This window comes from Alnus glutinosa, chromosome 4 (assembly GCF_958979055.1).
Source record: "Alnus glutinosa chromosome 4, dhAlnGlut1.1, whole genome shotgun sequence".
NCBI lineage: Eukaryota > Viridiplantae > Streptophyta > Magnoliopsida > Fagales > Betulaceae > Alnus > Alnus glutinosa.
In genome coordinates, this window is record NC_084889.1 from 26496134 (window position 1) to 26625148 (window position 129015).

At 37.7% G+C, this 129015-nt stretch overlaps 6 protein-coding genes and 1 long non-coding RNA gene across 10 annotated transcripts; 3 read left to right on the top strand and 4 right to left on the bottom strand.

Annotated features, from left to right (window-relative positions):
* Window positions 1-31605: 31605 nt before the first annotated feature.
* Window positions 31606-66958, top strand: LOC133865900 (uncharacterized). 4 transcript variants are annotated; one of them, XR_009899826.1, is made up of 20 exons: window positions 31606-31754; window positions 32230-32295; window positions 32399-32476; window positions 38246-38293; window positions 38439-38537; window positions 40330-40441; window positions 44936-44981; window positions 45199-45270; window positions 53303-53365; window positions 53483-53637; window positions 53738-53802; window positions 60619-60769; window positions 61365-61470; window positions 61579-61714; window positions 62419-62483; window positions 62639-62803; window positions 63120-63192; window positions 63276-63343; window positions 66321-66392; window positions 66564-66958. XR_009899826.1 is itself a non-coding variant. In XM_062302413.1 (19 exons), the coding sequence occupies exons 1-18, from the start codon at window positions 31751-31753 to the stop codon at window positions 63314-63316; spliced, it is 1545 nt and encodes a 514-aa protein (XP_062158397.1). In that variant the 5' UTR covers window positions 31606-31750; the 3' UTR covers window positions 63317-63343; window positions 66564-66958. The 4 variants fall into 4 exon arrangements, 3 of the variants coding, with proteins under 3 accessions (XP_062158397.1, XP_062158398.1, XP_062158399.1); XM_062302413.1 differs by lacking the exon at window positions 66321-66392; XM_062302414.1 differs by lacking the exon at window positions 66321-66392 and having other exon boundaries at window positions 32402-32476.
* Window positions 66959-69839: 2881 nt separating this feature from the next.
* Window positions 69840-73531, bottom strand: LOC133865901 (loganic acid O-methyltransferase-like). The gene is made up of 3 exons (XM_062302416.1): window positions 73405-73531; window positions 70901-71557; window positions 69840-70416 (listed from the first exon to the last, which is right to left on the bottom strand). Exons 1-3 carry the CDS (start codon window positions 73495-73497, stop codon window positions 70069-70071), a joined length of 1098 nt encoding a protein of 365 aa, XP_062158400.1. The 5' UTR covers window positions 73498-73531; the 3' UTR covers window positions 69840-70068.
* A 1886-nt stretch (window positions 73532-75417) lies between these two features.
* On the top strand, window positions 75418-85373 carry LOC133866769 (uncharacterized). The gene is made up of 3 exons (XR_009899915.1): window positions 75418-75562; window positions 75646-75713; window positions 84979-85373. It is a non-coding gene; the product is annotated as an uncharacterized LOC133866769 (long non-coding RNA).
* A 2880-nt stretch (window positions 85374-88253) lies between these two features.
* Window positions 88254-91942, bottom strand: LOC133867128 (loganic acid O-methyltransferase-like). Its single transcript, XM_062303819.1, has 3 exons — window positions 91816-91942; window positions 89313-89969; window positions 88254-88828 (listed from the first exon to the last, which is right to left on the bottom strand). Exons 1-3 carry the CDS (start codon window positions 91906-91908, stop codon window positions 88481-88483), a joined length of 1098 nt encoding a protein of 365 aa, XP_062159803.1. The 5' UTR covers window positions 91909-91942; the 3' UTR covers window positions 88254-88480.
* A 4259-nt stretch (window positions 91943-96201) lies between these two features.
* On the bottom strand, window positions 96202-100112 carry LOC133867129 (loganic acid O-methyltransferase-like). The gene is made up of 3 exons (XM_062303820.1): window positions 99985-100112; window positions 97167-97823; window positions 96202-96666 (listed from the first exon to the last, which is right to left on the bottom strand). The coding sequence occupies exons 1-3, from the start codon at window positions 100075-100077 to the stop codon at window positions 96319-96321; spliced, it is 1098 nt and encodes a 365-aa protein (XP_062159804.1). The 5' UTR covers window positions 100078-100112; the 3' UTR covers window positions 96202-96318.
* A 6289-nt stretch (window positions 100113-106401) lies between these two features.
* LOC133867277 (loganic acid O-methyltransferase-like) lies at window positions 106402-108904 on the bottom strand. The gene is made up of 3 exons (XM_062303996.1): window positions 108784-108904; window positions 107282-107938; window positions 106402-106835 (listed from the first exon to the last, which is right to left on the bottom strand). The coding sequence occupies exons 1-3, from the start codon at window positions 108874-108876 to the stop codon at window positions 106497-106499; spliced, it is 1089 nt and encodes a 362-aa protein (XP_062159980.1). The 5' UTR covers window positions 108877-108904; the 3' UTR covers window positions 106402-106496.
* Window positions 108905-119162: 10258 nt separating this feature from the next.
* Window positions 119163-119670, top strand: LOC133866246 (uncharacterized mitochondrial protein AtMg00810-like). The gene is made up of 2 exons (XM_062302780.1): window positions 119163-119463; window positions 119561-119670. Exons 1-2 carry the CDS (start codon window positions 119163-119165, stop codon window positions 119668-119670), a joined length of 411 nt encoding a protein of 136 aa, XP_062158764.1.
* The last annotated feature ends 9345 nt before the right edge of the window (window positions 119671-129015 follow it).

Genomic DNA, 129015 nt, shown 5'->3' on the forward strand with positions numbered 1-129015 from the left:
GGTTTCGGCAACCGTCCCATAACGTCACTTGTTTCTTATTCTTATTTCATTTCCTTGTACATGTTCATGAATCATTATACATGCTAATATGTTCATTTTTGCTCTACTTCTATGTCCATGCAACATTTAATAACATTTCCTTAACATAATCCATAAAGCTTAACTTAACACAATTTAAAGCATAGAAACTATGTATGAATCATCATTCATCATAAAATATTCATCTCGACTTAAACCATCCATATCGTGCTTTGAAAACAATTTAAAAACTATTATTTGCTCAGTAAGTAATATATTTACAAGTATCCGCTTTGACATTAAAGAACGACTCCTATTTCAAGTTTGACACTGCAATACTGCATTGCACATCACAATTAAACACAACTCATCTTTAACTGTAGACAAGCCTTAGTGCTTAATTTTCCTTAAGCACTGAATGCCCATTACAACCCATAACATTTTAGGGTTCAACTGCCTACCAATAAATTAACGTAACTAACCCATAGAAAAACTCTACGGTCAATACCCAAAAATTCTCAATTTATGCCGCTCAGAGAACTTTAGGGTTTACCTCTTACCTTTGCTCAAATGAAGGAGATGAAGTTTGGGTCCACGAAACTCTAACCCGAAGCTTTACCCAAACTTAGAATCCTCTAATAAACTAAAACCTTAAAGAAAATATCAAGATTAAGCACTACATTCAAGAATGTAGCTTCATTTGCACAAAATTAGGGTTTACGAATTTACCTCAAATCGAATAGTGAAAATGTTGTTCTAACACTGAAAATTTTGTTTCCAACGTTAATTTTGGCGTTAGAAACCTCTAACAACCGATCCTTCAACTTATCTCAAACCCTAGAGAGAGAGAGAGAGAGAGAGGCATGAAAGAGAAGAGAAGAGTGTTTGAAATGAGCCCAATTCGAACTTCCCTATAACGTCCCCAAAATTAAGTAAAGGTACAGGTACTACAGTGCCTCTAGATCAATGAACTGGTAGCGGAACCACTCTTATCATCTTATCAAAGTGAATGAAAAGCGGAAAGAGAAAGAATATGAAATCTGAAAATATAAAAGTAATTTAACCTCAAATAAATCATCAATTATAGACCAAGAGTTATCCAAAATTGAATCCAACCTAGACAAACATGCAACCAAGGGACCATTTGCTTGACGTCTTTATCCTAGCAAACCACCCGATCTTAATCAAGGTCATCCTGATAAATTACTGACACTGAGAGATTTTGAGATAGAGAGAAAAGCACTGAATAAGTCTATGACTTAGTAAATAAATCATTTCAAAACTAGTTATGAAATAAGCTTTAATAACCAACTTTTATTGGCAAAATCATAAACGAGAGTTTTTGCAAAAATGTGTATTGCCCTTGTTACTATGCTCACATTAAAAGATCATGGTTTATTCTGTAAATAATTACGAAGGCATAATTCCAGTGACAATACTTATAATTTAATGCAGGAGAAACCATGCTAAAGATATATTTATGTGCATATATTTCATAGTTCATCCCATATGGTCTACCTAGGATATTTACCCCTTCCCGGCAGGGTTGGCGCTGTCCCGAATGACCTGTAATACAACATGGATGACCTGAATATGTACGCATAACATCCTATACTAGCAGCCTAACCGACTTCGACCTTGGGTGGTCCACGCTACTAGCAAAGATGTAACTATGACCCACATTCAAGCATAGTGCGCTGGTAACAAAACAACCATTGGATTCAAGGCCCGTGATGTGGTCGTGAGCGTATCGATAAAAAAATAAATCACTCGCAATAGAATGAATCTTTGTGGGATAGGGTCTATGTGAGGGTGTCGAACCTCAAGGACTGTTGGTTTGGTTGTTAAGTTGCTAAAATTAACTCCAATCTAATTCAGAAATAAAAAATAAAAATAAAAAATAAAAAGTTTGATTTTTGGTTTTTTAATTAAAACTAAATAAAAACATAAAAGTAAATATAAGATAGTATGGAGAAGTTATAGAAAATTGACTTCACCACTAACCTCATAATAATGATAATTTGCATTTCACAGGGGAATTTCACTTACATAAATAATATGATTCGTGTGTGTTCGTCAAACACCCAATGATATGGTCACGAAATTTCTTTTATTAAGAAATAAGAATAGCCCATCTTCGGTTGGCACAAATCACCCACCTAACTACTAAGAAGCGGTGCAATCCGTCTTCCCTAGGTATGAACTATCAAATCTCTTAATTAACATACACGTAATCAAGGGATAAGCATAACTCATTTTCGGCAAGGTATGAATTATTCTACCTAAATTAAACTAACTAGGGTGTAGAGTAATTCATCCTTCCTAGGCATGACCCATAAAACCCTCTTAATTTTGTGTCTATTAAAACCGTTGTAAAACCATCCTTCATACAATCACAGAAAATACAAATGTTGAGCTCAATAGAAATAAACAAATTTCTAAAACAAGATAAGAGGTTTATTAAAATTGAATATAAACATTAAAGCATAATCTCAAGATTAAACAACCATCATTCATGTTCATAGAATTCCCAAAGAAAAACATAATTACACCATAATTACTTGGAAAGGGCTACATCAATACCCTACATCAATTCCATCCCAAGAAGTTGTTGGGACTTTGAAGCACTTTTCTCCCTAAAACTAGCCACTAATCATATTTATTTTTATTCCCTATTGTGGCATCCCTTAAAGGATGAATTAGAGGTCTATTTATAGAGTACAAGAGCAACCCTAGTCCAATTCGTGGTCTTCTAGGACTTCTAGTCCAAGTAGGAGAAGGAAAACTCTTTACTTTTTTGATTTTGCCTTGTTGTCAGCTTCTACTGCGCGACTGCGCTCAATCCCATTTAGATCTGTGCAGGTTGCACTCGAGCCTATCCTGAAGTGTGCTCAAACGTAGGATGTGGATTGAGGTCTGTGCTCAAGCATCCTGATGTGCGCTCGAGCTTGATGTTTTGGGTAATGCGCTCGAGCTCATTAAGCTGGGTGCTGCGCTCGAGCCTAGGTAAGCTGGGCTTGAGCCATTTGCCTTGCAAGATTTTGCTTTTGCTGCTTTTGAAGCTTAAAAACCAAAGAAGTACTTGTGTTTTTCCTTTAGGTCCTGATAAGTGCTAAATGTTATACATTCAAGCCCCTTATTTCATGTAAAAACCAAGAAAATAAATTGGGAATTTAGCAATTAAGAAAATATATTTAATACATAAGATGGGACTAATAATAAATTATAAATGGTTATATTTACATAATTAAAATAAATAATAATATTAATGAGCCCTAAAGAAATAAATAGTTAATAATATAAGTAAAATATAGTTAGATCAAATGTGGGGTTATATATATTAGTTGTCAAAAGATAAAATTAAAATGAGGTGGGGTTATGGAGTAATTATTAAGAGAAGAAGTCTTAAATAAAAAAGAATCTTATCCAATGCCATATGTCACCTTGTGGTTGGCTTGGAAGTTATCTTATCCCTTTGTTATTAATAAAAGAAAGCAAAAAAGGAATATAAACAAAATAAAACTAAAAGAAGATATGAGGGCAATCTAGTCACTCCTTTTTTCCCCTCTCACAATGCTCTTCCCCATTCCCTTTCCTTTTCCCTTTTCTTCCTTTCATTTCCTTTCTTTCTTCCTCCATCCCAAAAAAAAAAAATCCAAAAAAATAAATAAATTAAATTTTACCCCTAATTTTATTTTTTTTTATTTTTTTATTTTTTTTAGTTTTGGCCCTTCCAATTTTTTTTTTTCAATTTGGCCCCCCAAATCTCAAATCCCGGCTCTGCCCCTATCCATCTCCTCTCCTTTTCTCCTTCACGAACACATGCAACCCAAGAGAGATTCTGCTAAGAAGATGCAGCCCGAAAGGGAAAAAGAGAAGAAGAAAAAAAGAGAAGTAGGAGAAGAGAAGAAGAAATGGTTCATGGGTTCTGGCCATGGGCTTTTATGGGGTAAATTTCTAGTCTTTCTTCATGTTTTCATGTTACCCATTGTTTATAGAGTGTGAAAATCATGTGAATGGTTTAGGATTTGCTTAAATTTGGATTTTAGGTTAAAATAGTAATGGGTTTCGGTTTTAAAGAGATTGTTGTTGATTTTTGGGTTGTATATTAGAGCATTTCGTCCATAAATGCTAAAATGTTAAGGATTCAAGCTTTTCTTTGAAATTCCATCATACCCATTGGATTTATAGCTTGAAATCATATTAATTTGTTGGATTTCTAATTGAGTCCAAATTTAAGGTTTGTTTGGGAATTTTGGGGCTTTTACAATGTCGTTGAGTTGATGTTTGATTTGTATTGTTTTTATGGGTGTTTCCTTAAGGTAGGCCGAATGGATGATATGGGTTATATTTGAGAGTTTTGGGTATGTTGAAAGTAAAATTGTGGTTTATTGATGATAATTGTTAAGAAATGTTGGTTATTTCTACTTGAGAGAAGTTGGTCTTGATTTGTAAATGAGGATTTTGAGTATATGTTGGATAAAGTTGAATCAACTAAAGTTGGATTCTTTGTTATGGTTCATTTGGATGTCTAGGGGGTGTATTGTCAATAAATGGTTAAGGTCATCACCTTGGTACCAAGTGGGGAATGAGAAATAAGATAAGGAAAATAGGTAATTAAATAGCTAATGTGTTTAGATCCTTTGGTGTAAATGTCTAATGCAGTTGAAATAGAGAATAGAATGTTATGTAGGTGTATTTGGTTATGTCTAAGAGCTTTGGTTGGTTTGGATTTTAGAAAAGACATGAGGAAGAATTAATGTATAAAGAGTATTAAGACAATATGAAATACCTAAGTGAGTTGGGGTTGTGCTTAATTTAGTAAACATTATATATATTGTTAACTTAGTAAATAAATAACAAGCCATTAAAGGGTTAACAATGATAATAAGGTATAATAATAATAAATAAACAAGATAAGATATGAACCTATAACCAATGATTAACCTAATAATAGCTAAGGTATCTAGCTAGCTTTAGAAGCGGGTGATGCAGAGTGTGGGCACGAGGGTAGTATTTGTGTCATAGAGTATAGAGTTCAATAGCTTAGCCTAACGTCATAAATGTTTGCAGGCACGTGTCATGATTGGAGTCTTCAACTCATTCTCCAATGTAGAGTTCAAGTAAATAGAACAAGAAGAATATTCGAGTCATGAGTCCTATGCAGCCAATGTGAGTATTTTACTCACTAAGAACCTATTTTGATTTATGCAAATGAAATGCTATGTTTTGTTAAATCTCGAGCCAATGTTATTTTGATGATTATATATGTCTGTGCTATTTTCAATATGTTAAATTGTGCTTTGTTGATTACATGTTTTGATATGAGATTTGAGAATGATTTTGTGAGTTTTGATGATATAAATTGAAGTGTTGATTTGAGTTGTGTTTTCATGAGTTTTTGAGAAGTTGATTTTGCATATTGTGTTGGAAAACTATATGATGACATGATGCTATTTGTACATAGAAATAAATACATGATGATTTGAGCATGAGGTATTTGTGTATATATTTATATATAATGAGTGTGGAGCCAAAGTTGTCTCCATGTGAAAATAAAATTAGGGAGCCAAAGTTGTCTCCGAAAAGAGTAATATGGGTCAAAGTTAGTCTCCTATTATGGCGGCATTGCACAACATGAGTTTAAAGATGCTTTATGTGATTTGCATATGATTTAAATGATGTCTAAGTTGGATGTGCCTGTATACATATGTCCTCGACATAGTGGGACATATGTATACTTGTATGACCAAGTTAGGATGTTAAAGGTTTTAAAGGGATGTCTAATTTGGATGCACCTGTATACTTATGTCCTCCGACATAGTGGGATATATGTATGCTTATATGACCAAGTTTTGAATGTCCACGGTTTTCATGATAAACCGATACCATGTTTTGACATGCTAGTATACTTATGTCCTCTGACATAGTGGGATATATGTATGCCTATATGATCAGGATATGATGTCGTTGACTTTCAAGATTGGATGTGTATGTATTCTTTTGTCCTCCGATAGTGGGATATATGTATGCTTGCATGACCAAGCTTCGAGGTCTTTGATTTATACTTAAAGATGAACGTATACCTATGACCTCCGAAGTTGTGGAATGCTTGAATACAAGTATAGCTAAGTCAAATGCTATATATGTATTTGTGTATATCGTAGTAGACTTTCTAGTTTATGGGTACCGGTGTTTACTCTATCAGCTGCACTACATTTTAAAATAAAGGCATCATATTGATAGTAGTTGTTATTGTAAACGAATTGTATTAATTAAAATGAATGGCTCATTACGAAAACTTAGTGATTTTTATACTACTGAGGTCTCGGTATGTTTTATACTGAGACAACGAACTCATTTTTTCACCTATACGGATGTGGCTACCACCACAACTGTATAGATGAGGTTTCTTGGCTACAAGTACTCCAGTATAATTGATGATTCCATAGCAGTGTATTCAAGATATTATGACTGAAGTTCGCCGCGACAGTCATAATTGTCGGACCACGAGTTGTCCACTGTTTTAGAAGTTTTGTATATGGCTTGTGTCACTTATTCTTTGTAAAGCCATTCTTGTTATGTAATTAATATATTGATAAGACTTAAACAGATAGATGTTATGTGGCTCTTTGTTATAATTAATTTGTGATAGATGTATAAGTTGTGATTTCCGCTATTCAGGTTTATATTTTCCGCTACATAGTTAGATATACGTTATACTCTAATTTACCAGGTAGATATTATTGAGTATGTACCATATGTTGGTTTTGCGACACATCGTCGTGCCACTGTGATGGTCCATTTAATATGTTGTATAAAAAAAATAAAAAAATGGGTCGTCATAGCAAATGGTGTCAGAGCCATTGTCTAGCCTGAGATGGGGGGGATTGTGCACAAGCCCATGAGGGTTGCCAGCGGGCACTCGTTGGGTCGCCAAGAATGAGAGGATCCCATGAGGGTTGCCACCGAGGACGCTGGGTCCCAAATGGAGGTGATTGTTACATCTCACATTGCCTGGGAATGGGGATGTACTTATATGTATAAACGCATCATTCTTGACACAACACGTTTTAAAGCCGTAGTGGCCATGAACCAATCAAAACTCCGCAGTTAAGCGTGCTTCTGCGAGAGTAGTACCAGGATAAATGAACTCCTGAGAAGTCTGGTTCGGGGGAGCCAAAAGCGAACAATATTGTATCATTGTGGGTGGGTCGTTACAATTCACATATTTTAATCTCTTAGTTTTGTTATAATTTGATATTTTGTGTTGTTTTTGTATTTCGTACATTTTGGAAGAAAATCACTCAAAATCTATCAAGTTACAAGCTTAGAACAAAGTTTTCAAGAAGCTAGAGTCGGTAGACTCATTCCTGGAAAGATCCTAATCGAATTCAATTTTGGACTTGTTTGCTGCAGAAAAGAGAAATTGGCAAAATCTGTTATTTTTTAAAAGATTCCAGAATGAGCACGTCTTTGTATTGTAACCATAACTTTCTTCTCAAGTATTGGATTGCGATCAAATTTGCAACATTGGACAGCTAATACAAAAGGAAACAAATATGTATGAAATAGGTTGTTCATAATTCAAAAGTTTACTATGCCAAAATCGCCCTGTAATATAGGACCAAAAATCTGGACGAATTTGGAATCCTTTTCTTTTTTGGATTGGGTTTTCAGTCTCCTACTTGGACTAGGAGACTGAGTTCCGATTTTTATGGATTCCTAAGGCTTCTAAGGTAATCCTAATCCCTATAAATAGGCATCTAAACATTAAAGTAAAAAACACAAAACCTTTGGGAGAGGAATTGGAGGCTAGATCAAGAAGGGTTTTGGTTTTTCTTTCTTCCTTTCTTTATTTTCTGTATGTATACACTTTTTGTCCAAATTAGTTATAGTTAATTACTCTTGTTGGGGCTCGATTGAAGCCCTAATCATTTTTCTTTAAGGTTTTGATTTGTCTTGCTACAATTATTTGTGATTCTTAATTGATTATTTCCAGTTTTCTTGAATTCCTCGCATGTTTATGATTGATCATCATATGCATGTGGTATGGATTTGTTATTTATATCAACTTGGATGGTCGAGTCCTAGGCATAATAAACTAAAAAAAGAACCCCATCATAGGTTATTGGATTAATCAACATGAAGACAACTGGAATAGATGTCTATTCCAGCTGAGTGTGTTTGCCAATTTTCATAGTTTTATGCTTTCTTGAAGAACAACTTAATAGATGCCATATTAAATCCTTCGAGAAAGAAAAGAGTTAGAGTAGATGTCATGCCTAAGTCGTTTCTTAGGGAGATCAATAGCTTTAGGAGTAGATGTCATGCCCTTGTGGCAGGCAAACATTAAGCATTGCAATATGGTTTGTAGCATTGTACATATCGTTTCTTAAAAAAAAAGTATGATTAGTAGTGAATATCGAAGCCCTATCCTTTTATTTATTGTTTTCAATTATGTTGTTTACTTTATTACATTGTAATTATATTTTACTTCATTCAAAATATCTATCTCAAGAAATTCTCTTTAAACGCAATTTATCAATCCTTGTAGGAATGATCTCGTACTTGCTCTCTATATTATCGTTTTGATCTTGTGCATTTGTGAGTAAAACGTACATTTATTCACTTATTATTTAGGTGGATATTTGCACATATGCGAGTTAAGGAGCTTGAATATGTAATATTCAATGCTCATCACACCCCCAAACTGACATATTATTAGTCTCTTAGCAATACAAAATTGAAAATAATATAAAACAAAATGAAATAACTACTCTACTTCCTCTTTCGTGGGAAACACAATTGCATTTAGCGTATGCAACAAGCCTTTTAAATCCCTAGGACTCTCTAATAAACGAGTGAAGTCTCGTGAAGGTTCGCCAGAGATGCTACCCTCAAACATTATGCAAGATGATGCTTTTCCTAAAATTGAAGTGTCACAAAAACAATGTTTCTTATTTATTAACAAGCTTAACAAAATGAACACCATCTTCAAAACTTTTAAGAATTCCAAACTCTAAACATTTACCAATAGGTGATTGAGGCAACACAAGTTCAAATTGGTGTAAAGTGAACTAACACACAATTATAAGGTTTCAAATTAATTTTAATGTGCATGATTCAATACCTCAAAATTCACTAGGATCCTCATTAGATGAAACAAAAAAGGCATGATGATATATTATTATTTTTTCTTTGTTTCTTTTTCTCAGGTTGTGCAATGCTTAGCTCCCTTAAGCTTTCTAATTGCCCATGTATTGAGTGTTAGACCAACGACTCCCAAACCAAATAGTTTTAGGGCACTAGGTGCAATTTACACTGAGCTCGAGCTCATGGCCGTTCTACTGCATGTATCGGCGTACCATGTCATTCGATGCAATAATGTGGTTCATTTATCGTTTTCACAAAATAGGTAATACTTATCTTGGGAAGTTATAAAATATATTTCAAGAGGCTCATTGCATATCAAGAAGGAAAATAGATCATGCTCAATTAGCTGACATATCGCATTATTATGAGTAAAAACAGTTTTGTAAGTATTTACTTACCTCATTCACTCATCCAAAAGCTCAGACATCTCGACTCCTACTACTACGAAACATACCCTAGTTACGTAAATAACTACCCAAAAATCTATCCTACAAACAACACAAACTTCTGGTCCCTAATATCTACAATCATTGAGTGTTGGTCCATTAGGAATGACTGTTCGAGCCATGGGTCTCAAATATTCGTCCTAAGATTACGGGGTGTGTGATGGTGATAGAATGCATGGAAATGAAAAGCAATCGTGATAACTTGTAAGGAAGTTCCTTAAATGGTAACCAAGTGATAGATTTCAAAACGGACTTGTATACTATGAGAGAATCCAGTTTTCTCAAAGAATCGAGTGCTTAAAATATCAACTTAAAAATGATGGAAAGCATATAATCAAAAGTAAGAGTTGTTTTACCTTAATGAGGGTAGATTATCCTCAAAATTCTTCCTCCTTCCCTCGAACCCTCTTCACATAAGGAATGGAACGAACATGGTGTTAGCAAGATGGAAATTGGTGAGAGAAATCGTGGAGGAAGAGGAGTATTTATAGTGGAAGAAATGCTAAGGGTAAGGATGAACTTTTCTGTCGTTTGGTGAACGTTCAGTACACGATCCTGGAACATTCGTGTACTATTTAGGGTTAGGTGGTACAATTTCGACCGTTCGGGGTATGGTCTAACACACGCAAGAGGCGTGAATTGTACCTTTTGACACACAGTATCGAATCTTCGTGGTGGGAACTACGATCATTCATCGTGGGGACTATGATCGTTCGTGAAGGGATAAGGATGGTTGGTTACGTCAACTAGGGCATCCATTGATCATTCGCGAAGAAATGACGAACGTTCAGGTTAAGGTTTCATCGAGTATTCCAAGGGTAAAGAGAATGTTCAAGGTAGAGCTTTAATGAATAAATATGCTTTTTAGGTAAAATCATTGGTGAGTCAAATTATAAAAGTTGATTTTTATACGGGGCATCACTTCCCCTCACATAAAAATGCCTCATAAATCCTTTGAAAACACTTGCAATTGGAACCTATAAAATTTCGTTCGAATTGCACTCTCGATTACACTCTAGTTTGAACTGAAATGGAACGTGCTTAGGACGCACCTCTCAGCTTTTGGTTTCAACACTGACAGTTCGAACTGAATTGGTAAAGGGATGGAACAGAGCTCTAGGAAACACTCTAGTTTGAACCAACTTGGAACAGACATAGGACAGAACTCTCGGGTACACTTTTTACTGTGCATTACAAAGGCTCGATCAAACTGGAGACTTCCCAGTTTCAACCTGAGACTGATAAAATGACTTTTTCTTAAATTTTCCTAACTTCTTAATTCTAATTACTTGCTTAATTTATTTCTAATTACATTAAACCTTTTATTTAATTTATTGGGTGTTACATGAGTTCTTGGTGAGCAACCATGCATATGAATTAAGTAAATCCTTGGATCAAATTAACTACATGCTAGTAGGGACAGAGAGGGGGGGGGGGGGGGGGGGGGGGATGACTGCCACTGCCATGCCCCCCCCCCCCCAATATCTTTAAAAAAAAAAAAATTACGAGGTTGGAAAAAAAAATTCTAAAGAAATTAAATATATATATATATATATATAATTAAAAAATTTATCTTACTGGCCCCTACCAAAAAATTTTTTTGGCCATTAGCCCCTGCCCATAAAAGTTTTTGGCTCCGTCCCTGCATGCTAGTTGAACCTATGACCTAATACTTATTACATGACCTGTTTTAGTATAAGGTAAATGTGCACAAAAAGATCATGTGTTCCTTAAACCATGACAAGCAGTGAACACAAAATTAAAAAATTGTCTCTTAAGTCCTTATGAAAAAATTAGGTGTTAATTCACTGCAGAAAAATGAATAAACGACCAAATGAACTTAAGTACAAATTGATGCTTTGTCTAAAGGAGAATGGGTGTGTAAGTATCTCGAGTCTTTAATATACATAAGGTTTGACTTTTGGTCCAAAGGGATGCCTAGTTCTCATGTGAGGTTTCATGTCAAAGCCTGACACCCTCACCAATTTAAGGTCTTTTAATTTCACTTGTTCTGGCAGGAGATATCCAATTCAAGTCTTAATTCTAAAATGAATAACCAAATCCAAACACATTCCCACCAAAGGTGTGGGTTTTCTTTTCATGATGGGGTAGCCAAGAAGAATATCCAAAGCAAGTCTTGGTTACATACGAAACTGGTTTTTTTTTTTTTTTTTAAAAAAAAAAATTATTATTATTATTATTCTTCCAAAAGAGAAGAATCATAGTACGCCCAAAAAGAAATTATGGACTCTCATAAATAATTTTGTTCTTGGCTAATGGGTGAGTCTCCGAGACACTTTTCATACGAGCCAAACGTCACCGGTGATTTTTCATTATTGGTGATTTTTTCGTACTAGCCAAACGTCAGAAAACATTTTACGTCGAAACAAACTGAGCAATATATTGAAGCATCGACACAGCAGGTGATTGTTCTGTTTAAGACCTCAATAGCCTCGAGGCCTGATGTGATGGAGTTAGATGAAGCTCTAGTCGAACCTGAATGGGCTACTGATATCATTCAGTACTTGAAAAATGGCCTACTGCCCGAAAACAAGGCACAGTCCCAGAAGGTTAAGCTGCAGTCGGCTCGGTATAGTCTGTTCGGAGGAACACTATGCAAGAGAGGATACTCCGAGCCCCTTTTAAAGTGTCTCCCGAAGGCCGAAGCAAAGTATGTGATGAGGGAAATACACGAAAGCGTTTGTGGGGTAACCATTCGGGGGGTCAAATGTTGGCTCATAAAGCAATGCAAGCCGGGTATTACTGGCCTACAATGGGTAAGGATTCAACCTGAATTGTCAAGCATTGTGATAAATGCCAGAGATTCTCTAGAATAATGAGAACCTCACCCGAGAAGCTCATGCCCATCACCTCTCCATGGCCCTTTGCAAAATAGGGGGTTGATATTGTTGGCCCCATGCCCCCGAGTAAAGGTAATAGGAAGTTCCTTGTTGTGGCTGTTGACTACCTCACCAAATGGGCCGAGACGGAGAAATTCATCCAAATTCGTCCAGATTTGCAGTCTTTTATTGCGGGGTGATTTTGGCATAGTAAACGTCCAAATTAGAAAAAACCTATTACTACCATATCTGTTGAATTTTGTATTATCTTTCCAACTCCACTAATTTCATTGCAATCTGATACTTGAGAAGAAATTTATAATTAAATACTGAAACGTGTGCAGAATCCAAATTTGAATCTAATCCGATTTTGACTCTAATTGGAGCAATTCTAATTTAATCATTTCCTTGATTTGATTAAACTTAACCACATCATATAGGTATTCTCAAAGTGTGTTTTAAGCCCAAAATCAATGGAATTAATTGCATGTATATTTAAAACCTGAAAACAATAAAACAACACAAAATCAAACAAATAACAATGCTTAGGAATTGACATATGCAAGTTAAGGGGATTGAATGTGCAACATTCAACGCTTATCAGGCAACATCAAATTACACAAAGCTCCTGAACTGAGCCCTCGGAAGGACAACTTAGACATAACAAAAATTACAGGGAGAAAACCTCTACAGTAAATACTTTGGGGATACAGCCTCTATATATTAAAAAAAAAAAAAAAAAAAACACCCCGAGAAGAGGTACTCGGCTCGGAAGGTGGTTCAAAAAAAAAAAGAGATATGCCCGAACTCACTCCTCGTTTATCCTCATGCAAACCAATTGTTTGCTTAAAGTAGGAGAGTCTCTCGGAAACCTCCTCGGTCTTAACTTGCACGAACCGATTGTTTGTCTAAGTTAGGATGTTTAAAAAAAAAAAAAAAAGAATTCCTCGGTCATAACTTGCACAAACCGATTGTTTGTAAAAGTTAGGAGTTCAGCTTGGATAAATTTGATTAAGTTATGATTTGCCTAGTCTAAAGCTCACTCAAAAATAACTTAGATGAGTTTTCATTCTCTAACTTATTGGGGGGTAACAGCTCGGTATTAAATCATCATAACTCACAAGAAAATGGCAAATTTCAGTGAAGTTCAAAAACATCCGAAGATTTTCATTAAGTCTAAACATGTCGGTTACACTTCAAAACAACATTTACTTGAAAAAACAAATTTACAGATTCAAGTATCTAAAGACATGCTCTCCGAGGCTTCTTCTCGGTCATCTTCAATCAGGGCCTCGGAAGTTAAAGGCTCGTGCACCACGATACTTTGCCAAGGGTTAGGAGCATTTCCACTCCAGTCCGGAACATCTGGCATGAAGTCCTTGCCAAACTCCGAGATCTCAGTAACCTTCTCATCTGGGATCCCAACTAATAGATTGCTAACGGTCTTCGGGTTGTACTTATACACGCTGGGGTTCATAACAATAGTCCTATAGTTTTCGAACCCCTAGTTGAAACCCCGACCCCAGCTGAAGTCTTGAAGATACGGCGCAAAACTGAGCTGCTTCAAGAGGCACTTCGACTTGCTCTTATAGTGATTGAACTTTCCCCGAAGTCTTTTGTAGCGACCCTCGGCATGCTCTTGCCTCTTTACGGCCGCCTGTTTCTCCAACTCGGACTTCTCCTTAGAAGCCTCGGCAGCCGAGAGACTCATTGACAAATCGATCATTCAGCTTGGGAAGCTCTAAGCTCTGCCTCTAATTGATCTCGGAGGTCTAACTCCTTGCTTAGGCTATCAATCACTCCGATGTAGTGATCACTGGCTTCCCGAGCCTCCTCCTTCAACTTCTCTATGAGCCCTCTCCTCGGCGATCACTTGGTCCCGAGAGGTGATCTCTTCGTCTTTGACCTGAAGAAGACTCTTCAGATGAGCTACCTCACTCTCAAGCCTATATAACCGAGCCTGAATCTCAAGCACCAAGGGAGTTGGATGGGCTGCCCTGTGTCTTTGAAAATTGCACTAGAGGGCGATCATCTTCACCAAAAACTGCAAGTCAAGTAAAAAACAAGTTAGTACAAACTTTTTCTTAGCTAAAAAACTTTAAAAAGAAAAACCTTACTCATAAACAAAATTTCACTTGGTAATGTGAGTGCATCAACCCAGTTGCAAGTCTCTCGAGAGAAGTCGCTCCACACTCGCCCATGAAGCCCTCTGGAATTAAGTGTGTCACTACCTCCAGCGGACACCCGAGCAAACCCTCCCTCAGGGTTTCAAAGGGTGGTATTATCCGAGAAGTGCTTGGTCTCCCAGTGTCCGGGACAATGCGACTCTGGATTCCTTCGGGCTCAACTCGCCCTTAAGTCGGGGTATTGACCGCTGGGCCTCCCTTGGGGTTTACTTGACCCTCAGCAATGGTTTGCTCCTCGGCATTTACTATTGGAACTCCCTTAGGAATGGATTGCTCTGCATTGTCAGGGCAGACTGACTCATTCCCCCAGGTTCGAGATTCTTCCAGAATTTCTACCTGTTCTGGCTGCCTCCCATCAGTTCACTCCTCTTCACTTTGAGCAGAAGTCGGACTAGTCCTCAAAGCCATCTCCTCGGCCCCGGTATCATTCGCAGCTTCAACAAAGTCGGCTTCACCCTCGGGGGGTGGAGGGGTAGCGTTACACTAGATCAAAGGAGTCCGAAGGGTAGCTTCTTCCTCCATGTCCTCGCCTCCAGAAGAATGAGCACCCCAACTTCGTAGGAGTCAGCCTCAGAATCCTCCTCAGATAGTCCGACTTGTTGTCTTATCTCTTCAGAGGGCCTGATAACAGCTTGCCCCATGACTAGCTCGGCCTTGGCAATCATCCCGAAGAAGTGATCTCTACGACCAGTATTCTGTTTGTTCGCCTTGTGCTTCACACGACGATGAGGAACGACTATTTGAGCTGCCTCAGTAACATCCGCAGGAACGACTGTTTGAGCCACCTCAGTAACATCCGCAGCTACGTCCCGAGCCGGACTCAAGCTCGTTCCAGCCTCAATCTCCTCTATATATGGCTAAAGCGATTTCAAGGCCTATGCCACCACGGACACCAGTTCACCTCGGAAGCATCACCAGCTTGACTAACTTCGGCATTTTACTGCGAAGAGCTCGATGTTTGCACCGAGCTCGTTTCATCCACCTAGGGGAATGTTGGCAGAATCATTGTTTCTTTGATCGAGGAGCACTCCGGAATAAAGCTTTCAAAGCTTTTAAAGAAGTCTTCAACCTCGGTGTCGGGTATAGCTTCTCGAGAGATTTCTTCTATGGGACGCTTAGCTGCCCTCATCAGGGGTACCCGTTTCGGCAAAGAAGCAGCCAGAGGAGATTTTTGTTTCTTCCCTTTCTTCTTAGCCACTACCTCCGAGGCTAGGGTCTAGGGATCTGCAGACCTCTTCTTTGCAGGCTTTTTGGGGGTCCCGGGTGCAACATCATGCTTCTTTTTGGCTTTGCCCGTCTTGTTCAGCAGCGTCTTGTTCTCGGGGATGGTATACCCGAGATGCTCCCTCATAGCCTCCTCGGTGACGATCTTGTCAAAATCAATCTCTTCGAATTTTTTGGCCTTCAATCTCTCCTGAGACCAAGTAGTCAGCTTGTTGACCTCAGCTCAGTCAACAGCGTTGAGGAACAGAATATTGCGTCGGTTGTTCACCAAGGCTCTCCATTCCCAAGGCATACTTCGGTCCTCAGAAAGAACAATGGACCCAGAGCATTCCCACTTTCTAGCGACTCGGAAGAACTGCGGATCCCAGTACTTGTTGTCGGAATATCCCTTTTTCAGCCAAATGAACGGAGGAGGGTGTCAGACCGCCAACTCAACAGTGTCATCCGGCTTCTGCCTCGGACGATAGACGTTGAAGAACTACAGAATGCTCACCTCCTCCCCGAGCACCGTCTTCCAGAGGATGTTGGAGGTGAAGAGGTACCTCCACGCATTCGGCATTATTTGGCTTGAGGCCACCATCAGGAACAAAACGAAGTCCCTCGCAATCTCCGGGAAGGGAAGCCGAAGGCTGGCCATAAACATCCTCTCAAACAGAGTGATGTCATCGCTTTTGATCATTTTTTTGGTCGGGTTTTGGTAAAAAAGCCGGACAGACAGTAGGATGTCGTAGTTCTGCAGGAGAACACCATCATGTTCTTCACCGATGATCACCTCGTTTCAGCTCTCCATACGATTCAACGCCGGAGTCACTCCGGCCCGGTTGGGTTCTGGTTGCGACCCCAAGGCAGTTGGAATGTCAATGGAAGTCGGAGTGTTTGCCATTCTAGAGAGAAAGAGTGGCGGAAGGAAAGGTTTGATTTCTGAAAAGCTTGAAGAGCTAAAGGGGGGGGGGAGAGAGAGAGAGAGAGAGAGAGAGAGAGAGAGAGAGAGAGAGAGAGAGAGAGAGGAAAGCTTGAAGAGGTGAAAAGTGAGTGAAGTGAAGATATTCATTAGGGGAAAAGTGAATTTTTAATGCCACCACACGTGTCCGAGAACCGAAGAGACGCCATCATGTCAAATCCCCGAAACCCAAAGCATCAGACAATCAATGCCCCGAAAGTCAAATCCGCCATCAAATGCGACGCCTCGAAAGTTGAAGCCCAAGATTCGAGGTACGGCGCCATTATTAGCTGGAAGATTCGGTGATGTGTCATTATGACTTCAGGGATTCGACGGCTGTCAGGCACGGGTACCGAAGAGACTTTGAAAATTCAAAATGGACAATTAATTCTTTTACCTTATAAATTCAATAAGAGAATTTGGGGGTAACTGTTGGGAAAATAATCAATCCCAAAGCCACGTGGGCCCAGAGTTGAATTGGGGGCCCAGCTCGTTGGGCCGACTCGGCCAGGTCAGCGGCCTACACAAACAAAAAAATAAATAAATAAAATATGCACATTTTGATTTAAGCCTATCTAATAGAATTCCTATGAATTTTGAGGTATACAAGCTTTGAGAAAAATTGAAACATCATGATTCTATGTTAATTTCACTTTGCACTTATTGGAGAATGTGTTGTCTCAATTTTTCAACTATGGGTTGAATGATTTTTGATGTCCTGATGATGTGAGTGTGATGTTCATCTTGTTAAACCTGCTCATGGTGTGTGAACTATGTGTTTGTGTGGAAGTCATTGTTTGTCAACAACATAGTGCTTTAAAATATTTGTGGGTATCATTTATGGCAAACCCTCACGAGACTTCACTCATCTATTAAAGAGTCTTAGGGGTTTAAAAGGCTTGTTGCATACGCTAAATGCAATCGTCTCTCCCACAAAAGTGAACTTATGTTTTATGCTTTAATTTTGATTTTTTTTTTTCATTTTGTTTTGCTAAGGAACTAGCAAAATGTAAGTTTGAGGGTATTTGATGAGTGTCAAATATTGTATATCTGGACCCCTTAATTTGCATTTGTTAAACCTTTATCTTTGTTATTTTCTGATTTTTTGGTTAGTTTTGGTGTTTTAATGTTTTGCAGGTCATTGAAAAAAAATAACGGTTTTTATGTAAAATTGCAAAGAAGTGGGCAATTGAAATATATTGAAGACGCAGAATATGGCAAGTGTGGATTTCCCTAACAAGGCAATGCTACGTGGTGAAGCAGAATGTAAAAAGAAAAAAAGAAAACAACAAATACATGTGTGAAGGAGCAAGGGATGTTTTTATTTCGTCTAATTGCAAACACACGTGGTGGCAGAACCCTTGAGTGCAAGATATTTTTCTTGCCAAGACACGCTTTTCTCCTCACTGAGCAAGACGCGATTTCTTTCCAAAAAAACATGTAGCACCAAACATGTGTCTGTTGTTTTCCAGGATAAAACCGAGAAGCACGAATGTATAGCTGTCTCCATAACTGGAAGCACCGAACCAAAGACATTATTCTTTCCTTAACCAAGAGATATCCATGCACGTGGAGGGCAGCAACTAGAAGCAGCACCGAGAGACATATTATTTCCATGAAGGGCAACAAGTTAGATTTTATTTCTAAACTTTTCTTCCACAGCAGGAACTGAGACTCAAGGATGGAGAGGGGCAATTCAGTAGACTTGAGCTTGCATGAGAGTGATTCTTGTGTTGCTCTCCAGGACGTGTAGCAAAAATATGGAAAGAATAATCTTCTTTCCATAGCAAGGCAACACACGTCTTTCTCAAATCTTAAAGCATCGAACAGGAGAAAAGAAACACACGGTGTGTGTGTGGGGACGCGTGTTGAGGCCCAGGAGAGTTCAGTTTTTTCCACATTTTCTTTATGACTTGGCAGCCGAAAAAACCCTAGGCTTTGCATGTATTTTATATATATATATATCATGTTTTTCTTGTAAGAAGGGAGGGGGGCTGTGAACGTGTAACTAAGCGGCAGCTCAAACTATTTTGTTTTTCTTTACAAGTCTTCTTAGCGTTTCAGTTTGTAAGTCTTTTTACACTATTTCTTCTTGCATTATTTTCTTTGTGTCTTTCAATTTTCATGTTTTCAATTAAAGCTAGTATGTTGAATTAGTCACGAGAGGCTAAAATCTTCAACTAAGGTTGAAAATGAAACTTCGCCATTGATAACACTTTCATTCTTGTTATTTTATTTTATGCTATCCCGATGTTTATCTAAATAATTGTTCAACTCCAATATTCAATTAATTGATTTATGTCTTTTAGTTGAATGATTATTTATTAAAAGTTGGATATTTAATGTATTTCAACCGATGGATGCATCAAATCATTTAATTTGAAAGATGATATTCATTGTGATTTGTTTATCAAATGAATACATTAGATGATTTGATTTCAATTGGATATTCCTTATGATTTGTTATTAAGTTGGATTCATTGAATGATTTAATATGCATTTTTATGGAACCTTGAACAATGAATATGGCTTAATTGTTTATCGGGTGTATGAATAAAATACAAGAATGTGGAGTTTGATTTGGCGAGGAGGATTCTGAAACCTTAGTGCTTTTTATCTATTGTTTTTAATTCAATTTTATTTAGTTTATTATTTCGCATGAGAAAATCTCAAAAATTTGGAACTATGTTAAGATAGAATTAGTTTAAATAGAAATTAATTTTGCAACACAATTCCTTATGGATTCGACCTCATACTTGCACACACAATATTGCAAATGATTCGTGCGCTTGCAAATATTTTAAAACTCACAACACAAGACTGAACTTGGCTTCACTTTCTGTTATGTAAGCACTCGCCCTTCGACATCTTCTTGCAGGAAATACCCATGGAATGATTTAGGAGCCATAGGTATTCCATTAAGCTTGTCTCCGCCTCGATAGCACAGCTTCGATGAGATAGAGATATTCACCGAACCTTCGAGTAGGTTTTTTTTTTTTTTAGGGACTGAGGGGCATAATGGGTAGAGAGGGTTAAAAAAACACGTGGGTCGCATGTGAGTTGAGCTCCGTCAAGATTTAACAGCGAATCTTGACGGAATACCCTAAAATGAGAGGTTTGGATAATTGGCTACCCCAGTTTGAGATCTTTATTAGTTTGGTAGGCTTTCGTCTAAAACGCGTATAATTCGATACTCTTTTGTGAAGTTATCCCTTAATTAAATTAAGGGATACTCAGAAATTAATCTTGAATAGAATAATAAAATAGTAATAATAAGTCATAGTATCTTAAATAATTATTTTTAAGGGTAAGTTGTAGTTAACATAAATAAGGAGTCAAATATTAATTAACAAATGATGGAATTAAAATAAGGTGAGGTAGTAGTGTAGTTTAGAGAGCTTAGAGGTTTTAATTAAAAAGGTAATCTACCACAGCCGCATGTGTGGCTGTGGTTGGCTATGAGGGGAAAAGATATCTTATCATCTTGGCCTTAGCCAAAAAAAAAAGGAAAACAATGACCGCATACTTCTTTGCCCATTTCTTTTCTTCTTCTCCTTTTTCCCACCTTGCCTTCACTCCCCTGTGTCTCATTTTCTTTTCTTCTTCCCCTTATTTCTCCCAACCCCTTGTCTTCACTCCCTTGTGTCTTGCTTTGTATATGAGAGAGAGAGAGAGAGAGAGAGACTCTCACACACACACACACACACATCACACACATAGATAGATAAATCGAAATAGAGAGAGAGAGAGAGAGAGTATCGGCATGAGAGGGAGTTAAGAACTTGAGTTGAGAGTGGGTGATGCTTTGCCTTGTGACCCATCGAAAGTCCATTGTGCACGGATGAGATTTTGGCGATTTTCATGCTTAGCAGACGGAGTGGCTCAAGCAAGGTGATAATTTGGCGAGCTGAGCTGAGCCGAGTGCTTGATAAGGCACTTGGCTCGGCTAGTAGAGGAGCTCGAGCTCAATCTCTCACAAGATTTCCTTCTTGGCGAGCCAAGCTGAGCCCTCCATTTTACAGTTTGTGACGAGCTCGAGCTATTGAACAATGCATACGAGTCGATATTGAACAACCCCAGCTCGCCCAAGCTCAACTCGTTTACACCCCTATCAGTATATGTGGTTGGACAAAATTTCAAATTGCTTGTTACAGTATAAAAAATAGGAGTAAATGCAAAATCAGTACATGTGGTTGGCCTAAATTACAAATCATTTCCTAGGATATAAAAAAATAATTCAGTGGTTCTCGGGGTAGGCCAAAATAATAATTTAGTCTCTGTAGTCAAATTCCATCAAAACATTATAAGGATTTCGTTAGTGAGCCATTTCAGCATCAATAGAATGATGACACATGTAACTCTAAACAAAAAAAAATAAAATTAATATATTAAAAATATAAATATATAAAACCTAAAAATTAAAAACTTACAAAAATAATTTAAAAAGAAAAAAGAAAAAATGAAAAGAAAGGGGGTGGTTACCGTGAGCCACCCCTGGCCCCATTTAGGGTGGTTAGCGGGCCACCCCAAAGTAGGCTACGGGTGGCCGTGCGGCCAACTCATAGGCCGGGGATGGCTCGAAGGCTACCCTCTGGTCTGGGGTGGCCTGCAAAGCACCCTAGATGGGACCGGGAGTGGCGCAAAGCCACCGACTTTTTTTTTTAAAAAAAAATAATTTTTAAGTTTTAATTTTTAGATTTTTATATATATATTTGTGATTTTAATATATTAATATATTTTTTTATTAGAAGTGACACATGTCATCATTCTATTGATTTTGACATTGTGCACTAACGGAATCCGTCAAGTGTTTTGTCGAAATTTGACTGCAGGAACTAAATTGTTATTTTGGCTTACCCCAATTACCTCTTAATTATTTTTTATACCGTAGGGAATGCTTTGTAATTCAGGCCAACCAGAGGAACTGATTTTGCATTTATTCCTATTTTTTATATCGTAACGAGCGATTTGAAATTTAGGACAACCACATAGACTGATTTTGCATTTATCCCTATGTTGTTTTAAAGAAAATTAGATTTTTTTTTTCTTTCACTTTTGTTTTTTTTTTTAAAAAAAAAATAATAAAATAGTCTTTTTCTACTAATTAATAAAGACAAAGGGTAATTTTGGTTTTTCAATAGTCAAAATAAGGGTAATTACGCACATCAAATAATCTGTTTATACTAGTTAATTATTATTGTAACGTCTAAGATATTAATTAAGTGTTTAAAATACAAATTATACTAATTAAGTGAGTAATTGATTAAGAAAAATAAAAAAGAACACTTAGAAATTTCTTAGAGTCTGAACTTCTGGGTTGGCGGCCAGAAATGGCATTTTTGTGTCAAAACGGGTCAGGCAGTAGGGTCCTGTTCGCTTCTATGTCCAAATGGCTTGCAAACGTATTTGACCGAGATTCCTAGGTTCAACGTGTGTCCGGACCATAGGGTGTTCGGACAGCTGGGACAGAAAGTTTACTTCTTCATGCGTGCCCGAACAAGACTTCAGCGTGTTCAGACAGTGAGATCCGAGATTCAGGATGTGCGTTTTACTTTGGCATGTCTGGACGACTCACTAACCTATCCAGACAGGCCAGGATTTAAGTTGGCTAGACACGTTTTTAGCCCACTTTTCTCCCCTTTATCCCCTCTCCAAACGAAAATATCTCTTCTATATCCTAGGGCTGCACCCAATCCCTAAATTCTAGTATTTTGAAGCTTTCAAACTCAAATATGACATCGAAAACATGTTTCTTGGCACGAAATCATTATTTTTACCAATTAGTTTGAGGTAAATCCACAAACTCTAGCTTTTTCTTACATTTTGTGCAAATCTTTTGAGTTTGAGCTTAATCCCTCAAATTTTTCTAGGTATTTGGTGTTTTCTAGAGTCCTAAACAACTCCCAAGCATCAAGTTTCATCGTTGTTTGGGAAATCAAGATAAGACCCAAACCTAGATTTTGTATAAGTGTTGTAAATTGGTGATTTTTGGTGTCTAACCCTAATATTTTCTTATGTTTGTGTACTTTTAGTTATTATGTTGTCAAATGGAACCATATAAATTCTATGGATTTCCATGGGTTATGGCTCTTGAGTTATATCAAGAACCTAAGAAGGATTTTGAGTTAGAAATGTTGTGGATTAGGCTTAATATGTCATTGCAATGTATTATACAGTGGTACATTGTAAGGCTTATACTGGGAATTCCTTCATAAGCCAACAAAGCAACCTAAGTGAGTATTTAATTCACTGAGAAAATATACTAAGCTTCTGTGGTTTTATGTTGATACAAATATGTTATAGTTTAAATTCGAGCCGATAATATTTTGGGATGATTATGTTTGAGAATGTTTTCAATACTTTGAATTATGTTGAGATATGATTTGATGATGGTTTATAAACTATATAGTATTTATGAGACTGAAACATGAGATATATTTTATAAGCTTTATGATGAGTTAAAATTTCATGATATGTTTGAAAAGAGTATGAAAAGCATATATACTATGATTAAATGCTGCATAAATGTATGAAAAACATGTACATGATGATGATATGGCATGAAAGTATGAGCATAGAATGAAATCATGAACACTAAATTTAAGACCGGTGGTTAGAGTCCCGCCACTCAAGTGTAAGACTGGGGGTTAGAGTCCCATTGACATCTATAACAAAGCAAGGAAAACGGATGAAAGGCAAGGATGACATGATGTTATGTGTGACATGTTTTATCATGGTTTTCATTATAGATGTATCAATATGTATATGTGTTTGAATGGAATAGAACATATGTATATCGTTACAGCTAGAATGCATAGAATGATTTATGTGACATTTCATGCTAGACATACGTATATGCCTATGAGTTAGAATGGAACATAATATATGTATATCGTTACGACTAGATTGCATATGATGAATTGTAAGGCTTCATGCTTAGATGTGTTCGTATGCTTATATTTTCAGAAGTTTTGGAAAGCTTGTATACGAGTATGGCTGAGTTAAGATGTCTTTTGTTTCTTGTTAGATGTATTCGTATGCTTCTATTTCTCTAAGGTCTGGAAAGCTTGTATACTAGTCCAGCCACCTAACGCGCCCAGCCACCTTCTCTGTCGTCCCCTCCACTCCACGCCGCCATTCCCCTTATCTCCATCTAACTCCCACCAGCCGGCGTATGGCTTGCTTGGTCTTGGTAACGCTGCCTTCCAGAGCCTCCACTTCTCTCCGACATGCCTTCTCCCCCTTCAGCCGCTTTGCTCCTTGCCACCTCCATTTGCATCACCTTCAGCCTTCCACGCTCTGGTGTATGGCATGCACGCCCAAGTCAGGTTGCCATCCTCTGTTGCAGCATGTCTCCATCTTCAACTATGCCTTGCTGTTGTTGGGTTTCGCTTTATTTTTTTTGCTCTATTTTATGTTTTTCTGTCTTTGTTTTTATTATTGGTGTTAGTATTTTATGTTGGCTACATTCTGGATGACAAAAAATACTTTATGTAAATGTTGCAAATTAACAGGATGATCAGTTCTTATTCAGAGTCTTCATGTATTCAGACAGTGTTCATTTCAAAGCATGTGACTGATCACAAGCTTCTAGAAGATGTCCATGAAGATTCCTTACAAATTCCAAGCCAAATCAACCTGTTCCTGTGCTACCGTCCGGACGCCCCGCAGTGTCTAGCAGATTATGTTGAAGACGTCCGAACGACAGAGCAACACCGTCCGGACGCCCCGTAGTGTCTAGCAGATTATGTTAAAGACGTCCGAACGACAGAGCAACACCGTTCGGACGCTAGGTCAATCATAATTCTACACTGAGTTAGATTTCAGTAGTCGACACTGTTAAGGAAGTCTCTGCAAGTCGTCAGGACGACGTGGCAACACATCCGGACGCTGTCCAGCATTTTAGAATATTCCAGTGTTCCATTCAAACGCAGAAAGGAGTTATAGCGAAGACCGTCCGGACGCTCGGTCAAGCCGTCCGGACTTGGACCTGATAAGGATAGAATTGTGCTGTTTCTGAAAGGCAATCGCAGAAGACCGTCTGAACGTAGCTATCTTCCGTCCAGACGCTCGACAGCCAGAGTCCGAATCTCAGCAGATTTAGGTTTTTTGTAAACCTATAAATAGAAGGCCCTAGGCTTGTCAATTGTATGAATTCTATATCGAATTCCATAGTGCTTTGAGAGGATGTTTAGGGAGAATCGAAGATCCGCTAGCTCTCAAGTCGTTGCCGGTGTGTGCTCAACATTTCGTGTGAAGTCTATCTTAGGGATCGACCCTAAGGTAAAGGAATCCATTGAAGACCCCTTCAAGTAGGAGACTTGGTTGAGAAGCGTTCACGATGGGCTTCGTGTCAGAGTTAAAGATATGACTACTGCATAAGGGTATGTGAGTACGAGTGTCTTGTAGCCAACTTTATTTTCAGTATAGTGGATATCCTGGGTTTGGCTGCCCAGGAGTGATTTTTCTCTTCACAGAGTTTCCACTTCGTAATAAATATCTTATCTTCTTTATATTCCGCATTTAAGATATTTTGTTGCACACAAACACACACACTTGGTTGTTAGAAGTCAAAGTCAATATTTATTTTTTCAATTGGTATTAGAGCGGGTACATTTGTGTTTGGATTTATTTTCTAAATGTGATCCATGACTTCTTCTAACATAAATCTTCCTAAGTTCTCCGAAGATGATTTTTATGATTTCTCTAAAAATACCATTTTGATAGGTAAACTCTTTAAGAAATCTAATAGAGAACTCAAGAAGATTAAGCAAGAAAAAGAGTATTTGATTTTATAATTATCTGAATCACATGTTTTGATTGACTCTTTGAAATATGATAATACTATGCTTTTTGATACTGTTGATGCACTAGAGAATAAATTAAAAGAACCAGATGATCTCTTGGAAAAATTCTCTAGTAATAATTTGAAAAGTATGCTTTGTATTCATACATATATTTCTAACATGCCTGATTTAATTGCTAATGATTTAAGTACTTCTACTTCACATGCTTCTAATTCTGAATTAGATTCTATTGATATTAAGCATGTGATAGAAGATACAGCTTGTTTAGATAATTATTGCTTAACTAATCATGTGATGCCTAACTCCAAGGAATCAGGAATACAAGGTAAGTTTATTCCTAAGTGTCATAATTGTGGGAAGATTGGTCATATTAGGCCAAATTGTTATTTGTTGAAATCCTACAAGCCTTGGATTAAGCAGGATGCTCTGAGGAAAAGTGAAGTTGAAGATTCTTCTTCATCAAAATATGTCCCTCCGCATAGGAGACATATAAAAGGTAAGGACAATATTGTTTGTAAGAATGCTAACCATATTTTTGCAGAGAAAGTCAAGCAGCATTCCAACAAAAGAAGCCTGCCCACCTGTCATCACTGCGACATCACCGGTCACATCCGACCCAAATGTCCACAGTTCCAAGCTCAGCAGAAGAAGGTTCAGAGGAAGTTGCCTACTAAGACCACATTAGGTACTCTACCTTCGGCAGGACATCAGGTTTCATGGCATCAGTGGCAACAACATCGATCTGTTCTGAAGAACACATCAAATCACTACAAGAAAAAGTCGCAAAAGCCCGATAGCAACCATGCCTATGAAAGGTTGCTGAGCTTGTTACAAGGGATGCTAAGGAGAATGGATAGTATGAGCAATACCCGATCACATCTACCACGGGTACATCAGGGTTAGGTCAGAAAGGATGAGACCATTCACCCCTTGACGGGGAGTGGACTCACCTAGTATAGGTGCAGTCTCACCATGCCTAGGATTTTGGTTTGTAAATCTAGTGCATACTAGGTATGTTTGCATTGCATTGATTATCATATCTTATATATCCTATTTTTTTTGCCTTACATTCTGTTTGAGGAACCACCTTTTATATCCCTAGATTTTCTTTTGGTTGCTTTGAGAATTTTCTGCAAGTACATCCTAGGGATGACAGAGAAAGCATGTCACTGCTTTTCTGTTTTGATATAGTCAAACCTTTCTCCCTGAGGTCAGGTTTACTCTTATCTTACATGCTTGGACTAAACCGTCTTCTTTTCTGTGTAAGCATGTTTTTGTTGTTTTTCCCTTTTTCTGAAAAAGGGGGAAGGGGGGGGGGGGGGAGAAAGATGCAGATATTTATTCCTGTATTTAGCTTTTCAGATATCTTATGTATTTTTACCTGATGTATCAGTTCTTCGTGCATTACTCTTTTTTGCTTTTATATAACTGAGAGTTCTTGTTTGATATCTGCAAAGTTTCCATACTTCGTCTATTTGATAGATAGTTGTTTTTCTCATGCGATGAAAATATGCACTATCCAAGGCTCCCTTAAAGTACTTTTTTTTTTTCACTCTGACTTTTAGCTTCTGGAAATTCTAATGAGAGCATTTTTTTTGCTAAGATGGTCAAATTGACCAACTCGCTAGTTGAACTTAGAACCCATAAATTCTGGCATTCTTTTTAGGTTGCAGCACCAAGTAATAAAAAGCATTCAAAATTGAATAAATATAGATAAATAAAAAGATCCACTGCTTTTGTGCTATAAATCTGTTCTTAAACTTGTTCCTATAGAAACAGTCAGTGACCAAATCATTACAGAAATAGACGGTCACTAAATGACGAAGTAAAAGAAAAGTGCTGCAGCTTATGGAGAGTGTATCAGATGAGGGTGGCTAAGCCCTAATAAAATAAGATTTGACTTTTGACTGATATGACATTGATTTTCTCTTTTATTTAGAAAATTCGGTTGCTTTAAGTCATATCAGTAAACTTCATACCTTATTGAGAAAGCTTTCACACACACACGCATTGTATGAGTTAAGTTTACTATTGAAAAATCTCTATATGCAGGGAAATTTTTGTGCTTATTGACTCTTAACTCTCAATTATATCTTGGAATATTTTTGAAATGCTATTTGACTGTTTTATTAGTTATTTATACATGCGTGTTCTGAAGCTAACGTTAGGATTTTTTTTTTTTTTTTTTTTTTTGCATATTTCCCTATGTTTTTCAGCTTCTAGTGTGAAGCGTCTAGACGGACATGTTCTTGCGTCCGGACGTGCTCGGCTCTGTCGATCTCTTATCTGACAACATGCCGTCTGGATGAGTATATACCATGTCCGGACGTGAGCCTTTTGCTTTCTCTGCCAAACACACACACACACTACTTTTTGCCTATTCTATCATGTTGTGTTGTGTGTGTTTTCTCTCGGACTTATCCCTAGATTTTGGCATTCTCTGCACATCTTTTCTCATTCCCAAGTATTTCCTTTGACTTTCCTTATTCTCTTAAGCTTTTGTTCTTTTTAGAATATTGGAATCTTTAATTGATTATGAATTGAGAGATTGTGCATTAATATCTTTTTCTGTCTTTATGCTGGATGGATATTACTAATCTGTGTCTTTTGGATTGCTATATCTACTTTTGTATTTCTTTATGCATCCAATTGATAGCCATCATAATACCACATTCTTTTTGAAACTAACAGGATCTAATATTTCCTTGTGGTGTTATTTTTGGATAGATTTCTGTTTAAATATTTTCAGGAATATGTTGTCTGGCGGCTTCCAGCACAGTGTTAGACAGAGGGCTCTTTGGAAAACAGACCAGTATTGAAATCATATGTTCTAGAGATCTCAAATTTTAGATGAGCTCATTTCCCCTGCTCATACAGAGTTTTTCATAACCTTTTCCTCTAGATCTGCACCAACTAGAGATTCAGTGGTGAATCTTCTTTATCATCTTGCAGACCACTTGTCTAGAGGATTTCTTTCTGCAGATAATCAGTTTCGGGCTAGAAGACTCAAGTGACTGAAAATTTTCAGTCTATGGTTTCCCGGCTTCAGGAGCAAGAAGCCGAAGTGGCTCAAATTCAGGAAATGTGACTTGAGGTTTTGGTTTTCTCTTATATTGATTTGAGCTATTGATGAGACACTTTACTATTATTCTTGTTGTTTTGAATTTTAGTAATTGTGGTTTTCTCTTATACTTTGTTTACCCTTTGTCCTTTTTAGACAAAAAAAGAGAGTATTTTTTGTTTTGGACTGGGAATGTATTTCCAAACCGGTCAAGTGTTTTTTGTTCCAGAATGGCCAAAAGGGGAGTTTGTTAGTATTTTATATTGGCTATATTCTGGATGACAAAAAACACTTTATGTAATGGTTGCAAATTAACAGGATGATCGGTTCTTATTCAGAGTCTTCATGTATTCAAACAGTGTTCATTTCAAAGCATATGACTGATCATAAGCTTCTAGAAGTTGTCCATGAAGATTCCTTACAAATTCCAAGCCAAATCAATCGGTTTCTGTGCAACCGTCTGGATGAGCCTTTGAAGGCGTTCGGACGCCCCGCAATGTCTAGCAGATTATGTTGAAGACGTCCGGACGCTAGGTCAATCATAATTCTACACTGAGTTGGATTTCAGAAGTCGACACTGTTAAGGAAGTCTCTGCAAGTCGTCCGGATGACGTGGCAACACGTCCGGACGCTGTCCAGCATTTCAGAATATTCTAGTGTTCTGTTCGAACGCAGAAAGGAGTTATAGCGAAGACCATCCAGACGCTCGGCCAAGCCGTCATGACGTGGACCTGATAAGGATAGAATTGCGCTGTTTCTGAAAGGCAATTGCAGAAGACCGTCCTTATGTAGCTATCTTCCGTCCGGACGCTCGATAGCTAGAGTCTGAATCTCAACAGATTTAAGTTTTCTGTAAACCTATAAATAGAGGGCCCTAGGCTTGTCAATTGTATGAATTCTGTATCGAATTCCATAGTGCTTTGAGAGGGTGTTTAGGGAGAATCGAAGATTCGCTAGCTCTCAAGCCGTTGCCGATGTGTGCTCAACAGTTCGTGTAAAGTCTATCTTAGAGATTGGCCCTAAGGTAAAGGAATCCATTGAAGACCCCTTCAAGTAGGAGACTTGGTTGGGAAGCGTTCACGATGGGCTTTGTGTCAGAGTTAAAGGTATGACTACTGCATAAGGGTACGTGAGTACGAGTATCTTGTAACTAGCTTTGTTTTCAGTATAGTAGAAATCCTGGGTTTGGCTGCCCCGGAGTGGTTTTTCTCTTCACAGAGTTTCCACTTCGTAACAAATATCTTGTCTTCTTTATATTCAGCATTTAAGATATTTTGTTGCACACAAACACACACACTTGGTTGTTATAAGTCAATATTTATTTTTTCAGTTGGGTTATGGTCTCCATGGATCTTATTATTGTATCTTATGATGGAGACGTATTACTGGAGTTTTTGTTATGTTTGAAGCAATGCCTCCCCCTCCTCTCAACCTCTGGGAGAGGGTTGTTGTTTACTTTACCTAGTAGAGGTTTGGATAAGGTTGAAGGGTCTCTTAAGAGGGTCATGCCTCCACCTGTTCTGGTAGGGTTGAAGGGTCTCGTGAGGGCCATGCCCCTGCCTGCTCGGGTATAGTTGAACGGTCTCTTGAGGGTCATACATCTGCTCGTGTCCCTTTCTTTGGGAGATCAGGTAGAGTTGAAGAGTCTCTTGAGAGTCACGCCCATGTCCTTCTCTGTTTTGGTGCCTTTATCGCCTTATGCAACCCATTCATTGGCTTTTGTTCAATATATAAAGGACTGAAACCTTTTTGATGCCTTTTGGATAAAAAAAGACATCCATTTCCTATTTGCTGTTTCTAAATTTGGTGTTGTTACTTTCATTTGATTATGTTTTTGGGGAGCCCACCCATCTTGATCTATTTGTTTTTTGTAAGCCTTCTCATGTTTAATGAATGATGTATTTACAAAATAATAATAATAATAATAAAAAATCCACAACACAAAGATTTGTTGCAAAATGAAAACCCTTTGAGCACCTTAAAGAGAAAAATAAGTCTACGTGGTTTACCTGATATGTAATTAGCTCAATGTGGTATCAAAATGAACATAGAGGACCCTAAGCTATGTTAAAAAAACAATTTACTCCCCATAATAAAATTTCGTCCACTGATTTAACAGATTTCGCTAGCGTGACAATGACTTAAATATGACATGTGTCACAATTTTATTAGCTCTCACATATCACACTAACTGAATATGTTAAGTTAGTATACGAGATTTGATTGTAGGGAGCAAATTGTTTTTCTTTTTTTTGCCTACCTCAATGACTAATGAGTTCATTTTGATACCACATTGAGCTAATTACAAATAAGATAAATTATAAGGACTAATTTTATATTTTTTACAAAAAAAAAAAAAATACTATATACCAAATCACTATTTCATTACTATTAAATCAGTCGTTGATATAAAAGAAAAATTATGATAGATTTTTTTTTTGATAACAGGAAAAATGGGAAATGAGATGAAGTCACAACACATTGAATGAATTTTAAGAGGAAGGGATAGACAGACAGTTTTACAAACTTGATCTAACACATCTTTTCAAAATGGCCTATCTCTTAAAAAGAGGGAGGAACTTATAAAGCCATCTCACTCCACTTTACTTTTCGATGTGAGATAACAACACTTTTTTATTTCTTTTTTCTTTTGATAACAGGGAAAAGGAAAAATGGAATGAAGAAAAGAATTTTAAAAGGAAGAGGTAGACACAAGTCTTATGATAGATTTGGAGTGTCATGTTAGGAAGGGATAGAGATATAAAAGTGATGGAATATAGCAGTCCTAAAAAAAAAATAAAAAACCGGTTGAATCCACCACTGGACTGGAGCCCCAACCGCATTCTAACCCGATTAACATGAGTGAATAAGCAACAGCAGCATTGACACACACATATATATATATATATATATATAAGCGAACAACACCCCACCCATTGCACGCTAATCGTAAGTTCCAGACCCACCCGATCCCACACGCTTCCTTCACAGTAGAACCCTTCTTTTCTCTCTCTGGTTCTCATTTTCACAAAAAACCTAGTGTCCGCTCAGAACCGCAGCGCCGACTTCACCATGGGTACGTTACCAGCCCCCTCTCTCGGACTCTATTTTATTTTCAATTATTTATCTGAATTTGTGTTTTAAACTTTCACTCGCACACGCAAATTTTGAGGTAATTTTGTTATAGATCTTTGTGAATTATCTGAGCTCTGATCTGAGTTATCCTAGTGTTATTTGAATTTCTCGGTAAATTTTGTCAATTTTTGTTATCGCTTCTTTTTTTTTTTTTTTTGGGTTCAAATTTATTTGTTTATTTTTCAGGGGATTCCAATATCCTCCGTTTGGTTTATGAGAAAATCGAAAGAAAAAATTGAATTAATTTGAATTTTGGTACCTTATCTTATGTTATTTTTGTTCATTAAAAAATTATAATTAGTTAAGCTGAGCTTGGATTATTGGAGTTACTTTTTCTCTCAGGGTATTAATGTTGAGGTTGTGGTGAATTTGAGAAATTAATGGAAATGACTTGTTTAAACTTCTTTAAATGGTAGATGCTGATGAGAAACAAATGATAGATATTGAGGAGGAGATACGTTCTTTGCAGCTTGACTCGGCAGGTACTATTGAGATGGCACATAAACTGGTTTCAATAAATAATATGGATGGTTGATTATTCTTCTTCGTTTGAATGTTTTTGTCTATGTTGTGATTGGAACTTAGCAGAAGAAAATAATGGGGTTGTTAATCCTGAGGATGCAAAGGCAGAAGAAGTTGAGGAAGTGGATAAGATGGAGGAAGGTTGGCAGTCCCATTTAAGTTTTACTTAGTCCATTGTTATTGTATATTAGTGTGAAAGATTGTTTATTTCGTTTTGGCTTTGTATATCACTGTGTGATTTATACGTCACGAATATGTTTTCTGCTTCTCTTCAACTTCATGTGATTTCAGGCTGAGTTCAAATGGTATTGAAATGGGGAAACTGTTGAATGGTTTAAATGAAAATTAAGATGTTGAATTGGAAAGATATTCCAACATAGTTCAAGTATGATAATTCTTAAAGTGGATACATGAATGGGCATGGGAAACACTTGTCTACAGGAAAGAAAATTGCATGGTAATACAATTACATTGCCTGTCTTACAAGGGTTCATTATACCTGCATAGGGTTGTAATTTGTGATGGCGTGTTCAGGTGTGCTATGATAGTGAAACTATTTCATTTTGTTAATTCAATGGACTTAATAAGACTTGGAAGTTGTTTGGTAAGTAAGTGGGAAATGGAATATTTATTTGAATAGTAGTAAGAAGTGATTGATGTGATATAAAATTTGAGAATGTTTTATAGAAAAGTGAAAAAGTTTTGTTTTGTAGTGGGTTTTTTTATTTGAATAGTAATAAAAAATTATTGATGTGATGTAAAAAGTGTAAAAAAGTTAGAATGTTTTTTATTTGATTTTTTTGGGAGGAGTGAAATGGGAATTGGAAATTTTACAATGGGTTACCAAGCAGCTCCTTGATCATATATCTTTAGATGTAATATTCTCCCTTCTGCGGAGTAGAGTTGATGCTATTCTTATATTTTGCACAGTAGGAGCTGTTGTCCTGCTGCGTTGATCTCTAATATTTATTTTCTACCCTGTTTTTTGTTCATCATGGATCTAAAATTTTAGTGCACTAAAATAAGAAGAAAATAGTACGATTTTGCTGGTAGGCATTGACCTCTTAGATCCTTAACCCCAATTGGCCATAATTAGATTTTCAATTTTACTTTCACCCCATGTCTAGAATACAAATGATTGATTGTCAGCTATATTGATTCCACTTATGCTCACAGCGATCTACTTGTATAAACTATAAAGACAACTCAAATCAACTGAACTAAGCCTCAAGCTAAATGGGTCGACCTATATTTATGTTTTAAAAATCATTCTGGTTGTTGATGAAATGTAATCTATGGAGTATAGAAAATACTAACCGAATCTCACATAAATTCCAACTTTGTTTAATTATAGCTCAATGGTGATCAGCTGTATTTTATTTTATTTTTTCCTAAATTGTCTTCCTAGATTCATTTTGTCTACCATAATTTTACCCCATCTCATTGGTGACCTGGATCAGGCAATTAGATTGTGCTCAAACAATAAGTTTATAGGATAATGGTTCCAATAGTGTTAACTAAATCAAAACCAAAGCATCGTTTCAGACAGAAACTTCCGAGGATGTGGGTCCCGTGCCGACGGTCGTTTTGGGGTGCTCTCTTCGGCCGGAGACGACATCACCGACGGACTCTGGGTTGATTTCGGGGTTGTCTTCTTCTGGGGGTGGGCCTAGCTGTCGGAAACTTTTTCCAGCTGGAGATGTGGGAATGGGTTTGACGAAGATTCAGCGGGAGATTTCGTCAGGGACAGAATCTGGGGTGGTTCTGGGGCTGTCATCGTCTGGGAGTGTGTCGAGCCATCTGCCTCTCGTTCCAGCGGCTGAATCCGTCACGCTGCCTAGTCTCGATGCTTCTGTCCTTCTGTCTAGCAACTCAATTGGTGTTGGTGCTGGGTTGACTAAACCTTTCTTCCCTTTTCCTTCTCTCTCAGGGGCGGCTGAATTGGGTGAGAAGATTCGTTCTTCTCTTCTCGCGGTACAGTCTATTAAACCTTTCCAGAGCTATTACCGGAAGGCTAGGGAGCTCAGGGAAGGTCACTCAGTGAAGTGGAATGAGGGGTTGTTAGCAGATTCCCTAGTTGCTTCAAAGACGCCTATCTGTTTTGCTAAAAAGGAAGTAGCTGCAGTGCCTCCGTTGAAGAATTCTGTGGGTTCTGCGAAGAAGGGTTTCCTTTGAAAGGGGTTCCTCAACCCTCGCCTGGCTACGATAGCCCCTACCGCGTCTCATGAGGCCAAGGATGTTGGGTTGATAGGGCTTCACTCCCCACCTGGAGGTCGCATCATTCCTTCATCCGTAGAGGGCAATGGTTTTTCTCATTCTCAGGATTGGCCTGTCGGGTATGATCTTAATGGGGAGTTAGTTGTTTGGGAGAAGGATGGTGATTTTTGGGATGGGTTGCCCTTAGACTGGTCGTTGGACGGGGTTCAGTGCGAGGAGTCTTTGGCAATCCTTGATGCCATGGAAGATGAATTTCATCGGGACAAGATGATAGCACGTCAAAAGATCAAAGGAAAGAGGGAGCTTTTGAATTTGAAAAGTTCCATTAATTACGGTATTGCAAGCGCTCCTTCTAGGCGCGGGAAAGGTAAGGCTCTCATGTAGTAGGGTTTTGTGCCCTCGTGGGTTTAGAGGTTTTCGGGTTTTTAGGGCTTGCCTCCTTGTGGGTTTTGTTGGGTTCTTTTGTGGGCTGTTCTTAGGTGATCCTTTTGGGCTTTAGGGTTTTGTTGGGTGCTTTTGGTGGGTTGGCTTTGGTTGTTCATATGTATACTCTCTGTGTACTTAGGGGCGCCTTACGCTTTTTCTAATAAAACTTTTCCTATAAAAAAAAAGTTAGTGTTAACTAAATCTGTACATTCTATAGCATTATCTAGTCATATCCGATTAGTAACCTGGCTAATTGTGCACTAGTAAATGCTCCTGCAATGTTTTTTTTTTTAATGAATCATAATTTTATTGCAAGAAAAGGGCAAAGCCCTCGTATGCGAAAAGTATACAAGAGACCGAACACCCTGTAAGCTTGTACAATCTAAAAAATTAACCACATCCGAAGAGGAGAAGTTAGAAACATGTACATCAACCCAATCTAAAAGAGATCTAAAACAAGAGGCTTTTAAAGAAATCGCGTTGGGCTCGCAATCCTAAAAAAGAGACCGATCCTTTATCTCGAAATGCTTATTAAGAAAGCAGGAATATCTTTTTAGATGGCTCATTTGGGACATTCCCGCATCTGGATCTTCCAACAATGAAGCAGCTCTAGGATGTTGCAAGGCATAGCCCACGAAATTCCGACTAATTGGACAACCAAGTGCCAAAGATCACTATTGTACTCGCTATGAATGCGAAGGTGATTTACAGACTCCTCATCCTTTTTGCATAGGCAACTCCAATTTACAAGAGAGAACCCCGCCTTCTTAGATTATCAACCGTGAGATTCTACCCCTTGTTGTTGTCCATAAGAAGAAAACAATGTGGGGAGAGGCCTTAACCTTCCAAATACTTTTCCAGGAGAACAAACAATGCTCTCCAGTTTGTAACATTTTATAGTAGCTCCTCACTTCGAAATTGTGTCTACTAGCTAGGGTCCATGGCATACTATCCACCTCTCTCAGATGGGTTTTCGAGAAGTATAATAGATTGAGAAAGGAGTTGAGGGATTCCAGCTCCCATTCTTGGGCCTTCCAAATGAAGCTCGGATTCAAGTGGATAAGAGGAGCTAGAGGAAACCTAGTAGTCTGACACCAAGGCCTCCTTGTTATAGGCTATTGAATAAAGTTTTGGGAATGAGTACTTCATAGCCACCTCTCTGCGCCACATGTGATGCCAAGAGTGAATTCAGGATCCGTCCCCAACCTTGAAGGAGACATGGTTGGAGAAAGACCCACAACAGTTTCTAATATCCTCCAAAGACACCCTGTAAGGCCCTCGTGCTTCCTCTGAGCACCAACCCCTTCTTTGGACCCCATACTTCTCAACAATCACCTGTTTCCATGAAGAATTCTCCTCTTGCACAAACCTCCATGAATGTTTGGGTCACATTCTCGTTTGCTTCGAGGCTATTTCGGGCTTGAAGGTGAACCTCTGGAAATCTAAGTTAGTAGAGCAGTAGGGGAGGTACCGCATTGGGAGGAGCTGGCCTATATTCTCAGTTGTAGCATCTTGTCTCTTCCCCTTGAATGTATGGGTCTTCCTCTGGGTGCTTCTTTTAAATCAAAAACCATTTGGGATGGGGTATTCGAAAAAATGGAAAAAAAGAAAGAAAGTTGGCTAGTTGGAAGAAGATCTACCTGTCCATGCGGGATCCCAAAGGAGAGAAGGCTCGGATAGAGGAGTTGCAGCTGCATCTAAACACAACCAGATGGCTTGCAACTCTTATCAAGAGCACTTTATCCAGTCTACCTATGTTTTTATCCCTCTTCCCATTACCAGCAAGCATTGCTAGGAGATTGGAGCGTCTTCAGAGACTTCATTTAGAATGGTCCAGGCGAGGAATCCAAGTTCCACCTGGTGAATTGGAAGACTATTTGTTCTGTAGTAGGATGGTTGGGGGTAAAAAATCTCATGTTGTTTGACAATTCTCTTCTTGGTAAATGGCTATGGAGGTTCCTTGAACTTATAATAGGGTGTTTATAGGTATTTACATTTAATGAATATGCTTAGTTGGTATTTGAGGAGATGCATTTGTATGTTTTGAAATAGGAGGAATTAGAGAATCCTTATTGTGTTGCTATTATGTGGGTCCTTTGATTGATAGGCATGAGGGTGTAGAATTGCTGTTTTGAAGAAATTTTTGGCTCTTTACCCTGGGGGTTGGGGTGTCCTGCATTCTTTTAACGTGAATTATGCCTTTTGTAGCTTCAAGCAACCTTGGTAAAATGTTGGTAGGAATGTCTTGCGCTCGTGCTGTCTATTGAAGTTGGGAATTTATCAACAAAAAACAATTTGCTTGCTTATGAGTAGTTGTTCTTCATGAATAATCCTATGATTCATAGGATGATTTAATCCGCAGTTGTAATGGTTAGGAATTTAACCAAGGATTATGACCTGCATTTTATTTTATGGATCATTTAGGTATATTTGTTGGGAGTGATTGTTTAGAGTTTGAAACGTTAGGAGCTGTTTGAGAAGATGGTTGTTTGCTCTTGTTTGGGGCAAAACCAGCCCCTGCTTTGTTTCCCCACAGAGATAAAATAAAAAGAAAGGGGAAATATACTTTAGCTCCCTGAACTATCACCACATTTCATTTACAGTTCAAAACTTTAAAAAGTGACATCGAAGCCCCCCACCACCACTGCGTGTCAAATTAGATTCTTTTGCATTTTTTTCTTCAAAATAACCTTATAGTTATTAAAAAATAACCATGGTAAAAAAATTAAAATTATTAAAAATTAAACAAAAAAAATGAAAATGCCAAAAAGGGGTTGCCCTTTTCATATTATCCCCCGTAATTATTTTTCAAATGGTTATCTTTTATTTTTTAAGTTCTTATTTTTTATAACATCAAAGGTATTTTGGGGAGAAAAACGCAAAAGTGTGTAATTTGACACGCGATGATAGTATGTTGGCCCCAATGTCACTTTTTAAAGTTTATACATGTAAATAAAATGTAGTGGTAGTTCAGGGGGCTAAAGTATTTTTCCCTTAAAAAGAAATATTTATTAGATGTTGATCACTTGTTCACTGATTCAAGCTGCCTTCATTTTATTTGCCATTTTTTTTAATTGGTAAGTTGAACGTGGACCTAGTGGGTTTTGAATCCAAAAAGCCATTGCTCACCCATTCTTGTGACGGGTGGAAGTTCTATTTGAGACAAGGAATATTTGCCTTAGTCATGATTTTAGTTCATAAAACTTCAACTGAAGAGATTTATTTATTTATTCATTTTTTTTTTTGTTTTGCTTTGGATGGTTTCAGATTCGAAGGAAGATGTCCATAAAGAGGCAGTGCAGGTTGAACAAAAAGGTGCTTGCACAAGTATTTTTTAATTCTGACTTTTTGGTTATAATTATGTGCAATTTAGCTTTTGTTTTATATCTAGTTTTTTTTTTTTAAATATTTAATCCAATCATAATTTTACTTGTGCTGACTTCTTGGCTTGGAATCATAGTGAAAGATAAGGAAATCTCTGCCTCAGATAAGAAACCAGTGGTTGAGAAGGAGGTTTCTAAGAAGAGGCACTTGAATGTTGTCTTTATTGGCCATGTTGGTAGGTTGATCCATTTCATGGTTTTTCTTTATTTAAAACTGTTGGCTTCAGGATATATTCTATCTTTTGTGATGTTTATCTTTGAGTGATTATCGATCTTGTCATAGATAATGTAGGCTGGTGTGTTGTCTGCAATACAAATTGACATAGCAGTAGTTGAGATAAGTGATTATGACTTGCTTTTCTTTCGCTCTCTTCTAATTCTTATTCTTCTTCTTCTTCTTCTTCTTTTTTTTTTTTTTTAAATTTTTTTTTTTTTATAAGTTTTTGAGAGGGGAGGAGAGTAATACTTCGTAGCCCTCATACCCTGACCAATCTTGTGCTAATGGAGTTTTTTTTGTTCTCTTACGTCTGGAAATGAAAACATATTTTGCTGTATTGTCTTGATCAGGTTGAGAATGAAAAGCAAAATCACACAAAAATATGAGAATGTATGTGCAATGCTAGAAATCTAATGCTAATTTTAGGTTGTGCGGAAGAATTTAAGCTTTAGGGGACATGTAAGGCGAAGGGGGATCTCTAGGTTTCTTATGAAGTTCAATTATGTTTTCTGGAAATCTTTGTACTTAGAGGCGCCTTTACGCTTTTAATGATAATTATTGAGTACTTATTAAAAAAAATTATGTTTTCTACAATTAAAGTTGGATGTTACTACAGGTTTGATTGTCCCTATGGAGCCTGCTTAGCTTGGTAAGTTTAAATGTAATTACTTTGCAAAAGATCGTAGTCTCAAAGATGGTTAAGATGGTGTGATAAAATTGCATTGAGCTAGACTGTATACTAAATGGGGAGCATTCGCTGGAATGTGACTCCCTGAGTTGTCCTGGATTTTGCTTGCTTTATTTTTATTTGCATATTCTTTAGATGGATTTCCTTATGTTTTTAACAGGCTTGTGTGCTGCTATGCCAAATATTATGATGTAACTCATTACAAATATCTAGTAACATGTAACAAGGTGGCAGTTGAAAGTGTGAGATGATAGGGTGGATGCAACTTTCTAATTATCTGGTTATTGGGTGAGAACCGAAAGGGATCATGGAAATGCTAATATCTCAGGCTTCTTAAATGTGAGGTTTTGGTAGTAACATATGCTCTCTCTAGATTCAGTGGTTTCTTCTCTTCTGGTTGCTGTGGGAACGTTTAGTTGGTGTGAAATGGGCTTATCTTCCGCCAATTTCCAATAACTGCCGTATCTTTTAAGTGGGAAATGCGCAGAGCGAGCGAGTTAAGCCTAAGCCCATCATGATGTATTTAGGAGGCTTAAAAGTTTTGGTAAGTGTGAGGTTAGTGGATGGGCGAACATAATCAACAGATACATATTATTAAGAAGTTTGCTACAGCCAAATTTACTAAATTGGAAACATTCCAAAACAACCCTGGTATACAAGCAATTGTAGGGCAATTGTAGGACCGCGAGTGTTTGACCACTGAAGTCACACCAAGTAATAGTCCATGCTTAGAACCGTAGGAGTTTGTCTTGGACAATGGGATTCACTGTCTCCCCCTTGTGGTGATAAGGACTTGATTCATAATAGCCTAAATTTGATCGAATTTGTAGCTAGATGTGGTAGCTGTGACTTTCATTAAGTCCCATAATTTTGATGTTTTGGATAGCTGGTGATTGAAATGGGAAGAAGGGGAATTATTGCTTTCGTGGTATATTGTTTATTCATAAACCTTTGCTTTTTGTATTTTTTTTTTAAATTTTGTTGTAGTGTATTTAGATGTGGTTGATCCATTCTTATTTTATGCTTCATAGATTTATAATCATGTTTTCTGTATTGGTTGTAGATGCTGGTAAGTCCACTATTGGAGGCCAAATACTTTTTCTCAGTGGTCAGGTGGATGATCGTACAATCCAAAAATATGAAAAAGAAGCAAAGGACAAAAGTAGAGAAAGCTGGTGAGACCTTGCTTCATTTCATAGTTGTTAATTAAGGTTGACAATGTATGTTAGAACATTCAAGAAGGTAGATTTGGTTATTATTTTACTATTAGTTTTATGTGTATATGACGTCCCACATCGCTTGGGTATGAAAATGATGATGTGCTTATATGTATATTCGCACATTTCTTGACACAACGCATTTTAAAGTCATGATGGCCAAGAGCCTATCAGAACTCCGCAGTTAAGCGTGCTTATGTGAGAGTAGTACTAAAATAGGTGACCTCTTGGAAAGTTTGGTTTATGGGAGTAAAAAATGGACAGTATATACTGCTTTAAAAAGCGTTGTTTCAAGAAGGGTGTGAATATACATATAATCACAATCTCATTATGATACCCAAGCGATGTGAGACGTCACAATAGAGAACTTTAGTGTCCCAAATTAGTAGGGCTATACATTTGTCGAATGGGAAAGACGGGACATGTTAGGCGACTTGAAGCGATTTATTAAACACCGGCAACCATGTAATGGACTTCTGATGAAATGGAGTGTCAACTAGAGCTCAATGGTAAAGCCTAAATTCTCTTGAGAACTTATGTTTTACGAGGACGTTATGTATAGTTGGCAGAAGAAGCATAGCTACTTATCATGAAAAAGAAGAAGAAGAAGAAGAAGAAGACGCGTAGCTTTAGGGGAAAACGTGAGAAGTGCATATGAGATTGTCTTAAAAGATGTCAGCAGCATTATATGCTTTTTTCCCTAGAATGAAACATTTTAATTTGGTCATAAAATCCATTTAGGATTATTTTTACTGGATAGGTTGTAGAATAATGGGCCGTTAATGAAGCTTCTGCAAGAAGTGATTTGATTTGTGCTGAAAGTGCTAAGAGAATAGAGAATTTGCTTTGGAGTTACTTGCATTGATGGGGCAGGACAAAAAAAAAAAAAAATTACCAGTTTGATGTAGGATCTTTAAGGAACTCATCACTGGATTAAGTTTCTTGATAAGCTCTTGAAGGCTTCCTGGATGGGATTTAATGTCTAAGAACTTAGGGGCGGTTAGATTGTAGAAAAGATTGGATCTGATGAATCTTTAAGGAATTTGATGGCTGTTTGGTGTGGAAACAATGAATCGAAGTAGGAAAAGAAAAGATAAACCCTAGGCAATCTCTCCTAGATTTTTTAAGTGATCATACCAGGAGAAAGAAGGCAATCACACCCTCAAAGCTTTGAGAAAGCTGATGGAATTTTATTGAATTAAATCTCTATGATTTTGATAGATTACCTAAAAAGCCTGCATATAGGTTATTTCCAATCCTTTTCCTAGAATAATAAGACTCTTAAATGACAATGAAGAGTAATTAATAAAACTTTTTTTTTTTTTTTACAAGTGATAAACCAATCTCAATAAAAGTGTAAGACACGCCTTCGTACACTGAGAATATACAAAGGAAACACCTAATTAGAAAGAGAAAAGTGAGCAAGAAAGACATCAAAGCTAAATAACAAAGGGTATACATAAGCTGTAGTCCAAAGGTACAAAGTATGGTAGAAAAAGGATAAGACCTCTTTCAAGGACCTTTCCAAATCCTACTTATAAAAAAAAAAGGGACCTTTCCAAATCCTCAAAGCTTTTATTGTTCATTTCACTCCATAAGCACCAAAAGAGGCAAATAGTCGCCATTTTCCACACCGCATCACTCCTCGGCCTTCCAGAGGACCACCAACAAGCAAGTCAATAACCCATCTGGTCATAACTCGGAACAACCTGAAACGACTGAAGAGAAAACTCCACAAAGCAAAGAAGGGAACAATAGCATAGAAGAAGAAGATGATCCACGGACTCCCTAGTCTTCTTACACATGTAGCTTCTGTCTATCACGATAATATGCTGCTTTCTGAGATTATCCAGGGAAAGAATCTTGCTGCTGACCACGCCAAAAAAGCCCCCCTTGAAGGAGCCTGACCACACACTTTTCCAGGGAAAGTGATTACCTCTAGAACAGGCCATGGAGCAAAAGAATGACTTAACCTAGAACAAACCTTTTTTGGAAGAGACCCACCACAACTTGTCTTCTCTGTCTCTTCGCACTCTAACTGAATGCAGCACCTGGAGAAAAGAAGCAAAAACATTCACCTCCCAATTGTGCGCCTCTTATAAGCACCTCTGTGAATTTCTCGAAATTTGCTCTACCATTAAGATGCAGAATTTTTCAGAGGATGCTTTGAAAATGCGTCTCTTTCCCTTTCACTCAAAGATAAAGCCAAATATTGGTTTAATTCCTTGGAAGCTAACACGATCACTTCGTGGACTCAAATGCAACAAGAGTTCCTTAAGAAGTATTTTCTCATAGGAAGGACCAACCAAATCTAGAGAGCCATCTTTGGTTTCTCCCAAAGTGAAGGGGAATTGTTTTATGAGACATTGGAAAGGATGAAGGACCTTCTTAAGAAGTGTTTGCACCACGCTGTGTTAAGATGGCAACTTGTGCAATGATTCTATGATGGCTTGACTGAGCCTCATAGACAAATGGTGGATGCCTCATGTGAGGATACTTTTATGCTGAAAAGCGAGAATGAAGCATAAACTCTCTTTGAGAATCTTGGTGAGAATTCAATACAACATGCTTCATCTAGTCGTAGGATGCTTACTCTTAGTGCTCCTAAAACCGAAGGTCTTTTCGAGGTGAGCAATCAAGTGGATGTGACCACCAAGGTGGACACATTTTCTAGAAAGATAGACCAACTCATGGCAGCTGGCTTTGCTCCTACCACAACCCCTCACACCCATCCAGCATGAGGCGTGATCATTTTTCTCTAGCCCTTCGCACCATGCTAAGGATACAATTGGACATTTTAGTAAAGCTCACGTTTCACTGGTTGGCACTGCCCAGAAACTCCAAATTGTTCGCAACAAAGGCGTCCTACGCTCGAGAAATACCAAATAAGGCTGGGAAAGCTATCTTAAGAGCCGTGTCCCCGCACCACAAATCATGCCAAAAGCTGATATCGGTTTTGTCCCCCACAACAAATCAAGTATAGCTTGAGAAAGAATCCCAACCTTTTCTGATGTTCTTCCACACCCCCACCCTAAAGGCTCTTGCTGGCTTAGGGGAACACCACCCGCCCCAAGAACTGTTGTATTTGGAGTCGTCCACTACTCTCCACCACGCATCTCTCTCAATCCCATAGCACTTCAACCATTTACCTAGGAGAGCGCGATTAAACATCCTCAAATTTCTAATCCCCAACCCTCCCTCAGAGATCGGAGAACAAACCTTGTCCCAGCTAACCAGGTGATATTTAAATTCTTTTCCTATCCCTCCCCATAAAAAGTCTCGTTTGAGCTTCTCAATACTATTGGCCACACGAGCAGGAATGAGAAAAAGAGACAAGTAGTACATAGGTAGATTGGAAAGAGTGCTTTTTATAAGCAAATTTCTAACAAAAGAGTAACTAAAGTAAAAAATGAGGCCCCATATTGAAACTAGACCACAGTTCTAGAATCTTTGGGTACTTGATCTTGGTTTTTCTTGTGATCTTTGCTGGTTGCATCAGATTTATAATAAGCAAAATGATTGCGTACCCATTGAAGGACTATATAGCCTTGGATAGAGCTAAACAACAGGAAAGAAGGATGATCTGATTATCAAAGGGAGTCAGATGTTGTTGTGGTTGTTTTAGTCTCTCATAAAGGATGGAATGATCAGGCCTTGATTTCCGACAAAAGACTGAATTTGTAAGCTAATTATCACCTGTTTTAAATACATATAATATGATAATATTTGTAGATTATATCATGCTAGCATGGTAGGTATTTTTTTTCCCCCTGTATTAGAAGATTTTTCGTTTTTTTTTTTCAAGTATTTTCAAATCTTTCAAGTACTATTGCCTTGCCATATCCATATTTCCCAACAAGTTTCTGAAATGTATGTACTGAGTTTACTGAAATGTGACAGTGGATACAATCTTTTTATTCTTTTTTCCTTGAGTCCACTGTTTTTATTAATCTTCCTGCATATCTTGAGTAATAAGCATACTTCATCTTGTTTGGAAAGATACCACATGCACACATATGCCTTGAGGGTACCATGGTCCCGACCAAAACTCCCCACCTTTGTCATTTTACCTGGCAAGCATATGAAAATTACATGGAGTACTAGTTTAAAATTCCCCCCCCCCCAGTCTGGACTTTTCACTGTTTGGCACAACTTCCATATAGTGATATTTATTTAATATGGATTCAAACTTCACCAGGAATTAGTGGAAATTTAGTTGTGATTTTTATTTTTGCATATTTGTAATTTTATGGCTTTTGTAGTTTTAGTTATCCTCCACCCTCCCTTTTCACCTTTGATCTCCTTTCCCCCTGATGCATGAATATCTCTGAAGTGATAAATAATCCTTTTGGTTGAAATTGCATGTAATTATATAATTTGAATCCATAGCCCATGGTAATCATCTGTTAGTTCATTTTCCTTGGCTGACTACAACTACTGTTATTGTGCTAGGTATATGGCGTATATTATGGACACTAATGAAGAGGAGAGAATCAAGGTGTGAGTCCAATTTATGCTAATAGAATTTGCATAACTAGCCTGGCTATATATTGTTGGTTATGTTCTGTTGAACATTTTTATTCATAAATAGTATCTGTTGATAAGTATTATGAGTTTTATTCGAAGGGGGGAAACATTTCTGGTCATAATGCTTATAACTTATCGTCTTCACCCTGTATTTACCTTATTTAACTAATTTGTAATGCTGATTGCAGGGGAAGACTGTTGAAGTTGGAAGAGGTCACTTTGAAACAGAGACGACAAGATTTACAATTTTGGATGCACCGGTGAGTGAACTTAGCATCCACAATACTGTTTCCAGACACTTTCTGTTTTTCCTTTTTTGTTTAAATCAAATGCGTCTACTAGAATAATTATATACCGATGGATGAGTTTATAAGTTAGAGAAAAAGCTTTTTTTTTTTTGATAAGTAAGAACTCATTAAAAAACGCAGAGGGGCGCAATCCTAGTACACAGGAAGTATACAAAAGTGTCCCTAAACAGAGGAAATGAAAGAACAAGAAAGTAAAAAGTCAGCGAACAACAAACTACCCGGGCTATGCGCCGACACCCAAAGATATAACAAATTAAGCACCTTTCTACAAATAGCCCCAACTGAAGACTCCACATCCTCAAAAAGCCTAGAATTTCTCTCACGCCACAAGCCCCACAAAACACATAAAGGAACCTGTTTCCATATACGAAAAACAGGACCACGAACCAGCAAAGTTCCCCAACCCCTCAATAAATCCACAACACTACTAGGCATAACCCACTCCACCCCAAACAAGCTATAAAAATAACTCCAAACAACCCGTGCCACATCACAATGAAGAAGAAGGTGATCAACGGACTCCCCATGCTTTTTACACATAACACACCATTCAACCACCACAATACCACGCCTTACGTAAATTGTCATGAGTTAAGATCTTTCCTAAAACCGCTGTCCAAACAAAGAACGCCACCCGCTTTGGAGCTTTAACCCGCCATATACCCTTCCAAGGAAAAGAGACCGCCTCGTGACAAACTAAAGCATTGTAGAAAGTCTTCACTTCAAAATTCCCCCTCTTGGAAGGATTCCACACCACCCTATCAACCTCCCCATGTCGAACCCGAGTAGAGTATAACTGATCAAAGAAGGACATCACCATCTCCACCTCCCAATCTTGAGCATAGCGCGTAAAGAGAACATTCCAATGAACCACGCCTCCAACCATAGACAAATTATCCACCACCCAAGTATCAGGAGAACGCGCAATAGAGTACAAAGTTGGAAAACAGAGCTTGAGAGGCTTGTCCCCACACCAAAGATCATGCCAAAAGCGAATATGAGACCCATCTCCCACCTCAAAACGCAAAAACTTGGCAACACTATCCCACCCCCTTCGAATAAACTTCCAAACACTGACACCATAAGGCCCCGTAACCGGTAAAGAACACCAACCTCCCCTCACACTCCCGTACTTTACCTCAATCACCGATCTCCACAAAGCATCACGCTCTTGAGAGAACCTCCAAATCCACTTCCCCAATAAGGCTTGATTAAAATTAATAACATTACGAACACCCAGTCCACCAGCCTTAATTGGAGTACAGACTCGATGCCAATTGACTAAATGAAATTTAGTCTCATCACCCAAATCACTCCACAGAAACTCCCTTTGAAGCCGCTCCAGTTTCTTTGCTACACTCACAGGAATAGAGAACAGAGATAAATAATAAGTAGGAATGCTAGAAAGAGTACTGTGAATCAAAGTTACCCTACCACCCTTGGACAAATACAGTTTCTTCCAACTAGCCAACCTTCGTTCCACCTTCTCAATAACCCCATTCCAAATAGAAATAGATTTGAACGACGCCCCCAACGGCATACCCAAATAAGTCATCGGCAGAGACCCAATTCTACAACCCAGAATATGAGCCAAAGACTCTACATCTTCCACCTCGCCAATAGGGACCAATTTGGATTTGCCTAAATTGATCCTCAACCCTGACACCGCTTCGAAACATAAGAAGATACACCTCAAATTTCGAACATGCTCGGCTTGAGCTCCACAAAAAATTAAGGTATCATCCGCAAACAGTAAATGATTCACCACTAAAGCTTCATTACCCATAAAGCCCACTGAGAAGCCTGAAAGCAAGCCTTGGAGCATAAACGTATTCAACATCCTGCTAAGCGCTTCCATAACCACTACAAACAGCATAGGAGAAAGGATCACCTTGCCTAATCCCGTGAGCTCTGAAAGAAACCAGAAGGGACGCCATTAACCAAAATGGAAAATTTTACCGTAGAAACGCAAAATTTAATCCATTTCCTCCACCTCTCCCCAAACCCACATCTCTGAAGCATGTAAAGGAGGAAATCCCAATTCACGTGATCATAAGCTTTCTCCAAATCCAGTTTGCACAATAATCCGGCCTCCCCTGACCACCTTTGGCTATCCAGACATTCATTGGCTATAAGAACCGAATCCAAACAAAAGCATTCTGAGAGTTCGAAATAATTTTTCCCAACACTAATTTGAGCCTATTAGCAAGGACCTTAGAAATAATTTTATAGACCTCTCCCACCAAACTGATAGGCCTAAAGTCCTTAACCTCCAAAGCATCAGCCTTCTTAGGAATAAGGGAAACAAAAGTTGCATTCAAACTCCTCTCAAACTGGCAACTATTATGAAATTCTGAAAATACCGCCATAATATCTTTTTTGAGAACCCCCCAACATTTATGAAAGAAAGCTATAGAAAAACCATCTGGACCCGGTGCCTTATCCCCGTTCATCTCCCGCACCACCTCCCACACCTCCTGCTCCTCAAAACCTCGTTCTAACCAAAGACACTCATTCGCATCAATGGAGGAGAAAGAAATACCATCCACCCTTGGCCGCCACGAACTCTGCTCGGTGTACAGGGAGTCATAATAATTAACAATATGATCCTTAATTACCACCGGATCAGAAGACAAAGCCCCATTGATCCTCAAAACTCCCACATGATTGTACCTCCGATGCGAATTGGCCACCCTATGAAAGAATTTGGTGTTATTATCCCCTTCCTTCAACCACAGAGCCCGAGATTTTTGCCTCCAATTAACCTCCTCAAACAGGAGAGTTTTTTCCAGCTCCCTGATCATGTCTGACTTTTGAACCCTCTCCTCCTCCACTAACCCCCGAGCTTCTTCAAAACACTCTAGCTCTTTAATACCTTCTTCTTCTTCCCTACATCACCAAAGACCTCCCGTTCCAGATCTTCAAGTCCACTTTTAAAGCTTTCAACTTGCTAGCCAGCACAAAACTCGGCAGGCCTTGAAAATCATAAGACTCCCACCAACGTTGCACTTGTTCTGCAAAGCCAACAGATTTGAGCCACATGTTTTCAAATTTGAAGTATTTTTTCCCCCCTCTATGCGATCCACAATCCAACATCAAAGGAAAATGGTCTGATAAAAGTCTAGGCAAACGACTTTGCGACACATCAGGGTAATGTTCTTCCCACTCCGGAGATAACAAAAACCTATCAATTTTAGACCATACCTGATTATTGGACCAAGTGAACTGCCCTCCTTGGAGAGGAATATCCTCCAAACTCTGCCCATGTATGAACTCTGAGAAATCTCCCATAGCAGTAGAAAAACCACCAACTCCCGATCGCTCACTCGGAAACCGCACCACATTGAAATCACCCCCAAAGCACCACGGACTATCCCACCAACTCATCAAGCCAGCCATCTCATTCCACAATACCCTCCTCTCCCCATCATCATTAGGCCCATACACACCCCCAAAAGCCCATAAGAAATTATCTTCAACGTTACGCAATGAAACAGCTAAAGTATACCTTCCCATGCATTCATCCACCTTCTCCACAACCCTCCTATCCCACATAATCAAAATCCCACCTGATGCCCCACAAGCCCCCATATAACACCAATCCACATGATGGCAACCCCATAAACTACGAACCACCCCTCTAGTAATGACTTCCATTTTTGTTTCCATCAAACACACCAAATCAACCTTCCATTCTCTAATGAGCCCTTTAATACGCAATCTTTTATCCAACTCATTAATCCCCCTTACATTCCAAGAAAGAATTTTAAGCTTCATTAACACAAGACACGCCCTTGCCCTTTCCTCTCCTCCTATAAGATTGCTCTCCCTTCTTTTCATAGTTAATGGAACAGTCCAGCCGCTTAATCTCCCTCTGGCCTTTTACTCCTGATACAGAGGTAACCAAAGCCAAAGAATCAACCAAAGATTGGTCCCGCTTGGCTTCAATTTGTTCAAACAAAGCCAACAATTTATCTTCAAATTGGTCACAAGACACTCCTACTAGTTTGTAGTAACCCTTCACCCTCTCCATCACCCAACTAGGAGACACATTCGAAGCAGAATCCTTGTCCAACTCCACTGCCAAAGGCAAAACCAATAATGGGCCCAAACCCTCCACCTCATCCCCCCACCCTCCACATTTACAGACCTGAAATCAGAATGGAAGCTGAAATAGGACAACTCCTTTAAGCCCTCCTGCTCTCTTGGAATGCCCACTGAAGAAACACCATCCCCCTCAGAGATCAAAACAGAAACCAGCCCATTCCTAGACCTCAAACCGAGAGGGCCAGAAACCAAAGAAGGAGAGGGAGAAAGATCCGAAAAAACCAAAGAGTCCGATGGGTCAGAAACAGCCCCGACCCCCAGTGCATCTTCTGCCTTCAACAGAGAGTCGACCACAGCAAGATTGGCCTCCGGACCCTCCAGACCAAGAACAGCCCCATAAAAAGGTTCCGGTTGGACAGCATTAGAAGAAAACGACCCACCGGAACCCTCTGGAGTCACCGGAGAAGAACCCATCCTCACCGACAGACCCGCTCCATCCTTCCTAGCCGCTGCGACAGAATCAGGCCGAGGGCCCTGCACGGGACTGGACAACTGCTTCTCCGAAACAAAGAGACCAGCCGTTAACATGGGACATGACCCACCTGGAGGCTCAGAGACTGTCGGAGAAATCTTAGACCCGCCGCAGTCCAACGTCGACGACGGACCCACCACAGGACGCCCTACCAATTCCGCTAACGGGTCAAAAGAACTGGGTATCGGGGCTTTCGGAACCCAACGCAGTCTTCTCTTCCTATTCTTAATTCTTTTCTTCCGCCCAATACACTTAGACTTAGACCCAGGCCCAAACGAGAAAAGCCCTTCACAAATCCTGCTAAGAGCTTGATCCACATCAGCCTTCAGCTTCTCCAGCTGGCTTTTCCACAACAAAAGAGAGGGAAACGTGTGCTCTACTCCTGTCAGCTGATAAACCTCAGAATCACCACAGAAGCTACCACCCTTGCCTCGAGCAGCAAACTTCATAGGCAACAGACTGCCACCCATCCCATCCTTCACGTTCTCTGCGCCACAACGGTCACAAAAATCCTTCTCCAATGGCTTCTCTGTTCGGGACAGCTCCTCCTCAACCGAGTGAACACGGCGCTTCTCATCTACCGGAGCCACTGGATGAGGCAGTTTCTTTTCCACCCCCGGACAATTTGCACCTCTACGCAGAACTTCCACGAATGAAGAAACTCCATTTTTCCTGGGAGAACCAACCGGGATAAAGGGGACAGAAACTTCCTTGACATCCACACCTGCTCCACGAGTCCTCTCTGGAACTGAAGCTAAACGAACCGTGCCATGCCCATCCGGAACATTGAGAAAATCTTTGACCTTACCCAGCTCAAGAACAAATTTGCTCCAACCCCGCCCCTCGTATCCTTCAGGGATGCAAATAAACCCTCTCCGACCCCCCACAGCGTAAACAACCACTTCGAAGAATCTACCAGCAACATTATCGCCTCGTCTAACAATGAGAACCTTTGACCCCTCCCTGAACGACCTGACAAAATCCTTATCCCTGGGAAACCACAACAAACTCTCCATCGTCGAAACTAGCCACCCAATACTTAGAACACCCAGCAAAACCAGTCCTGAAAAGTTCCTCCTCCTTTCTTCCACTCTCACCACCGAGGCTCCTTCTACCACCGAAAACACAAACGACTTCGCCTCTACCCAGCACCTCCTCTCCATCTTGACTAGATTTTGCTCTCAGAAACAGACCACCACTTCTCAAACTCCTCAAAGTGCCAAAGATCATGAAAAAGCTTAATAAGCTTTATAGATTTGACCACATTTATCAAGGATGTTTGCACCACATACTCTTTATCACACATGGCATATTATAGTTTAAAAAAACTATCATATGATGTTTTGATATTTTGTGTTTATTGGAGACTTTTTTGGTCTGTCCTTAATTTTGTTAGCCAATTGGATTTCCTCATGGGGAAATTTGATTTGCTAGACGGATGGCTTTTAGGTATCAGTTTGTTGGGGGATGGTTTGTAGTCACACCAAATTTGAATTGGATGATGGTTCAAATGTTAGATTCTGGCATGACCTGTGGTGTGGGGATATGACCTTGAAGGATGGCTTCCCAGTTTTATTTGGTATTGCTTGCGCAAACTATGCTCCTATTGAGGCTCACATGGTAAATTTGGGAGGGTGTCATTCAATGGAACATGAGCTTTGCAAGATCGGCTCAAGATTGAGAGTTAGATGTTTTTGTCTCGTTTTATAGGTTGTATTCGGTAAGATTGAGACATGAAAGGATTGACAGGCTATGGTGGGTCCCTTCCAAAAGAGGGATGTTTGATGTTAAATCTTTCTATAATGTCTTGGGTTGTCTTGATGGTTTTCGTTTCCCTGGGAAGAGTGTTTAGAGGACTAAGGTCCTGTTGAGGGCGGCCTATTTTGGGTGGTCGGCGGCCTTAAGAAAGATCCTTACCATTGACAATATCCATAAGCGGAACGTCATCATGATGGATTGGTGGGTTATGTGCAAAAAGAATGGAGAGTTTACGGATTACCTTCTTCTTCATTGTGAGGTTGCTTTTGGTTGTTTTGAGTTATGCCAAGACGAGTTGTTAATTTGTTTGCTTGTTGGTGGACTGCCGGCAGCACTCATAGTGTCGTTGTTTGGAAGATGATGCCTTTGTGCTTTTTTTGGTGTTTATGGCGGGAGAGGAATGATCGGTGTTTTGAGGACCTTGAGAGGTCTTTGTAGGAGTTGAAATCTTTTTTCGTAAACACCTTATACCTTTGGACAGTTGCTTATGTTTCTCCTTTAGTGATTAGTTTTCATGAATTCCTTGTTCTTTTTGCCCCTTCTTCTTAGGCGGCTTTCTTTATATATATGCCTTACGCTTTTAATGATATTTCGATTACTTATAAAAAAAGGGGCTATCAGCTTGCAGTTAGTGCAGTTTGTTCTTATAAGATGTTTGCACCTCATATTCTTAATCAGACACTCCAAGATTGCAGTGTTTATAGAAATTATCATATGCTTGTTTTAATATTTTTTTTGTCTTTAAGATATTTAGTCCAGTGATCAATTACTGGGCTTCTACATCTCAAAGCTTTGAAATACTGTTTAAATTGTGTTTCTAAGTTGATATAAGTGGATAATCTTGTTGAAAAATCTTTGCACTATTCATTTGTATCTATTTTTTCAAATAGTTAGCTGTTGATAATGGTTAAAGTATGTAGAATGCCATTAATGAGGGACAAATTAACTTAAGATATAGAAGAAAGATGTAGTGTTAACCGACTATGTCTATGAAGGTGGCATCCTTAGCTTGGATGAAGATTTCAGTACTAATAATTACATATCTCATGATTTTGATTGATACAAGTTAAAATGGCTGGATGGAGTGAGAAGAGGTAGAGTGAGACTTAAATTAATGTGTAGAAGTAGTTAAGAAGGATATGTTACATAGGGAGTCGGCGGAGAGTATGATTTGGATAGGATAAGAACAACAAAAATTTATGTGGCTTACCCTGGCTAGTTAATGAGTATCCAAAGGCATGAGGTCTAGGCAGTCCATTTATTCCTTGGATTAAGTTAATTCCCTTGTCCCTAACAAGTTGGTTTTCTGTCGTTCTAGGCATACCACTACAAGGCATGAGGTCTGGTATTGTAACTCTTAGATAAGTTATTTTTTTGGGGGCACTTAAGGTAGTGTTTGCTTTCCAGTAAAGGAAATAAATTAAGAATCAAAAAGATTGCACATGACTATCTGGTTTCAAATATTTTACTTGCTAGTGTCTAATAGATGGACAAAGAATTGTCTGCTTCAATACCAGTTTTCAAAATCCTCATTTCCTTGTGTTGTTTTTATTTTTTTATTTTTTTATTTTTTTTCAGTTTACATTTTAAGTTTTGGCTTCTTGCGGAAACATTTTTTTATTTTATTTTTTCTGTTTGGTTTTTCAGGGTCACAAAAGTTATGTCCCAAATATGATCAGTGGTGCATCTCAAGCTGATGTAGGCGTACTGGTAATTATAAATTTCTTTCTTGATGGTCAATGATCCTGAAGTTTGGGCATCTATTCGTTTCTGCATTGGTCTTTGATGTGTCCTGCATTATGGATATTTATTACTCTCTCTCATTAGGTAATTTCTGCACGAAAAGGGGAATTCGAAACTGGATATGAGAGAGGTGGACAGACCCGTGAACATGTTCAGCTCGCAAAAACCCTGGGTGTGTCTAAGCTGCTTGTAGTTGTGAATAAGATGGATGACCCTACTGTCAATTGGTCAAAGCAAAGGTGCTTTTCCTCTCTTTCTCTCTCTCTCTCTCTTTGCGTTTGTGTTTTCTGCTCTACGCTTGTGTTCTCCAGTAGTTTCTTCATGTTGCATTTCTCCCAGGTATGAAGAAATTGAGTCGAAGATGATTCCATTTTTAAGGTCTTCAGGATACAATGTCAAGAAAGGTATTGGTAGACTTTTTTTCATGCCTCATATGGTTTTTGGCTTTCACAAACCTTATTATTATATTGCATTTTCTATTAGCTTCTAGTTGTGTGTGGTTTTTTTAGGGGTATTAAGATAGGGGAAATGCTAGGGATACCAAATTTTTTACCAAGAGATGGGTACGAAGATGATGTGGAGCTTATTCATTGGAGATGATCAAAACAATTAATAAAAAGAAATGCTACAGGTACCAATGAATAAGCTCCATATCATCTTGGTATCATCTCTTAGTAAAAAATTTGGTACCTCTAACATTTCGCTTAAGATAGAGGGTTTTTTTTTTTTTTTTTTTTTTTTTTTTTTTTTTTTTTTTTTTTTTTTGTGGAATGCAAAGATTTGGCATAGTAGATATTATTACTCTTGATGGAGGTCGACTGAAACAACATATAGGATTGTCTTGCACTTCTCTATGAGCTTGCCTCTTGGTATCCTTTCAATGGCGATCATTCAAGATATTACTGCTTGACTCCAACTTGCCCCTTTTTATATTTGCTAACTATGTTTCAATGCCATGGCAAATTCTATGGTTTTTGGCTTTGCTATGAAATTTTGTTCAGCAATGGTTTGTTTGCTATTGATGAGTGGAATTGTTTGGATTCGTATTAAAGTTTATGATTGGATACTTCTATGCATAGAGAGATCTTGGAAATCATACCCAAAGTGTGAACTTTTATCTTTAAGGAGTATTTGAGGTTTATTTAATAGGGGTGGGTACACGAAGTTGTTCTCTTTTGGAGGGGTTCCTCATCATTAAAAAAAGAAAAAAAGAAAAGAAAAGAGTATTTGAGTTAAAGATCACTAGTGGTATTTAATATGGGTTTTCTGAGTTGATTTTATGTCGCAATCTTTGAAGGTTTCGGTTGAAGAGGGGCATTCTATGTTGTGTATCGTCGAGAGAAGGAGAGGGGTCTCCCGGGCATGGTCATGGGCAAGGTTAGTGTGGAGTGAATGTTGGCTACCATGGAGGTGGAGGCATTGGTCCAAGGGGAGGGGTTGAAAGAGTTTTTCAAATATTCTAGGGTCAGTAGCAAAGCTTTTCTCGCACATAGGTGCTTGGATAATCATGGCCGGTTCTTAGTGTTGGTGGAGTACTGGGATGGTGCTTGGAGGGGCTTCATTGCCATCCCAAAGGGTCGTGAAGAGAGGGGACAGAAATGCTGTGCCGCTAGGTTGCGAAAGGTGGCAACTTTTCTTGAGTTGTCTTTCGGCGAAGGAAGGTCGCAGTGCCATAAGTGCCTCGGTGGTCCTTAGTCACTTGTTTTGGGTGGCTCTCCCTCGGTGACTGTGTTTAAGGCTTTGGTGGGGGTGGCGGTAGAAGTTCTGATGCAGAGGTAGTGGTAGGGGCGGTGCAAACTCTGGATTTTGCCACGTCAATTTGGGGCAAAGTGGGTAACTCGAAGGACAGACATGAGGGACATGGGTGGTTGTGGTAGGGGGTGTCTGAGCTATGCTCTGGAAAACTTGGTGTTTCCACCGAAGGACACAAAGTACTAAGGACATGAAGGACTTTGAGGGTGATAATACGAGCTAACAAATTTGGAGACATCTTTTGGTTCTCTAAAGGTCATAGTAGAATGTTGTCTTACATGTATAGAGGTGTGCAGGTTTACAATGGGGGCGTTGCAAAGAACACTGAGCTGCTGCCCAAGTTGAAGGGAAAGGCCCCGCTCATTTCACCTACATGCTTTGGTGATTTTATTTCGGGCCCAAGTGGTTTAAGCTTCTCTAGGCCTAGGCATTCTGGAGGGGGGCCTCTATTGTGGGTTTGGGTGCAGGAGCTGGCCTAATTTCTCATCAGCTGAGTTGAAGCCCAATTCCGAAGAGAGGGCCCATTCACCCGTAGGCTCCAGTGTGCTAAACTTCAACCCAATCTCTGTGGCCAAACATGCTAAGGCGCGACCTAAAGGTCCAAATCGGCTTATGTCTCGGGTTATAACCCATGGCCATCCTATTTTTTTTTTGGTATAAGTAATAAAGATTTTATATAAAAAGAAGAAGAAGCATAAGGCGCCTCTAAGCACACAGGAAGTATACACAAGAACAATCAAAGCAGCCTACAATAAGAAAAGAAAACCCAACAACACTAGAAAACCCAAGCCCTCAATCTCAAAACCTGCAGGAGACCCCAACCCTACATTGCTTGCGCCTTGCCTTTCCTAAGCCGGGAGGACGCGCTAGAATCATCGTAGTTGATGGAACTTACTAGATTCAATACTTCTCTCCTAACCTTTGGTCTTTGGACGCGCTGCCTTAACTCCTCGATGGAAGTCCTCTTCAATGGCTTCCAAAATCGCCAAGGACGGATCCATATCCTCATCACTATCCAACTCCCAATCCAAGGCCAATTCGGGAGGTAAAACACCCAAAGGGTAAGGGGAGTTGCCCTCCTCCCCATCCCATATCTCGTTGCCCTGCTCCCACGCAACCACCTCCCTAGACGGACCAAAACCTATTGGCCACTTTTGATATTGGGTTAAACCATTCATCCTGAAATCCTCTCCCTTTATGGCGGTAGGAGAATCCAAAGTTGACGCACCTTCCTTAGCAGCCGAAGTGGACGCAGACACGACTGACATTTTATGTGAGAGATTAACTTGCACAACCAGGCTTTGATTGAGAAACCCTCGTCAAAGAAAACCCCTCACCGGAGGAGACTTAACCATATCCTTCACGGAAACTGCCACACCACCGGAATCCTGCACTGGAAGCGCGACAACTACTTTCCAAACGCACTTTTCTGGCTTCCCTAGCTTTCCGGTAATATTTTTGGAAAGGCTTAGAGTCCAACAACACAGGAGAAGAGGAACGAAGCCTTTTTCCGAACTTAGCCGCCCTTGAAAAATACTAAGAAGAAGAGGATACTTGCAGAGGTAGCATGTCGGAGATGGACTGAAGAACCAAACAAGCAACACTCGAAGAAGAGGCACCCAAAGAAAAAGACCCAACAACATTACTTACCGGAGCCAGATAAGAAGCTACCAGAGTTGCCAAAGACAACAGTGACCGCGGGGGGCGGGAAGAGAACCTAGAATCAATAGGACTCACGAACTTCTGAGAAGACCCCAACTGCCGAATTGCAGTGTCCCCAGAGATGGACAGGAAAGCCACCGAAGATGTCTCAAGCTGAGCAGGAACTGAACCGGGTTTTGAACCGGCAGAAATACCCAGAAGACTAGGATCTGAGTCCACTGAAGAAGACTCAAAGCCTGCATAAATTTTCTTCACTATGGGCTTTGTCCTAGCCCAGCTGCCACGTTTGGGTTTCAAACCCAGCCCAACACACTTGAACCCAGAAGCTAACACCTGGTCCAAAGCAGCCCAAAGCCATTTTAGAAGCTTCTTCCACGAACGAGAAAGCCCTAGCTTCTTCTTCCTAGCCTTGCTGCCACCATGGAAGCAGGCTTGATTCCTCTTCTTCTTTGTCGACCTCGACAGTTGCTCCTCCAAAGCATAACAATTCACCGCCATTCTCCCATCTTTGACAACCCTACACCACGCCTCCGGAAGCAGGCCCAACCCACGCAGCTCTTAATTTTGAAACCGGCAGCCCAGGATGCTTGACAAGAAAAACAGCTTCCCCATGAACCACTTCCGCAAAGGATGGAGAAGCCCCACCTAGATGACTAGACGAAGCACCCCCCTTCTGTATCCCCTCTGATGTAGGCGCCTCAAAAACTAGCGACCGAGCCTTTGATCCGAGACAAGTAAGCATCTTCTGCAACTCACCCACCACCCGAAACCAGCCCCATCCTTCACAGCCTTCGAGGAGCCAAATAACCCCTTTATGACCACACTCAGCATAGGCAGCCACTTCAAGGTAATGACCGGCCTTATTACCACCCCCATGAACCATCCAAGCTTTCACATCTTCGCGGTAGGACGTGACAAAATCCTTCTTCACTAGTTCCTTCAGTGCCTCCTCTACTGACCATGTAGAACACTGGAGACCCAAAAAAGTAAAACCACAAAACCCCTTCCTCCTTTCCTCCAAGCGAATCTCAGACACATCTGCCTTCACCGAAAAGTAGAAAGCTTTGGTTTCCACAGAGAAGCAACACTCCATCTCTGCTTTAATTGAGAAGCCTCGAAAAGAAACACCACGACGACATGCTCGGGAGACCGGCCATCGGAGACGACGAAAGAGCTTTGATGAAAGCTCTAGCCCAATAATGAAAACGAAAAACAACAAATTGACCACAGAAAAGCTTCGACGAAAACTTCGGTGAAAGCTCCGCTAAAAGAAACAAAGCCCTAGAGTGACGTGCCTCAACGTGCTACCGCTAGGGTGGAGAGAGGAAGAGAGGCGAGAGAGCGAAGAGAGGCGAGAGCACTGACACGGTTTTGAGTTGTTTCCAATAATAAAAATAAAAAATAAAAAACCATGGCCATCCTAGGTTCTAGACCACCTCCTACTGGAAAATCAAACCAGGGGCCATGGATCCTCGCACAGGCAAAAGAGTGGGTTGTGGCCCTTCCTCTGTCAAGCTCGCTGGTAGTCCGAGTGCCTCGCTGCCATCTCTAGAACTCGACGCCAATCGTACTGGTGACCATCGGTAGGGGAGTCATGAAGGAATGAGGGGGAGGGTTGTGACCTATGCCGATGCCTCTTCATCAACTGTGGATCCCTTATTCTTTCTTCTGACAAAGGCATCTTCCTCCGGAGTTCCCGCAAGCGTGTCAGACCAAGTCGACCATGCTTCTGGCGCTGGAGCTTAGGGCTTTAGCGTGCGGTCGGATGGGCTATTGGTTCTGGGTTCACTTTCTAACAATTCCTCCATTAATGTCGAGTTAGTCGTTCCTCCTTTTGTAGCTAATGGTGCCATGGGCTTTCCTAAGGCCGTGGATTGGGTTTTAGATCTTAGAGATAGGAGGAGAGTCGTAGTCCTAGGTTTGTCCTGGGGCATTTCTTCCTCCTTTTGGGAAGAGCTTGGGTGAAGGAAAGAGGAAGGAGCAAGAGCTTTTGTGGTCTCCAGTGTTGACAGATAGTGATACTGGGCTAGCCCTGCCAGTTGTAGTGGGGCTGAGACGTCTTTTTCAGATTTGGTTCTCCATCATGGGATATAGCCTAGGGATAGCGAGCCCTTGAATATTCATCCTCTCGCGGTAATTGAATAGCCTATTTTGCTAGTTGTAAAGGCTTTTGACTGGGTGGTTCAGAAAGTTATGGGGTTCGTCTGTTAAAACTTTTTAAAGGGTGTCTTTTGCTTTTTAGTTGTAATGTGACGTAAAGTTGAAAATAGTTTTAAGTGTTTTGTGAATGTTAAATGTTTTGATTTGTTTGTTAATGCTTTTGCTTTTTTGCTAAAAAGTGAAAAGCTGCCCTAAAAAGCATTGTCAAACGATTCCAAGTGCTTTTGTCATATTGTGAGGATGAGTTGATGGCGTTTGTCATTGCTATTGAAGCAAGTATAACTTAGAACGGGTCGACTAGTCCCTCATTTCTTCTTTCCAAGTCAATAAAGCCTTCAAGAGTTGAAGAGGTTAGCTTGTTCTGTCAAATTATGACAGTGAGGGAGGTTTGTCCAGTAGAGTAAAAGGCAAGGGAAGGAGTCTAGCATGCTCTTTATGAAGCCTAAGATTTTGATGGGAAACGTGAGAGGGTTGAGTGAGAAAAGGTTTGAGGGTCTCAAATCATCTTAGAGAATAGAAGGCGAATATTGTTTGTTTGCAGGAAACTAAATTGGAGTATGCGTCTAGGGCTGTTGTATGCAATTTATGGGGTTGTATTCATGTGGATTGGTGTTATTTGGGTTCTTAGGGTCTTCTGGTTGGATCATGTTGTGGGATAGGAGGGTGGTGGAAAGAACTGAGGAGTAGGTGGGGACATACTTTATGGCTTGTTCTTTTAGAAATGTCGATGACAACTTTGAGTGGGCTTTTGCCAGTGTTTATGGTCCTAATGTCGATAGTGACTAGAGAGTGCTTGGAGATGAACTTGCTGGGTTATTTAGATGGTGGAATGTTCCGTGCTGTATTGGGGATGATTTTAACCTCATATGTTTCCCCGAGCGAGAGAACTAGTGGTTCCCGTTCGTCGCCAGCATTGTTGGAGTTCTCTGAGTTAATTTTTGAACAAGGTGTTACGCACATATGGACATACCTCTTGTTGGCGGTAACTTAACATGGTATAAAACCGTGAGCCTCTAGTGTGGTCAAGAATTGGTAGGTTTCTTCTCTCTTGATTGGGAGGCCGACTTTCCTACGGTTTCTCAGAGAAGGCTGCCTAGAGTTTTAACAGATTACTTTTCTTTATCGCTTGGTGCGTTGATATCGTCGGGAGTAGAGGGCCTTTTAAGTTTGAGACTATGTGACTTAAATATGAGGGTTTTGTGGATAGTGAAACAGTGGTGGTTATCTTATAGCTTTCAAGGGATCCCCTACTTTTGTCTTGGCTTGAAAACCATAAACCTTGAAACTTGACTTGAAAAGATGGAATGAGGAGGTGTTTGGCAATGTCGAGAAGTGGAAAAAGATCCAAACCTCTCTTCAGGACATCTAATTTTAGTTTTGTTGTTGTAAGAAAAGGCGAAAAGAGTAGTGTGATGATCTTAAGCAAGAGAAATCCATGTACAAAGCTTTTGTCTGTGTGGTATGCTAATTGGTTGCAAGAGAAAATGGTTGAACGAATTAAACTGTGTTAGAAAATCACATCATAAATTTAATTTGAATTTCTATTTTCTGCAGAAATTTATTCGTAGATTTTTTACAAGCAGGAGTTTGGTTGCATTGGGAAATAAGTGACTTGTCGGTTGCACTAATTTCTATTTGACTTGCAGATGTCCAGTTCCTGCCAATATCTGGTCTGCTAGGTACAAACATGAAAAAAAGATTGGATAAAGGCATTTGTCCATGGTGGGATGGTCCCTGCCTCTTTGAAGCCCTTGATGCCACCGACATTCCTGAACGAGATCCCAAAGGTCCATTTAGGTGCGATTCAGTCTTTATGTTTCTCTCTTCCAACTTGCGGTCTGAACTTAAGTACTATTTTCACCCCATCCTGTTCGAGGTCTGAGTGGAAACTAGTTCTTTGGTTAACGAATTCGATTTTTGGTTCATATTTCAAATGTTATTTAATGTTTCACCAACAAAGTATACAATTAAAACATGCATGGTGTGCGTTGGATTAGAGAATGCTTTATTTTGCCAACTGCTTTCAGGCCTCTGTGTTGTTAGTCCAAACAATGCTACAATTTTTATGTACTTAAAGTAATACTATATCAATTTGTTTTTATTTAATAAAACTATCATTACTTATCAAAAAAAAAAATTTGTTTTTATTATTAGTGGGCTCTAATGTGTTTTGGACTTGGTTGATCTCAATGTAATCTAGTTTCTCACGAAGTTATTTTTATATATGATTTTTTTTTTGGAATCAAATTCTATGACTGGTTCTGATGTGAATGTTTGTTGCTTGACAAATTTGATTCAGACATTACATAGGGTCCTATCCTGATTGCCTTAATCTTGTATCTACGGTTTAGAAGGACTACTGATGTTGATCATTAAACGTGCAACCCTGTAGGATGCCTGTTATAGACAAATTCAGAGAGAAGGGAATTGTTGTTATGGGAAAAGTAGAATCTGGCACTGTGTGTGAGGGAGATTCCTTGTTGATCATGCCAAATAAGGTATCCTTCTGAATTCTTTTTCTCATTTCCTCTTTCCTTTTTCCTCCCATAGATCAAATTCCCAGCTTCTTTTTATGTTTACTGAGGATTTTATATGATAATCTGCAGGCTCATGTTAAAGTTATTGATATATACTGTGATGAAGATGAGGTCAGATATGCAGGGCCAGGTGAAAATGTACGGGTTAGACTAACTGGGGTTGAAGAAGAGGGCATATTATCGGGCTTTGTTTTGTCAAGCATTGGTAAGTTTTATTTACCCATATGAAAAATGCTCTACTTTCCAAATTTTTTTCCTCAAAAGTGGTTCCCAAATGATGTGTTAAATAGTAGATCTCATCCATAATTGACACATCATTTGAGAATCAACTTTTGGGAAAAAATAATTGGTAAGTGTAGCACTTCTCTTCTTCAAATATCATCATGCGGTAGTGTTATGTATGTGCAGTTTTGTAATTTTGATACATAAGCTATTCCTAGATTCATAAATTGAAATGATTACTGCGGTTGATCTTATGGTTTTTTTTTTTTTTTTTTTCTTCTCTTATGGAAAGTAGGATATAAGAGACCATTTGTTCCAGGAAAAATGCACCAATCCACTGTGTCACATTTCAATTTAGGGCACTAGTTGGTAAATTTTCATTATAAATAAGAACCGGTCATGTAATATAGTAGATCCAACCGAATCTGGTAGCAAGAGTACATTTTTAAATGGAAATACCCTTATAAGATTATAATTCTGATTGACTACCTCTGTTCCCCTCCCCTCCCAACCTTTCTTCATTAAAATGTGAGAGCCCATTGGCATGTTTATCATCTGGTCCCCTTTTAATGTTGTGCTCTTTAACATTCATTTTTATTCGTTTTTTTTTTTTTTTCCGTTTCTTTTTTTGTGGGCGGGGAAGGGGGGTCCCATTTCTGAGGTACTAAATTGCTTTTCTTCATGCAGCTAAACCAATACATGCTGTTACTGAGTTTGTTGCACAGTTGCAGATCCTTGAGTTGCTGGACAATGTATGCATTAAACTTCATTTCTCTCTCTCTCTCTCTCTCTCTCTCTCTCTCTCTCTCTCTTAGTGGTTTGTTGTTTGATCTGTATCTTCCTCTTGTTACTGTTGATAAATTATGTATGTAATATCTGAAGTACTGTGAATGTTGCTTCTGTCCAGGCAATTTTTACAGCTGGCTATAAGGCTGTCTTGCACATTCATGCTGTTGTTGAAGAATGTGAGATTGTTGAGTTGTTACAGCAAATTGATCCAAAGACAAAGAAACCTATGAAAAAGAAAGTTCTCTTTGTGAAAAATAGTGCCGTTGTTGTATGTCGCGTTCAGGTTGGCTTTGCTGCTTTATTAGTAATGAAGTTCACAGAACATTTTCTTTTGAAAGTGTTGAAACTATCAAGAATGTTGCAAATATTCTCAAATAGAAAACCGCAACCTTTTTCTGCGTGCTCTGGCAAATATCACAATTTTTTCTAGTAACTTTTAAATAGAGTTTTGTGCTCTCATCCCCTTATCATTCCTTCCAGATATGAAAAGCATCTATAGTTTTTGCTATACAGGTCTTGATCAAAGTCACTGCCAAATAATTTCTGATTCTTTGTCATAATTTGTTGATACTGATCCCTTGTGGACTTGCGGTTCTTAGGTGAATAATTTAATATGCATAGAGACGTTCTCAGATTTTCCTCAACTTGGAAGGTTCACTCTTCGTACTGAAGGTGAGAAACTGATATTGGCCTTGTGTTCGTGCGGCATTCATGATGTTAGTATTGGTTGTCACATGGATTACTCTGTTCTACAGGAAAAACAGTTGCAGTGGGAAAGGTTACCAGTCTTTTATAAGTATTTAAACAATTTTTGGCATAAGAGGTGAGGAACTTTTTAGTGCTTTTTGCATCATCCTTCTTTCATATTACATTGTTGGTTTTCTCTTGTTGTCCTCGTTTGTCGTTTGTAGTAAATTGAAAAGTTAGTGGTTAAGGTATTCTCATGCTAAAAGTTCCTATTTTGTGTGCCTTATAAAGATTTTCCTGGCATCCAACTGCCTAATGAATTGAAGGCTGGAAATTTGATTTCGGCATTATTTTAGTGGTTAAGGTATTGTCAAGCTAAAAGTTTCCTATCCTGTGTGTCTATAAAGATTTTTCTGGCATCTAACTCCCTAATGGTCTGGAAATTTGATTTTGGCATTATTTTAACGGATTTGAGATGAAAAGATTACAAATAAAACTTTGAACTTCGATGCTTCTGAAGAGATGAAATTTTGAAATGGTGAAATGACTTGTCAAAATTGGGAATCTGGGATTGACCCTATAATTTTATTTTGATTATAGTAGAGTCTCATTTTACTTGTTTTTGACCCATTACTCCACTCCTGGGATGCACCTATACCGAGGTACAGGTACACTACAGGTTTGGGGATAGGATAATCTTGAGAAAGTAGGATAATTCTTCAGCTAATCACTGAAGGAGCTGCGTACTTAGCTTGGCTCCTTCAGTGATTAGCTTTAATGATTACCTCCTTTTTTCTTCTCCTAATTAGACATTTCTCTTTTATACTTCTTGTGTACTTGGGTTGCGCTTTTAAAATCTTGAGAAAGTAGGACATGATCAATTAATTAATTGATAAATATATATATTTTAGGTTTATTTAATTTTAATTTTAGGTTTAAAAAATAGATAACAAGCATCAGACTGTTTAAAAACATATGCTAAACAAAATAACATATACCGAAAAAGCACATTCAAACTTCATAAAATGATAAACTTACATGAAGCAACAAAAATCTCAACTCACGTAATATACTAATTTATATCTCCTAGTTCCAAGTACATGTGAAAGAAAAACAAGATGAGAAGTCTCAATTGACGTAAACTAAGTCCAATTTACCTTGTAAGACTTTCAATTTTACGTTACGATGCTTCTAGTTACTACTTTTATTGCCATGGAAATTGGAAATGCATTTATTTGAGGTTCAAAAATAGGGAAAAATGCAAAATCAACCTATGTGGTTTACCTAATTTGCAATAAGCTGTATGTCGTATCAAAATGTTCTTAGAGCTCCCTGGGGTATACAAAAATAACAAATCACTCCCCATTATCAAATTCCATCCAATATCTTGTCGACTTCCGTTAGTGTGCCACATCAGAGCCAATAGAATTGTGACATGTATCCTATTTAATTATTGCTTTATATTACTTAGCCACCTATATATCCATGTCATATTTTACGCCACGTCATCAGCATAGTAACTTGAAGAAGATGAAAGGCGTGGTTAAGAACCGGATGAAGAAGATAAAACTAACATCCTCTGTGTGGTTGATTTTGGTAGATTTAGGTTTTTCTCCAAGTTACCGTGTTGATAACGTGGTGTAAAATATGACATGGGATATATAGGTGGCTTAGTAATATGACCTAGAAAATTCTAGGTGTATTTTTTTAAAGTTAGTAATTAAGCAGGACACGCGTCACAATTCTATTGGCTTTGATGTGGCACACTAACGGAAACCATTAAGTTATTGGATGGAATGTTATAGTAGAGAGATTGTTATTTTTGCATACTCCAAGGTGGCAAGGAGCTCTCATAACATTTTGATACTACATAGAGCTTATTGCAAATTAGGTAAATCAGATGGACTGATTTTGCATTTTTTTTTTTCCCTAAAAAATATCCCATATGGTGTTAACAAAAAAAAGAAAGAAAAAACCCACATGGGAGGAGGGAGAACATCTCAATCCCAAATCAGCAAAAAGGGATGGACCCTCGACCTATAGTTGGGTCAAGGACACCAGCCTGTCAAGCTCAGTTATTGCATTTAACAGATTGTGGGCTGGCATGTCCTTCGCTCCTCTTTAGACTTGTATGGGCCGTGATATTTTGGAGCTGAGCCACTATGCAGTCAACTGATATGGATGCCAAAGCAAGTCCACAATCTGAATTCAGAAAATCTCTTTTAATTCTGCACATCTATGTACGAGAAGCCATCGATGTCATGTGTAGATAGAGATCCTTAATCCTTACCCCAACAAAGTACGTAGAAGTACGATGGTGCTTGACCCTAACAAAACCGCTCATGACGAGCCAAGGGCCATGATCGATTGTGAGAGACTCTTGGGGAGCGTTGGTGGCACAACTGAGATGAGAAAGAGAAACAAAGAGCATGAGAGAGATCTAGGGTCTGACTTAGTTTATTAAATGGTTCACATGTCATGAATCTGGGCCATGTCTGAAATTCGAAATTGTTTTTTAAATATAAGAAATGTATTAGTTACGTATTTGGCCATGTCCAAGTCATATCATGTTCGATGCATATTGGACATTGACACACCAGTGTTTTTGGAGTATCTGTGCTTTATGGCTCCACTCTATAGCCAGGCCTTCTACCAACACTAAACATACCACAATTTAATCCCGTAACATGTTCCACTTTATAGCCAGGCCTTCTGTCGCAACTTCTGCTGCACGTTAATTGCCATAGTTTCATTTGAAATTTCTATAGTCTCTGTTTACGTTCTTTTGACCCCTTACTCTTGATTGCTTTGCACTTGTTCCAGCATTCTCGATTTGAATTTAATTATATTATCCTTCTTTAGCTGTATTTTCATTCCCATATATGCTAATAGAAATGATGCTATTGATTGTTAACATCTTTTGGAGGAGTCTAGGTTGTTTCAGTAGGATGTAATTAATGGGTTTTTTTTGGAATGTTATTAATCTGCTTGTTTACTCTCTCTCTCTCTCTCTGCTAATGTTTATCTTGATTCTTTTTTCCTTGTGAATACAAATTTATGTTTTTTTTTTCGCAAACCCCAACTTAGTTAAGTCAGCATCATGTTCTATGCAGTTCGTTCTTTCACAAATTTGTCAAATTGCTTTTTGGGAGGCTTGCCTTCAAATCGTCATATCTTGATCAAAGGTGCATGATTATCTATGATTGTTGTCTCAGAGTCAGAAATTTGTTTGCGAAACCAAACTAAATGGCTTAATTGGACTGTCCTGTATGACTTTGACGAATGATTCACTGATTACGAAAGAGGTGTCTTTCTCTGTTTCAAGTTTTTTTGATATCATCATTATTTTTTGACAGGCAACCTGAACAGTGGGGCATAAATGTTGCATTTCATAGCAGCTTGAAGGGGTCCTATGTTCTAATCAAATCTGGTACATTGCATTATACAGCGAGTAGTTTTATGAACATTTAATTTTCATGGCTGATGCCCGTGTGTTCTGGGTGGGGCTTTTGGGGCGTTGTTGCTTTGGGTTATTTTATGGGTGATATTCGACCTGATTCACGAATTGCCCATATTTTAGCTTCATATGATTATGAATAATGGTTTTGAATCAGTCTTATCTGATTAATGTTAGTTAATCTGGTCTGTATTTTTAATTTTTGGTGCTTTGATATCCCCTTAAATGGCCCCTCGAAATTGATTATTGGTTTCTATTTATGATTTCGAGTAATTTATTAAATTGATTTCTGAATTACATTCTCTCAATCAACAAAAATTACTGTTTATGCCTTGGAGCCTATTAATATAGCCACGAATGCAGGAGGTAGTTGAGCAGTGATAAATGCTATTATCCATGATGTTGATTTTACACATGTTCTAACTAGAAAGTCATGGTTTCGGTGTCTTGCTCGTTTGATCAGAGCATTGGTTGAAACTCAGTAATTGCTAACTATGCTAAATATGTTTGTTTATAGAGAAATGTTATAGACCTTAATTTAATTATTATTATTTTATAAACGAGGGTTGCCTAGTAGGATGGGGTGGGATGACGGAATGAGATAGAGTATACTATATAGCATTACTCTTGTTTATAGCTCTCTACCTTTAAATGTTTCAGCCTCAACCCCCATGGGAGGTTAGATCTCCATCTCCAATCTCTTTTTTTTTTTTTTTTCTTTTAGCAGTTATTTTTAAAATTTGTTTCTAAATCTGACGTAGTACTTTTTATATGCGACTTCTCATTATTAGTCTTGCGTGTAAAAATTGGACAGAACGATCAATTAGCCGGAGATGATATAACAAAATTAAAAACCTAGTTTTGATTTGGTATAAGATTCAAACTCAGGGAATTTCTATGAGAATTTTCCTGAAAATTTTTTAAAAAATAAAAATAAATTTTTTGTTAAATAAAAGTTCTTTGGAAACCTTTATTTATTTATTTAATTATTTTTTGGTAACTGTTTGGAAACCTTGTTAGTAGGGAAGCACGAGGCCTGTAATACGTGGAATAAAACATTACCATTTCCAAGTGAAAGCAACTTTACATGGTTTCCGATGGGTTACTTTTAGCTTCAAAAGTTTAATTAGTCAAGTGGGAATAGGATCCTCTTCATTTCATATAAGGGTGGGCAAATTATGTCTACTATTTACTGATTACTTATCGAATTGAACTGAATTACAATCGATTACCTATTGACTTTACCGATTAATTTCGGTTCGGTAGTCGGTATAAAATTTTGTTCTGAAAGTCGGTTCAATAACCAAACTGAACCACCTTTTTTTCCGATTGATTAACCGAACTGACATAAAACGAAACGATGTTGTTTTAGTAAGAACAAAAAGTTTGATTTTTTCTTCTTTTTTTGTTTTTGTAAAAAAAAAAAAAAAAAACGTTGTCGTTTAATTACCTATGTTAATCGACTTAACTGATCGTCTATTAACTGTTTAATCGACTTAATCAAAATAAATTTACTGATTCTGACAAAAGTTGGTTAACCGACCGAATTAACCGCCTACCGAACTGATACTAACCCCTAATTTCATATTATCTATTTTATGGTCGGAATTTAACGTTAATATGTTTAATAGTGTACATGATTTTACATTATTTAAAATTTTAAAAGACGTGTTAACATTAACTTTATATATATCGTTAGATAAATCAACTTTAAATTTTGACTTTTTATTTAAAATTGATAGTAATAAAATGGAGATAATTTTATTGCCTCTAAGTGGGTTTGCAATAGAAATTGCATACATGTTTATCATTGAATTATAAAAAATCCATTTGGAACAGTGACAACGTGACATTTCAGACTATTTTTGGAATTCTTTGAATATGTGTATATAGACATATATCTTGAATTAATAATTGATAAAACATTCTTTGAATGTTGTTAAGAAATGGTGACAATTTTTCCATCCAAAGCATGTGAATCAAATTAGTTACTGGACTTCTTGAATATTATAAATCAATGATAAATCCTTTCGCTTTTGTTCTCTCGGCTTCCAAAACTTTTATATATTTTTTCTAAAGTAAGATTATATTAATAAAATTAATTTTTTTATTAAAAAAAAAAGAAAAGAGAAGAACAAGTCACAAGGAGGGGGCGGGGGCCCAACAAAGACCATTGGTTTAAAATATATATATAATTTTTGGATTGGGCTAAATAAATGGCGGGACTCCAATGGCTTCTTGGCACGTAAGCCAAAAAAGAGGCAGCTAGATATGACCATTTTTTAGGCAGTTAAGAGGATGAGTTACTTGGAAAAACTCCTATTGCGACAGTAAGAAAACTTGATTGCCACAGCAGAGAAGATTGCACTGAGATCAATATCTGGCGAGAGAGATGCCTTGCCTATGACGCTTGGGGAGTATCGAATTTGGATTTAGGAATCTTTATACGAAAAAAATGGGACATCATCTAGAGAGAGAGAGAGAAGGCAAAGGAATGAGAGGTACAGTCAAGTAACTAGCAAGTGAAATGAAAAAAAGTGACTACGCCTGTAGCCCATGTGTGTCGGGGCGGTGTGAGTGATACACATGGTGGAGGCGAGCAGGGAGGAGTGGTTCAGAGGTGGGCAAAAGTGATGGAGTGGCATGTAGAAAAGGTGAAGGCGGACAAAAAGTCAATCCGGCTTCAAAAAACATCAACAAAAAGAGAAGAAAAAAAAAAAAGAGAGTAAGGGAAGGAGAAGGAGAGTAGGGTAGCAGGGTTTGGGGGAAGGAGATGGAACTCCTTCCCCCAAACATTAACGGAAGGAAGAGTTTCTTGGAAGAGTTTCTCGCTCTTTAAAGTTGGATAAAGCTTTTATGCTTTTTCTCCCTATGCGAGAGAACTTTTATACTTGCTCGTCCATTATTTATACGAATAATGCTCTCTATTTTACAAATTTGAGGCTTTTCGTATTTCATACATATAAGCATTCAATTAAAGATGAAAAAAAAATAAAAAAAATTCGAAAGTTTTAGTGTGCAAAAATATGTCGTAAGGAAAAGATTTTGAATAGATGTGTCTTGAATCCATACCACCATCTTGCCAAGTGAATGTTAACCGAGTGCTTATTTCTTGACCTTAAAAGCATCACCATGCAATTGAACACAATTTATAAAGCGAAGTGAAGCGCCAATATAAAACCAAAATAACTAGTTATACTAATAGTTGTGCGCTATTTCCGAAATAACTAGTCGGAATAGCTATTCAGTTTCCTTAGTTTGGTGACAACATATTTCTACGCTAAAAATTATGATCAACAAGCTGCATCGATCTTTTCTTACAACCATATCAAGAGAGCGCCTCAAAAGAAGATGTCCTTAAGTTTCACAATAACTTCATTATTAATGACAAACTAAGAAGCTAATTAATCCCTTGCTTTGCGTTTAAGAAGAGCAAAGAAATTAGCGGGATTGCTGAACTCAGTAAAGGAGACTTGATGGTCAAGTTTCTTTCTGACAGAGTCAAAGAAGTCGTTTGAAATCGCATCTCCAAAATGTGCCTTGATCTGTCCTTCCGTTGCGGCTCGCAAGCCAGATGTCATTATTTGGGATTTGGGAAGGCTGCCAAGTTCTCCCACTACGACGGGAGGCAACTCCTCCATTCTCTCTATGCTAAAACACCCGTTTCCATCCACTGCAGCTTCCACTTCTTTCGGAGACATGTGATATACTGGCATATTAAAGGAGTCTGCTTCTTCCTCTCCAACTTTACCCTGAATGAAACAAAAAAGGGGAAAAAAAAAAAATACACATATTGACTATAAATGACCATATAATTTCATATAATTTGAGGAGGCGCGAAAGATATGAGTCTTCGAAGATAGGTGAAATTAAGATTCAGTGCAATTGTCTGCTCATATTGATTGCAACTTGCAATATGGGCACGCAATTGTGACAAAACCCTTGTGAGGCTCACTTGTCCAGACAGGTGTTCGAGCAGCCCAAGACTGCTCAAACAGGTAGACCCCACAATTGTCTGTCTAGTTCGGGACAATGGGAGAACGACGGAAAATGATTTAGGTTAAAACCATTTTACACGTCATAAATGTTATTTTCTTTGGTTAACTTAAAACATTTTTAGATGAACCAATATTTTATGTTGCGTCAAACACTCAAAAATAGGAAAAGCCTTCGCGGGAAAATATTTTATGCCGGGGAAAATACAACAAAAACTTGGGTTAGCTAATGATTTCTTACCGTCCTGACCATGTCCGCGAGGCATGACTCGAAGAGGCTATACGACATATTTTGTGCAGTTTGAGAATGGAGGGTTCCATTGCGGCGGCCGCAGAAGACAAGTGCGATCAATCCACCGGTCACCAACTCTTGAGCCCTGGCCTGCAGAAAGCACTCCATGTCCTCAGCAAATTGAGTTTCATAGGCCTTAACAACTTCATCTTTCGAATTGGCGCAGTAGATTCTCCCTTTATTCCAAGCAGGAGAGGTTTTGTCAATAATCGATTTTGGGACTCCCGAAAGCCAATGGTTGGCATAAGAAGCATGAACAAAGTGCAAAGATGCATTGGGAAACAAGCGGCTGTAGAAAGAACCCGCCACGGCCCCCGCATAATATTGTCTGTCCGGTGGGAGGGATGCGAAGAGTGTGTTGAAATCGTTAGAGACGTGATCGTTGAAGAAGACTTGAAATTCAGGGAGCTGAGAATGGAGTCCTTGGCATTCGTACTTCAACCGCACTGCTTCAATTATGTTTTGCACTGCGAAAAATGTATTAGGCCCAGTAGAGCAACCTAAATCTGCAATTCGAAAGGTGGTTGACGAAAGAAAGTTGGTGGCGTCAAGCTTTTCAGCAACTGATTCAGTTATTAGCTCTTTTGCAGTGTCGATAACTCCTCTCTGAAACACACGAGATCTTGTTAGAAAATAAAGATGTTAGAATTTTTAAAAAGTAATATTTTTTAGTAGACAGTCATACTACTCTCATACAACACCTCTCTGAAACACACGAGATCTTGTATTTTGAATTTTGAGTCATGATGAAAAGGAGAAAGATATATAAATAATACAATAAAAAAAATTAAGCAAGGACAAACCAACACTTTCGCTTCTTCTTCTTCTTCTTCCTTTTTTTTTTTTTTTTTTTTTTTTAATGTTTTTCTAACTTTTTTTTAATTTATTTTTTATTTAGGGTATAATTGTAATTTTGTAAGGATTCTATCATATAATGAAATGGACAAAGATTTATTTATAACAATCCAAAGTGCAAGGAGTAATAAGACAAAATTAAAACCACCATTTAAAAATAACCTATTGTAATCTTCCCTCAGCTTTGTGACAAGTAAGTCCTTCCATCATATTTTTCATCTAGCTTTTAGCAGAAAATTTGCAGCTTCTCTGTATCATACCAATAAAAATATGACTTGTGTATTCATATCCACACCGCTATGCAACAAATGTAAAGACAAGCAGTTTTCTTCTAATAACATGTCCTTTGAGTCTATTAAAATGACGTGTTTTTTTAATATCAGAGACAAGTTGAAATGAATTTTATTAAAAAAACATGTGAATTTCTCATGCTATTAAAAAATTTGATACACGTCATTTTCATAAATTAGGTTGAAAGAATTTATTCCAACTCAATTTAGAGAAAATCTTTGTTCCAAAAGTAATTATGCCTACATTTTCTTTTCTTTTTATTTTTCTTTTATTTTCCAAAAAAAATAAAAAAAATTAGCGAGGCTGAAGATGGCAATGAGAGGTACGTAAAGATCTTAACCCAATATCACCTTTGACACCCCCAACCCCGTATGCATTAGGATCCCCGACCCGTATAACAGTAGGTGGGGTGAAGCCACCCTCACCGTCCACTCAACAAGAGTAAAAATCCACCCACGTAGACCAATGTGTGCAAGGGTGGAGTTTTAGCCCCTTCCTTGGGAGTGGAGCGTGCAGAGAGTAGGCAATATAGGTGAATCTCCGTTACCCTCCACCGCCCTTCTCCATCTTCTCTTTTTCAGTAATTATATTGAATATGATTTTAATAATAACACGGATCTAGCATTAGTGCAAATTAGTAGCTACCTCTTTTGAAAGGTAAGTGAATCAAATTCATTCACACTCGCCATACCAGCGTGAAAGTGAACCCCGCTTTCTAATGTTGATAATAATTGTAAAGCTTAATTGGGTCTTAGCCATAGTAGTTGAGAGAAAGGACATAGACTTTAAAGGGTTACTTGAAAGACTTGGTTGTGCTTGTGGGAGACCACTATGGCGTTGACGTGTGGCGGTGGGCTATGAGTATTTATTTGTCTTTGTATTGTTAAAGCACGTAATTGGATTAGAGAAATCCTATTTGGTTGACTGATGTTGTATAGCAAACACTGGGTCACAGTCAAATTCAGTCTTTAAAATTTTTTTAATAAGTTTTTACTGATTCAGACGCTGACTTTTAACGTTAATCATATAAAAAATTAAAAAAATAAAAACTAGTCAAGTTCTTCAGATTTCATCACCCATCTTCTCCCCCTCTCTCTCTCTCTCTCTCTCTCTCTATAGATTAACGTACACTTGCCTGGATCGCCTTTCAAATGAGTACGTAGGCCCGATCTATATATAGTCTCATTGTTTCCATTACAGATATATATATATGGAGATCTGAGTTGAGAAATCGACAAAACAGATATGGATAGGAATGAATCAGCTAGATCTAACGAAAGAAAGTGTTCATGTAGAGGAGAGACTACCTGGTAGGAGGAGTTGTTGGAGTAGCTATCGTCACTATCTCCACCTTTCATCGGATATGCTTCAGACGGTTTCGATGTTTGCTCCGCTGCCATCTCTCTCTCTCTCTCTCTCTCTCTCTCTGATCTATTAACTATTAGTCTATTACCTCTATGCCTCTATTATACAATTAATATAGAATGGCCAAAAAGTCAAGGAAAGCCCATGTAGTCTTCGGTTGTCTAAAATTGTGACGAGTGGCATACTCAACTTCCACATGCAATATCTTAGGATATTTAAAGAGGAGTAATGCTAGCCCTACCCCTAACTTTGACTCTCAAATCTACACACCCGTTAGTTATATATATATATATTTTTTTTCTTCTTTTGTCCTTCACTCTCTCTCATACAGCGAGAAATAATTAACTATAAGGGGTAGTTCAATCAGCTAGAGACCATGCCTCATGAAGCGGAGGTCACTAGTTCGAATCTCTTATCCCCCTCTTGTGTGGACATGTAAAAAAAAAAAAAAAAAAAAAAAAAAAAAAATGAGAAATGATTGAGAGGACCTTTAACCGGTCCCCTCTCCCTTTAAAATAAAAAAAAATATATTTTATTTAAAAATTGTATTTTTTTGTTGTTCTATTTTTCCTTTTTGAATATAATTGTTTTTTTTTTTTTAATTTAAAAGGGGGAGGGAGCCGGTTAGAGATCCTCCTCAATCATTTATCCTCGTAAAACTCATAAATTTTCTCTTGAATTTGATCAAACAAAGTGTGTTGTCAAAATAATGTGGAGAAGGCATTGATTATATACTAGATGACAAAAAAAAAATAAAAAAAAAGAAAAAAAAAAAGAAAAGAAAAAAAAAGAAAAAAAGAAGAGAGGAAAATAGGACAATCCACGGTGACCCTTGGGCCCGGTCAAGGGGTTGTAAAGTAAACACATGTCCTAACAATTTGCTTTGGATCAATTACTTTGGAGACGTGTGTCAAGCTAAATAGGCAGTAAAATTATTATTTATTTAAAAAATACAATGGAAAAGACTCAATTTAAAGGCTTGAGATGATGTGATTACACATCGGCAACTGCTACCTATTGATAATTTGAGAATTAATTGTAATTTTACCGGCTTGTCAGGTGTAGCGTACGTTCGGTCTGGATCTCGTGAGAGACAACAAGACAGTAGTCTTAAATCTAAATTTGTCAGTACTTCAATTGATTTTGCATTTGTAAATTTCAATAAGTTAGAAATTCTTCAAAAATCAAAATCCTTACAAAGAAGACTAAAGAAGAAATAACATTAACATTTAATTTCTTGACAAATAATGCATATTATTAAAACACAAATTTAATTCTACAAAACTCATATTGATAGGGGATGCTAAAGTACCTGTGCTCACCGTGAGCTATCAATTTCTCAATACGGCCTGAAGCAAGAACTTCATGTTGGCCTGTACATGAATGTGATAACCTTTAAGATCATAACAGTATAGTACAAGAAAGAACACTGAAATGCCAGAACAAAAAGGAAAAAGGAAAATTAAGAAAAATCTAAAAATTAAGCTAAATATTGCATGTCCACAACACAGTCGTCGCACACATACGTTGTTACTTTAAATCAATGTTATTAGAAATCATGTATATTATACTCATGTTCTGTGTTTATGTCAACCAACTTAATAGGCCATAAAATTGTAATTCTAAATAAAAGTTTCTTTCACTATAATGCATCATGGACGATTCTGGGCGTAGAGGTTGTATTTCTCGCCCATCTTGGTGGTTGCTTCAGGTTGGCTTTGCTGCTTTATTAGTAATGAAGTTCACAGAACATTTTCTTTTGAAAGTGTTGAAATTATCAAGAATGTTGCAAATATTCTCAAATAGAAAACTGCAACCTTTTTCTGCGTGCTCTGGCAAATATCACAATTTTTGCTAGTAACTTACAAATAGAGTTTTGTGCTCTCATCCCCTTATCATTCCTTCCAGATATGAAAAGCATCTATAGTTTTTGCTAGACAGGTCTTGATCAAAGTCACTGCCAAATAATTTCTGATTCTTTGTCATAATTTGTTGATATTGATCCCTTGTGGACTTGCGGTTCTTAGGTGAATAATTTAATATGCATAGAGACGTTCTCAGATTTTCCTCAACTTGGAAGGTTCACTCTTCGTACTGAAGGTGAGAAACTGATATTGGCCTTGTGTTCGTGCGGCATTCATGATGTTAGTATTGGTTGTCACATGGATTACTCTGTTCTACAGGAAAAACAGTTGCAGTGGGAAAGGTTACCAGTCTTTTATAAGTATTTAAACAATTTTTGGCATAAGAGGTGAGGAACTTTTTAGTGCTTTTTGCATCATCCTTCTTTCATATTACATTGTTGGTTTTCTCTTGTTGTCCTCGTTTGTCGCTTGTAGTAAATTGAAAAGGTAGTGGTTAAGGTATTCTCAAGCTAAAAGTTCCCTATTTTGTGTGCCTTATAAAGATTTTTCTGGCATCCAACTGCCTAATGAATTGAAGGCTGGAAATTTGATTTTGGCATTATTTTAGTGGTTAAGGTATTGTCAAGCTAAAAGTTTCCTATCCTGTGTGTCTATAATGATTTTTCTGGCATCTAACTCCCTAATGGTCTGGAAATTTGATTTTGGCATTATTTTAACGGATTTGAGATGAAAAGATTACAGGTAAGACTTTGAACTTTGTTGCTTCTGAAGAGAGAAATTTTGAAATGGTGAAATGACTTGTCAAAATTGGGAATCTGGGATTGACCCTATAATTTTATTTTGATTTTAGTAGTCTCATTTTACTTGTTTTTGACCTGTTACTCCACTCCTGGGATGCACCTATACCGAGGTACAGGTATGGGGATAGGATAATTCTTGAGAAAGTAGGATAATTCTTCAGCTAATCACTGAAGGAGCTGCGTACTTAGCTCTTTCAGTGATTAGCTTTAATGATTTCCTCTTTTCTTTTCCTAATTAAGCGTTTCTCTTGTATACTTTTTGTGTACTTTAGTTGTGCTTTCCGCTCTTAAAATCTTGAGAAAGTAGGACATGATCAATTAATTAATTGATAAATATATATTTTTTAGGTTTATTTAATGTTAATTTTAGGTTTAAAAAATAGATAACAAGCATCAGACTGTTTAAAAACATATGCTAAACAAAATAACATATACCGAAAAAGCACATTCAAACTTACATGAAGTAACAAATCTCAACTCATGTAATATACTAATTTATATCTCCAAGTTCCAAGTACATGTGAAAGAAAAACAAGATGAGAAGTCTCTATTGAAGTAAACTAAGCCCAATTTATCTCGTAAGACTTTCAATTTTACGTTACGATGCTTCTAGTTATTAGTTTTATTGCCATGTGATTTACCTAATTTGCAATAAGCTGTATGTCGTATCAAAATGTTCTTAGAGCTCCCTGGGGTATACAAAAATAACAAATCACTCCCCATTATCAAATTCCATCCAATAACTTGTCGACTTCCGTTAGTGTGCCACATCAGAGCCAATAGAATTGTGACATGTATCCTATTTAATTATTGCTTTATATTACTTAGCCACCTATATATCCATGTCATATTTTACGCCACGTCATCAGCATAGTAACTTGAAGAAGATGAAAGGCGTGGTTAAGAACCGGATGAAGAAGATAAAACTAACATCCTCTGTGTGGTTGATTTTGGTAGATTTAGGTTTTTCTCCAAGTTACCGTGTTGATAACGTGGCGTAAAATATGACATGGGATATATAGGTGGCTTAGTAATATGACCTAGAAAATTCTAGGTGTATTTTTTTAAAGTTAGTAATTAAGTAGGACACGTATCGCAATTCTATTGGCTTTGATGTGGTACACTAACGGAAACCATTAAGTTATTGGACGGAATTTTATAGTAGAGAGATTGTTATTTTTGCATACCCCAAGGTGGCAAGGAGCTCTTAGAACATTTTGATACCACATAGAGCTTATTGCAAATCAGGTAAATCAGATGGACTGATTTTGCTTTTTTTTTTTTTTTTTCCCTAAAAAAATCCCATATAGTGTTAACAAAAAAGAAAAAAGAAAAAACCCACATGGGAGGAGAGAGAACATCTCAATCCCAAATCAGAAAAATGGGATGGACCTGTTAGAAATATTTAACATATTGCTTAAACTAACATGCGCAGCGGAAAACGAATAAGACAGGATTCAGGCTTACCTCTAGCCATATTTGCTCAAGCGTTTCCACGATCCATCTGAAAAACAAGAAAATATTATTTGAGGGATCTTCTAACCTATGCCTATTACCGAATTGCCGTACTGATGGTGTACACAGGCTGTTTATTTATAGGCTAGGTCAAGGACCCTCAAATACGGTAAGTACCGTATTGTTCCTCCCATCAAGGAAACAATATTATTAATTGATTTTAAATCAATTAATCGATTCCATTACGGTAATTTAATTAATTAAATTACCTAACCATAATACCGTATATACTATTCATTTATTAAATTATTAATAAATGCTTCCTTATGTGGCATATAGGCCATATATGGAGATAAAATCTAACATTCTCCCACTTGGCCTTTATGACACATGACTTTATGGTATTAGGTTCTTTAGTTTGGCCAATCACTTATGGAATCCTCCCACTCAGATAAGAAATGTTTCACACGAATCATGGCGGTAAAACCATTATAAAATTAGGTCGTTCCTTCCATGTATCACGATGTAAAACACTCCTTACATGAGTACCTTATGGATAATCAAGCTTTATGAATGAACTTCCTATAAGTCATTTGGGTCCAACTTTATTTATCCTCATGGATAAAATAACAAAATGTGCACAAAATCTTTATTATCATAACTTTATGTCTATAGACCAAAAAGAGACAAACCAAGCGAAAATGAATTAATGAGTCTCATATATTCCACATGACTTTATTCTTTCTTTACCGGTAAACTTTAAGTCATGGGATCCGCAATCATTAATTCAGTACTTATATGCTCAATAGACCCTTTATGTCTCTTAATGTTATCTCTCGTACTGAGATACTTGATGTCAATTTACTTCTGCTTCTACTCTTTATTCTTATAAAAGAAGATTATAGTAGAATTACCGCAGAGTATCTTTATGGTCTAACTGTAAAATCGACAAGATTGAGACTTTCAACAAATGTCTCAACCATCATGCCTGTGTACTAAATTCATAGCACGCTAGACTTTTAGCTTTCTTGGTAGACGTAGCAACTATAGTCTGCATACTGCATCTCTAGGATATATCCTTCAATAAAAAGATATATACCCTAAAGTAGACTTTCTACTATCTACACAATCAGCAAAACTCAAATCTGAACAACTAACCACCTTCAAATGGAAAGTGTATCCTTAGGTTAAGTTGTACTTCTTGGTTCCTTGCATATACCGCAAGACTTTATTTGCAGCACTTTATTGACTCAATATACTCATTGTCAGTCATATGGTTATGTATAATGCAGACACTTAAAACTTTTCATCTGCCCTTATTCCAATACCTTTTGGGACATTAATCTATATTTAATTAGTCCCTCTTAATTGCTACTGAAGGTGCAAATCCTTCATTCTAAATTTTTCCAAAACTTTTTCAATGTAGGCCTTCCGAGACAATGTTAATATTCTTTATGTCTCTGTGAATCTCTATGTCAAAAGACATAAGAGGTTTCACCCAAATCCTTCATTTCAAAGTTTTGTGAACTTTATGTAGCAAACCTAAATCACCACTTGCAAATATAGGACTAGAAAGATTACTGTACTCCCACTGACCTTAAGGTATATATACTAATCAACAAGGTTTTCTATAAACAATAACCTTGTAAAAAGTATCTTACCATTGAGAGATCTATCACAGCCCATAAATAGAATTCTTTAATTTGCAAGCTTTCTGACTGTTATTTATAAAACCTTTTGATTGTTTCATGTAAACCTCGTCCTTAAGATCCCTATTTAGAAAAGTTGTTTTCGCATCCACTTAATGTAGCTCTGGATCAAAAATAAGCTACTAATGCTATGATCATCTTGATGAACCATCCTTAGACACTGGAGAGAATGTTTCACGATAATCAATGCCTTCCTTATGAGTAAAACCATTGGCTACGAGTCTAGTTCGACCCTTCAGCCATGGACTTAACTCTCACTTCATGGCACTGAATCTCAATGAGGAGTTTTCTCCATTCATAACATGTGAAAACAAATTTGGATCATCTTTATGTCCAATGTCAACATCAGACTCTGGGAGATATACAACATGATCACTAAGAATTGTTGATCCACTTATTCTATAGGATTTTCTTAATTCTACTTCCTCTGCATTTTGCAATGGGAGAATAGATTTTGAACCTGTTCTGTATGAGTTGGTTGTTCTAGAAGTGATTGTGGCTCAGGATAATCAATCTGATTTTCCCTGAATACAATCAATCATCCTCTATGAGGAGGAGATTTGGCCAACTCTAGTGCTTCCTCAAATTCCAATTTATGTGAATGAGCACTCCCACTAGGTTCCGTATCCTCTAGAAATTTTACAATCAACAACTCTAGGCTTATATGAAGGATAATAACATTAAAACCCTTTAAAGTTTACTAGATAGCTTATAAAAGATCCACTGGTTGTCCTTGAATCTAATTTCCTAAGGTGAGGATTATAAATCCTCTCTTTAGCAAGGCAACCCTATATGTGTAAATAATGTAAACTAAGCTTCCATCTATTTCATACTTTAAAAGGTGTCATAAGGACAACCTTAGATGAAATCCTGTTTAACATATACACAACGGTCTTCAAAGCTTTACTCTATAAGGGTAATAGCAGATTAGTATTACTAATCATTTCCCCTACCTTAATACTCTATGCCTATATTAGATCTTATGATCTTTATATTGTTTCTCTTCTTCTTCCTTATAGATATTGAAAGCATTCAATACCCCAGCTTTAATATTTAGAAGATAGAGATACATAAACTTTATATGGTCATCACTAAAAGAGATAAAAATATCTCTGACCATTTAGGCAATGAGTATGGAAAGGTTAACATATTTCAATGTACATGATCTCAAGAATTTTAAAAGGCTCTCTTTGGCACCTCTAATGGTTTTGTTGGTATGCTTTCCCTTATGCAGTCCACACAAGTACCAAAGTCAGTAAATCACCGACTTTTATTTTCTCTATGGAGATATATTTCAATCTCCAAAGTCATAACAAGGGCATTTTTAAATTCTCAAAGACTCTACTTTACGTCAACATCACTATGCAGAAATAAACAAATAATTTTGTTTCAAAAATTGGGACGTAGGTCAATTTTAAATAGATTTTAAATAAACCCCAATCAATATTCCACCAAAAATAAGAAAAATTTCAAGTTTAAAATAAAAATTGAAATTTTTAATAAGCCAAACTAGAAAATAGATTTCAAAAAGATTATGGAATATAAATCATTTTTGAGGTCAAAATTATAACTGAATTTTAAAATTAACCTATAGATCCCAACAAGCTCAAATTATAAACACGTGTTATCCATTTTAAAAAGGACTCTGCATTTGTGTTGACAATGTGGATTGTTAAACCATAATCAATCCACAATATATTTGATTGAGTCACTAAAAGAGATTCAGGACATACTAGATATGGAGATTATCTTTATTTTAAGTCATTTCTTATACTTCATGCAATCTTTCTTTATATGCCTTTAATTTTCCTTATTGCATGAGAAATAGGTATCTTGATTGCTATAATACTTTATTGGCACTTTATTCTCATGCTTTAAGTGTTGGACATGGTTGCATTTATTGGTCCTTCCCTTGACATAAGTAATTATGTGAACACTTTATGAATTCTCTCATATCCTTGAACACACATGGTTAGAAGTTTATTTACTAACCATTTATCCTTACGTGTGTTACAAGATAAAATTTTACACTTAGAAGAGAAAATTTAAAAATAAAATGACCAATAATGACTTAAAAAATTTCAATCTTTAGGGACTTAAGCTAAACTACAATATCCTTCATTCCCATAATGGAATTAGAAACACTCAAATGAAAAAGTATATTAATCTTTTTCCAGTCAGAAAAATATTACCATAAAGTATTGAAATATAAAACTACCAAAGTAGAGTATTATGAACAGCTGCAATAACCAAGAAAATAAACACTTTAATGCTATGAATTAACATTATTTTAAATTAGCCAATGCCAATTTAAATAGTAAATTTCAACCTACCTGTGGGCAAAGGTTGCATCACGCATGAAATTTACTCTTTATTAATAAGACTAAGGCAAATTTAAATATTAAAAAAATAAAATTCTCCGTACCTGTGGGCAACCGAAAGAAATTTTACTTTTAATACTAAATTTGTTATCTTATTCTAATTAAGTCATAAAAATAAAAACTTCCCTGCGGGGATAAGTAATTAAATTTATGAATTAATTACAAGACAATGTTAACTTTATTTTAAATTAGCCAATGCCAATTTAAATAGTAAATTTCAACCTACCTGTGGGCAAAGGTTGCATCATGCATGAAATTTACTCTTTATCAATAAGACTAATAAATTTAAATATTGAAAAATAAAATTCTCTGTACCTGTGGGCAACCGAGAGAAATTTTACTTTCAATACCAAATTTGTTATCTTATTCTAATTAAGTCATAAAAATAAAAACTTCCCTGTGGGGATAAGTAATTAAATATATGAATTAATTACAAGACGATGTTAATTTTTCTATATGAAGTTCACGTGTACGATCTTTATGCAATTATTATAAAATCGAGATGCTGTGGCTCTCCCAAAAATCGTAATAATCAATCTGCAGTTTATGAACATCTAACAAAATTCTTTATGATGTTCATATGTGTAATCCTGATGTAATTATCATTAAAAATCGGGATGCTGTGGCTCCCCAAAATCATAATGATAACTACGTGTGTGTAATCTTGATGCAATTATCATCCAAATTTGGGATGCTGTGGCTCCCCAAAATCAATATGATAATTGCGACTTTATTAACATCTAACAACTTTATAGATGCCCCCTCAATAACCCCAGAAATATAACAAACCAATACCTAAATGGGGTAAACAGCATTTTCCAATGTGCAACCAGGTGAGTTCCCAGGAAAGTGAGGGGGGTCACTTGGACACACTTAAATCCCAAGACTTTCCTTGCCAGAACTTTTCTAGACATTGCATTCTTGGATATTACTGTAAACACACCAACGTATATGGTATTGTTAATTATTCTTAGGTCTCTAGGCATCAAACAATTTATATATAACAATATAAATTCAACAATTAAAATATATTCCTCAATATATGTATTAAAGAAACAATAATCTTAATATACAACACTATAAATAATAAGTGGAATAAAACTGCAATATGAAGACATAATAAAACACATGACCCAATGGTTTAGTAAGTGGCCTTAAGCCCTTTACACTTGGTCGACCCAAGTTCTAAACCCCACATAAGCCTATTGTTTTTTAATTCTTGATGGGTTACTGAAATGGGTTACTGAAATGGGTTGCTGTATTGGGTTGACCCAATTGGATTAACCCACTTAATTGGGTTGGGTATCTGTATTGGGCTGACCAAAATAAATTAGCCCACTTTATGGGGCCCCTTTTTTTTTTTTTTTTAACTGCAAATACTGCAATTGGGCTGACCCATTCGGGGCGGCCCAGTGTCCAGTCCGACCCGTAATTAAAAAAATAATAATAAAAAAAATTAACCCGACCCGACCCGGATTCACTTGATGGGTTGAAAACCTACCCGGTGGCCCAGGCCCGAAAATTAAGCCCCAGCCCGAAAAAACCCCAAGACCAGAATTACTTTATGGATCGAAATCATAACCCGAATGCCCAAAATGACCCGAAAATACATATGCTGACCCGAAAACTGAAAACCCTACCCCCCCCCCCCCCTTTTGCCGCCGCCACCTTCAGCGCCGCCGCCACCCTTCAGCGCCATCCCTTATGCGGCGGCCAAGAGAGGCCGCCGCTCTGACGACCACGGCGACCCTTAGGTTGTTATTTTTGCATACCCCAAGGTGGCAAGGAGCTCTTAGAACATTTTGATACCACATAGAGCTTATTGCAAATCCGGTAAATCATATGGACTGATTTTGCTTTTTTTTTTTTTTTTTTTTCCCTAAAAAAATCCCATATAGTGTTAACAAAAAAGAAAAAAGAAAAAACCCACAAGGGAGGAGAGAAAACATCTCAATCCCAAATCAGAAAAATGGGATGGACCCTCTACCTATAGTTGGGTCAAGGACACCAGGCTGTCAAGCTCAGTTATTGCATTTAACAGATTGTGGGCAGGCATGTCCTTCGCTCCTCTTTAGACTTGTATGGGCCGTGATATTTTGGAGCTGAGCCACTATGCAGTCAACTGATATGGATGCCAAAGCAAGTCCACAATCTGAATTCAGAAAATCTCTTTTAATTCTGCACATCTATGTACGAGAAGCCATCGATGTCATGTGTAGATAGAGATCCTTAATCTTTACCCCAACAAAGTACGTAGAAGTACGATGGTGCTTGACCCTAACAAAACCGCTCATGACGAGCCAAGGGCCATGATCGATTGTGAGAGACTCTTGGGGAGCGTTGGTGGCACAACTGAGATGAGGAAGAGAAACAAAGAGCATGAGAGAGATCTAGGGTCTGACTTAGTTTATTAAATGGTTCACATGTCATGAATCTGGGCCATGTCTGAAATTCGAAATTGTTTTTTAAATATAAGAAATGTATTAGTTACGTATTTGGCCATGTCAAAGTCATATCATGTTCGATGCATATTGGACATTGACACACCAGTGTTTTTGGAGTATCTGTGCTTTATGGCTCCACTCTATAGCCAGGCCTTCTACCAACACTAAACATACCACAATTTAATCCCGTAACATGTTCCACTTTATAGCCAGGCCTTCTGTCGCAACTTCTGCTGCACGTTAATTGCCATAGTTTCATTTGAAATTTCTATAGTCTCTGTTTACGTTCTTTTGACCCCTTACTCTTGATTGCTTTGCACTTGTTCCAGCATTCTCGATTTGAATTTAATTATATTATCCTTCTTTAGCTGTATTTTCATTCCCATATATGCTAATAGAAATGATGCTATTGATTGTTAACATCTTTTGGAGGAGTCTAGGTTGTTTCAGTAGGATGTAATTAATGGGTTTTTTTTGGAATGTTATTAATCTGCTTGTTTACTCTCTCTCTCTCTCTCTGCTAATGTTTATCTTGATTCTTTTTTCCTTGTGAATACAAATTTATGTTTTTTTTTTCGCAAACCCCAACTTAGTTAAGTCAGCATCATGTTCTATGCAGTTCGTTCTTTCACAAATTTGTCAAATTGCTTTTTGGGAGGCTTGCCTTCAAATCGTCATATCTTGATCAAAGGTGCATGATTATCTATGATTGTTGTCTCAGAGTCAGAAATTTGTTTGCGAAACCAAACTAAATGGCTTAATTGGACTGTCCTGTATGACTTTGACGAATGATTCACTGATTACGAAAGAGGTGTCTTTCTCTGTTTCAAGTTTTTTTGATATCATCATTATTTTTTGACAGGCAACCTGAACAGTGGGGCATAAATGTTGCATTTCATAGCAGCTTGAAGGGGTCCTATGTTCTAATCAAATCTGGTACATTGCATTATACAGCGAGTAGTTTTATGAACATTTAATTTTCATGGCTGATGCCCGTGTGTTCTGGGTGGGGCTTTTGGGGCGTTGTTGCTTTGGGTTATTTTATGGGTGATATTCGACCTGATTCACGAATTGCCCATATTTTAGCTTCATATGATTATGAATAATGGTTTTGAATCAGTCTTATCTGATTAATGTTAGTTAATCTGGTCTGTATTTTTAATTTTTGGTGCTTTGATATCCCCTTAAATGGCCCCTCGAAATTGATTATTGGTTTCTATTTATGATTTCGAGTAATTTATTAAATTGATTTCTGAATTACATTCTCTCAATCAACAAAAATTACTGTTTATGCCTTGGAGCCTATTAATATAGCCACGAATGCAGGAGGTAGTTGAGCAGTGATAAATGCTATTATCCATGATGTTGATTTTACACATGTTCTAACTAGAAAGTCATGGTTTCGGTGTCTTGCTCGTTTGATCAGAGCATTGGTTGAAACTCAGTAATTGCTAACTATGCTAAATATGTTTGTTTATAGAGAAATGTTATAGACCTTAATTTAATTATTATTATTTTATAAACGAGGGTTGCCTAGTAGGATGGGGTGGGATGACGGAATGAGATAGAGTATACTATATAGCATTACTCTTGTTTATAGCTCTCTACCTTTAAATGTTTCAGCCTCAACCCCCATGGGAGGTTAGATCTCCATCTCCAATCTCTTTTTTTTTTTTTTTTCTTTTAGCAGTTATTTTTAAAATTTGTTTCTAAATCTGACGTAGTACTTTTTATATGCGACTTCTCATTATTAGTCTTGCGTGTAAAAATTGGACAGAACGATCAATTAGCCGGAGATGATATAACAAAATTAAAAACCTAGTTTTGATTTGGTATAAGATTCAAACTCAGGGAATTTCTATGAGAATTTTCCTGAAAATTTTTTAAAAAATAAAAATAAATTTTTTGTTAAATAAAAGTTCTTTGGAAACCTTTATTTATTTATTTAATTATTTTTTGGTAACTGTTTGGAAACCTTGTTAGTAGGGAAGCACGAGGCCTGTAATACGTGGAATAAAACATTACCATTTCCAAGTGAAAGCAACTTTACATGGTTTCCGATGGGTTACTTTTAGCTTCAAAAGTTTAATTAGTCAAGTGGGAATAGGATCCTCTTCATTTCATATAAGGGTGGGCAAATTATGTCTACTATCTACTTACTTATCGAATTGAACTGAATTACAATCGATTACCTATTGACTTTACCGATTAATTTCGGTTCGGTAGTCGGTATAAAATTTTGTTCTGAAAGTCGGTTCAATAACCAAACTGAACCACCTTTTTTTTCCGATTGATTAACCGAACTGACATAAAACGAAACGATGTTGTTTTAGTAAGAACAAAAAGTTTGATTTTTTCTTTTTTTTTTTTTGTAAAAAAAAAAAAAAAAACGTTGTCGTTTCATTACCTATGTTAATCGACTTAACTGATCGCCTATTAACTGTTTAATCGACTTAATCAAAATAAATTTACTGATTCTGACAAAAGTTGGTTAACCGACCGAATTAACCGCCTACCGAACTGATACCAACCCCTAATTTCATATTATCTATTTTATGGTCGGAATTTAACGTTAATATGTTTAATAGTGTACATGATTTTACATTATTTAAAATTTTAAAAGACGTGTTAACATTGACTTTATATATATCGTTAGATAAATCAACTTTAAATTTTGACTTTTTATTTAAAATTGATAGTAATAAATGGAGATAATTTTATTGCCTCTAAGTGGGGTTTGCAATAGAAATTGCATACATGTTTATCATTAAATTATAAAAAATCCATTTGGAACAGTGACAACGTGACATTTCAAACTAGTTTTGGAATTCTTTGAATATGTGTATATAGACATATATCTTGAATTAATAATTGATAAAACATTCTTTGAATGTTGTTAAGAAATGGTGACAATTTTTCCATCCAAAGCATGTGAATCAAATTAGTTACTGGACTTCTTGAATATTATAAATCAATGATAAATAAATCCTTTCGCTTTTGTTCTCTCGGCTTCCAAAACTTTTATATATTTTTTCTAAAGTAAGATTATATTAATAAAATTAATTTTTTTATTAAAAAAAAAAAAAAAGAGAAGAACAAGTCACAAGGAGGGGGCGGGGGCCCAACAAAGACCATTGGTTTAAAATATATATATAATTTTTGGATTGGGCTAAATAAATGGCGGGACTCCAATGGCTTCTTGGCACGTAAGCCAAAAAAGAGGCAGCTAGATATGACCATTTTTTAGGCAGTTAAGAGGATGAGTTACTTGGAAAAACTCCTATTGCGACAGTAAGAAAACTTGATTGCCACAGCAGAGAAGATTGCACTGAGATCAATATCTGGCGAGAGAGATGCCTTGCCTATGACGCTTGGGGAGTATCGAATTTGGATTTAGGAATCTTTATACGAAAAAAATGGGACATCATCTAGAGAGAGAGAGAGAAGGCAAAGGAATGAGAGGTACAGTCAAGTAACTAGCAAGTGAAATGAAAAAAAGTGACTACGCGTGTAGCCCATGTGTGTCGGGGCGGTGTGAGTGATACACATGGTGGAGGCGAGCAGGGAGGAGTGGTTCAGAGGTGGGCAAAAGTGATGGAGTGGCATGTAGAAAAGGTGAAGGCGGACAAAAAGTCAATCCGGCTTCAAAAAACATCAACAAAAAGAGAAGAAAAAAAAAAAGAGAGTAAGGGAAGGAGAAGGAGAGTAGGGTAGCAGGGTTTGGGGGAAGGAGATGGAACTCCTTCCCCCAAACATTAACGGAAGGAAGAGTTTCTTGGAAGAGTTTCTCGCTCTTTAAAGTTGGATAAAGCTTTTATGCTTTTTCTCCCTATGCGAGAGAACTTTTATACTTGCTCGTCCATTATTTATACGAATAATGCTCTCTATTTTACAAATTTGAGGCTTTTCGTATTTCATACATATAAGCATTCAATTAAAGATGAAAAAAAAATAAAAAATTTTTGAAAGTTTTAGTGTGCAAAAATATGTCGTAAGGAAAAGATTTTGAATAGATGTGTCTTGAATCCATACCACCATCTTGCCAAGTGAATGTTAACCGAGTGCTTATTTCTTGACCTTAAAAGCATCACCATGCAATTGAACACAATTTATAAAGCGAAGTGAAGCGCCAATATAAAACCAAAATAACTAGTTATACTAATAGTTGTGCGCTATTTCCGAAATAACTAGTCGGAATAGCTATTCAGTTTCCTTAGTTTGGTGACAACATATTTCTACGCTAAAAATTATGATCAACAAGCTGCATCGATCTTTTCTTACAACCATATCAAAAGAGCGCCTCAAAAGAAGATGTCCTTAAGTTTCACAATAACTTCATTATTAATGACAAACTAAGAAGCTAATTAATCCCTTGCTTTGCGTTTAAGAAGAGCAAAGAAATTAGCGGGATTGCTGAACTCAGTAAAGGAGACTTGATGGTCAAGTTTCTTTCTGACAGAGTCAAAGAAGTTGTTTGAAATCGCATCTCCAAAATGTGCCTTGATCTGTCCTTCCGTTGCGGCTCGCAAGCCAGATGTCATTATTTGGGATTTGGGAAGGCTGCCAAGTTCTCCCACTACGACGGGAGGCAACTCCTCCATTCTCTCTATGCTAAAACACCCGTTTCCATCCACTGCAGCTTCCACTTCTTTCGGAGACATGTGATATACTGGCATATTAAAGGAGTCTGCTTCTTCCTCTCCAACTTTACCCTGAATGAAACAAAAAAGGGGAAAAAAAAAAAATACACATATTGACTATAAATGACCATATAATTTCATATAATTTGAGGAGGCGCGAAAGATATGAGTCTTCGAAGATAGGTGAAATTAAGATTCAGTGCAATTGTCTGCTCATATTGATTGCAACTTGCAATATGGGCACGCAATTGTGACAAAACCCTTGTGAGGCTCACTTGTCCAGACAGGTGTTCGAGCAGCCCAAGACTGCTCAAACAGGTAGACCCCACAATTGTCTGTCTAGTTCGGGACAATGGGAGAACGACGGAAAATGATTTAGGTTAAAACCATTTTACACGTCATAAATGTTATTTTCTTTGGTTAACTTAAAACATTTTTAGATGAACCAATATTTTATGTTGCGTCAAACACTCAAAAATAGGAAAAGCCTTCGCGGGAAAATATTTTATGCCGGGGGAAATACAACAAAAACTTGGGTTAGCTAATGATTTCTTACCGTCCTGACCATGTCCGCGAGGCATGACTCGAAGAGGCTATACGACATATTTTGTGCAGTTTGAGAATGGAGGGTTCCATTGCGGCGGCCGCAGAAGACAAGTGCGATCAATCCACCGGTCACCAACTCTTGAGCCCTGGCCTGCAGAAAGCACTCCATGTCCTCAGCAAATTGAGTTTCATAGGCCTTAACAACTTCATCTTTCGAATTGGCGCAGTAGATTCTCCCTTTATTCCAAGCAGGAGAGGTTTTGTCAATAATCGATTTTGGGACTCCCGAAAGCCAATGGTTGGCATAAGAAGCATGAACAAAGTGCAAAGATGCATTGGGAAACAAGCGGCTGTAGAAAGAACCCGCCACGGCCCCCGCATAATATTGTCTGTCCGGTGGGAGGGATGCGAAGAGTGTGTTGAAATCGTTAGAGACGTGATCGTTGAAGAAGACTTGAAATTCAGGGAGCTGAGAATGGAGTCCTTGGCATTCGTACTTCAACCGCACTGCTTCAATTATGTTTTGCACTGCGAAAAATGTATTAGGCCCAGTAGAGCAACCTAAATCTGCAATTCGAAAGGTGGTTGACGAAAGAAAGTTGGTGGCGTCAAGCTTTTCAGCAACTGATTCAGTTATTAGCTCTTTTGCAGTGTCGATAACTCCTCTCTGAAACACACGAGATCTTGTTAGAAAATAAAGATGTTAGAATTTTTAAAAAGTAATATTTTTTAGTAGACAGTCATACTACTCTCATACAACACCTCTCTGAAACACACGAGATCTTGTATTTTGAATTTTGAGTCATGATGAAAAGGAGAAAGATATATAAATAATACAATAAAAAAAATTAAGCAAGGACAAACCAACACTTTCGCTTCTTCTTCTTCTTCTTCCTTTTTTTTTTTTTTTTTTTTTTTAATGTTTTTCTAACTTTTTTTTAATTTATTTTTTATTTAGGGTATAATTGTAATTTTGTAATGATTCTATCATATAATGAAATGGACAAAGATTTATTTATAACAATCCAAAGTGCAAGGAGTAATAAGACAAAATTAAAACCACCATTTAAAAATAACCTATTGTAATCTTCCCTCAGCTTTGTGACAAGTAAGTCCTTCCATCATATTTTTCATCTAGCTTTTAGCAGAAAATTTGCAGCTTCTCTGTATCATACCAATAAAAATATGACTTGTGTATTCATATCCACACCGCTATGCAACAAATGTAAAGACAAGCAGTTTTCTTCTAATAACATGTCCTTTGAGTCTATTAAAATGACTTGTTTTTTTAATATCAGAGACAAGTTGAAATGAATTTTATTAAAAAAACATGTGAATTTCACATGCTATTAAAAAATTTGACACACGTCATTTTCATAAATTAGGTTGAAAGAATTTATTCCAACTCAATTTAGAGAAAATCTTTGTTCCAAAAGTAATTATGCCTACATTTTCTTTTCTTTTTATTTTTCTTTTATTTTCCAAAAAAAATAAAAAAAATTAGCGAGGCTGAAGATGGCAATGAGAGGTACGTAAAGATCTTAACCCAATATCACCTTTGACACCCCCAACCCCGTATGCATTAGGATCCCCGACCCGTATAACAGTAGGTGGGGTGAAGCCACCCTCACCGTCCACTCAACAAGAGTAAAAATCCACCCACGTAGACCAATGTGTGCAAGGGTGGAGTTTTAGCCCCTTCCTTGGGAGTGGAGCGTGCAGAGAGTAGGCAATATAGGTGAATCTCCGTTACCCTCCACCGCCCTTCTCCATCTTCTCTTTTTCAGTAATTATATTGAATATGATTTTAATAATAACACGGATCTAGCATTAGTGCAAATTAGTAGCTACCTCTTTTGAAAGGTAAGTGAATCAAATTCATTCACACTCGCCATACCAGCGTGAAAGTGAACCCCGCTTTCTAATGTTGATAATAATTGTAAAGCTTAATTGGGTCTTAGCCATAGTAGTTGAGAGAAAGGACATAGACTTTAAAGGGTTACTTGAAAGACTTGGTTGTGCTTGTGGGAGACCACTATGGCGTTGACGTGTGGCGGTGGGCTATGAGTATTTATTTGTCTTTGTATTGTTAAAGCACGTAATTGGATTAGAGAAATCCTATTTGGTTGACTGATGTTGTATAGCAAACACTGGGTCACAGTCAAATTCAGTCTTTAAAATTTTTTTAATAAGTTTTTACTGATTCAGACGCTGACTTTTAACGTTAATCATATAAAAAATTAAAAAAATAAAAACTAGTCAAGTTCTTCAGATTTCATCACCCATCTTCTCCCCCTCTCTCTCTCTCTCTCTCTCTCTCTATAGATTAACGTACACTTGCCTGGATCGCCTTTCAAATGAGTACGTAGGCCCGATCTATATATAGTCTCATTGTTTCCATTACAGATATATATATATGGAGATCTGAGTTGAGAAATCGACAAAACAGATATGGATAGGAATGAATCAGCTAGATCTAACGAAAGAAAGTGTTCATGTAGAGGAGAGACTACCTGGTAGGAGGAGTTGTTGGAGTAGCTATCGTCACTATCTCCACCTTTCATCGGATATGCTTCAGACGGTTTCGATGTTTGCTCCGCTGCCATCTCTCTCTCTCTCTCTCTCTCTCTCTCTGATCTATTAACTATTAGTCTATTACCTCTATGCCTCTATTATACAATTAATATAGAATGGCCAAAAAGTCAAGGAAAGCCCATGTAGTCTTCGGTTGTCTAAAATTGTGACGAGTGGCATACTCAACTTCCACATGCAATATCTTAGGATATTTAAAGAGGAGTAATGCTAGCCCTACCCCTAACTTTGACTCTCAAATCTACACACCCGTTAGTTATATATATATATATTTTTTTTCTTCTTTTGTCCTTCACTCTCTCTCATACAGCGAGAAATAATTAACTATAAGGGGTAGTTCAATCAGCTAGAGACCATGCCTCATGAAGCGGAGGTCACTAGTTCGAATCTCTTATCCCCCTCTTGTGTGGACATGTAAAAAAAAAAAAAAAAAAAAAAAAAAAAAATGAGAAATGATTGAGAGGACCTTTAACCGGTCCCCTCTCCCTTTAAAATAAAAAAAAATATATTTTATTTAAAAATTGTATTTTTTTGTTGTTCTATTTTTCCTTTTTGAATATAATTGTTTTTTTTTTTTTAATTTAAAAGGGGGAGGGAGCCGGTTAGAGATCCTCCTCAATCATTTATCCTCGTAAAACTCATAAATTTTCTCTTGAATTTGATCAAACAAAGTGTGTTGTCAAAATAATGTGGAGAAGGCATTGATTATATACTAGATGACAAAAAAAAAATAAAAAAAAAGAAAAAAAAAAAAGAAAAGAAAAAAAAAGAAAAAAAGAAGAGAGGAAAATAGGACAATCCACGGTGACCCTTGGGCCCGGTCAAGGGGTTGTAAAGTAAACACATGTCCTAACAATTTGCTTTGGATCAATTACTTTGGAGACGTGTGTCAAGCTAAATAGGCAGTAAAATTATTATTTATTTAAAAAATACAATGGAAAAGACTCAATTTAAAGGCTTGAGATGATGTGATTACACATCGGCAACTGCTACCTATTGATAATTTGAGAATTAATTGTAATTTTACCGGCTTGTCAGGTGTAGCGTACGTTCGGTCTGGATCTCGTGAGAGACAACAAGACAGTAGTCTTAAATCTAAATTTGTCAGTACTTCAATTGATTTTGCATTTGTAAATTTCAATAAGTTAGAAATTCTTCAAAAATCAAAATCCTTACAAAGAAGACTAAAGAAGAAATAACATTAACATTTAATTTCTTGACAAATAATGCATATTATTAAAACACAAATTTAATTCTACAAAACTCATATTGATAGGGGATGCTAAAGTACCTGTGCTCACCGTGAGCTATCAATTTCTCAATACGGCCTGAAGCAAGAACTTCATGTTGGCCTGTACATGAATGTGATAACCTTTAAGATCATAACAGTATAGTACAAGAAAGAACACTGAAATGCCAGAACAAAAAGGAAAAAGGAAAATTAAGAAAAATCTAAAAATTAAGCTAAATATTGCATGTCCACAACACAGTCGTCGCACACATACGTTGTTACTTTAAATCAATGTTATTAGAAATCATGTATATTATACTCATGTTCTGTGTTTATGTCAACCAACTTAATAGGCCATAAAATTGTAATTCTAAATAAAAGTTTCTTTCACTATAATGCATCATGGACGATTCTGGGCGTAGAGGTTGTATTTCTCGCCCATCTTGGTGGTTGCTTCAGGTTGGCTTTGCTGCTTTATTAGTAATGAAGTTCACAGAACATTTTCTTTTGAAAGTGTTGAAATTATCAAGAATGTTGCAAATATTCTCAAATAGAAAACTGCAACCTTTTTCTGCGTGCTCTGGCAAATATCACAATTTTTGCTAGTAACTTACAAATAGAGTTTTGTGCTCTCATCCCCTTATCATTCCTTCCAGATATGAAAAGCATCTATAGTTTTTGCTAGACAGGTCTTGATCAAAGTCACTGCCAAATAATTTCTGATTCTTTGTCATAATTTGCCTCTAAGTGGGTTTGCAATGTAATATATTATTCCTTTTTGGTTGTGGCCTTTATATCACATTTACGGTATTTACTATGTTTATTATTTTTTTCAATAAACATATACGGCATTATGGATATTTCCATTAATTTAGATTACCGTAAATATGGAATCGGTATTATGGTTATTTCTATTAATTTAGATTACCGTAAATATGGAATCGGTTAATTGATTTTAAAACCAATTAACGATATTGTTTCCTTGATGGAAGGAAACAAATACGGTGTTTACCATTTTGAGGGTCCCTAACCTAGCCTATAAATAGAGTGTCTGTGTACACCATCAGTACAGCCATCAAGCAATAGGCATAGGTTAGAAGATCCCTCAAATAATCTTTTTCTTGTTCTTCAGATGGATCGTGGAAAAGCTTGAGCAAATATGGCTAGAGGTAAGCCTGAATCCTGTTTATTCGTTTTCCGCTGCGCATGTTAGATTAAGTAATATGTTGAATATTTCTAACATGCAATAGAAATTGCATACATGTTTATCATTGAATTATAAAAAATCCATTTGGAACAGTGACAACGTGACATTTCAGACTATTTTTGGAATTCTTTGAATATGTGTATATAGACATATATCTTGAATTAATAATTGATAAAACATTCTTTGAATGTTGTTAAGAAATGGTGACAATATTTCCATCCAAAGCGTGTGAATCAAATTAGTTACTGGACTTCTTGAATATTATAAATCAATGATAAATCCTTTCGCTTTTGTTCTCTCGGCTTCCAAAACTTTTATATATTTTTTCTAAAGTAAGATTATATTAATAAAATTAATTTTTTTATTAAAAAAAAAAAGAGAAGAACAAGTCACAAGGAGGGGGCGGGGGCCCAACAAAGACCATTGGTTTAAAATATATATATATATTTTTTGGATTGGGCTAAATAAATGGCGGGACTCCGATGGCTTATTGGCACGTAAGCCAAAAAAGTGGCAGCTAGATATGACCATTTTTTAGGCAGTTAAGAGGATGAGTTACTTGGAAAAACTCCTATTGCGACAGTAAGAAAACTTGATTGCCATAGCAGAGAAGATTGCACTGAGATCAATATCTGGCGAGAGAGATGCCTTGCCTATGACGCTTGGGGAGTATCGAATTTGGATTTAGGAATCTTTATACGAAAAAAATGGGACATCATCTAGAGAGAGAGAGAAGGCAAAGGAATGAGAGGTACAGTCAAGTAACTAGCAAGTGAAATGAAAAAAAGTGACTACGCGTGTAGCCCATGTGTGTCGGGGCGGTGTGAGTGATACACATGGTGGAGGCGAGCAGGGAGGAGTGGTTCAGAGGTGGGCAAAAGTGATGGAGTGGCATGTAGAAAAGGTGAAGGCGGACAAAAAGTCAATCCGGCTTCAAAAAACATCAACAAAAAGAGAAGAAAAAAAAAAGAGAGTAAGGGAACACTACAAAAATCGCATGAAATAGCCACGTGCAGTTTGACACGTGTACAGTGTCGTACACGTGTCAAACATTTAGACACGTGTACTTTGACACGCGTATTACGCGTGTCAAATGTGCATGTTACAAACTGCACATTTTGACACGTGTATCGGAATACACGTGTCAAATTTGACACGCGTATTCCAATACGCGTGTCAAATTTTTTTTGACACGTGTATCGGAATACACGTGTCAAATTTGACACGCGTATTCCAATACGCGTGTCAAAATGTTTTGACACGTGTATTCCGATACACGTGTCAAAATGTTTTTAATTAAAAAAAAAACTAAAGAGAAGGAGAGTAGGGTAGCAGGGTTTGGGGGAAGGAGATGGAACTCCTTCCTTCCTTCTAGGAGACAAACACTAACGGAAGGAAGAGTTTCTCGCTCTTTAAAGTTGGAGAAAGCTTTTATGCTTTTTCTCCCTATGCGAGAGAACTTTTATACTTGCTCGTCCATTATTTATACAAATAATGCTCTCTATTTTACAAATTTGAGGCTTTTCGTTTTTCATACATACAAGCATTCAATTAAAGATGAAAAAAAAATAATAAAAAAAAAATTCAAAAGTCTTAGTGTGCAAAAATATGTCGCAAGGAAAAGATTTTGAATAGATGTGTCTTGAATCCATACCACCATCTTGCCAAGAGAATGATAACCGAGTGCTTATTTCTTGACCTTAAAAGCATCACCATGCAATTGAACGCAATTTATAAAGCGAAGTGAAGCGCCAATATAAAACCAAAATAATTAGTTAAACTAAAATTTGTGTGCTATTTCAGAAATAACTAGTCGGAATGGCTATTTAGTTTCCTTAGTTTGGTGACAATATATTTGTACGCTAGAAATTATGATCAACAAGCTGCATCGATCTTTTCTTACAACCATATCAAGAGAGTGCCTCAAAAGAAGATGTCCTTAAGTTTCACAATAACTTCATTATTAATGACAAATTAAGAAGCTAATTAATCCCTTGCTTTGCGTTTAAGAAGAGCAAAGAAATTAGCGGGGCTGCTGAACTCAGTAAAGGAGACTTGTTGGTCAAGTTTCTTTCTGACAGAGTCAAAGAAGTCGTTTGAAATCGCATCTCCAAAATGTGTCTTGATCAGTCCTTCCGTTGCGGCTCGCAAGCGAGATGTCATTATTTGGGATTTGGGAAGGCTGCCAAGTTCTCCCATTGCGACGGGAGGCAACTCCTCCATTCTCTCTATGCTAAAACACCCGTTTCCATCCACTGCAGCTTCCACTTCTTCCGGAGACATGTGATATACCGGCATATTAAAGGAGTCTGCTTCTTCCTCTCCAACTTTTCCCTGAATGAAACAAAAAGGGGAAAAAAAAAATACACATTGACCAAAAATGACCATATAATTTCATATAATTTGAGGAGGTGCGAAAGAAATGAGTCTTCGAAGATAGGTGAAATTAAGATTCAGTGCAATTGTCTGCTCATATTGATTGCAACTTGCAGTACGGGCACGCAATTGTGAGAAAACCCTTGTGAGGCTCACCTATCCAGATAGGTGTTCAAGCTGTCCTGATAGGTGTTCGAGCAGCCCAAGACTGCACAAATAGGTAGACCCCATAATTGTTTGTCCAGTTCGGGACAATGGGAGAACGACGGAAAATGATTTAGGTTAAAACCATTTTACACGTCATAAATGTTATTTTCTTTGGTTAACTTGAAACATTTTTAGATGAACCAATATTTTATGTTGCGTCAAACACTCAAAAATAGGAAAAGCCTTTGCGGGAAAATATTTTATGCCGGGGAAAATACAACAAAAACTTGGGTTAGCTAATGATTTCTTACCGTCCTGACCATGTCTGCGAGGCATGACTCGAAGAGGCTAAACGCCATATTTTGTGCAGTTTGAGAATGGAGGGTTCCATTGCGGCGGCCGCAGAAGACAAGTGCGATCAATCCACCGGTCACCAACTCTTGAGCCCTGGCCTGCAGAAAGCACTCCATGTCCTCAGCAAATTGAGTTTCATAGGCCTTAACAACTTCATCTTTCGAATTGGCGCAGTAGATTCTCCCTTTATTCCAAGCAGGAGAGGTTTTGTCAATAATCGATTTTGGGACTCCCGAAAGCCAATGGATGGCATAAGAAGCGTGAACAAAGTGCAAAGATGCATTGGGAAACAAGCGGCTGTAGAAAGAACCCGCCACGGCCCCCGCATAATATTGTCTGTCCGGTGGGAGGGATGCGAAGAGTGTGTTGAAATCGTTAGAGACGTGATCGTTGAAGAAGACTTGAAATTCAGGGAGCTGAGAATGGAGTCCTTGGCATTCGTACTTCAACCGCACTGCTTCAATTATGTTTTGCACTGCGAAAAATGTATTAGGCCCAGTAGAGCAACCTAAATCTGCAATTCGAAAGGTGGTTGACGAAAGAAAGTTGGTGGCGTCAAGCTTTTCAGCAACTGATTCAGTTATTAGCTCTTTTGCAGTGTCGATAACTCCTCTCTGAAACACACGAGATCTTGTTAGAAAATAAAGATGTTAGAATTTTTAAAAAGTAATATTTTTTAGTAGACAGTCATACTACTCTCATACAACTGGGATGATGTGAAAAAGAAAAATAAAAAAATAAAAAATATATACATGGGAGAAAAGTAGAAAGGAGAAAGTGCCCACTTTTCATGGTTTGGGAAAATTAGATAATAAGGAAGAACATAAAAAGCTGATTGGTGCTTTCTAATCGAAAAAAAAAATTGTTCTACACATTGTTTTAATCAAGAGAAAAATGTCATTGTTTCTTCTTGTATTTTGAATTTTGAGTCATGATGAAAAGGAGAAAGATATATAAATAATACAATAAAAAAATTAAGCAAGGACAAACCAACACTTTCGCTTCTTCTTCTTCTTCTTAATTTTTTTTTTTTTTTTTTTTTTTTTTAAATTTTTAATTTTTTTGTAACTTTTTATTTATTTATTTAGGGTATAATTGTAATTTTGTAAGGATTCTATCATATAAGGAAATGGACAAAGATTTATTTATAACAATCCAAAGTGCAAGGAGTAATAAGACAAAATTAAAACCACCATTTAAAAATAACCTATTGTAATCTTCCCTCAGCTTTGTGACAAGTAAGTCCTTCCATCATATTTTTCATCTAGCTTTTAGCAGAAAATTTGCAGCTTCTCCGTATCATACCAATAAAAATAGGAAAATGTTAGATTTACAACACTAATACAACAACTGTACAACAATCCCTCACATGAGGGTAGGTCCTACATACTGGAGCCCACCTTCATGTGAGGGATTGTTGTACAGTTGTTGTATTTGTGTTGTACAAGTATCAAATCCCATAAAAATATGACTTGTGTATTCATATCCACACCACTATCCCACAAAAGTAAAGACAGTTTTCTTCTAATAACATGTCTTTTGAGTTTATTAAAATGACGTGTTTTTTTTAATAACATAGACAAAGTTGGAATGAATTTTATTAAAAAAAACATGCGAATTTCACATGCTATTAAAAAAAATTGACACATGTCATTTTCATAAATTACGTTGAAAGAATTTATTCTAACTCAATTTGGAGAAAATCTTTGTTCCAAAAGTAATTATGCCTACATTTTCTTTTCTTTTTATTTTCCAAAAAAAAAAAAAAAAATAGCGAGGCTGAAGATGGCAATGAGGGGTACGTAAAGATCTTAACCCACTGTCTCCTTTGACACCCCCAATCCCGTATGCATCAGGATCCCCGACCCGTATAACAGTAGGTGGCGTGAAGCCACCCTTACCGTCCACTCAACAAAGGTAAAGATCCACCCACGTAGACCAATGTGTGTAAGGGCGGAGTTTTAGCCCCTTCCTTGGGAGTGGAGCGTGCAAAGAGTAGGCAATATAGGTGAATCTCCGTTACCCCCCACCGCCCTTCTCCATCTTCTCTTTTTCATTAATTATATTGAATATGATTTTAATAATAACACGGATCTAGCATTAGTGCAAATTAGTAGCTACCTCTTTTGAAAGGTAAGTGAATCAAATTCATTCACACTCGCCATACCAGCGTGAAAGTGAACCCCGCTTTCTAATGTTGATAATAATTGTAAAGCTTAATTGTGTCTTAGCTATAGTAGTTGAGAGAAAGGACATAGACTTTAAAGGGTTACTTGAAAGACTTGGTTGTGGGAGACCACTATGGCGTTGACGTGTGGCGGTGGGCTATGAGTATTTATTTGTCTTTGAATTGTTAAAGCACGTAATTGGATTAGAGAAATCCTATTTGGTTGACTGATGTTGTATAGCAAACACTGGGTCACAGTCACATTCAGTCTTTAAATTTGTTTTAATAAGTTTTTACTGATTCAGGCGCTGACTTTTAACGTTAATCATATAAAAAATTAAAAAAATAAAAACTAGTCAAGTTCTTCAGATTTCATCACCCATCTTCTCCCCCTCTCTCTCTCTCTCTCTCTCTCTCTATAGATTAACGTACACCTGCCTGGATCGCCTTTCAAATGAGTACGTAGGCCCGATCTATATATAGTCTCATTGTTTCCATTACAGATATATATATGGAGATCTGAGTTGAGAAATCGACAAAACAGATATGGATAGGAATGAATCAGCTAGATCTAACGAAAGAAAGTGTTCATGTAGAGGAGAGACTACCTGGTAGGAGGAGTTGTTGGAGTAGCTATCGTTACTATCTCCACCTTTCATCGGATATGCTTCAGACGGTTTCGATGTTTGCTCCGCTGCCATCTCTCTCTCTCTCTCTCTCCGGGGCTGATCTATTAACTATTAGCCTCTATTATACAATTAATATAGAATGGCCAAAAAGTCAAGGAAAGCGCATGTAGTCTTCGGTTGTCTAAAATTGTGACGAGTGGCATACTCAACTTCCACATGCAATATCTTAGGATATTTAAAGAGGAGTAATGCTAGCCCTACCCTAACTGACTCTCAAATCTACGCACTCGTTAGTTAAATTTTTTTTTTTTTTTTTTTTTTTCTTTTTGTCGTTCACTCTCTCTCATACAACGAGAAATAATTAACTATAAGAGGTAGCTCAATCGGTTAGAGACTATGCCTCATGAAGCGGAGGTCTCTAGTTCGAATCTCTCATCCCCCTCTTGTGTAAACATATAAAAAAAAAAAAGAAAAAAAGAAAAAAAAAATGAGAAATGATTGAGAGGACCTTTAACCGGCCCCCTCTCGCTTTAAAATAAAAAAAATATAATTTTATTTAAAAAGTGTATTTTTTTGTTGTTCTATTTTTCCTTTTTGAATATAATTTTTTTTTTTTAATTTAAAAGGGGGAGGGAGACGGTTAGAGGTCCCCCTCAATCATTTATCCTCGTAAAACTCATAAATTTTCTCTTGAATTTGATCAAACAAAGTGTGTTGTCAAAAAAATGTGGAGAAGGCATTGATTATATACTAGATGACATAAAAAAGAAAAAAAAAAACAAAAAAGAGGAAAAAAGGACAATCCACGGTGACCCTTGGGCCCGGTCAAGGGGTTGTAAAGTAAACACATGTCCTAACAATTTGCTTTGAATCAATTACTTTGGAGACGTGTGTCAAGCTAAATAGGCAGTAAAATTATTATTTATTTAAAAAATACAATGGAAAAGACTCAATTTAAAGGCTTGAGATGATGTGATTACACATCGGCAACTGCTACCTGTTGATAATTTGAGAATTAATTGTAATTTCACCGGCTTGTCAGGTGTAGCGTGACGTTTGGTCTGGATCTCGTGAAAGACAACAAGACAATAGTCTTAAATCTAGATTTGTCAGTACTTCAATTGATTTTGCATTTGTAAATTTCAATAAGTTAGAAATTCTTCAAAAATCAAAATCCTTACAAAGAAGAATAAAGAAGAAATAACATTAACATTTAATTTCTTGACAAATAATGCATATTATTAAAACACATTTTGTTCTACAAAACTCATATTGATAGGGGATGCTAAAGTACCTTTGCTCACGGTGAGCTATCAATTTCTCAATACGGCCTGAAGCAAGAACTTCATGTTGGCCTGTACATGAATGTGATAACCTTTAAGATCATAACAGTATAGTACAAGAAAGAACACTAAAATGCCAGAACAAAAAGGAAAAAGGAAAATTAAGAAAAATCTAAAAATTAAGCTAAATATTGCATGTCCACAACACAGTCGTCGCACACATACGTTGTTACTTCAAATCAATGTTATTAGAAATCATGTATATTATACTCATAACAATATGGCCTCTCATAACAATATAGATCTTCATTGGCTGGAAGACACCCCATCGAGTGTTAGTAACATTGTTTTTAGGGAACAACCGGGTCCCTAAGATCCTAGTCTCATAGGATCAATATGGATGTAATCTTCTTGAAGTAGCAATAATATTTGTCTCTGTTCAAAAAAAAAAAAGAAATCATGTATATTATACTCATGTTCTGTGTTTATGTCAACCAACTTAATAGGCCATAAAATTGTAATTCTAAATAAAAGTTTCTTTCACTATAATGCATCATGGACGATTCTGGGCGTAGAGGTTGTATTTCTTGCCCATCTTGGTGGTTGCTTCAAAACTGAAGTCTCTCCGTCTTGATTGAATAATAGACTAAAAAATTTCAAGTTTACAAAAATGGATGGGTGCTCTGTTTCTTCCCCTCACATTTCTTCCCCCTGTTGTCTCTCCGTCTGGTTCTTCCTCTTCTTCAAAACCATTTGTCTCTCTCTCCCTATATTCCTTTGTATGAGAAAACAACCTTCGTTCTTACAGGCAATGCCCAGGAAAAAATAAAAAAGGAAACAGGAAATGGAATTTCTAGACTCTGTTTTCTGGGTCTCTCTGTATTTAAGTAACCCAATTCTTTTTGTGAAACATCAATCAAAATTTGACCTTTTGGTTCTCTTTCTGAATCTGAAATTTAACTCTAAACCCACTTGTTTAATATACTAGATGAACGATAGTAAATAAAAGTGAAGAAAATCTTGAGTATCTTTAAGTGTATAAATACTTCCCCACACATCCAAATCTGAAACAATCTGCTCAAAATAATATGCTACAGCCAAATCTGGGCGCCGGCAGAGGTCAATGTCAACTAGTGGAAATGGCACCGGCGAAATAGGTCAGCCGGCCGGAGAGAGAGAAGAAAAACGAGAGAGAGCGTTGGTTCAGGGAGAGAGAGCGTTGGGGTTGGATCAGGATCCCCTCAAATTCTTTGCCCGAATTTGATACAATTCGGGCAGGTTGTTGTGAGTAAGCATTTATGAGATTCACCTGACCGGATAAGCAGTTGGGCAGCCCAACTTTTATTTGGTCAGGTGGGTCTCATAAATGCTCACTCACAACTACCTGCCCGAATTCTATTAAATTCGGGCAAAGAATTTGAGGGGATCTTAATTCGTTGGGGTTGGGGTCATTGTTTTCAAAGAAGAAAACGAAAAAGACGAAAAGGAAAAATCTGATGCGGTAATGCCGGTGTAAATAGATGGGTGCGGGGAGTTGGGTTAAGCGTAGCATTTCTTATATTTAAAATGTAGGGTTAAATACCCCAGAGGTACCTGAGTTTTACGTGTTTTTAAATTTAGTATCTCAGTTTCATTTCGTATTACAGGTAGTACCTGAATTTGGAAGAAAAAAGCTCTAGGTAGTACCTGTCAGATTTCTCATCCAAATTTCAACTTCTCGCCACGTGTCAACCGCTGAGGTTGACACGTGGCACCAAAAAAAAAATTAAAAAATTAAAAAAAATTAAAAAAAAAACTAAAAAAAGAAAAAAAAAAAAAAAAAAAAAAAAAAGAGGGGTGGCTGAGCCACCCCGCTTGGCAACCATGGGGGTGGCCGGCCACCCCCATTTTGGCCAAGGAGGTGGCCCAGCCACCCCCATTTTGGCCAAGGAGGTGGCCCAGCCACCCCCTTGGCCGGTCTGGGGTGGCCGAACCACCCCATAGGGGGTGGTTCAGCCACCCTACAGTTGAAAAAAAAAAAAAAAAAAAAAAAAAAAATTTGAAGGGTTTTGGCCCTAGGGGGTGGCCTTGGCCAAAATGGGGGTGGCTGGCCACCCCCATGGTGGCCAAGAGCCACCCCTCTTTTTTTTTTTCTTTTTTTTCATTTTTTTAATTTTAAACATTTTTTTTAATTTTTTAATTTTTTAATTTTTAATTTTTTTTATGTGGTGCCACGTGTCAACCTCAGCGGTTGACACGTGGCAAGAAGTTGAAATTCCCACGAGAAATCTAACAGGTACTACCTAGGGCTTTTTTCTTCCAAATTCAGGTACTACCTGTGATACGAAATGAAACTGAGGTACTAAATTTAAAAACACGTAAAACTCAGATACCTCTGGGGTATTTAACCCTAAAATGTATTCTCGAATTAGTTTTTTATCAATATTTTTTCTTTGGTAGAATATTTTATATTTTTCTTATTCTATTTCTTTTATAAGTTTATTTTCTACCTTATTTAGTTTACTATTTTTTCTCACTATTTATTATATATCTCTATATAAGTAGAGAGTTATATAATATTGTTTAATATAGTAAATACACAGGATGTAGTTTATTCGTCTTTCTTTCTTTCCACTCTCTTTTCCTTTTCTTTTATATTTTTATATTTTATATGTATTTCTACACACCACCTCAAATGCCACCCTACAGTTGAAAAAAAAAAAAAAAAAAAAAAAATTTGAAGGGTTTTGGCCCTAGGGGGTGGCCTTGGCCAAAATGGGGGTGGCTGGCCACCCCCATGGTGGCCAAGAGCCACCCCTCTTTTTTTTTTTCTTTTTTTTTCTTTTTTTTTTTCTTTTTTTCATTTTTTTAATTTTAAACATTTTTTTTAATTTTTTAATTTTTTAATTTTTAATTTTTTTTATGTGGTGCCACGTGTCAACCTCAGCGGTTGACACGTGGCAAGAAGTTGAAATTCCCACGAGAAATCTAACAGGTACTACCTAGGGTTTTTTTCTTCCAAATTCAGGTACTACCTGTGATACGAAATGAAACTGAGGTACTAAATTTAAAAACACGTAAAACTCAGATACCTCTGGGGTATTTAACCCTAAAATGTATTCTCGAATTAGTTTTTTATCAATATTTTTTCTTTGGTAGAATATTTTATATTTTTCTTATTCTATTTCTTTTATAAGTTTATTTTCTACCTTATTTAGTTTACTATTTTTTCTCACTATTTATTATATATCTCTATATAAGTAGAGAGTTATATTATATTGTTTAATATAGTAAATACACAGGATGTAGTTTATTCGTCTTTCTTTCTTTCCACTCTCTTTTCCTTTTCTTTTATATTTTTATATTTTATATGTATTTCTACACACCACCTCAAATGCTACCCGGATCCATGGTTTCTTGGGTTGAATTTGATTAATTTTGCACCGAATTTCAATTACATATATTTTGCCTATATATTTGTATTGCAAAAAATGTTCACATTTTGGTTTCTTTTCCCCAATGTGTTATCGTTGTTTTTTAGGCGTATTTGGTGTGATTGTGACATGGGCACAATAAAGTTTGTGTAACAAGTACATTTTTATCTTATAATTACTTCAAAATGCGGATATGGCAATCTCGATAAACCTTTTGATCCATTTCTTATTAAAAAAAAAAAATTAGTAACACCAACATATCACACCGCTATTTCACTATTATATCTTATTATGTTGACACAGTATTACCAACTCACCATTTTTTTTTTTAATAATGGCTAATCTAACAATTGATTGATAACGTCACGGCAATATATGTGGTATGCATTTGCAATTCCTTGCCTGCGGTTTACATTCCCATAGTCAAAATTAGGTGGTTTTTCAAGGAATATTATCGAGGTTTATGGATAATTATCAAAGGTTTATGGGAATCAGCAAGATCAAGTCATTTTTAACATCATGTACAATGAAATGTATAAAATGTTTTATGCATGAAAAGTATGACATGAATTGAATTGCAGTTGCATATTTCAGTGATTTACCATGTTATCACGTAAAGAGTTATTATATGTATGATCGACTATGATGCAATTTGTGTAATGGAAATGAAATAGTTAGGCGGGATTATCTAAAAAGCTATGTATGACAGTATGATAAAGAATGAAAGAAAATATAGACAGTAAAGAAATTAAGTATTGAAAGACATCGGTACTGTGCGATACATTATGTTATGGCGCTATGTATGAGCCATGAATATATAAGAGACTGTACATGCAGAACACTAAACTATGGTTATGCGAAGGTATGGCATAGATATCGATTCATCCACGAACCCTAGCAGGCTAAGCCCATAGGGTTCCAAAGAGAGTAGATGCACGAAGCCAGTCCTATGCCATATTGGGAGTACTACAAGATCCACAACCTTGACTCTGAGTTAGTCATAACGATGATGGAGAAATGAAAGATAGTACATGCAGAAAGTAAAAGTTAGTAATAAAAATACGTATAGTAAAAAAAAAAAAAAGTAAATAAAAAAGCAAACAACATAGTTACATAGTTTTACAATAATATGGAATGTTTTCAACATAGTTTTATGGTAAAGATAAATATGTTTTACGAAATGATAAAGTATTTACAATATAGTTTTAAAGCAAAGATAAATGTATTCTTTGAAATGAAATGATATAGTAAAAGAACATGTTTTAATGAAATGATAAAGTATATTTAATTTAGTTTCCAACTTGATTCTCTTTATGCAAAACCATGTCTACACGCATTGTACCTTGTCAACACGCATTCAAACATGTTACAAGGTCAAAATGACCAAATCTTAAGGATACATTTGGTACGCATAATAGCTATCCCATTAAAAAAATGAAGATGATAAAGACAATAGTCTCTCTTCTATAAAGCGAAGCAAAGCGCTAACATAAAACCGAAATAACTATTTATAGTAGGCATGAAGGAGCTAAATGAGAAACGTTAGCAATTTACTAAAGTTCGTTTGGAGTGGTTGGTGATCCAGAAAATGTTGTGTTCAATAAATCCTCTTATTTGTTGGAATAGATATTCATTTCCCTTAATTTGGTGACAACATATTTGTACGCTAGAAATTAAAATCAACAGGCTGCATCGATCTTGTCTAACAACTATATCAAGAAAGCGCCTCAAAAGAAGATGCCCTTATTTTACGTTTGACAATAACTTCATTACAAATGAGAAATTAAGAAGCTAATTAATCAGTTGCTTTGCGTTTAAGAAGAGCAAAGAAATTAATGGGGCTCCCAAAGGAGACTTGTTGGTCAAGTTTCTTTCTAACCAAGTTAAAGAAGTCGTTTAAAATCGTTTCTCCAAAATGTGCCTTGATCAATCCTTCCATTGCGGCTCGCAAGTGAGAAGTCATTATTTGGGTTTTGGGAAGGCTACCAAGTTCTCCCATAGTGATGAGAGGCAACTCCTCCATTCTCTCTATGCTAAAGCACCCATTTCCATCCACTGCAGCTTCCAGTTCTTCGGGAGACATGTTATATACTGGTAAATTAAAGGAGTCCACTTCTTCCTCTTTAATGTTTCCCTGAACAAAACAAAAAAGGAAAAAAAAAAATGATGACATAGTTTCATATAATTTGAGAAGATGCAGAAGAAAAGAATACGTAAGAATTAAAGGCTTTCAGAAGCGTAATTGAGATTCAGTGCAATTGCGTGAGCAATATGGGTATGCAATTGTGAGAGGACCCTTGTAGAGCCCACCTGTCCGGATAGATATTCGAGTAACCTTAGACTGCTCAGGTAGGTAGATCATATAAGAGATTTTCACAAAATTACCTGCCCAAGAGTATGGGAGAACAGCGAAAACACCTCTTAAATGTTATGTTCTTTGACTAACTGAAAACATTTCATGTTGACAAATATTTTATAATGTGTCAAACACTCAAAAATAGGAACAACAGTTTCGTAAAAAATTTTACGATGGGGCTATGAAAATACAATAGAAACTTGGGGTAGCTGATGATTTCTTACCGTCCTGACCATGTCCAAGAGGCACGACTCCAAGAGGCTACTCGTCATGCTTTGTGTAGTTTGAGAATGGAGGGTTCCATTGCGGCGGCCGGAGAAGAGAAGTGCGATCAATCCTCCGGTCACCAACTCTTGAGCCCTGGCTTGCAGAAAGCACTCCATGTCTTGAGCAAATTGAGTTTTATAGGCCTTGACAACTTCATCTTTCGAATTTGAGTAGTAGATTCTCCCTTTATTCCAAGCAGGGGAGGTTTTGTCAGCAACCGATTTTGGGACTCCGGAAAGCCAATGGATGGCATTAGAAGCATGAACGAAGTGCAAAGATGCATTGGGAAACAAGCGGCTGTAGAAAGAACCCGCCACGACCGCCGCATAATATCGCCTGTCCGGCGGGAGGGATGCAAAGAGTGTGTTGAAATCATTGGAGACGTGATCGTTGAAGAAGACTTGAAATTCAGGGAGCTGAGAATGGAGTTCTTGGCATTTGTACTTCAACTGCACTGCCTCAATTATGTTTTGCACTGCGAAAAATGTATTAGGCCCAGTGGAACAACCTAAATCTGCAATTCGAAAGGTGGTTGACAAAACAAAGTTGGTTGCGTCAAGCTTTTCAGCAATTGATTCAGTTATTAGCTCTTTTGCAGCATCGATAACTCCTCTCTGAAACAACGAGATTTTGTTAGAAAATAAAGATGCGGGAATTTTGATTAGTAATGCTATTTAGTAGACAATCATACTATACTCATACGTTTGGGATGATGTGAAAAAGAAAAATCAATAGTTGATTTTCACGGCCACGTCACTACAATCATATAGCAGTACTCTACTAAATAGCATTTTTCATTTCGGAATTAAAGAAAGTATAGCAGAAAATTGTTTGGGAATGACTGAAATATGGCGAATTTGAATCGATTTCTGGTTATCTTAATACTGTTAATCTTGTAATCTGATGATGTAACAAACAATATTAGACCGAGGGTTACGTGAAAGGCTTTGTCGTGGGAGACCAGCGTATTGAGCTGGCTCACTATGGCGTTGACCTGTGGCGATGGGCTATGAGTATTTATTTGTGTTTGTATTGTTAAAGCACGTAATTAGATTAGAGAAATCCTATTTGGTTGACGGATGTTGTATAGCAAACACTGGGTTACAGTCAAATTCGGTCTTTAAATTTTTTTTAGTAAGTTTTAACTGATTCAGACGCTGATTTTTAATATAATAGTCCACTGAATATCTTAAAAAAAAAAACTAGTCAAAAGTTCTTCAGATTTCATCACCCATCTTCTCCCTCTCTCTCTCTCTCTCTCTCTCTCTCTCTCTCTCTATAGATTAATGTAAACCTGCCTGCATCGCCTTTCAAATGAGTAGGCCCGATCTATATATAGTCTCATATGTTTCCAGTACAGATATGGAGATCTGAGTTGAGAAATCGACAAAACAGATATGGATAGCAATGAATGTAATAGATCTAACGAAAGAAAGTGTTCATGTAGAAGAGAGACTACCTGGTAGGAGGAGTTCTTGGAGTAGCTATCGACGCTATCTCCACCTTTCATCGGATATGCTTTAGACGGTTTCGATGTTTGCTCCGCTGCCATCTCTTTCTCTCTCTCTCTCGCTCTCTCTCCGGGGCTAATCTATTAACTATTGCCTCTATGGCTCTTGTACAATAATATCATGGCCAAAGTCAAACAAAGTTTAGTCTTCGGTTGTCTAAAATTGTGACCAGTGGCATACTCAACTTCCACAATATCTTAGGATATTTAAAGAGTAATGCTAGTCTTACTCCCAACTTTGACTCCCAAATTTATACACCAAGACGTGGCAAGTGCCACATCATTTTTTTTTTCACTCTATCTCAAAAAACTCAGAAATTCTCTCTCCTTTGTCCGTTCTCTCTCTCTCTCTCTCTCTCTCTCTCTCTGTGTTTATCGTGTTCTTTGTCTTCGTCGAGATCTAGGAGTGGGGTCAAGATCTGGGGCCTCTGCAAGTGGGAGGACAGCTTCATGGGTATGATCTTTCCGTAGCTGGGTCGATTTCCTCCGGCATCAACAGCTCAACGGAGAAACCTCCAAATTTCTGGCTTCTGTTGCGTTGGTCTAGTTCCATCGGCACCCTTCTTGGTGGAGAAAGAAACAGATACCAAAGATATGAGAATAGGAAATAGAGGTAACATAGATTTTAAGTGGTTCAACCTATGGCCTGCATCCACACTCTAGCCGGCATCGGCTATTATAGTCGAGACTTAGACATCAGTGATTTTGGTTGGCATCGGCTACTATGGCTAGAATTTGGACATCAGCAATTTTGGCCGACAGTAGTTACTATGGCTGAAACCTCTTTGGGCTTTTTTTTTTTTCTTTCAAAAAATTAAAAGAGAATTTGGTGGGTGGTATTTGCCGGTAGAAGAAACAATTAGTGGTAATGTGGCATGTCATCCTGACAAAGAGAGAGACTCACGTGGGTGTAAGAAGAGAAATAATTCGAGCATAGGATGAGAAAATGTGGAAGGATGACGAAACCCAAGAAAAAAAAAATTGGCACTCGATTGAGATTTGTGGGCATTTTGATTTTGGTTATTTGAAGATGCAAAAGGATGAGTGAACAAACAAAACAAAAACAAACATTGGCACAGGATCGAATATCGTTAGCCTATAGCTCTGATATCATGTAAGAATTAATAATTTAAGAAAGATATGAGAATAGGAAAGACAAATGGAATGAAGATGGTTTGGTCTATGACCCACGTCCACACTTGATAGCCTTTTCTTAGCTACATCTTTCCTTTATATATTTGATTGTCTATAAAACTTTATTTATAGAGAAATAATATGAACGTCACAAGTCTCTTCTACTTTTACATTAATAACAATAAATCTAATTTATCATCTTGTAACTTTTGTCTCTTAAGTTCTTGTAACTCTTGTCTCTTTAGTGCTTGTAACTCTTGTCTCAATACAGGCCATCACTCTAAGTGCCGAGCTCTCCACCATTTCCTCTCAGATGGGCAAGCTTCTAGAACGGCCATGGACTCGAAGGAGGCCGAGAAGTACATTCGGCTGGTGAAGGAGCAGCAACAGAGGGACTTGCAGAAGCTAAGGGTGGGGGCGGGGCTGGTGGGGGGTTTAGTTACAAGGTGGACCCTTGTTGTCTTCGTTTTAGGGATTATGTTGTGCACAAAAAGGTGGGTATTGGGCAGTTTGTTGTTTTTAAATGTTTTGGGTTTTTATTTAATTGCAGTCTGGAGAGACTGGTTGATGTGGATTTAGGTTTTCATTTCTTTCCCCATCTTGGTGGTTGCTTCAAAACTGAAGTCTCTCCGTCTTGATTGAATAATAGATTAAAAAATTTCAAGTTTACAAATATGGATGGGTGTTGTTTCTTCCCCTCGCATTTCTTCCCCTTGCTGTCTCTCCGTCTTGCTCTTCCTCTTCTTCAAAACCATTTGTCTCTCTCTCCCTATATTCCTTTGTATAAGAAAACAACCTTCGTTCTTAGCAACAGGCAATGCCCAGGGAAAAATAAAAAAAGGAAACAGGAAATGGAATTTCTAGACTCTGATTTCTAGGTCTCTCTGTATTTTAGTAACCCGACCAATTCTTTTTGTGAAACATCAATCAAAATTTGACCTTTTGGTTCTCTTTCTGAATCTGAAATTTAACTCTAAACCCACTTGTTTAATATACTGGATGAACGATAGTAAATAAAAGTGAAGAAAATCTTGAGGTATCTTTAAGCGTATGAATACTTCCCCACACATCCAAATCTGAAAGAATCTGCTATAGTCAAATCTGGGCGTTGTCGGAGGTCAATGTTGGCTGGTGGAAAGGGCGTTGGCAAAACAGGTCGGCGGGACGAAGAGAGAGAAGAAGAACGAGAGAGAGAGAGAGAGAGAGAGAGAGAGAGAGAGAGAGAGAGAGAGAGAGAGAGAGAGCATTGGGGCCGTTGTTTTCAAAGAATAAAAGAAAAAAGAAAAATCTAATATGGTAATGCCACGTCAGGATGTAAATAGATGGGTATAAGGAGTTGGGTGTAAACCTAGCATTTCTCATATTTAAAATGTATTCTCTAATTAGTTTTTTATCAATATTTTTTCTTTGGTACACTACAAAAAAAAGTTGCAATTCACCACTTGCAATCTGTCACGTCTATTGGGCCCATACACGTGGCAAACTGTTAGCCACGTGTCATTGGCGACTTGTCGGCAACGTGGTAGATCCGGTTGTTGCAAAATGTGCAATTCGCAACGTGTCCACGTTGCCACTGTGCCATGTGGATTATTGTCCATGTGGCCACAATTGACCACGTGGTTTGCAGACACGCGACCGACAGTCTACCATGTGGACCATAATCCACGTGGCCGACTTTGGCCGCGTGGTCCATAATCCACGTGGCCGACTTTGGCCGCGTGGTCCATAATCCACGTGGCCGACTGTGGCCACGTGGATTGTTGCATTTGCCACGTGGCAAAATGCAATTTTTTTTTTCTTCAATATATATATATATATATATATATAAATCCATTTTTTCCCCCAAAAATATCACAAAAATATTAGGACAACATTTGAAATTTACCATAATTACAAAATCAAATTACGCACTTCAATAATTATAAATCCAACACAACAATAAATTATGTACTAATAAACGTTATTGTTATTAACAAAACAAAGTTACACAAAATATCTACAAATCTGAAGGCCGTCGTTCCTGCGGATCACGAGTTTTCGTACCAGGCATGTACTTGCCAATAGGTGATTGTTGTGCAAGGGACAGTGTAGCAGGCGATGGTGTCCCAACTGGGAGTGCTGGCTCAGCTATCGTCCAATAGGCGACAATGGACCAATCGTTGTCGCATTAACTGCAAGTAATGAAAACATTAAAAAATTTGAGTATATGCATATCAAGTCCATAACATTGATTAAAAATAAGTAGTTTACACAATAGTAATCATATATGCTGATGCACTACTAACAGATTGACGTACTACCTCCGTTTGCAGGTGAAGGCTGCTGAGCATCAGGGCTCGCATGTGATGCTCCTATGGAGGTGAGCACAGCCTCGAGGTGTCGCATGCGTTGCTTCAAGGTGTCATTCCTCTCGGTCTGAGCCTGTAACAATGTCTCCATTATCGTAATCCTGCCCTCATGTATGGAGCATCCTTGAGATGTACATTGGGATGGTCCTCCTTGTGAGCGAGCCCAGTATGAGAAACACGTCCCACGTACGGGAGTAATGTTTGGCCCAACCTGCCGAATCCTCCCCGCGTTTTCAGGCCTCCCAAACGCCTATTCTTTTGACACGCTCTGAGTAGCGGCAGGATCACTCGATAAACCCTGTCTCATCTTCTCCTGTACGTTGTCAACAAAAAATACACATGTAGTCAATATATACTTTATCACACGCATAACTTAAAAATATTAGTAAAATAGATCAGTAACATACACATAGGACCCGTATACGTTCGTTCGAGTGAGTGTCGTCCTTCCTAGTGTGCGTCTTCACAAACGACTTCGCTCGAGTGGGGGCCGTGCCAGAAGTAGTTGCCTGTCGCCATCCAATTGAAATAAATAACAAATAGTAATATTAATTCTTAAAAAAATAATTAGATACAAATATTATAACATCTACATTTATATGTTCATACCTCAACGTGATTAAATCTAGCATAGCTTTTGGATCCCAAGCAATGGGGAGGTCGTTCTGCCCCTGTATCCGCTTCATCCGTTCACAGTTCGCCTACGCAATGAACATTTCATAATATTTAAGCATTGACACACTTAAAGTAGTAATAAAATTAATTGAATAGTTATTGAAAATACACATAATAGTAATACAATCAAAGACCTACATATCATTTTTCGCTTAGTACACCAATCCCTCAGCAGGTGCTCCACATCTGTTTTGTCATACTTCCCAAAAACTTTGTCCGGCACTCTTGCACGTATACTTTCGGGCATGTCACAGTCTCGAATATGTAGCTTTTTTTTTTAAATGAATGCTTCCACGAACGGTGCTTACGTCCAATATCAGCCCACGCTTCATGTTGTGCCTTGCGCTCATCTACAGATACGGGGAGATAAAACTCCTCTTGCACATGCAATTTAAACATTAATTTTATAAGTTAAAAAAAAAACATTACCCTAAGTTTTTAAAAATAATTAAATAAATTAGTTTCAATACCAATGTGTATTTTCAATAACTTTCTTAAACATACCATCAACGCCTCCCACATAGCTTTCTTAATCTACTTATCTACCCTCGCCCATTTGTCCCGCATATGTATGTGGGACCCGCTCCTCACAAGCATTCCTATAGCACGCCTAAAATGATTACAGGCTCGTCCTATCGGTTGTGTCGCAGCATTGTATTGCAGTACAATCTTTTTTCCCCCCGGGAGTACCCAATTCCCCTCAGGGTCTCTGACCATCTTACAGTAGATGCTCCCATTTGGATTGTACCCTAACCAAAAGAAAAGAAAATATTTAAGTTAATATAATAAAAAATTAAATTATATTAAACAATGATATAATTTATGTTATTTCAAACTTCATATTAGTTGGTAATATAATATGGGATTTAATGATGTATAAATATGTACTTACCCATTAACCGAATCTAGTCAGTCTGTATGCGCTGGGTTGCTGGGTCATCTGCATGCTTCTCGCCAACCCCTTCCCCCTGGGGAGGCTGCTGATCGTCGTCTAAAAGCATATCCTGGGGGCTATCGGGGGGCAGCTGATCGGGACCCAACATCTCGAAGTCGCCCTCATAAGTCATCTAGCTCTCCCCCAGATCCGGCCCCTGACGCTCCCTCGAAATCGATGCCTAGCTCAACCCCAGCTATGGTAATGGGAACCTGTCATCCTGTATCTCACTATCAGATCCACATGGCGTAGGTCCAGACCAAGGGATAGGTGTGTATGGCATATTAGCCCAGAGTGGACCGATCCCATCATGACCCTCTCGCACCCACCATCGAGTCACATGACCCGGTGAGGTGATCCCAAGCTGCGAGAACATCTGCGACATAGAATATGGGGAACAAGAATATCCAGCGGAGCCGGTCTGCCCGTGATCTGAAGTATCCATCCCCGACGTACCCGGCAGGAATGGCCTATAAGCGCCATCTGGGTGGTGTGGCCACGGTGCAGTATACAGTGACCCCTGGGCTGTGGACGTGATCGTGGAGGGCACGGGTAGGCATGGTGCCCGATGTGCATAAGGAGGAGGTCTCTGGTCCATCGAAACCTACAAACAAATGTAGACAAATTATTAAACACGTTAAAAGTATAACTACCCAGTTATATATTAGTAAGGAACATGCAAATTATACAATGAGATTTATGCAAATTAGACAATGATTGCATTTATTAATTATTATATGTTACAAATTAAAAATGTGTATTGAATTTAAGCGAATTGTACCAGCAATTAATATTTATTCATCTAATGGGGGCTTCAATCGGATCTATGTTATGCCTGTCGTGCTCGAACTCATCATTCATATCATCTAGGTCACCAGTGGTTAATACGAGCGGCTCGGACTCGTGATAGGTTTCACCTGCATCATGACTCCTTTCCCCCTAACCAACGTCGTACACGTTTCTCGGTTTAGTTCTCACGGCACAAACCCAATCCGGGTTCCTTCCATCTTCGACGTAAAATACTTGGTCTACCTGAAATGTTAGCACGTAAGGCTCATCAGTAATTAGCTCTCCACTATGGACAAGGTGGTTGAAGTTGACAAACACTAGGCCATAATCGTCTATCCTAAATCCCCTGTCTCTTGTGGGGTCTGCCCAATCGCACTTGAATAGGACGTACATAGTCCTGTCATAGTACTCGACCTTAACTATATCGGTTAACTTCTCGTAGTACGTTTCGCCTTCAACGGTTGGCACACATACGTCGCTGTTTTCAGTCATCCTTCTCACATCATGGGCAAGCATGCAGAATAGTCTGCCATTGACCATGTACTTGTTATACTTGACTGCTATCTCCTTCAGCCCTCTACAATGCATAACCAATTTGTGACCCAATTCCTCCCTACGTTGATCGTCAAGTCCATTGACCAATGTGTGTAGTACAAATAATAGAAACCACATTGGTTAAAGTTAGTTTGTAATTAGCCACATTCTGTTGGACAAAATCACTTCTTCATAATGATGCTTTTAAACAGGGATTCCGCTATTCAGAGTGCTTCTAGAAGATTCTGCACAGTCTACAAATCAGAAAAATCGGATCCCCTGCAGCCATCCGGAAGACGTGATATACCGTCCGGACGCCCAACTATCCAAAGCATCATCCGTTCGGACAATGAGAACTTTTCGTCCTGACCTTCCTCTGTGTCGAGAAGCTTCGAACTACTCTAGCTTGCATCCTTCTGGACGTTTCAGCAGCACGTCCGAACGACACTCAATGTTTGACTAGCTACGGGATTTCTTTCCAAAACACAGATATGGGAAGATCGCTGCAACCGTCCGAACGACGTGAATTCCTGTTCGGACGCGCTCATTCATAAGGCAAGTATCGCATTCAAAATCCAGATGTCCGGACGTGCGAGCATCAGATATGGAAATTGAGTGCATCAGATCAACCGTCTGGACGACCATTCCCTTGGTCCGGACGCACAAGCATCAAATATGGAAATTGCATGCATCAGATCAACCGCCCAGACGACCATTCCCTTGGTCTGGACGCACGAAGACTTGGTATGGAAATTACTTGCAGCGGAAGTGCGACCGTCTAGACGACAGGGCAACACTGTCTGGACTTGGCTCAAATCAGGAAAGAATTTCAACGAAATTTTGAAAAATCGATCGCATAGTTGTCCGTCCGGAAGTCCTATGACTATCGTCCGGACGTCGCCTAGGTTTTATCAAGCTAGACGCTCATTTGAACCTGCAGCCTCTAAATAGAGGTCCTTAGGCTTGAGAACAGCAAGAATTTGGTATTGAATTTCTTTAGAGAGTTATATTGTAAGGTTAGTGTGCTGAGTTAGTCTCTCTAAAGCCATTGTTGTGTGTGCTGTTGCTGCGCTGATCTGAAGTCTATCTTAGGGGTTGGCCTTTGTAACTAGTCTTGTCTTTTGAATAGTGGATTTCCTGAGTTTGGCTGCCCCGGAGTAGTTTTTCTCATATTGAGTTTTCACTTCGTTAACAAAATTCTTGTGTTGTTTAACTTTCGCATTGATATTATTTTGTTAACACTTTATGCACACACACACACTTGTTTATATTAGAAGCCAATCTTTCAATTGGTATCAGAGCTTGGTACATTGTGAGAAGATTAAATTCTTGAGTGTTATTCTGTTTTACTTCCACCATGTCTGATTTGAGTATTGATAAAATTGCTTCTATTTCTCATGCTATGTCTGTTCATAGAACTATGTTGATTAAACATAGCATGTCTCATAATCATACTCAGTTTACTTGTGAGGATAAAGGGGCAAATCATTCTATACCTACATGTCACCACTGTGGTGTTAATGGTCATATTCGCCCCAATTGTTTCCATATTCGTTCTCAAAAACCTAGGAATAAAACTCATGCTCCTAGAAAAAATGAACCAGGTTTTGAAGAACAAGTCAAGAAGTTAAGTGATCAAGTTAAGCTCATTAGTGAGAAGTTAGCTTACCTTTCCCCTAATGAACAAAGATCTGTCTTGATAAATAACAAAAAGAAAGCTTCCAAACAAGTTTGGGTTAAAAAGGAAGATAATTTGTGTTTAGTTACTCATACTGCCCTGAAAATTCTTGATACTTGCTTGTGGTATTTGGATAGTGGTTGTTCTAAACACATGACAGGTGATAAGACTCTACTAAAAGAAGTTCAGATGGGCAAAGGAGGAAGGATCACATATGGAGATGGAAGCCAATCCAAGGTTATTGGAAAAGGATCATTGACATTCCAGGTCTCAAAACATCTCAGGAAGCTTTGTATGTGGAGGGGCTCAAGGCTAATCTCCTCAGCATCAGCCAATTTTGAGACAATGATTTGGTGGTGCAATTCTCCAAAAAGGAATGTAATATATTTGACAGCAGTAACAAGTGGCTTCTAGGGGGAGAAAGAACTGCTGACAACTGCTATGGTCTTCCTGGTCTCACTACAGACCCTAAAATTTTTTGCAATAAGGCAACCATAGATGACAGTGAACTGTGGCATCAAAGGTTGGGGCATCTAAATTTCACTGATATGTTGAAGATTGCTGGCAAAGATATTGTCAAAGATCCCAAAATGGAGAAGACTGGAAAAAGAATATGTGGTTCTTGCCAACTAGGGAAACAGACTCGAGCGGCTCATAAAAAGTCCTCAGGTATTCAAACTTCTAGAAATTTAGAATTACTGCATATGGATCTCATGGGTCCCACTAGAATTGCTAGTCTAGGTGGGAGAAGGTATATACTGGTAATTGTAGATGATTTCCCTCGATATACATGGGCTATTCCTCTTCGGGAAAAACCTGATGCTTTTGATGTAGCTCAACATTTATTCAAGAAGATTCAGGTTAAGCAAAATTGCCAGATTATGAGAATTCGCAGTGATCATGGAAGGGAATTCGAAAATTCCAAGTTCGAAGAATTCTGTCTTTCATATGGAATCAAGCGGGAATTTTCTTCTCCTATCACTCCATAGCATAATGGAGTTGTAGAACGAAAGAACAGGGTAATTCAGGAGATGGCTCGTGTGATGATCCACTCAAAGAATCTCGCTCAACACTTTTGGGGAGAAGCAGTTAATACTGCATGTCATATTATCAACAGAGTCTACCTAAGGCCTGAAACAAACAAGACTCCCTATGAGATTTGGCGAGGCAAAAAGCCCACAGTAAAGTACTTCAGAACTTTTGGAAGTAAATGCTATATACTTCGTGACAGGGAGAATCTTGGAAAATTTGATCTCAAAAGTGATGAAGGTATATTCTTGGGATATTCCACAAACAGTTATGTTTACAGGGTTTTCAATAAAAGAACAGAGACTGTGATGGAATCTATAAATGTTGTTATTAATGATGAATAAGTTGAGATACCAAGCAACGGGGAGGAAAATCAGCTCGATTCAGATGAACCGTCAGCAACTTCAACTGACATTGTCAAGGCTTCTTCAAGTGTGTCTCTGGGTGAATCTCCTTCTACTCCCACAGCTTTGGATACCATTACCAGTGCTTCCGAAGATGAGGATACTCCTGCAAATCCTCCTAAGCGGTCATGGGTGAAGCTTCTAGTGAAGTAGCCAATCTACTGTCCTACAGCTGCTACCTTGCTCAAACAGAGCCCAAGAATGTTGAAGAAGCCCTACAGGATGAAAGCTGGGTGTCTGCTATGCATGACGAGCTCCATCAATTTACCAAAAATGATGTTTGGACTCTGGTTCCCCGATCTGCTGAACAGAATATCATTGGCACCAAGTGAATTTTCAAGAACAAAACAGATGAGCATGGTACAGTGGTCCGGAATAAAGCACGTCTTGTCGCCCAGGGATATACTCGTATTGAGGGAGTAGACTTTGATGAAACTTTTGCCCTAGTTGCCAGGTTAGAATCCATCAGAATCCTCCTCTCCATTGCTTGCCATCTTGGTTTCAAATTGTATCAAATGGATGTAAAGAGTGCATTTCTAAATGGTATTCTTCAAGAAGAGGTTTATGTAGAACAGCCGAAAGGATTCCAAGATCCTCACCATCCCCATCATATGTTCAAGCTGAAGAAAGCTTTATATGGTCTCACCACATACCTTTTGGCCAAGGGATTTACACGGGGATAGGCTGATCGTACCTTGTTTATCAGAAATCAAGGTACTCACAAGCACATTGCTCAAATCTATGTTGATGACATTATTTTTGGAGCTACTTTAAACTCCCTTGCCCATGAATTTTTTGAAGAGATGAAGCATGAATTTGAGATGAGCATGATTGGTGAGCTGAACTACTTTCTTGGTCTCCAAGTCAAACAAACTGCTGAAGGTATTTTCATCTCCCAATCCAAGTATGCTAAGGATTTGGTTAAACGTTTCGGCCTAGATGGGAAGAGTTGTGCCCGAACTCCCATGAGCACCAATGTCAAGATCAGTAGTGACCTAGCAGGGAAACCAGTTGATCCATCTCTATACAGGAGTATGATAGGGAGTCTCTTATATTTCATAGCCAGCCGACTAGATATTGCCTTTAGTGTGGGAGTTTGTGCTCGTTTTCAGGCAAATCCTAAGGAATCTCACCTCACTGCAGTCAAGCGTATCATCAGGTATGTAAATGATACTCTTCTTTATGGCATATGGTATTCTAGGGAAACAAATCTTGTTGTTACAGGATATTTTGATGCAGACTGGGCTGGAAATGCTGATGATAGAAAAAGCACCTCGGGAGGATGCTTCTACGTGGGAAACAATCTCTTAGCTTGGATGAGTAAGAAACAAGCCTCTATATCTCTCTCCACTGCTGAGGCTGAATATATTGCCGCGGGAAGCTGTTGTACCCAATTACTGTGGATGAAGACGCTGCTAGGTGACTATGGATTCTCTCAAGGTACCATGATTATCAACTGTGATAATACTAGTGCTATAAATATTTTCAAGAATCCAGTTTAGCATTCTCAGACCAAGCACATCGACATCAGACATCACTTCTTGCGTGATCTAGTGGAATTCGAGGTAGTATCTCTCTCCTTCATTCCCACTGAAAACCAATTGGCTGACATTCTTACCAAACTTCAAGATGGTAGCAGGTTTGAGTCTCTTCGGAAAGCCATTGGTGTTTGCGACATGTCCTAGACATGCTTTTCCATGCTAGGATAAGAATTTTGTTGTTGTGTTTCTTAAGTCTTGTCCTCTACTAGCATGATGTTTATTGAAAAAAAAAAAAAAAAAATTGGGGAGTTTTGTAGCAGGGCAGTTCTTTCAAAGGTTTGTCAGCTATCTCATGTATCTTTTCTGGTTTATTAGTTCATTGTGCTTTGATGAATTATTCTTACATATGATTGAGAACATAAGTTTGACATATGCCAAGTTTTCCCGCTCACTTTTTATGATTGATAGTTGCTTTTCTCATGTGATGACTCCGTGCACTATCCTAGGCTCCCCAAAGATGTGCATTTTCCTTTCTGACTTTTTGCTTCTGGGTACTCTAAATAAGGGAGATGTTTTTGACAAGATGGTCAAATTGACCAAGATGCTAGTTGAACCTAGAACCTAAAAATTCTTGCACTCTCTAGATTGCAGCATCAAAAAGAATTAAACAGTTACTCTTATGAATTCTGTGCTATGTACATATATTCACTGCTTATGTGCTGAATTAGCAATATACCTTGTCCTTCATGGTGCAAGTAAAATTTTACCTTGTTTTTCATGGTACAAGTAAAACAATTGGGTGTTGCATCTTAAGGGGAGTATATCAGATGAGGGTGGCAAGGCCCTAGTAATTAATAAGGTTTGACTTTTGACTAATCTTTCTTGGATTTTCTCTCATGTTTCGATAATCCAGTTGCTCTTTGTCATATTAGCAAAATTCAATACCTTTTGAGAAATCCTTCACAGACACACGCATTGCATGAGTTGAGCAAGCTATTTTAATTATTATGTTTGCATGAAAATCTTTGCATATCTTATACTTGTCTATCGACTCTATGTTTGCATAATTCTGACTTGCTCTTTGACTAATTTTTCAGACTGAGATACATGTGTATGCTACTATACTTGTGAAGGACCTAACCTTGTTGCTCTTCTCTCCTCTTTTCAGCAAGATGTATTTTTATTCAGTCCGTTTTTGTTTAAACTCTTGGATGTTATTACTCTGTTTACCCTGGTCCTTCTGAGACCTTTAGGGGGAGTACTTTTTGGTGTGTTGGTGCGGTTGATTTCTATTACTCTGTTTTACCCTTTGTCATTTCGTGACAAAAAGGGGCAGTAATTTTTATTTGGACCGGGATTGTATTTTTAACCGGTCAAGTGATTTTTGTCCCAAAATGGCCAAATAGGGAGTTTGTTAGTTTGTAATTGGCCACATTCTGTTGGACAAAATCATTTCTTTGTAATGATACTTCTAAACAGGAATTTCACTATTCAAAGTGCTTCCAAAAGATTCTACACAGTCTATAAGTCAGAAAAATCGGATCCCCTACAGCTGTTCAGTCGATGAGATATACCGTCCAAACGCCCAACTGTCCAAAGCATCATCCGTCTGGATGACGAGAACTTTCCGTTCGGACCTTCCTCTGTGTCAAGAAGCTTCGAACTGCTCCAACTTGCATCCGTCCGGACGTTTCAGCAGCACGTCCGGACGACACTCAGTGTTCGACCAGCTACGGGATTTCTTTCCAAAATACAAATATGGGAAGATCGCTGCAATCGTCCGGACGACGTGGTATCTTGTCCGGACGCACTCATTCATAAGGAAAGTATCGCATTCAAAATCAAGACGTCCGGACGTCAGTTCTCTTGGTCCGGACGCGTGAGCATCAGATATGGAAATTATGTGCATCAGATCAACCGTTCGGATGACCATTCCCTTGGTCCGGACGCGCAAAGCCTTGGTATGGAAATTACTTGCAGCGGAAGTACAACCGTCTGGACGACAGGGCAACACCGTCCGAACGCGGCTCAAATCAGGAAAGAATTTCTGCAAAATTTTGGAAACCCGATCGCACAGTTGTCCGTCTGGACGTCCTATGACTATCGTCCGGACAACGCCTAGGTTTTATCAAGCCAGATGCTCATTTGAACCTGCAGCCTATAAATAGAGGTCCCTAGGCTTGAGAACAGCAAGAATTCGGTATTGAATTCCTTAGTGCTTAGAGAGTTATATTGTAAGGTTAGTGTGCTGAGTTAGTCTTTCTGAAGCCATTGCTGTGTGTGCTGTTGCTGCGCTGATCTAAAGTCTATCTTAAGGGTTGGCCCTAAGGTAAATGATTCCATTGAAGACCCCTTTCAGGTAGGAGACCTGGTTGGGAGGCGTTCGTGTTAGGCTACACGTTATAGTGAAAGGTACGACCACTGCATCAGGGGTATGTGAGTGTTATTACTTTGTAACTAGTCTTGTCTTCTGAATAGTGGATATCCTGGGTTTGGCTACCCCGGAGTGGTTTTTCTCATATTGAGTTTTCACTTCGTTAACAAAATTCTCGTGTTGTTTAAATTCCGCATTGATATTATTTTGTTAACACTTTGTGCACACACACACTTGTTTATATTAGAAGTCAATCTTTCAGTTAATTACGACATGTAATTCCTATCTTAAATTACATTGAACATGCCACAGATAAATTGTATGATGAAATACCACTATTTCCTTACATATGCACGGTACCATTCGCAGAACTGCTCATGATATTGGGCTTCAATAAGATCGTCCGTAATGCGACCCCTAGTGCATGATCGCCTAAGCGCGTCCTTATTCATCCTACATTCAGTGGATATAATTATGTACTAATTATTATTCAGAAATGAATTTGAATCAACATTCTATATAAACACTACTTACATCCGGAAATGAAGGAACTCGTCAGAGTTGAACACAATATAACAGTGAATCTAGTTCATTGTCAAATGGTTCAGGCTAACTCGCGTTCCTGTACCCTTTGAACCATCAGGATTTCTCTGAGGTCTATTGTGGAAGGTTGGTGCGTTAGCTAGATACCACGAACAGAACGTCACCAGCTCGGTCGCTATGTAAGCCTCCACAATGCACCCTTCAGGGGCCGTTTTATTGCGCACATTAGATTTGAACCCCCTAAGAATCCTGGTGTATTGGAGTTTGTCAAACCAATAAATCCAAATAATTAATATATATATATATATATATATTTAGATTTTATCTCTCTACTGGGTACATCCATCTATACTGCACGGGTCGGCCGAGTCTACATTCGTGCACAAGATGCACGACCAAGTGGACCATGCTGGTAAAAAATCTTGGGAGAAATACCTGTTCCAGCTTGCACAAAGTGATATAGACGTCACCCTGCAATAAGTCCATCCCATCTTGTGTTAACTTGGTTGAGCATATGCCTCTGAAAAATGCAGACATTTCCACAAGAAGTCTAACCACTTTGTCTTGCAGTGACTAGCGCAACGCAATTAGAAGAAGCTGCTGCATTAGTACATGGCTATCATGGCTCTTCAACCCCGAGATCGTACATTCCTTGAGTTGAACACACCGTGAAATGTTCGAGGCATACCCGTCCGAGACTCTCACATTTCGAAGAATTTTCAGAAAGTTTTCTTTGTCCTCTCTGGACATCGTGTGGCAAGCTGCGGGCATATATGTTTTACCATTTGCAGCTGTGAACGGATGCAATTTAGGTCTCAACCCCATTTCCTGCAAGTCTAGTCAAGCTACCAGGTTGTCCTTCGTTTTCCCTTTGATGTCCAAAATAGTGCCAAGTATGTTATCCATGACATTTTTTTCTATGTGCATGACATCAAGATTGTGCTGAAGCAAATTGTCTTTCCAGTACGGCAGTCTGAAGAAAATACTTTTCTTTTTCCACACTACATCATCAGAACCTGCTGCACCCGTCTTCCGCTTCTTCCGTTTCTTCTTACCCGCATTCTCATCCACAAATGCAATTTTGTCCAACTGTTGGAGGATCTCGTCCCTGCATGGCACATTTGGAGCACATTCTAATTTTTCAATACTGTTAAATGTTCTTTTGTTCAGTCGCCACAGATGCTCAGTTGGCAAGTATCTCTTGTGCCCCATATAGCAAAATTTCTTGCCATTCTTCAAATATTTGAATCTTGCTGAATGCATTCAATAAGAACATGCCTTCACACCCCTATTAGGCCAACCGGATAAATCTGCATACGCCGGTAAGTCGTTTATTATCCACATCAACTGAGCTCGCATATTAAAATTTTTCATCTTTGAAGCATCAAATATCCATACCCCTACATTCCATAGTTCCAGTAACTCATCAATCAATGGCTGAAGGTAGACATCGATATCCATGCCAAGTGAGCTCGGTCCAAGGATAGCCAGTGATAGGATGAATGACATCTGTTTCATGCACATCCAATGAGGCAAATTGTACGGTACAATCAATACAGGCCATGTGCTGTAGGATGTGCTCATGTTTTCAAAAGGATTAAATCCATCAGATGTCAAACCAAGCTGCACATTCCTACTGTCTGCCATAAAATCTGGATTTAGAATTTCGAATGATCTCCATGCTTCACCGTCGGCCGGATGCCTCAATACGCCATCCTTAGTGCAGCCTTCTGCATGCCACCTCATATAGGGCGCAGTATGCTCCGACATGAAAAGCCTCTGTAGCCGTGGGATGAGTGGAAACCACCTCAACACCTTCACTGGCTGTTTTTTCCTCAATGATATGGGCTCGCCATCCTCGTCTAAATGTGTATCAGCCTTCTACTTAGATTCTCCACATACAACACATGAATCTAAGTCCTTGTTGTATTTCCAGAATAACATACAGTCATTACAGTATGCCGAGATCTTTTCGTACCCGAGACCCATGTCACTGAGGAACTTCTTCACCTTGTATGTATTAACTGGCAATGTCTCATCACAAGGAGGCAACAACTGATTAATCAGCTCTAGAATATCAGAGAAAATTTTGTTACTAATACCTCCAACACACTTCAAGTTGTACATGTGTACAGTAGCACTAAATTTACTGTGCTTGGTACTAGGGTGAAGTGGCTTCTTGGCAGTCTTTAGCAACTTGTAATACTTCAATGCATCCCCTCTAAAGGTTCCTTCATTTACTGCATGTAGCTGGCTACTGACGGCTTCCCTGATATCGTGCATGCTGAAGGCATCACACAACTTGGCGTGCATGTCACCACCCTATTCTGGGCCTCCGCCCTCTTATGTGCCTTCACCCTATTCTGGGCCTCTGCCCTGTTCTGTGCCTCCACCCTGTTCTGTGCTACCGACGGCCAGATCTGTGGCCACCTGCCTCGAACACCGGCCCAGAACAGATCGGCTGATCGTGGTCTCACCGTGCATATACCAGAAATTGTATCCTAGGGTCATGCCCCTACACCCCGTCAAGTGGGCAAGAACGTAATCTGGAGAGTGGCGCTGGTTATTTCGATAGCACCTACACGGACAGTAAATTTTACCATCGACGGCCATACAATTACTAATGGCAAATGCTACGAACGCTCTACACCCGTCATTATACTGTGTCGTACCCCTACGTGATAACATCCAAGACTTGTCCATTTCTCTCTGTATGTGAATTAACATACCGAAACAAATTAACAACTTTAATTTGAGCAATTAAAGTGCTTAAATTTATTAGAATAAAAACTTATAAAAGAAAAACGTGGTTGTTGCTCTTGTTTTAATGTCACATCTATTGTAAACTGTTGATTCCACGTATTGTTTTAAATTTTTTTAGAACCTTCTCACATCAACAATGAATTTTTTATTTTTTTTTCGAAGACGGTAAAATTCATCTATATTCATTGCACCATCGCAATTTTTATAACCTTCTGACATCAACATTTAAACTTAAATTAAAACAAAAAAAAAAACAAAAAAAAACAAAAAAAAACAAAACAAAACTTAAAAAAAAAAAATGAACGTGGTCGATCAAAATGTTTGTTCCCGGCATTTGTTTTAAACTGTGGATCCCGTATATCTTGTTAAATATGCATTGTCATAGGGTCAATTTTTTTTTTAATTATTTTTACTTGAGGACAGTAAAATTCATTTATATTCATAACACCTACCATATATTTTTATAACATTTTGACATCAACAATTAAAAATTCCAAAAGGGCAAAAAAAAAAAAAAAAAAAAAACCAAAAAACCAAAAAACCAAAAAACAAAACTTAAAAGAAAAAAAATGTAAGAACGTGGCCAATCAAAATGTTTGTTCTTGGCGTTTGTTTTAAACTTTGGATCACGCATATTATGTTAAATATGAATTGTCACAGGTTCTTTTCTTTTCTTTTTTTAATTTTATTATTTTTATTTGAGGATAGTAAAATTCATTTATATTTGTAGCACCTACCATATATTTTTATAACATTTTGACATTAACAATTAAAAATTCAAAAAGGGCAAAAAAATAAAAATAAAAAATAAAAAAACCAAAAGACAAAACTTAAAAGAAAAAAATGTAAGAACTTGGCCTATCAAAATGTTTGTTCTTAGCGTTTGTTTTAAACTGTGAATTTCGCATATTATGTTAAATATGCATTGTCGCATGGTCTTTTTTTTTTTCTTTCTTTTTTTTTTTTTTTGGTTTTTTGCAAATTGTTATTCTTTTTTAGGATAGTAAAATTCATTTATATTCATAGCACCTTGATATTTTTATAACCTTCTCACATCAACAATTAAACTCTAAAAAAAGAAAAGAAAAAAAAAAAGAAGAAAAGAACGTGGCCGATTAAAGTGTGCAAATTTGGCGTTTGTTTTAAATAGTGGATTCCGTAAATTATGTTTATATATGCATATGTGGGAAATTTTAGTAATTTTATTTTTATATTTCTTTTTCTTTTTTCTTTTTCCCTCTAAAGATACAAAATTCTTCTTATAAATTTGTAGTCTCCTCACATAAATAGTTGAAGTTAAAAATCAAAGATAAAATTGTTATTCGTCGCAATTGATGATTTATGACGTTTATTTTAAATGCATTTTCAAGAATATGATTGCAAATGGTGGACGGTGGAATATATATATATATATATATATATATATATATATATATATATATATATATATATATATATATATATATATATATATATATATATATATATTTTCTTCAGAAAATACCAAAATTTATATAGATTAGTAGCAATTTTTTTTTCCTGCACAATTTACATATATTCATAGCACAATTTGTTGATTATGATTTTGTATTTTAATTTTAGTTTGGCATTGTTGCTTAGGATATAATTTTTATAAAGCTAAACTAATAGCGGGTATTTTTTATTTTTGCCAGTTCCACAAAATACCAAAATTCACAATAGCATACTAAATTCATAGTAGCACGCTAAAATATATCTCATATATCCTCACATCAGTAATTAAAACAAAAAAGAATTGAATCACTTAGAAATTCCAACATCTACGTAATGACCAACTGCAACAAAAAAAATATATCAAAATAAAAAAAATCATGCTCACACAATTCACCTAAAATCAGTAACAGTGCATGGAAAAAAATTTACAAGTACATATTCAAAATTTCCAAGTACTGGACAATTACAAAAATTAGGCAAAAATCACAGAAAAATCATTAAAATATACAAAGTTGTAGAAAAAAATTTAAAACAGAAATGAAAAAACTACTCACAATGAATTTTGTAGTCTAAAGATGGTTGCTTGTACATGTACTTGCATTTTTTAGGACAAAAAAAAAAAAAAAATATATATATATATATATATAATGAGGCAACATGCACTGTAAACCGAGAGAGAGAGAGGGAACTGAGCTGAGAGAGAGTGAGAGATAACGGCTGTAGGGGTGTCTCGCCGGCCGAAGGTGGTTGCTGAACGGTTGGCCTTTTCGGTTAGAGAGAGAGATAGAGTACTAGGGGAGAGAGAGAGAGATGTTCGGAGAGAGAGCTTCAGACGATGAGTCAGAGTGAGAGGGGGTGGAGGGGATGCTGGACGAGGCTGTGTTGGGTGAGGGACAGTGGCCGGCCGGAGCACAGAGAGAGAGAGAGAGAGAGAGAGAGAGAGAGAGAGAGAGAGAGTGTAGGGAACTCGACTGAGCATAGGAAGACTGAGAGTGAGAGGACCGGGGTGGAGGGGATGCCAGATGAGGTTCAACTGGGCGCGGGACAGTACTGGCCGATCGGAGTTCTGTTAGAGAGAGAGAGAGAGAGAACGGATAGCTTCCTGAGGAAGCTATCCAGTCTTTTAAAACCCACTTCCATTTTCAATTTTTTTTTTTCTTTTTTCTTTAGGGGTAAGTGGTAGGCGCGGAAATAACACTTGTGTGTGTATATATATATATATATATATATATATATATAAGAACTTATACGAGATTTGACTAATTAATGAAGAGAGTTGAAATAAAGTAGTACTAAATTGTTAAAGTATGAAATATAAAAATTTATTTATATTACGTCCACAAATGTAAACCCTAACCCTAATTAGGGTTTGGGTTTACCTATAGGTATACTATATATGGCACTAAACTCTTAAACCCTAATGGTGCGTTTGAGTATCGAATATTTCGAATATGAATAATATTCAGAATTTGATCACGGATTTCAAGACAATGAAAATGTGTTTGAATGTTGAATATAATTTAGATTCTTTTGAATATGTGTTTGGGTGTTGAATTTGGAAGATTGGAAAAAAGTGTTTTATAATAGTATAAAGTGATTGGATTGTATGAAAAGTTGTGTATAATGATTGGTATGATAAAAAATAATAATAAAAAATATATGATGGGTTTTAAAAAAGTGTTTTATAATAGTATAAAATGATTGGAAATGATTTGATTGTATGAAAAGTTGTGTATAATGATTGGTATGGTAAAAAATAATTAAAAAATATATATAATGGGTTTATTCAAACTATTCAAACTTTATTCAAGTGACCCATGGGTTTTATTCAACTTGGATCCGGGTATGGGTTTTTGAATAAAAACCCGGTTCGAATATTGAATATCACTACGAACCAAACGCACCATAAGTATCCTATTTATATATAGCACTGAACCCTAAAACCTGACCCTAAGTGTATATACTATATAAAGCCATAAACCCTAACTATATATATACGTACGCATACTATATATAGCACAA

What these genes read in the sequence shown, in the direction of transcription:
- LOC133865900 (XM_062302413.1), top strand. An exon ending in TTTGCAGCTTGACTCGGCAG is followed by an intron (nt 32,296 to 32,398) that starts GTACTATTGAGA and finishes ATTGGAACTTAG; the next exon opens with CAGAAGAAAATAATGGGGTT. An exon ending in AAGCTGATGTAGGCGTACTG is followed by an intron (nt 53,366 to 53,482) that starts GTAATTATAAAT and finishes CTCTCTCATTAG; the next exon opens with GTAATTTCTGCACGAAAAGG.
- LOC133865901 (XM_062302416.1), bottom strand. Translation starts at nt 73,497, where the DNA reads ATGGCAGCGGAGCAAACATCGAAACCGTCTGAAGCATATCCGATGAAA. An exon ending in CCAACAACTCCTCCTACCAG is followed by an intron (nt 71,558 to 73,404) that starts GTAGTCTCTCCT and finishes CGTGTGTTTCAG; the next exon opens with AGAGGAGTTATCGACACTGC. An exon ending in TCGCGGACATGGTCAGGACG is followed by an intron (nt 70,417 to 70,900) that starts GTAAGAAATCAT and finishes TGTTTCATTCAG; the next exon opens with GGTAAAGTTGGAGAGGAAGA.
- LOC133867128 (XM_062303819.1), bottom strand. Translation starts at nt 91,908, where the DNA reads ATGGCAGCGGAGCAAACATCGAAACCGTCTGAAGCATATCCGATGAAA. An exon ending in CCAACAACTCCTCCTACCAG is followed by an intron (nt 89,970 to 91,815) that starts GTAGTCTCTCCT and finishes CGTGTGTTTCAG; the next exon opens with AGAGGAGTTATCGACACTGC. An exon ending in TCGCGGACATGGTCAGGACG is followed by an intron (nt 88,829 to 89,312) that starts GTAAGAAATCAT and finishes TGTTTCATTCAG; the next exon opens with GGTAAAGTTGGAGAGGAAGA.
- LOC133867129 (XM_062303820.1), bottom strand. Translation starts at nt 100,077, where the DNA reads ATGGCAGCGGAGCAAACATCGAAACCGTCTGAAGCATATCCGATGAAA. An exon ending in CCAACAACTCCTCCTACCAG is followed by an intron (nt 97,824 to 99,984) that starts GTAGTCTCTCCT and finishes CGTGTGTTTCAG; the next exon opens with AGAGGAGTTATCGACACTGC. An exon ending in TCGCAGACATGGTCAGGACG is followed by an intron (nt 96,667 to 97,166) that starts GTAAGAAATCAT and finishes TGTTTCATTCAG; the next exon opens with GGAAAAGTTGGAGAGGAAGA.
- LOC133867277 (XM_062303996.1), bottom strand. Translation starts at nt 108,876, where the DNA reads ATGGCAGCGGAGCAAACATCGAAACCGTCTAAAGCATATCCGATGAAA. An exon ending in CCAAGAACTCCTCCTACCAG is followed by an intron (nt 107,939 to 108,783) that starts GTAGTCTCTCTT and finishes TCGTTGTTTCAG; the next exon opens with AGAGGAGTTATCGATGCTGC. An exon ending in TCTTGGACATGGTCAGGACG is followed by an intron (nt 106,836 to 107,281) that starts GTAAGAAATCAT and finishes TGTTTTGTTCAG; the next exon opens with GGAAACATTAAAGAGGAAGA.
- LOC133866246 (XM_062302780.1), top strand. Translation starts at nt 119,163, where the DNA reads ATGAAGCATGAATTTGAGATGAGCATGATTGGTGAGCTGAACTACTTT. An exon ending in TAGTGTGGGAGTTTGTGCTC is followed by an intron (nt 119,464 to 119,560) that starts GTTTTCAGGCAA and finishes ATGGTATTCTAG; the next exon opens with GGAAACAAATCTTGTTGTTA.